Source organism: Sciurus vulgaris (assembly GCF_902686455.1).
Source record: "Sciurus vulgaris genome assembly, chromosome: 1".
NCBI classification, from domain to species: domain Eukaryota; kingdom Metazoa; phylum Chordata; class Mammalia; order Rodentia; family Sciuridae; genus Sciurus; species Sciurus vulgaris.
This window is the reverse complement of record NC_136461.1, coordinates 171,014,626-171,138,072: the sequence shown is the minus strand read 5'-3', so window position 1 is coordinate 171,138,072 and position 123,447 is coordinate 171,014,626. Positions and strand designations below refer to the sequence as shown.

At 40.4% G+C, this 123,447-nt stretch overlaps 1 protein-coding gene across 1 annotated transcript; it reads right to left on the bottom strand.

Annotated features, from left to right (window-relative positions):
- Positions 1-13,461: 13,461 nt before the first annotated feature.
- SDC2 (syndecan 2) lies at positions 13,462-117,540 on the bottom strand. Its single transcript, XM_079100661.1, has 5 exons — positions 116,955-117,540; positions 30,446-30,557; positions 21,989-22,122; positions 16,159-16,294; positions 13,462-14,721 (listed from the first exon to the last, which is right to left on the bottom strand). The coding sequence occupies exons 1-5, from the start codon at positions 117,012-117,014 to the stop codon at positions 14,558-14,560; spliced, it is 606 nt and encodes a 201-aa protein (XP_078956787.1). The 5' UTR covers positions 117,015-117,540; the 3' UTR covers positions 13,462-14,557.
- Between the last annotated feature and the right edge of the window lie 5,907 nt (positions 117,541-123,447).

Sequence of the window (123,447 nt, the reverse complement as noted above, 5' to 3'; positions counted from 1 at the left end):
AGGTTGAATTTCTAGCTTCCATTACCTCAGAATGTGACCGTATTTGGAGATAGTTGTCAAAAGAAGAAAGAAGTTAAATGAGGTGCATTGGGTTGGGCCCTAATCCATTAGGACTGGTGTCACTGGAAGAGGAGACTGGGACACAGACATATACAGAGGAAATATCTTGTGAAGACAAAGGGAAAAGATGGCAATCTATAAGCCAAGGAGAGAAGTCTCTGGAGAAACCAACCCTCCCAATACCTGGATCTCAGACTCCCAATCTCTAGAACTGTAGAAAATAAATATCTGTTTTTAAGCCACCCTATCTGTGGTGCTTTACTACATATCCAACAAACTAATACCATCTCCCACTAATTATTACAAACTGGTATCTTTCCTCACCAAATCCTTTGGGATAGAGCAATAGAAATCTTTCTCTGGCTTTCCCTTTCCATACAAAAATATTCCTCTCCCTACAAAAATATCCACAGGAAACAGATTCATGGTAATTGTGGAATTATCCCTGCACAGTTTTTCACTAAGCCAGTAACTAAGAAGTGAATCTGCTGTCTTAGTCGTTGGTGGAAATTGAAGCTAGTGGTAAAGTAGCAGTGTATTCTATTCCTTAAATGCCAGCCAGGAGCATTGGGACTTGTCTGCAATCCCAGTAGCTCGGAAGGCTGAGGCAAAAGGATTGCAAATTTGAGGTCAGTCTCAGCAACTTAGAGAGGCCCGCAGCAACTTAGTGAGACCTTGTCTTAAAATAAAAAGTAAAAAGGACTGGGATGTAGCTCAGGGGTAAAGCACCACTGGGGTCAATTCCTAGTATCAAAACCAAAACACAAAAATCTTCTTCCTCCTCTTCTTTCCCTTCCTCTTTTCTTCATGAACAAGTTGTGAGCTAAGCAAGCAATGTGTGTGTGTTTTGGGGTAGTGGTAGTGGTGATGGGAAACCGCAGTGACCTTGAGAAGTTTCTGACACTTAAATGAGACAAAGAGGGTGTCCACAACAGGCAGTGGCCTGGCATGAAGTGGCCTGACCCAAAAAAGATATGGAGGATGTTTATGTGTAAGGGTTGCTTCAAGTGTGGTTTTAAAGGCTGAATGGGGTCTGGTTTGTCTCCAGGTGAAAAAGTGACCCTATGTGGGGTGTCAAAGCCAGACCAGGGTGAGGAGGGTGTCCCTTCTCATAGATATGCAGCCCAGTGTGGGATGTTGATCCTTAGGAGACCAAGGAGGACATCCACATGGCAAGACAGTTCAGCATAGTGTCATAGGTCAAGAGGGGTGAGGAAGGTAAGTAGCTGGCATGGAATGTTGGAGCCTTGACGAGAAGTCCATGCAGACAGGGATGCTGGAGGGAGTAGGGTATCGACATGGTAGGTTGGCCCACTGTGGCGTACTGGAGCCCAAGTGATAGGAGGAGGGCAAGTGAGTGAGCGGTTAGATGCAGGAGGATTGATTAAATGAGTAAATATATTTAGTACAGGAAAATGAGGCATCTCATTTTGGGAGAGGGAGTTCCAAAAATGGAAAGGGGGGAAACCAGAATGAACCCTATGGTATTGTATTATACTTGGAGATAATGATGTAAACAAATAGTTTTCAAGATATAGGTGGATAATAGACAAATGATAGATAGATAGATAGATAGATGATAGATGAAAATAAATGTTAAAATACATGCACATACACATTCGCTAGCTCCATGCACTGAGAAGTTCTGGTAGCAGTGACACCTCAATAGCAAAGAGTAAGCTGAGTGACTGGATTGTGATTTTTAAACTCTGAACTCCATTCTCCACTAAATGTCACCAAGGATCCTCAGATAAATGACTGATACCAGAGCCAGGCTAGGGGAAGTACAAGATAAGTCACAAGTTTCTTTTTATAAAACATATGTAAGTGCTAAAAGAAAGAAAGTGCTAAAGAATTGAGAGAGATATTATGTCAAAAGGACCCAGAAGCCAGTTTGAAGGAACTCCAAGTAGCCAAATAGGGAACAATGGAAACATGAAAATAAATAACAATAATAACAGATTGTGAAGCCTTCGTTGAAATAAGAATTCATGACTTCAGACTGATATAAAGAGCAAATCGAAAGTATGATAAGAAACAGGTTATTGACACAGACTCAAAGTACCTAACCACAAGATACTTACTAAAGATAAAGGGCAGGATGCCTGGCAAATGTCACCTTAATCAAAGATCAATATCAACATCATCAGTGAAGAGACAAATCTAACTCCTGTGCCTCTTCATAGGATGCAATGACAATGTATTACAGCATCAGTTAATAATTCTGTTACAATGCATAACTCGAACACAGTAAAGAAGACATATCAGATGCATCTAAGTTGAGGGACATTCTATAAAATAACTGGTTTTTAATCTTCACAATCATCAAGTTCATGGAAGTCAAGAAAAGTTTGAAGAAGGTACCAAATTGAAGGATATTGAAGAGACATGACGAGAAAACTCAACACACTATTCCAGACTGGATCCCTGTCCTAAAGCACACACGCTATTGGAAAAATGGAGAAACTGAGGATTAGAGGGTATGTGTTCTCTGATGGAGCCAGGCTCACTTCCTGATTTAGTGCTTGTCTAGTGTTTAAGCAGGAAAATGTCCTTTTGTAGGAAATGCACTTAAATATCTAGGAATACTGTTATCTATGAATGAAATGATCTGTCATCACTTTAGCAACTTTCACTCACATGCTTCAGGGAGGAAAAAAAAAGCAATGATTTGTTCAACAACTTTTCTATATATTTGGGATCATTTCCAAATTAAAAAGAAAGTAAGTCAAGAATGCAAGACAACCGACTGAGACTCTTCAAAAAAATCTGTGTCATGAAAAAAAAGGATAGATTAAAAAAGCTTATGGGACATAAGTAGATGCAATCGTGGTCCTGGATAGGATTCAAGTTTGGATAAACCAGTGATAAAGCACAGTTTGGAGACAATTGGAAAATATATTTGTAGTCTATTATTAGATGAGATGAAATGTGTTCAAATGGAAAACTGGAGATCACTGACAAAAAAAGAAAAAAAAGTAAGTGACTGAACAGAAGTGTGCCTCATGCAATTTCATTTTGTAGGTGAAAAAAAGGAGAAAAACAATGTTCTAGAAGAATTATAGTCACCTTAGCACTGGTACTCACTGAGTAGTAGGAATATTTTTATATTCTGGTTCTTTTTGTTTCTATTTTCTAATAAATGCACATGTTCTGATTCTCTATTAGCAAAAGATCATTTTAAAAGTAAAGTTTAAATAACAATTTGAGAAAAGGGGTCAATAAGGTCAGCATTTGCTACCTTCACCAACTCATGTTTTTATCAACTGAGACATGTCAGTGTTACTGAAGACATCTGGGCAAAGTCTTTGAAGCATCTCCTTGCCTCAGTCCAGGGTTATGGACTCTGCTATGTGTGTCTGAGGGGTGCCTAAGGGGTGCCTACGGTTCAATTAATACATTTTAATACCATGTACAAAAGTCTCGGTTATCTCTTCTGTAAAATGGGGAATAATACTCAGCCTCAGAAAGCTATTGGGAGGATTAAATGAGTTAATATGTCTATAGAGTGCTAAATAAATGATGAATAGATAATGATAGCACATCTGTTATATGCATACAAGATTTATGATCACTGTTTTTTGTTTTATGAAGAGTATGAAGGAAAGGGATACAGGCTCCCAGTTATAGTCAGAACTTGGCATTTCTTTTAATTCATGAATTCTTATACCTTATTTCCTGAATGCCATGCACTGATCTAAGTACTTTAAAAACAATAAATTTTAATCATCATAACAATAATATGAGGAAGTTAATATTACAACTCTCCCCATTTTATAGATGTAGGAAGTAAATTACAAGGAAGCTAATTAGCTCACCTACAGTCACACAGCCAGTAAGAGCAGGGCCAGGATGGGACCCAGGCAGCCCACACTCAACATCAACCACGCTACTGCTCTTATTATCACACAGCCAAGCATAGACAGGATCCTATTTATGTACCAAGTGCTTCCCAAAGGACCCCCCCCCCCGCCTTTTTTTTCTTGGTTCTGGGGATTAAACCCAGGGTTGCTTAACCACCGAGCCTCATTCCCAGTCTTTTTTATATTTTATTGAGAGACAGGGTCTTGCTAAGTTGCTGAGGCTGGCTTTGAACTTGCTATCCTCCTGTCTCAGGGCCACTGGGATTACAGGTATGAGCCACTGTGCCCAGCTCCAAAGACCCTGCCCCCCCTTATAAGTTAACATTTCAAGTTCCAAGTGCATTTCTCCCCAAAACAGTATTGCAAATTAGGTTCAGTTCCTTAGGCTAACCTATTTGAACAGAACAAAACTGTTCAATTTATAGCATGGCTGATTCAGAAAAACTATGGCCTCAAGACCAATGTCCCTCTAGGCCAAGGTTAGTGAATAGGTTTCATCTTCCAACCCAATTCCAATCAATTACTTGTGGCTACATCAAACCCTGTCTGAAGAATTCTGAGGTTGACCTCAGCAGGAGCGCGCAGAAGAATCAATTAATGATGCCTGCACGAATGGAGAAGTGGAAAGAGATACCCCCAAATCATGTATCTGCCATTTCTGCTCTAGATTCTTTTTAAGGATCTAGAAATCAGGCTTGCAACCTTATCATGGTGTACTTCTCCATCCTGAGCCATGAGAAGCCCAAAGAGCAGACAGTGCGGGAATTCTGAGAGCACCGAAGGGAGGTGTCAGGGACAATGGTGGGAGGCCTAATGAAATTGAGGACTGGGACAACTCTGGAGGGGTGACAATATATTCAGAAATATAGATAACATAGAAGTTAATTATGCCTGTGTCAGCCATGCCTGCCATGCTCTTCCTCACCCAGCAAAAATATCACCACCATGATCTACTTACGAGCAAGGTCTTACTCCATTTTCTCTTGCTATAACTGAATTCCCCAGCCTGGGTAATTGGTGAAGAACAGTTCTGGAGACTGGGAAGTCCACAAAGCATGGCACCAGTATCTGCTGAGGCCCTTCTTGCTGCATCTTAATATGGCCGAGCAAGCACAGTCCAGCTCGGTTTCTCTTCCTCTTCTTAAAAATTCACCAATGCCCTCATGGGGGCCCCACTCTTACGACTTTATCTAATCCTAATTACCTCCCAAAGGTTCCACCTCCAACTAACATAAATGATATAGGGATTAAAGTTCTGATACATGAACTTTGGTGAACATATTCAAACTGTACCAGGCAGAGATAAGGGACGTAAAGTATCAACATCTTCGATTCCATTGGCATTTCAAGAAATTTTGGCTCAGAATGGTTAACTAACTCATTCCAGGTCACATGGTGAGGCCCAGCACATCAGTCATGAGTTATATATAAAAGTAATGTCAGAGCAGAATGAAAATGAGTGCCTGTATCCCAGCATGGCATTCCCACAAACCACCAGCAAACGGCTGGACTGCTGAAAACTAAGGTTTGGGATGGGTGGATCCTTGCTCATATTGCTGAGGTTTTCCAGAGAGGACATTAGGATGACAAATAGACTTTGCCTGTGGTTTGCTAACAGCTTGTTTCTTAACATAAGCTAGAAAAAAATTTTTGAAGCTCAAAGGGAGTCCCAAGGTGGGTCGCATTTGAGAGAACACTGCAGCCCAGCAGGCCCCTCAAGTGTCCCATCAGCTTTCGAAGGCATTCACAGTTGCTGCAAGAGCACCCCTGGAGTAAAGCCAAGAAGCTTTAGAAGAAGCCCAGTCCCTTAGACATAGAGGATACTGCCAAGAGCAAAATAAAAAAGGGCCATTGCCTAGCTTGGCATCTGGGTCCTACAGCTGCCAAATCATATCCACTAACCATGCCAAAGTAATCTGGGTAGAAATTCCCAATGAGAGGCCTAGCCGCTCAGCAAGCCAGAAAATGACTTGTAAGCCAGGCAAGAAGTAGGTTCTAGCTCACCAGTGTCTGCTAAGATCACCAGGCAACCTTAAGCAAGTCTTCAGAGAGATTTTAGTTTTGGTCTCTTATTCATAAAATAGGCACTGAGTGAGGCAGAGACAGAGACAGGGACAGACAGAAGCAGGGAGGGAGAGAGAAGAAACTGGGAGGGGCAAGGAGAAGAGGCCATCTGCTAATCCTAGAATCACTGAGACACAGGAATTGCAAGGAAGTTCTGCCTACCCTGCTAAGGAAAAAAAAAAAAAAAAAAAAGAAGAAGAAGAAGGAGGAGGAGGAGGAGGAGGAGGTAAAAAAACTCACAGAAGTGGGTCCAGTCAAGGAGGAGCTTCTCCCACCTGCACATCTGCCTTGGGCTTTTCTTCTCTTCAGATTGTTGGGAGAAAACAGATGGCTGCAGAAGCCTGAATTTTAAATTTATGAATGGAAATTTGAACAGATGTTAGCAATCAAGATGGCATATAAGAATTTTTTTCATACCACGTTTACAGCCCAGCCTCCTTCACATAAATGGGAAAGGGGGTCATAAAAAGGGTAGTTTTTGATCTCAGGGACAGCCTGGACCCAGCATGGTGATTATGCTGCACAACAGAAATATTGAAAGAACAAAGGAAGAAACACTAATCAGTTCCCTGTATAAATGCTAAATATTTATCTGCAAAATGCTCAAATGGATCTGCAAGGAAACCATCAACACATCAGAGGACTTTCTGTGTTTTAACTAGTTGAAATTGAAGCCCAAGTTTTTAACAAATATCCGTGGATACCTACTTGGTTGAATTTTGTTTAGATTGGATGTCATATAGATTGTTTGCTTTGTTTTGCTTGGCTGAAGGTTCCAGACATATGAGGATCTTCCAGATATTCAGAAGAATTGAATAAGAGGTTAATAACAGAGGTCTGTTGATGTGTACAATGCTAGGAACAGAGTTAGGTCCTGAGGGTGAATGTGGTGGTTGAGGGTAGGTGGCAACATGAATCCAAGCTGATCTGGGTCCTCAATGCAATAATCTCCCCCTTTTCCGGGAGGTGGGGGCAAGACTCCCAGTGAGGCCTGAAACTGTGGATCCTGAATAGGCTGTTTTTCTTTTTTCCTATATATACCTACTAAAGTTTAACTGATAAGTCAGGAACAGTAAGAGATGAACAGTAACTAATAATTAAATAGAGCAATGATAATAATATACTGTTAAAAAATTATTTAGAACTTGTGAATTATTAATTTTTGGAATTTTCCATTTAAGAGTTTCTGGTCACAGTTGGAGATAAGGCGGTTGTGGGGAGAGGCTACTGTGCATGTAGAACTGATGGCAAAAGTAAGGACTTAAATATCACAAGGCTGGAGCAAGGTATATGTTGAAGGTTACAGGGATGAAGAGAAAGGAGAGAGGTTAGGGGATTGGACCACAGTGATTCCTGAGGGGAAGATTCTAGAGCTTGTAGCCATCTGAAAAAAGAGTGTCACCAAGTAACTGAGAAAATCATGTTGGCTATACGTTCAAAAGGCCGGACAGTCTGAAAATATTGTAACGGACTGTCAACAAACACATTTCCTTGGGTCTCCAGACTTGGAGGCGACCATGGCTGTGCAGAATCTGACCACTTCTGTCCACCATGATTGTCTCTCTCCTTGGGGGCAACAGTAGCTTCACAGCTGCCCTGCTTTGTTTTTACCCACACCTACCACCCTCGATCAGCCTGTTCTCAACATTGTAATCAAAGCCAACCCTGTGAAGTAGTGGTTCTTAAAAGTTGGGTCTCCGGACCAGCAAGCAGCAGTTGTACCTGAGAAATTTGTTGAAAATGCAGGTTCCACCCACCTGCAGAATTAAAACCTCCAGGGGCGGGCCCCCAAATCTGTTTTAACTAGTCCTCCAGGTGATTTCATACCTGCTGCGGTTTGAAAACCCATTTTAAGGCTAAGTTGAATCACACCACTCCTTGCCTCAAAATCCTGCCATGGCTTTCAGAAGTCATTGCAATGGCTACAAGGCCATGGATACATAATTTGGCCTCTGGATACTTCACTGAATACCCACTACTCTACTCTCTGGTGCATTTGCCCCTCACCACACTCAAGGTTTTGACTTTCACTTCTCCTTCTGCCTGGAATGTTCCCCAGATCCCTAAATCCCCAAGCTCCCCACCCCCACCCACCATGGCACAATGCCTCGCCAGCTCGGACTCCATTCAAGTGTCCCGTTCTTGCTTGATTATGCTACATAATTGTTTTTTTGTCTGTCTGTCTCTTCCTGGGATCTAAAAGCAACTCTGGCAAATAATCAGTGCCCAGGAAGCATTTGCAGATGAATGAATACACCATCTTTTACTGAGGATCTACCAGATGCCAGATTCCATCACCCACCTTGCCTCATTGAATTCCCACAAACCAATATGGTACATATTTACTTTACACCCAAGAAATGAGCTAAGTGAAAAAGATGGGCAAATACTTGAAAAATAAAGGACTAAGATATGGAGTTACTGGGGGAAAAAAAAAAAAAAAAACTTTGCATGATCCTCAAGTTCTGGGTCTGATAGAACCAAATCATCTCTATTTTTTACCATCTTCACTGTTTTTCCCTACCATTGGTCTCACAGAGGAAACACAAGCTTATGCTAGTAATTACCTAAGCAAATTTAATTAAGGAGGCAGAGAAAAAAAAATTCTTACTTTCAGTGACCCCTGGACAAAGTTACAAGTAGAAGGAATTACTTGCTGCTTTGTTTGCTGATATGTTCCCACCGTAAACACAGAAAATAAAGACGTTTTCTGACTATAAACTCACTTCTCTGCCCAATTACTCTGTTCTATTTTAAAATCAGTTCTTATTTTGTTATTAATGACCAGAAGTGGCTACCCTTACTAATTTACTTACCCTTATTAATTTGCTCAAAAATGTGTTCTCTATTATGCATTACGAAGATTCCCCCCACCTCACCCTTTGAAATTAAAGATCGTGGTCTTTCCTAAGCATCTGTCAAAAATGGCAAATGACTGCTAAAAAGTGAGTCTGGAGATGGTTCTTCTAAAAAGATAGTCAGATGTTGCTAGAAGGCAGTCCCAAGGCCATCTTCCTCCTCCATCTTACCTCTTCAAATAATCTCATTTAGTCCCATGGCTTTTAATACCATCTACAGGTTGTTCACTCCTGTGATATCTGTTGGAGGTCCAGGAAGGAAAACAGAACTCATGCTGGGTAATGCAGTAGAGAATTTAGTACTGCAGTCGGTTTCAAAGATGTTGGAAAAGCTGTAAGGGCAAACTGGGGTAGGTGAGGATACCCCGAGAATAGCAGCATCAAGAAGCTGCTACCCTCCCGAGGGCTAGAGAGACAGTGGGAAAGTGGGGTTATGAGAGTTTAGGAGTATCGGGAACTGGAACCATGGAGGAAGGCCTGCCTCGTGGACATTCAAACCACAGAAAAAAGACGCATTCGTGCTAGAGATGCTACACACAACCCAGAGAAGTGAAATGTACTCTGGCTTTTCCCCGCTTCCTGGAAGTTTGATCTTCCATTAGCCAAACTTTCCCAGGGGCTCGATGGCAAGGAAGCTTGGAAAATATAGTTTTCTTGGGTCAGACTTGAACACTCTACTCACTTCCTCTGTCTCCTGCCCCATCCCCTCAATCCATACAGAGCAGCGCTGAAATAAGTGGAACAAATGATGGACAGTACCCCTTAATTTACATCTCCAACTCTGACCTCTTCTCTGAACTCAACCTTCCATTTTGTTTACCTTGCACCTCCACCCGAGTGTCTAATAGTCTTAACGTAGCCCAGAAAGAACTCTTGATCACCATCAGCCAGCTCTCCTTGGAGAATATGGATTCTCACTACTCAGCCACGAATATGGATATCATCTTTGATTCCTTTCTTTCCTTGCTCCCTACTCCCACCAACCTTTCAGCAAGAACTTTTGGTTCCACCTCTCCAAACAGGTCCTCTCCATCTCCATGTTGACCACCTTAGGCCAGGCCACCAACTTTCCTCCCTTAGGTGTCTATAATTACCTCCAAACTGGCCATGCCACTCCCCCTCACTGCATTCTCTTATAAAGCATTACAGGGAGCAGTTCCTGCAGCCCCTGAGGCAAGTGTGAGCAGCAGGAACTGTAAGTCACTGAAGGGAGTGACACAAACCAATTTAGATCTTAACGAGAATGTTCAACTTTCTGGTGGGGAATGAAATACAGGGTAACCAAAATGGAAGAAAAAAGGTCAATTAGGTGATTGTACTTCTCAGTCCACTTCTTCCACCTCTTCTGTCACTGTCCCCTCCCACCCAGCCATTGGTCTACTCCCTGTTCCTCTAACATGCCAAACTTGTTCCCTCCTTAGGGCTTTCCCATCTCCTGAAAGACTTGTCCTGATGTTAGCACAAATGGCCCCACAGCTCTCAAGTCTGAGACCATTCCAGACGAGGCCATAGTGGTCTTGATGGCTGTTCTCATCTCTCTCCTTATGGGCACAGAGCAGGATTGCACTGTTTTATGCCCTGGACCTTTGGTGGGGCCATATGACTTGCTTTGGCCAATGAAATTGAGGCAGAAGTGACAAATCACTACTGGAGAAAAGCTTTAAGATTTACTGTGTGTGTCCACTCTTCCTTTTGCCTCAGGAATTTGAAGTGTTTCAGATAAGGGCTACTCCAAAGGCCAAAGCCCTGGAGCGAGGATGATAATTACCCAGAATACACCTCTCCACCAGCCAATGGATGCATAGCTTGAACGAGAATAAAATCTTTGCTGTCTGAAGTTGCTATGACTGAGATTGTTATCACAGCATACCTCGCCCATCCAGACTGTCAGTCCTTCAGTCTCGTTCCTCAGCCTATATTATGTCCATTGTGGAAATTACCACCAACTGATAATGTCCACTTGTTAGTCTCATTTATTGATTTTATCTCCACTATATATCCTCCTCAGGAAAAGTCCAGGAAAGCTCCTTGTGAGCAGGGTCTGACTACATAGTTCATCACTATACCCTCAACTTCTTCAATGTGTCCTATATAGTCAGTAGGAAAATTTTGTTGGTTGGACTTATAGAAAGAAACATTTGTTACTTGAGCCCTATTTTTACAACAAAACTGGAACGAATGTACCTTGTGCTCAGCATATCTGAAGCACCAAAGTCTAAAGCTTCACTATTATTTGTGGGCTGGACTGGTGGCTAGGGTTACACCCTTCTAGCTAATTCATAGGAAACCAAGTGCTCCCAAGGCTGCCAGAGTTCCTTGGTCAGAAAGGGTTCTGCTAAAGACCATATATAGCAGATAAAAGGAATGGAACCTTATAATCCTGAGTAAAGTTACCCAGGGTTAGGAGACAGTGGGACAAAATTCATTTTCATACTGTTCTACAACTAAAAGGTACACAGATCTGTCCCTCTTACAGGTTTCTATGCTGGCTGAACCTAATACCCCAGAAATGGCCATGTATCACATTTCACTATTGGCATAAAATATTAGCGCTTTTGAAAAGAGCCTTAGTGATCACTCAGTGCAAACTCCATTTATTATCTGGCTTGATTCATTTAGATTGGGATCCTACTCCTGACTTAGGACTTAGAACCTCATGGTGGAGATGGTGTTGCTTAAAGTCATCGACTTTTTAAACCAAATGTTTTAAAATATACTTTTTCTACTACCCCATTATGTAACTGTAATAATTGTATATGGAAAACCTTATAAAATTAACCCTGCAATATTTTTAAATTTTATAATTTTGCTCCTCACTTAAAAATGTTCCTTGAAGTTTCAAAATGTCTAAGATTTTGAATAAGCTTCTAAAAACTATGGAATTATTGTTCTTGTTCTTAAAGCAATCAATACCCTTTGTAGAACATACTAGTTTCTTTAGGACCATCTGAGTGAGGTAATTACATTCTACTCATTTAGCTTTTAGACCATATATTAAATTAGACTGTTTCCCAACAAACAGACATTTCATCTAATCTGCAAAACGAATACATTACCATATTATCAATTAACTAAACATTCGATGTAAAACTATTGACTTTTAACATTAATAGATGGCAATTCCATAATCTTGTTCTACCTAAAGTCAATGATATTAATCAGATTTTAATCCTAAAGTTCATTTACTACACACATGAAGCTAAAATTCTGGTGTACTGTCTCTCCCTCACTCACCCACCTATCCCCTATGGGCTAAAAATGGACAGTTGAAATATAAGTCTCAAACACAAAGTCATATTCACACAAGGGAATAATTTGCATGTGGTTAAGGAAACAGGAACTTTTCACACTGGTTTTAATATTTATATTTTACCAAAATTTTCCTGAACTCAATGATTGCTAAATGCTTTTTATAGTATTATTTTCTGCATCCAAAAAATTAGAGAAAAAAAAAAAAAAACTAAGCAGAAAACAGTACAGTTGAAGAAAACTGGATGTCAGTCTATACGATTTACTTTCGCCATGACAGACTTTATTTTGGCACTTTAACAAATATTTTGCTTTACAGCAGTGACAAAATATTTGCCAGAAAATTTCTTTTCCTGGCACGGATATTCCAAGCAAGTTTTCTGTGAATAGAATTTCACTCTGTTTTGCACATTTAGAGGTATACCCACTACATCCTTAATCTCTGTGATTGAGGGACCCTGCGTGGCTTTAGAAGGGCCTATCATTTCCTTTTATTAACCATTCTAAGCAAAGTGAACTGAATCTGGAAGTGATGGGGCAGGAATTTGAGAATTAAGGCCATTAAGATTTAAGCAAACACTGTTCTAAGTGTTGCTTTAATTTTTTTTTTTAAAGTAGTTCTGTAGCAATTCCAGGGAATGTTCTTTAAATGAAGCATTCGGACTTTATTAAATTATATGTTGGAAAAAGATGACTGTTTTGGCTGTCTTCTTCCCACTTCCGCAGCTCACAGTTTAAAACAAAATGAATGATAAAATAGGAAAAGGAAATGTTCAATATGGTAAGTACCCAGTCAGAGCACCCTCAGACCTTCACATCCTCAGGGGTCACGCCATCAACTTCAATCCTGAGCAGCAGGGTCCTCACTGTAACGCACAAAGCCTCTCTGCCCTTCCCGCCTTCCACATTAAGTGACCTGTAGTGTTCCCATACTGGCTCTTCCATTAAGTTTCAGGAAAACAGTTTCAAAGGTAAGTCAATCTATAGGACTAAACCTGAGATACCTTCTTCCAGAAAGCCCCCTTTGGTTTTTTGGAATTTACTGTTTTAAAAGTTATCTTCAAAAGCAGGCATCTGTCTCAATACTGCCATCGGCTAGCCTCTAAAGATCACAAACTCCGAAATCGCTGGCAGCCTTCCAATATCAGTACCCAGAAACACACGGGAGGATACATTCAGATTTCCTCTGGCCAATTCAGAAGTAAATTTGGTAATAAATAGCTCATTGACAGGCTCTTTGGTCTTGATTTACAGATACTGTGGAAACACTTAGAAATCAAACCCACGTCATCCTTGAGAGCAGATAGTCGTTAGCAAAGGGGGGATGTACATTTGATCGAAAATGTACAAAATTTATAACAGTGACATTTTCAATATTAGGCCACATGATTTATTCAGTAGTTTTATGTTCCCAAATTACAATTTATGTCTATTCATAAGACTACAAAAGTTACCATTAGAATTGTCTGTGCTTATAAAATACCAACTTTTTTAAACTGTTATATATACTCATTAACACCAGTCTGCAACGAGTTACATAGAATCATAGGCACTTCAAAGGCTTAAAAAGATGTTTACAACTTAAATGCATTTTTAAGAACAAAAACTTTTTTTTTTCCTTTAAATCCCTCCTCGTACCTTCAAATTGCAAGAAATTAACAAATACAGTGGCCACAGGAATTTGCAGCAACTTTTCAAAATACTGTAAGCATCTTTGGATTTGCTGAGCTTGTCAGTAACTCACATCAAATCCTCCCAAAAGAAGATCTGATTAGACAGATAGGACTAAACAGTTTTGTAGTAATAATCCAATTTTACACATTAATTTGCTGTTGCAAATCTGCCTGAAGCTACAGGTAATGAAAAATAAAGCAAGTGTAAAATGGATAGTCTGACATTTAAAGATTTACACAAAGTGGAGGTTAAAGTTTACATTATTTTGAAAATCACATGTACACTAAATTACCATTATCTGAATCATTCGAAGACAAATTGCACCATGACAGCTACAAAAGGGTTAGGGTTTGGTTTGTAAGGGGACAAGAGGGGTGGGTAGAGAAGAGGGGACAACAGATAAATTAACAAAAGTAAGACCAACTTGGTAAGGTTCATCTGAGACATGCTGACACAAACGACACGGCTTTTATCTTTGAACCATAGGTTTAAAACAATCATTTCGCGTTTGCACATAAAAGTTTAAACCGATTCCGTGAACATCCAGGGTTTTCATCACATAATATTTTGCCACTGCTATTCACAGAACACTGCAGATGTTAAATTTTAATTTTATGTTGTTCTAAAGAAATACATGAAAAGTTTTAAATACAATGGGATTTTATCATTAAAGTGCCAGAATGGCTCTTCAATGAAAAAAACAAAAAACAAAGATCTTCATTATTCTATGCAAAAGCTTTATTTTGAAAAGTTCAGTGATCTCATAAATAGAGACACTAAGTGTGAGTTTTATGCGTAAAACTCCTTAGTAGGTGCCTTCTGATAAGCAGCACTGGATGGTTTGCGTTCCCCAAGGTCATAGCTCCCTTCGTCCTTCTTTCTCATGCGGTACACCAACAGCAGGATAAGGAAAATCGCAAAGAGAAAGCCAATAACTCCACCAGCGATGACAGCTGAAAGCCACCAAAAGGGAGATTATATTTAGATGAGATTCAAGGGTTGCAGAAATTAGCTTTGTCAAACCCAATCTATTTACATTTTTGTAAAAGGCTCAATTTGAAAACCCATTTAAAAAAAAAAAAAACTTGGATTCAATAAAAGTAATTATGCAAATCTACCATTCCTTAAGAAGGCACAATACTTTCTTTGATTAGTATTAATAACACCCAAAAATCTCAGTAAGAAAAATCTGGTTGTGAACTCAACTAATTCCATACTTTCAAATGCCTTTGTCTTTTCAATACTTACATTTTATATTCTAATCTTCTAATTGCTTTTTCAATGAAAACACAAAACATGACATAATTGACAACATTTTTTAAGAGTAAATATGAAGAAAAGCATGCCCATTTCTTTCTAGTCTTGAATGTAAGACTATTCTTTAAAGGATTAGCTATGCTTAAATCCTGCAAATCTTCATCTTTTAAAACAAATGTTAGCCGAGTGCTGTGGAGCACACCTGTAATCCCAGCTACTCAGGAGGCTGGGGCAGGAGGATCAGAAGTTCAAGACCAGTCTCAGTAATTTAGCAAAATAAAATATAAAGGGGGTGGGGGTTGAGGTTGTAGTTCAGTGGTGGAGTACCCCTGGATTCAATTGCCAGTAATGGAAAAAAAAAGAAAAAGAAAAAGAAAGAAAAGAAAAACAAGTGTTAGAACAGGTTGAGTCTCTTATTGGAAATTCTTGAGTCTGGAAGTGTTTTGGTGTACAAATTTTTTTTGGATTTTGCAATATTTGCATACATAGGAGATATCATGAGGATGGGATCCAAGTCTAAACATGGAATGCATTTGTTTCATTGATACCTTATATACATAGCTTAAAGGAAATTTTATATAATATTTTAAATAATTTTATGCATGGAACAAAGTTCACGCTGTGTGCCTAGGTTTTGACTGAAGCCCATCATATGAGGTCAGGTGGTATCACGTTGGCATTCAAAAGCTTTTGGATCTTGGAGCATCTCAGATTTCAGATTCCCAGATTAGGGATGTTCAAACTGTATTTCCATCAGGCAAATTATAATCAGAGAACATAATTAAATAATTTGTCAACCATCCTCTCTGCAAAGACCATTTCCTTCCCCTAAGTTTGTTTTGAAATCAGGGATGGTCTGGAGCAAGGCTGACTGGACTTCAAACCCTGACACCCCCAATTATAAACTGTTCTGGTTCTATTTAGACCTTTACTCTTCTAGGCTACTTCCCACCCTTGGATTCTACCCAATTACCAGTTGGGTTGAGGGAGCTGGCAGAAAACAAAGTGTGTGCCTAGCCTCTTGCTTCTCACTAGAATGCAGAGGAAGCAAGCTTTTCTACATCTCTGAATACTGCTTAGAAAAAAGAGCCCTATTCAAGCAACCTCCAGTCTGACCCACACCCGCCACTCACCTGCTAGGACTTCTGTCCGTTTAAACAGATTGTCTGAGTGCTTCTCAGTGTACACATTTGTATTCTCTTCAGCAGAGTTCATTTTCCTTTCTGAGTCAGAGCTACGATCTTCTTCCTTATCAATTTCTTCAGGTGACTGGTATGGGAAAAATTAAAACATTACTGTTAATAAACAAGTAAATATGTGTGCATACAAACACATGTGATATGTATATACATATGTCTGCACATATGTATATGCTTATTTATAAGTGAATATATATACTACATATAAATATATATAACATATAATGTGTAGTTTTTATATATATTATATATTTTCTTATTTATTTATTTTAGTGTTGGGGATTGAACCTTGACCCCTGGGGCTCTTAACTACTAAGCTACATTCCCAGTCCTCTTTTTAAATTTAAAAGTTTTGAGGTAGGGTCTTACTAAGTTGTTAAGGGCTCACTAAATTGCTAAGACTGGCCTTGACTGGCCTCTGTAGTTGCTGAGATGACAGGCATGCACTGCCATGCCTGGCACTGTCAATTTTTAAAAAAAAACAATGTGCCAGGAACCAGGGATGTAGCTCAGTGTACAGTGCTTACCTAGCACACACATGGCCCTAGGTTTAACCCCCAACACTGCAAAAAAAATTTTTTTTAAAGTGTTAAAAGTGCTGGAATGAAGGATTAATGGATGAGTATATTGCAATATTCCTTTTTTTCCCAATCAGTTTAGGAAATAATGGGAACTACCATTTTGTATGATGTTTGTTTCAATGGGTGAGGTCCATGGTGGACCCATGTAATTCATGGTTTTGCAGAGTTCATAATAATGCTGATACTATAGTACGCAGACATTTTGTAAGAGTTCTGCTTTTTCACCACTCTTTGACTTTAGGTCACCATCTTCCTTCCGCTGCCCTAATTCTACTTACTCCGCCACCTCTTTGCTATCCAGGACACAGTGATGGCAGCTCCCTTTCAGGCATTCCCTTGTGTCTGACTGTATTCTCTCTGCTCCATGTGGGGAGAAGCCTCTAGACTTACTCAGCAATGCTTCCCTCTACTTAGTCAAGTACTTCGCGAACCCCGGACTAGGACTTCAGAAGACCCAGGTTCTCCACGTAGTTCCTATGGGACTGACCAAGTCATGCCACTTTTCTCAGTTTCCCCATCTAATGAAGGACATTCCAAGGTCCCTAGATACTCCACAGTGCTAAAGAGTAAATCTATGGTAATTACCCTCACTACTTCATTTCCATTCAGTAATATTTCCGCCTTGCCAGATGCCTACAGGCCACTGACCCTGGGCTGTGACACCTTCAACCCTACTTGTCAAGTCTAGAAAGAAATGTACCACTGGACCAGATCAGCCCTCTTTTCCATTTCCATGAATGATAACATATTTGCGGGGGAGAGGACATACCATTTTAACACATTTCATATGGTGTCTTCCTATATCATGGTGCTGTCAATTTGCCTCTCACTAATCTCTCAAATTAAGTTTTTCCCTTGGATTCTCATTTCTGCAGTTTCATTCAGGTCTTCAACACCTCACACCCCAAGTTCCTACAACATCCTGAGAACTGTATGTGTTGGGTAGCTTCTAGTTTCCCCCCAGGCCTACCACTTACTACTCAGAAGAAAAATTCTGAAGGCCATTTCCACCACCTCTTATTTAGTCAAACTGATTCTTAACATCTGTGCTCTGGCTTATGCAATTCTCCTATTCTCAATCCAGATTTGTCCCCTCTTTTCTTCTGATCATTCACCTTTCTAAAACCAGAAAGCACTTTACATTCTACAGAATGTAGATACAGAAATTCTGTGCTGGTCTTCTAACACTGAGCACCATCACTGGCCACCTCAGGAGACTTCACACAAGGTTATACTGAAATAAGAAAATCTGAATTACTTGAAAATCATTAGAAATAAAAAGACCCTACAACTACATATTCTGCTTTAATTGATCTGGGATTAGGGAGGTGGCACTGATTATTATGGTTATTTATTTAAAGCTACCCAGATGATTCTATGGTTTGAGAGCCCCACAGTATGAGAAGGTCAGTTCAAATAAGTTATCTATTCTCTGTTGGGCTGAGTTCTCATTGGTCCACACTATTGTTGGTCCACACTATTGTCAGCTCTATTGGGCTATAAAGATAAGAAGTCTTTTTTTGCTCTTTAATTCTTCCTGAAAACTTCAACAATCTTCATTAGGACTCTATGGTCCAACATGCAAGAGACTGGTCAAACAATAAGTGCTTCTTCAAAGCTGGGGTTCATTCAAAATGGCAGCCTGCTGCTTAAGTCTAACAGGTTAAAAAAATGTAAGAAGAAATGATGTGACCTCCTTGGGTTGCTTTAAACCTTCATTTCTAGGAAGGACCACAAGTTAGACAGGTGAATCAACTGAACTCTAGGGTATGCAAGATGAGTGGATACTGGTCTCAGTCATCAGAACACACTAGGCTTCTGCTGAAGATGGTATGTAATGAAGTGTGATAGAGGGACTGTCTTTCCATTTCAAGCTACAAGAAATCCTGTACTGCCCAAACCTCAACCAGGCATGACTTACAAACTACAGAGGTTATATAGAATATATCATTTCACTGTTGTACGTGTACCCAAGATTTCATTGTTTTCTACGTTATTGTCACAGAAAATCTGAGACATTCACGACCATGGTAAAGCTGAAGAGAGCAGCTCATTGGCAGTATTTTCCCAGATTTTTTTCCATTTTCTTCTCATGGAAAGCCCATCACTAACTGGCTGCCTGACAGAAGGAGAGATAACTCAACAGAGAGAGAACAGATTATCTGAGTTCTAATCAAGGAAGCTTCTCACTGCCCATGAGCACGGCTTTGCTATTAGAGGTTAGGAAAGGGAAGAGAAAATGCAAGTGACAAGACACTTAGGTCCATTTCTTTGCCTACCAGAGTCTCTCCCTAGACAAAACCTAATAGCTACTGCAACATCAGACACCAAGTTTAACTTCTCCATATCATCTTTACCCTGTGATCATGCCAAAACACATGGCTTCACCTCAGGTTTCTTGAGTTCCTAAAGTAATATAAGAGTTGACTTGTCCGGTTCCCTTTGACTCAGCTTCTGCTTTGATAAGAGGCAAAACAAAAAACCAATCACACGAATCAAAAAAACATTCTAGGGATCTAAGGGTGTGGGGACAGAAGGGGTCCACAGAATTGGGAGTCACACCTACACTTACAGGAATCGTCCGTCAGTGCACAAGCCTAAAGGTATTTAGGAACATTTATTTTTAAATTGAAAAGTTCTATTGTATAGAAACTCAGGCTAAGAAGCCACCATTCTACAGTATTCAGCTACTCCAAAATACCTTAACTCTTGAATCTCTACGTGCAAAATGAAATTATGAAAATGTAGCATCAATGACTAAATTAAGTCAATTAAAGATCTGTCACATCCAAGTCTGACTGTTTGGATGTCATAGGAATGGCATGGAGTACAAGATTACAAGGGATGCTCAGCATAAACAAGTGACTGTTCTTTTCAATTTTTAGGCACATAAATTTACCACCAACTAGATAGAATATCTATAACAGTGACATTAATGCCACTGTGAGACCCATTCAAAAGCAAAATCCGCACTAATGGCATCCTAGAGGCAATGTTTAATTCAGCTGTACCATATACAGCTGTACCATATAACTACAAAATGGAAAATTAAATCATCATTATTATTGTTATTCTTGATCAATATTATCACTACCAGTACCTAAGCCATGTTTGATACATAATGAATAGATCTCCCATGAATGGAATTAATTTTTGTTACTACACTGAATGTGAATAATAGAAGGAATATAAAGATATTAAAATGTCCTCATATCTTTCATTTCTAAACTCATCTACCAAATGTCTATATTCTTTGTCTCAATGTGATACAATTACTTCCTTAAGACAATTTTCAGAAGCTTAAATCAATTTTCAACCCACTGCTGTCAAAAGGTCAGAAATCTATGTCGAATTTTGTTTTGCTTAGGTTAGAAGTCTTCTTCACGGAAGGCTAAAACTGACATGGGAGAGTTTCTTGCTTCAAGTAGTGAGTCTTCATGGTTGCTGACTTGAGAAGATTTAGCCTTGAGAAGAGGTCAAATAAAACTGTGGTAAAGGCCAGATGCAACTTTCCACAGCTGTCCCGGATACCTGTGCCACATACCATGAGATGCTCTGTCACCCCAGCCTCACTGCACCTGCTACTTTTCATTTCTCTCCCTTGCCCTGCTTCCATTTATTCAACTTAGACACCAACGGAGCAGCTTCCACACTCGAGTCAGAAACTAATAGGTATGTTTGCCTCAGTCCTTTTACTTACCTTCCCATAGCCTGGTTTGCAACGTCAGTCTTCTAGAAATAAGAACTGACCTTTCTAAGTCTACAGACTGTAGGCTCATCTGGAGAGGGCTGACCTCCTGACTATTCTACACCTGCCAAACCCACCCAGCTGTGCCATCCCTCATACTATGCATTAGGATGGTGGAGGAAGAGGAGGAAATACAAAGGTACTTTGGTAAGGGTAGGAAAAGTCCAGTGATGTTCCTACCTGCAGAGGGGTGCTTTCTACTCCACAGAAGGCATGTCACTACCTTCATGAACAGCCTTCCATATCTTGTCAGCTGTGAAGCTTGGTAGCATCAACAGATGGGTGAACTCCAAAGGAGGACACTCATGTTCCTAAGTTTTCACAAGTAGCATGCTACCCGACTAAAGTGCCTGCAGAGTCTACCACTGCAGTGCTCATTTGGTGGACTGGCTTGGTCTCTTCTGCTCCACCAAATTCAATTAATGTTTAGAGAAGTGCATGCTATGGGGACTCACATTTCATCTTCTTAATGATCCAAGAAATTTGACTGGATCCAGGATTTGAAACCTAGGCCTTCTCCAGACTTTAATAGGCATTTTTCAACTTAAATAGCTTTCCTATTAGTGGATGGTCAATTAATTGTGATATAAGGTTAAGAAGGCCCCAAATCATGAACTCAGTTTTCATTAGCTACTTTGCTCTTTCTAAGGTCAACAATCTCATTCTTAATAAGTCAGAGGTACCCACACTCATCATGATCACTGGAAGAGTCCCAAGTTTACATACCACCAATGGCGGGCCTGAGGAGACTTAAAAGTGACTCACTGAGACTTGTACCATTGTAAGACATGACCCAGAGTCTCATTTAATAACCTGCTTTAGCATATGTAAAGTTACTAATAAGTCTAGCTTAGAACATTCTCTGTGAAATTAAAAATTCTTGTCTTAAGTCAGATAAATAAGGTTTTGCTTCTTAACTGGACTTAAGATGTTCCTTAAGAAATAGAGCCATGTAAAAATAAATTTGTGCTAGATGTGGCAATAGATGCCTGTAATCCCAGAGACTCAGGAGGCTGAGATGGGAGGATCACAATTTGAGGCCAGTCCAGTCTCAGCAAATTAGAGATGCCCTCAGAAACTTAGACCCTGTCTCAAAATAAAAAGGACTAGGGATGTAGCTCAGTGGTAAGGTGCCACTGGGTTAAATCCCTCGTACCAAAATCAAAACCAAAACAAACAAAAAACCCTAAAAACCCAAAACAGATGAAACAAAACAAAAACATTTGTATGTAAGAGCGGCCTGGATGTTAAAAGTAACACGTGAATGGATGCCAAAATGATCCTGAAGCGTAAGAAAGAGCCACTTACAATAATAGAGTGAAAAGACTGTTTGTCCCTATCTAATTATAAGTGGGGCTCTTAAAAGGACTGTTTCGTACAATGAATCGAGAAGAGCATTTACAGTAACACGAATGTGATGCAAAGCTAAACACACCTTTGTCTGTGCAGGTATCTTTTTCTGTGTCTTCATTGTCGTGGTTTCCACTTTGGGAGCAGTGCTCGTGAAGGGCATCTTTGGAAGAGGTCGAGATGTCGTCAGCTCTGGACTCTCTACGTCCTCATCACCTCCTAGAAGATAAGCAAACATGAGCTGAGCACGTGTGATCGACGACAGAGATGAGTGCACTGTCAGGCACATCACCCAACATCGGCACTAGCAGAGGCGAGTTCTTTCAAAACACCAATCCTTAAGAATTTAGCACAAACCCTCCGGGTCTTGACTGTGGTGAAGAGATTTCAAAGGGGATCTATGGGTAGCCTGGAATTTTTTTTTTTTCTATATTATCATCCTGAAAACTCTTGAGTAGCCCTTTTTCCTGCTCTCCTGCTCAGTAAGGTTTCTTCCCCTCTTCTATGTGAAAACATGATCCTTTCCTCATATTTAAAAACATGCAAAATAGAAAAAGGAAGGAAGAAAGGAAGGGAGGAAAGAAAGGGAAGGGAAGGAAAAGGAAGAGGAAAAGGAAAAGGAAAAGGAAGAGGAAAGAAAAGAAAAAGAAAGCCAGTCAGTCTCCCACAGATACCGCCTCATCCCCTGGTGACCCCTGCTTGCTCCTTCTTCTTACAGCACTTTCTCAGTGGTGGTGTGGACACTCACCAGTCCATCCGCACCATCTCCTCCACTCTACTTGGCTCCTCCCAGTTGGATTTTCCCTATCATCACAATGTTTAGGCTTTTGGTTAAGGTCACTCGTGTCCTCTGTGTTGCCATATCCAATAGCATTTTTCCGAGTGGTCCTCATCAAATTTTGTTGTAATTATTTGGAAAAGTGTCTCCCAAAGGTCCATGTATTAAAGGCTTGGTTCCCAGCTCATGGTGCTATTGGGAACTAGTAGAAAATTGAAGAGGTGGGGCCAAATGGAAGTCCAGTGATTGGGGGAATGCCCTTGAAGGGGATATTGGGAACCCTAGACCCTTCATATCTCTTTTGCTTCTTAGCCACCACAAGGTGAGTAGCTTCCTCTGCCTTGTTCTCCCACCATGATATACTGGTTTACCACAGGCCCCAGAGCAATGAGGCAACCAAGACCTTCAAAACTATAAGCCAAAATAAACCTTTCCTCTTTAATTGATTACCTCAAGTATTTTGCTATAGCACCAGAAAGCTGACTAACATACACCTGGCACCACTGGACAATGTCAACTGCCATTTCCTTAACATACCCTGTTTCTTAGGGTGTCTATAACTTGCTGGCTTTCCCCTATTTCTCTATCCAAAGTTTCCTTTGCAGGCTTACTTCCTCTGCCAGAATACCAAATGTCAAGAGTTCCTTGAGGTTAAACAGTAGGCCTCTTCCTAGTCTTTACTTTCTCTCTCACCTATACCTATGGCTTTGATTCATCATCTAAATATGGATGATACTTAACTTTTATATCACTGGTTTTACCGCCCCTCTCAAACTCAGACACAAACATCCAATGGCCTGTTAGATCTTTTCATTTAAATGACTCAAAAGATACCACAAACTTCTAACATGTCCAGAACAGAGCTCACCATCTCTTCCGTTACCCTAAAGCCGAATCTTCTCCTCATGTTGCCCACAGTGACTAGGACCCCCATCTCTATATACCAGAACTGTGATGTCTTCTTTCTTACTTCCATATGGAATCTGTCACCTAGTCCTTTCCACTTTACCTTCTTAATGTCTCTCTACTCTAATACCTTTTCTCCAGTTCCAGGATACCACCCTAATCCAAGCCACTGTGAGCTTCTCAGGAACCCCTACATCTGCCTTTTGCAACAGGCTAGGCTGCCTATCAGTTGACTGAAGTCCACAGTTCACAAAATGGCTGTGACCTCCCTTACCCACTGCGCCTGAGGTAAAGGCCCTGATCCAGCCTACCCTCTCAGCCTCTCAAGCATCACTGTCCCTGTTGTCCCCTGTGTTCCATCCACAATGCCTCTCCTTACCCTTCTGCCAGAAGCTCTCACCTGGTTAACTCCTAATTCACCCCCAGACCCCAGAGAGGACATTCCTTCCATATGGGGTCAGTGTTCTTTGTTAAATCATGTCTAGCACTTTCTTTATTACCCTGGTTGTATTTCTAAAAATTTGCAATTATACGTTTATTTGTGTAACTATTGATTAAAGTCTCCCCCATCAGACTGGAAAGTTCATAAGGCCAAGGGGTTGCATCTGTTTTGCTCCCTGAGTGTCTAGTAGTGTTGGGGGTATTACAGACTCTGATCTGGTCACTACCATCCAAAGGAAACTTTGTTTTGCCTTCTTTGTTTTTTTTGCTTTTCACCCAGAACAGCAGTTTGAAAATTTCTGACCTTCAAATATAATACTGTTCTTAAGTTAATCATTTGTCAAATTTGTAACAACTCAAACTCTGTAACTTGCACTAACTAACCTGCTTCCTCAGATGAGAATGAATTATGAATACCTCTGAATTACTCAAACCAAAGAATATGAGTTACATATTCTCCACAGTCATGCCCATGTAAAAAGCAGCCCTGAAAGCAGGAGGTAACAGGCTGGCAATTGTGCAGAGGTTATCACTCTCAATGTCTCAATTACCTCCTTTACCAACAGAGCAGACACACTCATTATAGAGAAGAACTCACACGGTGTGTTGGAATAAATACATTAAAACAATGTATTAAAACAAACCAACCCACTACTGGTTCTAGAATTTTTTAGCTCTGTAATCTTGATCAAGTAATATTTGTGTCTTAATTTCTTTACCTATAAAATGGGGATAATAATAACTTACTTTCAGAGGTGCCTATACAATCATATGTCACTTAACAACAGGGTTCTGAGGAAACATTATTAAGTTATTTCATCCTAGTGCTAACATCATGGAGTATGCTTATGTAAACCTAGATGGTATCACCTACTATGCATCTGGGCTATATGGGGTGTGTGTGTGTGTGTGTGTGTGTGTGTGTGTGTGTGTGTGCATAACATACTTCATATATAGATAGATAGATAGATAGATAGATAGATAGATAGATAGATAAAATACATATCTGATATAACCTATTGTTCCTAGGGCTACAATCAACAAAACAACATAAAGTAAAATCAAAATCAACACAAGAGAAAATGATGGGATCAAGAGAGGCACTAAACAGAAGATGTAAGAGGCTGCCTTTGGCATAACAGTAGACTACCGTAAACATTTTTCTTTTATAAATAGAAGAAGCACCCTTTAAAATAATGATAAAGTGTAGAGTACAGTCAATACAGAAGCCAGTAACACAGCTGTTCATTATCCTTGTCGAGTACCACATACTGTAAACAATTATACATTCCATATTTTTACACAACTGCCAGCACAGTAGGTTTGTTTACGCCAGCATCACTACAGACATGTGAGTAGTGCATGGTGGCATCTACAATGCCACCAGGCAACAGGATTTTTTTAGCTCCTTCTAATTTTATGGGACCATCAGTGTATATATATATATGTATATATATATACATATATGCAGTCCATCACTGACCAAAATGTCATTCTTAGGTGCAAGAGTGTATATTAATCACAGATATGATACATATTGGGAAGCAGCCTGTACATACAAAGTGTTATTGAAAAATAAGTCATTAATAATGATAGTTCCAGAAATACACTGCACTTTTATATCAGCCTACCTGATTATTCATCAAAGTTTTACATCTAATACGCTGGATTTGCTACTGCAATGAATCATTTTCTTACAAAGAATAGAATTTGATGAGAAATGAAAAGTTTCAAATAAAGGGCTTTCAAGACCCCCGTGTTTCATAAGAGTTCCAAATATGAGTCCCCAAAAGTAGGATTGGGGAGAAGCTGTGTGAGAGAAGAGATCTGCAAAGCAGAGAATCCCCCCAAGCCCGCACTTCTGAAGTTAGAGACAGTGGAGGAACCTGCCTCAGCTATAGTATTTATTATCTTCAATGAAAAGACTAACTCTCTTGACCAAACAGAAACCAGGGAGCCCCTTTGATGACCTCCCTGATTTTTAGTTCTTGCTATTCTCTCAGTGTAGAATACCCCACCCCAGAGTCTTTTTCCACCTGACAAACTCCTGCATATATTACCTCACCCAGCAATGATATCAGCTCCTCCCTCAAGTTCTCTGTGACCTTTCCATTATGGAGTTCTATCAATATGTTCCCACTCTTCACTGTATCTCCTCCTCCTCTTTTTAAATATTTTTTTTCTACTATGATATGGTCTGAATGTTTATGCCCCCTCAAAATGCACATATTGAAACCTAATCTCCAAAATGCAATAGTATTAAGAGGCTGGGCCTTTAGGAGGTAATGAAGTCATGAGGTCTCTCTCTGCCCTCATGAATGGGATTAGCACCTTATTAAAGAAACCCAGGGAAGTTGGTTTTCCTCTCATACTATTTGAGATTGCAGTAAGAAGGCATCATCTATGAACGAAAGCAAGCCTTCACAAATTTCAAACTTGGTAGCGCTTGATCTTTACTTCCTGGCTTCCTTAACTGCAACCCCAAAATTTATGCTATTTATTAATTATTCCATCTAAAGTATTTTGTTATAGCTGTCTAAATGGACTAAGACAACTTATAAAAAAAATTTAAAAATAATGTATTTTTCACAGATGAACTACACACGGGAATAGAGAGAATTTATCCACCCAGCAGAGAAAGTTTTGTTAAATTTTACATTCTGGAGTGTTCCTAGAATGGCTCCTGTTCCCTCATGTTGTAGATGGTTAATAAATGCTCATTGGATGAATGAATGAATGAATAGCCTCTGTCTTCTTATCTTCTAATGAGTTTTCCCACTTGGACATGAGAGCTCCACTCACCAAGAACTCTAAGGTTTTCAGCATGTTCGTGTTTTATAGTGTCCTGTTCTTGCTTCACAGTTACAAGATCTTATCTCTTTGAAGTTAACAAGTATTTTTTTCTGTTAATTCTCTTTGTTCTGTTGTTTTCTTTCCTCTCCCAATTTGGGGTTTGGAAGAAATCTCCATCTTTCATGTTATAAGTTTTTCATAAATGCCTAGGGAGCTTTTCATATTTGCACTCAGAAAATCTGCCTGGAAGTTCTGATAATATAGGAGAGGTCTGTCAGTATGTCAGCAATACCAGTTAAGAGCTATATGTTTTGTTGGAGAGTTCCCAACAATGCCATCTTTGAGTTGTTTCTTTTGAGTTGGTTCAATTTCCTAAAAAGAACCTCCCAGTCCCCTATCTAAAAGGTAAAAGACAGATAGCCAGTGTTCTGGGAACTGATTGGGAGAAGACCACTGGGAATATCTCAGCATTAAACAACTCTTCATCAAAGAACTTATTACAAATTTAAATAACATCTGTCCAGTCCAAAGACCCTATGTTTTATTCCAAACAAGACACCTTCAGTTTTCCTCCAAGGTTAGGGATCATTTTTGCTGCATGGTAGAGGAAAGAAATCAAGGGAACTACTTGCTTCTTTAAGAGATCCTCAAAAGAATGCCCTAAATTTATTACCACTTTTACTTTCCATTTAGTGCCACTGATTCTGGACCCCCAGGGGATTCTGCTGCACTGACTGGGTTGCATCTTGGCTCTATCCACTGCTGACTAACTCAGCCTTCTCATGCCTTCCTAGACTGTTCGTATCAGTCCATCTGCTTCCCAGGTTTCAAAACCTTGTGGCTTTTGTCTCCTTTACTATCTTATTTGTCCTTTATGTCTAATTCCTTTATTATTAGTTTACTTGGGTCCTGGAAGGTATTTGTACTCAATCTGTTATCTTTAACCAAAAGTCTATTATTTAATTCTGAAATTTTTGTCAGATAACACTTTCCTACATTATGTCATCTATCACATGGTGTTACAAATATTTTTTTCTCATTCAACATTTCTCTCATTAGATTCTTGGTTGGTCTCTTGGGGATGTGAACCAAGTCTTTCCCATCTATGTTCCAAAAATACAGAACCATGTATGGTACACAGTAAATAACATTTGAAGGTGCTTGTGTTTGCTAATGCCTATCCTGAGTCTAGTACATAATGTGAACCCATCTCCTTGTCTGAGAAGTACCTTTTGGGCCATTAGACATTCTCTTCCAAGTCATTTGCTTTTCCACCAGATAGCCTGATAGGATTCAGCCAGATGGAACACTGGCCAAGAGCTGGGGTGATCCCAGTATTTCCAGCTGGGACTGGGCATCAGGAAGGCATCGCTTCTTAATTCTAGAATAGGATTTTACAACACAAGGAGGCAGTATGGCAAAGGACTGGAACAGAATAGTCTCTAGCCCCACTCCCCAGTCCTCGTCCCTCAGCTCCATTACTTTCTGACAGCATGACTTGAGGCAGGTTCCTTAATCTCTCTATACCTCCAGTTTTCTCATGTGAAAAATGGAAATGATAATAGACTCTATCTTTACAGGGATGTTATAAGGATTGAAGCAGTGCCTTACCCCACAGCAAATGCTTCACAAGGGTTAGTTATGACTAACAGTATCCACGGCACAGTCCAAGGTGGTTTCCAAGGTCAAGAATGGTGCTCTTTTCTCACAGCAACGATCTGCCTAAAGGTAGAACTGTAGCTGAGGCAACTTGGGCCACCTTCATCCATCTGATCTATCTTGATCTATCTGATTAGTGGGTTCAGGCTATCAAATGACCCACTCCAACTGCCTGTCACCTGGGTGAGGGTGGAGTGAAGATGAGCAGGGATGTGCACCTGTTTTCTCTAAACTTAAAGACAATCTTGGCAGAGTCAGCAAAATGACTCGGACAACCTCTACCCATCCCTAACAACTGTTGTATCCCAAGATCTGCGAAATGGGGGCAAAAGAGTGTCCATATTTATTATATCCTGAGACATTTTGAAAATGACAGTTATGGAACACTTTTGAGAGAGAGAGACACACACACATGCACAGAAAAAAGAGGTGCCATGAGTGAAAGATATTAATAGAGCTATGGACTATGGAGAACAACTCTTTTCACACTCATTCTGCCTGTGTGATCTATATCACTCTTCCAAGAATAACTGGGACTATTTTTGCATCTGGATTGCAAGGTAAGCGCACTGTTATTAGGTCAGCCACCACCTCTCTTGTCTTTCTCAGACTTGCTATTTTCCAACTTAAAACACTCTTATATGGACAGATCTTTACTAAAGACACAATCGATTTGAATTTGTTTGGGGTCATTCTGAAGCCTAGATCAATTTGATCATCTCACATCTATATTCAGCATAACTTTTAACATCTGTTGAATGGACAATAAACCCTAAGCAAGAAAGGTATGGCTAAGACTTTTCTTGCATATTGCTGACCACAAATTTCTAACTTGTCCACTAAATATAAGATCTTTCTTCTCCGTTTCCTGGGGGCCATTCCTGAACCATTTACCAGATAAGGTAGATTAGAAAAATGGTAGGTTCCTTTACTCCTCCTTGGAGCTATGTCCTCTACAATGTGACTGTAGCTCCTTCCATCAAGAGACAGAGTTGGGCTGGGAGTATAGCTTGGTGGTAAAGCATTTGCCCAGCATGCAAGAGGACCTAAGTTCAGTCCACAGTGCTGCCCCCACCCTCAAAAAAGTGGAGTCTGAGCTAGCCCTCTAACTTGCTTTGTCCAATAAAATGTGGTATAAAAAACACAGTGCCAAGTTCTAAGCGTAGCTTGCAAGGGGCTCTGTATATGTCTACATGCTGCCTTTGTTGGGACCTCCGCCTCCTCCCTGTGAACAAATGACTGAATTCCTGGAGGATGACAGACTGTGTGAATCAGAGCCAAGTCTGCTCAGCTGCCCCAGAGATATGACGGAGCCCAGTCCAGATCAGCCAAGCTGACCACTGACATGTGAGGGAACAACCCTAACTTGCCCACCTGCTGAGCAATAAGGTAAATGAATGCTACTTGCCCTCTGCCACTGAGTGTTGGGGTGGTTTGTCACACAGCATCATGGAGAAGATAGATAACTAATATACCAAGGAAGCTGAGGAGATCACCCTACCTTTGTTTTACTTGGCTGCTCGTTTTTCCTCCTACTTTTAAGCAATACACTAGGAAAAAAAAAAAAGATACAACTTCTTGGTCTCATCTATAATCTTTAACATGGGACAGGCAGTTTTATGAGACTTGGGCTTGAGGGATTTCTTTAAGGGTGGTTTCCATGACATCACCATGAAAAGTCTTAATAAATTTTAAACTTATGTGTCAACTCCTTTAATCCCCACAATAGCTCTATGTGGTAAAGATGATTATGACTTTCTATTTTATAGACGAGGAAACTGAGGCTCAGTATAGTTAAATAAATCCCCAAACTCTCACAGTGTTAAGTGGTGGAGAGCTGAAACTCACACACATACACTTTACGTGCAAAGACCATGCCCTGAACTGCCCTGCATGATGCCTGTCTAGCACAGTGAAATGTGTGTGTGCTCGTGCACAGAGAAAGGCCCCCAGCAGCAGCCTTACCCGAGCCGGATGCAGAAGCATAGTCGTCATCATCAATAGGATACACTCCTGAAGCTTCTTCAATGGAGCTGTTGTCAAGATACATGTCTTTATCAGATGTCAGCTCTGCTCTCTGAGAAAGGAAAGACAAGGGATTCAGGATGGGGAGAGATTTTAAAATGTGCTTATTTATCTTACTGTTTGGATTCACACAGTCATGACTAGTCCTCCCCCTCCTCTGTTCTTCTGAATCAACATGCCTAGCCATCTCTTTATTCAGAACACTCTGGCACTCTATTAAATCTAATATCCCCAAGGGAAGCCAGTGTAGCCTAACCAGGTAGAACGAAGACAGTGCAGAGACCCAAGCACCTACCATGGGCTCATTTTGTTCCATTCCATTAAACTTGTCTGAATTTTGGTCATCCCAATGCTAGTTATAAGCTGTCTCAAGCATTTCTTTTGGTCACAAATGGGCTGCCTTTACTGCAAAAACTACAAAAACACCAAAGTCACTTAAGTCTTTCTTGGGTTGTACTTAAAGGTATTACAGTGCTTAGGATAAATAATCACCTAGGGATTCACCAAGGCACACCAAATGCTTACAGGCCTGGCCATGCCCAGCTTTATCACTACAGATGAGAGCTCCCCAGCCACCCGGGCAATCCAGAGCTTTCTGCCGCAGTTCAGATCCATGATGATGCCAGGCAGGGCCCCATGTGAAGCAGGGGGCCTGTGAGGCTCATCTGCCAAGGGCAAGATCTCACCATGAGCCCACTTCTAGGGCTTACTGGCTTAGCAGAGCCTTAATGACAAACACAGATAAACCCACAAGAGCACTTTTTAAAATATATATTACTGGCACTTGGTAATAGCAAACTACAGGCTTAATACACAGAGGGATCAGTCACAAAGTATACCAGTTCTACAGCTTCTGAGCTCTTCAATAAGAGTTGAGTATTAAAATTCAACCTAATCCTGCCAAACGAGTCACTTGCATGAACTGGAGACACGTCAGAGGTAGAATATTTTTTTAAAAAAGCTTTTAGTAAATTGATATTTTACCACCAGTATCTTGGATTGGCAACTTCTAAGCAAAGTTTGTATTTGGAATAGGGAGCACTCATAATTATTCTATTTTTAAAGATGGAACTGAATGTTTGTTCCTAACAGGAATTATAAAAAAAAATGTTTCCTTTACGATGTTGACTTTCATTGAATTTCTCCTTAAAATAAAACATTTTTTAGCAGTCACTACAGACAGGACCTCCTTGGAGGGCAGAGAGGCCCAGTCTCTCTAACAGCACTGCTTTATTCTCTCAAGTTTCAGTGCTGGCTAGAGAGGCCTAAGTATTTTAAATCCGAGCTACATTCCCTGCAGGCCTGGGTGCCAACTGACAAAAAAGTGTGGCAATCATTTTGTTTGAGTATCACACTGGCAGATTGAGGGCTGAAACCTTAGGGATTGATGTTGCAGTGGCCTGGCATGCAGGCTTTGAAGTGACCACCCTGAGCCAAGAGTGTGCTGGAACTTTTCTGCCAAAGCGGTCAGAGCTTCACCCTGCAATCTGAGGCTGTCCTACACTACAAGGTTTCTAAGGCTATTACCCTTCCAGGCTGCAATTCCTAAAACTTGTGAACTGAACAGGGAGTCCTGCCTTCCACAGCTCTACACATAGCCATCGTGACCCCTAGTAGACACACAGCTCCCTTGAGGGAGTCAGCCCTCTGCATCTGTGGGTTCTGCATCCATGGATTCAAACAACTGTGGACTGAAAATATATTTTAAAACATGGTCTGTACTGAGCATGTACAAAAGTTTTTTTCTCTTGTCATTCCCTAAGCAATATGGCATAACAACTAATTACACAGCATTTTTACTGTATTAGGTATTAGAAGTAATCTGGAGATGATTTAAAGTATACAGGAAGGTGTGCATAGCTTACATGAAAATACTATGCTGTTTTACATAAGGAACTTGAGCATCTATGGATTTTGATGTCTTAGGCAGGTACCAGACCAGACCGTCTGTGGATTCTGAGTTCTGATGAACCTCATTTGTTTTTAACCTTCCGGCTCCCCATCAAATAAGAGAGCCTGGCATACAGCAGGTGCTCAGTAAACACTGCTTGACTTGAGCCAGTACTCCCACCTAAAAACCGCTCTCATTCTTGTCTGTATTAAACCTTATCCTTTTAACTTCATTTGGGGGACACTCTTATTCTGTCAAACCCTGTCTACTTTTTTTTTTTTTTTGGTGCTGGGGATTGAACCCAGGGCTTTGTGCTTGCAAGGCAGGCACTCTACCAACTGAGCTATATCCCCAGCCCCCCGTCTACTTTTCAAATCAGGTTCTGACTTCTCTAGTCCTTTGTTGTAGACATACATTCTCATATTATTTCTAATTACTGCATATGTATTTGTCTTGCCCCTTTGGAGAACAATTTGTTGATGCAGGCCTTGAATCCCCCGTGAGATTGTTCTCTGTCCCTCTTCAAGTGCATGGGTACTCAATAAATATTTGTCAACTGAGATTACTTAAACTAAATTGACTTAAGTAACCTTTGACTCAGGTTTCAGAGTTAACACATGTCCCAAGACTTCCAGAATTCCTACTGTTAAAATCTCTTGATCTTAAGGCTAAAAGATCATTTGCCCCCAACTTCCCATACTTTGCACTACCATCTACTTTTGTAACCCAGAGTCTTAAAAGTGAGAAAAAGATTCTCTTTACATTTTAGAAACTGGTTTCACATTCCTTAAAATTGAATGGCTCTCATGTTCTTCTTGGCTCTGTCGAAGAAATTTGATGTGGCAAAGCTTAACATTGAGATACTTAATCCCCATGTGTAAATTGAATTTCTATTCATTAGATGATCTAGTTGTTGGGACTAGCACATGTGTCACACTAATAGCCAGGTGGGCTGAAACCTTCTTCCAGAAAATTTGATCCACCTCACACTTCACTCACTGGGCAGCCTGACAGGCCAACTGGCTTCTTAAGACATAACCAAGAGGACTTAACTTAAGAGGACTGTATTACTGCAAGACTTGGGGTGGAGACCAGAACGAGTCTGGAGAAGCAAGTTGTCCTCAGCCACTTGGGGCTTGCAGGGCCCCAGGGTGGTCCCAGGGCTGATGGTTTGCTTACTATATTTGAAGGCAGCCAAAAGTATTCATTTCTCTGGTGTGAATAATTTTGACACCAAACTGCAAAATGTTCTCTCCCACTCTGATTTTAGGGACCTCAAGAACATAGGGAGAATTAGTAATATCCTTCTGTAGAGTCCAATTGAATTGTAAGCAGGGCTCTTTTCACTTTGTAGTACATGCTCCAGAAATTATCTCTATTCTCACCACCTCTCAAAAAAAAAAAAAAAAAAAGTTTTCCAAAAACAAGTCAAATTCCTTATGAAGACTCCACACTCTTGTGTTGGTAAGGATTTCACTGTTCCCTGCTTGGAAAGGGAAATAAATTATGCAGCAACATTCCTTTGAGACAGTAAGACGTGCATCTCTTGAAGGCTATAAAAAGAGAGACTTAAAAATATTGATTTTTACACCTGGTCAGTCTTGCTGCATGGAAAACCCCAGGATGGTATATATTCCACACATCCTCACTTGCATAATGGGACAGAGCAAGTAGATTGAAGCAACTGGAAAGAAATGCACAGAGGCACATAGCTGCAGCCTGACTATAGGATTCCGTGATGAGGTCATTTAATTTGGGACTGACCGTGGCCGTGAGGTGGTGCCAATAGTGTTGGCTAACAGTGTTCAGAGTACAGGCTGGAAGAAAAACAAAGCTGGTCCTTCAGACCTCTCCCCCTGGGCTGATGCAAATATGAATACAGGAGACCACGAGTTAGCCATGGATAGGATGGAGTACCACGAGGAGGAAAACCTGCTGCAGACAGAGAGAGAAATTTGCTTCATGCCATGTTCCCCCAGGAAAACCAAAGCACCACAATGCCTCCAGGAGACTGAACTTCTAGAGAAGAATACTTATCTGGTGCTGTTTTCGTAACCCACAATGACTAGAAAAAAGGCAAGATACAGATTTGTATCTTTTTTTTTTTAATATTTCTTAATCAGAGATGGTCTTTTATTAATTTATTTTTATGTGGTGCTGAGGATCGAACCCAGTGCCTCTCACGTTCTAGGCAAGTGCTCTACCACTGAGCTATAGCCCCAGCCCCTGGATTTGTCTCTTAACTCCATCCCTCCTCCTCTGGTCCCGTGATTTCAGCAACCTCATCGCATTGGGCCTGGATCATTCCTAAGGCACCTGAGTTGGCCACAGACCAAGTCTTTTTGTCTTTATAGCTATTCTTTGCAGAGGGACCATTCTTAAGCTCAAATGTAATCATACCACCTCCCCTGAGAAACACCCTGCCTTGGTTCCCTGTCACTAGGATGACATAAAACCTCCCTGGCCTGTAAGGAAGCTCTCTTGCCACATGGCCTCACCTGCATTTCAAGTGTCAGCTGCTCCTACTTCCTCTACCCAAACCCAGGGCTCCAAGACAAAAAGCTCCATGAAGCAGCCTGGTGACATCGATTTCTTTCATGTAAATCCCAAAGGAAAACTAAACTCCTTTACGGATGAAAAATTGGTGAAAGCCAACAGTGAGCTCTGTTTCCATACCTTATGATAAAAACGAGATTTGAACAAAATAATTGAGCTCAATATAGTGTCTGTGATAAAAATGAAAAGAGAAACTCTTGAGTCAATGCACACTTGGCATAACTGTGCACTTTCTCAGTAAAGACAATTTGTGGGATAGCAACTGAACAAATCTGTTAGATTTTTATCATGTACGTAAAGCCTACATTGAACAAAATACATGTTTTGAATCACCAGCGTGGAAATCTGTTATTTAGAAATTGGTGGCCTTCCCTGAAGGATACAGTGCTTTACCTACTGCTAAGTGTCCTTCAAGTGCTTTGAAACTAGGGCAACCCATACAGTGGAACAAAAAAATTAAAGCTCAAAGCAGTTTACTTTATCATTTAAACTGGGTTAACTACACATCAGAAGGTAGAACCAGTCCCTACCATCAGAAAATTAATCTTCCAACATAAAAATAAAATGTCCATATGGCTTAGTGATACATTTCTGTATCTCATTAGACAAAACAAACACCTAGATGATAACCCTTAATTTTATGATAAAGAAATGTCTAGTCCTGATTTAGGCTCAAATGTATATTAACTTTTATGGTGATTACAAGGTGCCAACAGGCTATAACTTCAGCTTATCTTACCATGGTTGACTTAGTAAACTGTTTTGTTCCTGGCTAACACACATTGTAAAGGGAATAATAATTAGCTAAACTTCTCTCTCTCAAACAAAGCCAATCAGAGATGACTTACTCGTCCTGAAGCTGAACTTGCCAATTTTGGTTTAGGTATAGCCCAAAGGAACACATACTTTTAGAGTTTGACTGGACTTACGGGCATCAAGATCCTTTAAAATTATTTTGAAACTGAATAAAGAGAACACCACGGTGACAAAGAAGCTCAAAATCACCTGATCCAGTTGGTGGTCAAAGTGGAGGCCAAAGCTCTTGACAACTAATTCTAGTTTTTTTCTGCTGTACCACAATATCCTACAACACGAATGACATCAGACCATTCGGCCTCAGATTCAAAAGGATTAGTTGCAGCTCACTGTTAAGTGTTTATTATGTGCTGGGCATTTGTGCTAAGTGTTTTATAAGCATTGGCTCACCTAATCCTCTCAACAACCTCCAATGCAGACCAAGGAGCTGAGCCTGCCTAAAGTCATGCAGCTCAGAGCACGGAGGTGACCTCAGAGTGTGTGTCACTGAGTGTTAACATGTTGTGTTTACCTCCTGCCTCCTTTTCTCATGATTCACACATAATCATAATAAAGGTCCTGAGAACAACTACAATAATGAGACATGCTGAACTCTGCTTAATGTGGCAGCATTTTCAAGTCTTGGCCGTAGAAATTCTCTGCACCAGAACATGTATTTAACATCTTTCAGAACTAGCATTCTTGGCATCACAGATGGGAAGAAAAAAAAAAAAATTTACATTAAGAGTCTAAAGTTCCAACTCAACAGCCTTTTCTCTCCCTAACATCCTGTAAATTCCCTACATAAAGGATGCCTGGAGCCATGGGCATGGACTGCAGTTAGTTAATTTTTAGTAACGTAACACCTTCATCTGTAACAAACAGGTGCCCCATCCAAGCTGCAAATGTAACACAAGGAAAGAACTCTATGCTTATTATTAGAAAAAGATAGCATTTTCCCTGAATATGTTAGATATGGCTGAAGTATAGGCACATAAGTGTTGTATTTACAAGCACTTTTTAAGGGTTTGTATATATTCAAATCATCCATGGGGTGATAGGTGGTAGGTGAGGTCCGATGTGAAATAAAATTCTTAAATCCCCATTAAAAAACTCTTAAGAACAGTCTTTAGTTCAGAACTGCTTCAAATATCTTTAGTAGTCCTTAGTTAATTACATAGAAAGCTAATAAAAAGTCTCTTTAAGAAACTCTTCAAAATACCTTGTACAAAGTGGGGAATGACTTTAAAATATTTATTCATGCACATTAGGAAAATAAACTCAATTCTGGAAAAGAAAAAAAAAGAGCAGGTTATATAAAGGTAGAATCCTGTTTGAGTGTGAAGTGAGAGGTTCAAAAGTGAACAAACTGGTCATAAAAATGTCACATTCTAGGCAATTCTGGAAAAAAAAAAAAATCCCCCTAGTTCTATGAAGGTTTTGAACAAACCAAAGCCTGGGAGATGACAGAATTTCTAACAGCATTTATTTATAGTCCTTTGAGTCTGAACTATTCATTTGGAACTTACCACTGACGCTGGATTTTCCTGTTGGAAGTCTCACACAGAGAGGGAAGTCTTATCTCACCGCTTAGAATGAGTACTCCTTAAAGAAGTCCAAGCAGCAGGGCCAGTTCTGATGTCCTCTCAGTCCCCTCTACTGCCTATCAACATACTCCAGGGACCAGCACGTGGAAAAGGATCAGCAGACAGCAGAGGTCAGATTTTTCTGAAGGGCTGATGTTGAATAGAACCACATTCCCTTACCTGATGTCTCTACCAAAGGGCCAGCTAGAATTCAGCCTTGCACTGTGAGACCCATGGCCAGGGAAGGTTAAGTGTGACCTTGGAAGAAATTCCAATACATTAAGAAGGCCTGCAACAAGCCTGGGTCTTGGGAGAACATGGAATCAGCTGAAAAGTGTTACAAAAAGTAACACTGAGTTAGTGTACGGTATTAACTGTGGATATTTTCCTCTGTCTAAAAAGAATTGTATTTGGTTCAAAGTTGTTAGACTTCCTAAACCAACAAAGTTCAAGTAATATCTTTCTTTAATAAGATGCTCATTGCAATAATCAGCATGTTAACCCCTCTCAATACCCCCCTTAAAAAATCTTGCTAGAGGATTATACGGCTCATCTAAAAATGATGTGAAATAATCGATATCATTTGCAGAAAAGGTGCCTCACTCTATGTATGCGGCTAAATCTGGTGCTACAGGCAAAACTATTTTTCTTTCTACAGTGTTTATTGATTCTACAGAACAGTACCTGGTTCAATAAATGAGTTGTTGATTGTATTTAAAATAGCATCTCAGATTTGGTGAGCCACAAAGACCCTGTATGCTTATTTAACTGATGAACCCTTCCCCTGGTCCCAAGTATTATGACGTAAACAGAATAGGATGCCTGTCCCCCACAGTCACTTCCTAATCCAGAATGTGGTAACTATGAACAGCCCTGATCACACACATTCTCTGAGAATATGCTCATCTGCCAACAGTCATATCAGTCTTCAAACCTTGTGATCCAAATCCCTCCGTTTTTACAAGTCACCATCTCATGATAAAGAGCCCTTAACTGAAGAAACCGAGCGGAAAGAATCGAAACTGTGCCCAAATTCTTGACATATCTCATACTTGGGAACCTAGAATAATTAAAGACAACCAATTAAAAGCAAAATATCCCAACTGGAGAGAATTTTCATTTGATGCCCCTTTGTAACTTCTAGATTGTGAAAACACTGCATTACAAAATTCAATTAATACTTTAAAAACAGAAAGCCTTCCTGAAATTAATTGGTTTATTGCTCCTATTAAACAAAAAAAGTCTTCCTTCTCAGCAACAAGCAAAAGAGGTGACCAGCGGGAAAAACAAAAACATAAGCAGAACGCACTGGCAATCCACACCTCTGCTTGTGGTAATGGGTTCAGATTCCTGATCCAGAGAGGGAAGGGAAGTAACTTTTGGGTTGCATTAAGTTTGCTGGCAACAAAAACAGGGATCTACCAGGCATGTATATTAGAACGACGCCTGAGACTTTGAGTGGGATTACGCTGAATATGCATGACACACAAAAGGAAAATGTTCATTACTTACAGATGTGCTCCACACGGTGCTTTCTTCCTTTTTTGGAATATCAAACAGGGGGAAGCAAGAATTTGCAGCTATGTTATTATAAGCATTGCTGCCTCTCCCCCTCCCAAGTTAGAAAATTCCTGTATTTATTTTGCTATCCATATGACCACAGTTTAGACTAGAGTAAAAATAGAAGCCGTGTGAGCCCAACCTGAAAAGTTCCAAGGGCTGGAGAGGGTCAGGATTAATAAATTCTAACTCAAGTAATGAGATGCTGTTTCCTGGTGGAGTTTGGCAGGAAAGGGGGGAAAAAGATATTTGGAATTTATTTCTTATTCAAAAGTGTTTTGTAAAAACTACCATCAGAGAACAGACTCCAAGTCAGGCACAGGAAGCCAACAGGCTCTGGTTTAGATTTAATAATTCACTCTAAGGGTTTTTCAACTGCTACAATTCTAGGCCCTACGTATATTCTTCACCCTACTAGAGGGTTGACAGAATGCCACAGAAAGCCTATGGGACAGGAAAATGGGAACGACCTTGATTCCTATGGGCAGACCACACCTTTCCAGACTACAACCAATGCTGGGGAAGGAGCAGGGTTCTGGGGCTTGCAGCGGTGATGGATGGATTGCCAACTAAGCTATTCCAGAGAGCTGAGCTAGAACTGAATCTGAATTCCAACAGGAATACGCAACACCCCACTGCTGGCCCATAGAAAGACGTCTGGACTATTTTTAAAAGATGCCAACTTACAGAAAGGGCACAGACCCTTTGGAAAGCACCTCAGCAATGTGTTTTAAGCAGCTATGAAAATGTTTATGCCATTGGAACAGATATTTCCTCTTTCAGGAATTACCCTGAGTAAATATTTTAAAAAGAAGAAAAGCTGGAGTGTTTACTACTATACTGCAGCAAAATCACTGAGATAACCCAAATACCAACTATGGGGGTGACACGTTAGTATGCATAACACATTAATTTCCTCAGCATAGCCATTCAAAATCATATACCATAGATAAGGAAAAATGTTTATGACCACATTATATTTTAAGAATCATGTGGTAAAATATTTTCTAATATCACAACTAAATTAAAATTTTACATACATCTGGCCAAACCCTGTAAGGGGAATGAAGAAAGAAAGGTAACTGGTTAGGGTGGGAGGGTTCATGGTGATTTCTCTAATTGGTATTACTGTTGTATCTTTGCTATAGATACATTTCAATCACACACACACACACACACACACACACACACACTCTGAAAGCACATGACAAAGGAGTCAGTCACAAATGACTACGGATCAGCTTCCAGATGTTGACAATACAAATGAACTTCTGAAAATGAATTTATTACTTATTTACCCGTTAATATGTTCAAGCATAGACGTGCATATACACACATAGATTTTATATATATATATATAGACATATATACATGTTGTATATTATGTTATATATATTAAAGATAGCATCATAGAAGTATATAAATATCTAGGTGGTAAATATTTACTAAAAAAAAAAAAAAAGCTTTGCACTTGAGAAGAGTGCCATAGAATCACAGAACAGTACTTGGATCTCTCTTGATCATTTCAAGAGGCTAAGGTTACAAAGCCAAAAGGCCTGATAAAATGGATATCTGATGACAAAATTCCAAGTTCTAAAGCTTCCTGGTCTAATTATCCATCTCACTGAGCCGCTCCTTGCTCCTAGGTTACTTGGAGCAGAGGACACCACTCTGTTGAAGTGAGCCTGCTCAGTTTCAGGAACAAGGTTCCTGCCAGCTTGGCCCCAGTGAGCAGAGGCCAGGGCCTGCCCCTGAGCACTGTACCCTGACACACACCTGCAGGGCTCATCTGCAGATGTTCTGCACTGCTTCTCGCTTTCAGCATCCCTTCTATTGCACAGACTCTATCTACTTGCAGTGGGAGCAGCTCCTGCTGATCCCAAGAAAGCCCTTAAATTGACTGTGACTACAGATCTAGGAGGACCATTTGCCTGAACCAGGAGGACATTTCAAATGAACAAGAAGACATTTACATCAGGTTTTGCATTACTAGAAGACTGAAAGTATGTTAACACTCCCCAAAAAAATTAAAAAAAAAACCTAAAATTAAAACCTAAAAAGCTACAAAGCAACAGAAGGGATAAATATACAGGTGATGAACTTTGATTTCAAAAAAGCTAGAGTTTAAAAAAAAAAAAATAGTTCTGAATGGTGGCAGTTAATACCTAGTGCCAAGTCACCGTGGCGGCTGCACTGTGTGCCCAAAGCATTATTCACATTCCTGACAATCTACTGGAAAAACATCCTGTTTTCTGCCCAAGATTCATGGCCCCAACCCCTATATTTCTTTTTGTTTATAAAGGAATTGTTCTTGACCAAACTTCTTAACCACGTAAAATAAACAAGGGTCCAGAAGCTTTTAAAGAAATGGTTTTCTTGATAGAGGAACCAGGAAGAGATTTAAAGCTATTAAGAGTCTATTATGAAATCCATCATAGACCTGCATGAAATTCCCCAGGAAATGGAGTCTCCCCAAGCTGTACCATGATGCCTCAGGCAGGCCTGAGCTCCCAGCCAGATGAACCCACTTCAAGTGGAGGATATCTATAGCAACATGGGCTGGGTCATCTCAAAGCAAACACATTTTGGAAAGTGGTCCTGTTGGTGTAATAAAGTGCTGTATGTGAGTACTTTATCTGAAGATAACATTTATGGTCTTGTCAAAGAGGAGGACAGGAAAACTGTGGACAGTAATATTTTTTTGAAACTGTGGCAGTAATTTTTTTATATAAACAATGAACGCTATCAGCTGTGCAAACTGATGTATGGAAAAGCCTTCAAAAATTCAAAATGTAACCTAATTCATTCCAGGGCCACCTTGCATCTTTCTTCACCATCAGAATCTGTGTATGAATCATAAGACTCTCATTCATAAGACATGAAGGTTGTAGACGATGAAGGGAAAAAGAATTGCAAAATGACATGCTCAATTTAAAAAAATATTTAAGAAGCACTTTTGAGAAAGTGTTAAAAGAAAAAGCACATTTCATTGTTTGCTCTCAAAGAAGGCTGACTTAACACTTAATTCACTAGTGATAATTGAAAGTCTCCACTGGAACACATATTCATAAGCACCATTTCATAACAGAGAAACATTTCATTTTCTAAAAACAATGGGGAAATTTTTTTAAAAGCAAATTGTTATGAATCAAAAAGCAGATCATCTCCAGAAATATTTTTTTCCCCAAATAAGGCTAGTCCAAAAGAAGTTTATGAGCTGATTCCACCAGTTTTGTAGTGAGCCACACCAAAGGTCTCTGCAGGTATTCAGTACTTGGTGCTGAATAAAACTGATGATGCACAACTCAACAACATTTTCTAAAAACTCCCATTTTCCAGGATTTTCAGCCTTCCCTAACAGACAACCTTTTCCACAAATGCCCTTGCATTTTGGAATGAAAGCCAAAATGGTCTACCTGTTACATCTTAATTTCCCAGAGAGCACAGAGAGTTACTGAGGATTAAACTCTCGGAGCCCAGTCCACATTACCAGTCTCTGTCACATGCCTTGTGAGGACTGGTCTAGTTTCTAAAAGATTTAACTGCTACAGGCACACTTGACTTCACGGTGTGTCGGCTCAGAGTGGAGTTTATTAATCGGTACAGATCAGCATGCAGCCTGGGACTAGGGAGGTTGGGGTGCTCATGTGTAAGATATCAAATGAAGACATGTCCACTCCCCTTTGGCCTCAGGGTAACAGCTGAGGACATGGAGGCTGGGAGCAATCTGTTACTATTATTATCCCTAACATGACTGCACTTACCTGGCTCTGGCCAGTGCTGGGGAACAAAGACATCTGTCTGACTGTTCCTTCCTGCAGCTTAACCTTGGGGTCCACATACAGAAAACTGACGTGCTTCTGGCCCCTCCTGCTTCGGAGGCTGAAGGTTGCAGCTGAATGTCTGCAGCTGCCAGGGCAACCTCTCTGGCATGCATGCCAGCAACTCCTCACCTAAGCGCCTCTCCCCTGCCTTGCTGCCCTGGCCCACTGGTGATGGCCGAAATCCTCTCCAGTGGTCACATTGCAGGGCAGCCCCCATGGAAACCCATTTGGAACTGCTCAAGCTCATACCAAAGAATGATGTTTTTAATACAGATTGTTCTTTTTAAATCCTTTACAAAAGCAGCTGTAATCAATCGTGCTGGGGGGCTCTGTAAAAAGCTGCCATTCGGAAAGCCCTAATATTGATTCTTTTTCCTTTCACAGCTTTTAAGAAAACAATCTCATGCTAAGAAACTGTAATCAATTTTCCTAGACTTTGCTAACATGAAACAGTATCTAAATTAAAATATGTTTTTTAGAATTACGTAAGAACCATAGCGGACATAAGACACCCATCTGTTATTCCGCTTTTCAAATCCAAGGGACAAAAATGCGTGTGTGTGTGTGTGTGTGTGTGTGTGTGTGTGTGTAGTCAGTTCAGCATATTCAATAATTATTAAATACTGATTAAACCTCAGCAACTCTTGTAAGAGTTGTTTAGCAGGTGACACTGGCTTAAAGAGTGACAGGAAATCTGTCTTCATTTGAGATCTAGCATTTCCAATTCTTAATTTGCAAGATAATATACTATTTTCTCTGGGCCTATTCTTAGAGAAAACTATCAATTCTAAGCCTGTGTTTATAGACATTTATGACTCCGAGTGGTCACATCCTGACTGAACTCCAAATACCAGAATATGCAAAGTCTTTTCACAGGAATTATAGTAGATATATTGTTCTGTCAGGTTCTCCTTTTCACACCAGGCCTCTTAGAAATGAAAGCATTTCAAAAGGCAAAAAGTCAATATTTAAAGCTACAACGTGCAGACAAAGCAATTTGGCATTTTCACTTAAAAATCATATTAAAAACCCTCAACAATGTCAACAGCCAATTTCCAGATTAGACACTACGGCAAAGCACAATTTAATGTAATGTTTGTTATCAGTATTTCTGTTTCGAAGGAAAAAAAATGGAAGATTTTATTAAAATGCCATACATAAAATGAACACAGAAATGAAATCAAAGTTAACTGACAGCCCATAATACTTTCTGTCAGCATGATATGTACCACGTGAACAAAATTAGATCTGACCAAATCCAAAGAGTTGGCAAGAGAAAAAAAAAAAAGAAAAGAAAGAAAACTGCTATTTGCTTTGCTCCCAAATAACAGTAATTTCAATTTCAAGGGAGTGAGCTACAATTTCTGTGGCAAATATCTGATATTCATTCAGGTTTCACATTCCTGGTATGCAACAAACACAGGAGTTTACTGACGGATGGGTGTACAATTTGCAAATTTTTTAGTTGGGAAGTTTAACTCTCTCTCCACACCTACCTCATCCCCCAAATTAGAAAAAGCCTTTGACTTTTTTTTTTTTTTTTTTTTTTAACCAAACCAAATTAGCAAGAGCTCAGAGTTCTGTAAAACTCTTTAACACTAGTGATCAAGGGCCTCAACTGTTGCCAAGCCATACCTCCTGGGGTAGTCACACAGGGGGAATTTCACAGCTTCACTGGCCCCTGGCAGCCTTTTTTATCCCCAGCAAGTCATTTTAAGCAACATTTTTTTTCCAGTAAACAAATCTCTGGGCTTCATCTCTTCTATTGTAAAATTGTGGTACAAAAGAGCTAAAGCATTAAAGAAAAACCAGAATCAGCCTGGTCAACTAATTTCAATCCCATCCCTCTACTGGAATGCTTTTATTTGAATCAGGGCTGTCCAGTGAAGGTCATGTTTCTACATCGGTGTTGTCCAAAATGGTAGTCCACAGATGACTAAGGAGCGGTTGAAATGTAGCTAGTACGACTGGAGGCACTAGATCTTTCATTTTGTTTACTTTTAATTGTTCAAATAGTCACGTGTGACTAGTGGCTACTGAACGATGCATTTCTAGAGAGATTTCTTAAACTGTAGTTCAAAGCCTGAACACATCAAAGCCATCTACTCCTGCTGGGCTAAGCGTCTCCTGGTTAAGATACTCTCTGCTTAAAAAACTGCACATTAGCAGAAGTCAGTGCCTAACAATCTATTTGCCTTCTCCATCACAACTTCCCCTTGGCACTACATTCCTGGAAGAAAAATTAAGGAGTCTATGGAACTTGGTCATTTAGTGGCTATTTATTCAACAATGGGTATATGCTGAAACGTTCTATTATTTGTTTAAAAATAAAAGTAAGTTTTGTGAATGGGTAGACAACAGTGTGGTACAGAGAATGGAATATTTTCAGTGACAAAAGGAAAGGAGTAGGAAGCCACCAAGAGACATGGAGAAAGAATGACTGCATCTTGCTAAGCCAAGGAAGCCAATCTGAACAGGTTACTCTATGATTCCTAGTTTAGGGCATTTTGAAAAAGGCGAACTCTTAGAGACACTGAAGAGATCAGTAATTGCCAGGGGTTTAAGAAAAAAGAGTGAGGATAAATAAGTGAAGCAAGGAGGATTCCAGAGCACTGAAACTTTTCTGTAGGATACTATCAAGGTGGACGCATGGCATTATGAATTTGTAAAACCCCATTGAACCCTACAACACAAAGTATGAACCTTAAATTACAGACTGTAGCCTAGAACATATTAATATTGGTTCATTAATTGCAACGAAGGTACCACCCTAATACAAGATAATTTGTATGCAGTGATACGGAAAAGGAGGGGTTCTATGGAACATTTTATACCACCTGCTCAATTATTTTGTCAATATAAAGCTGCACAAAATTGTCTATTAATTATCATGAACCCAAATCCCTAGAAAGCTCCTTAGGCCCACCCACATATTCTACCCTGAGAAATGGTCCCTTCTACCCTAACAATAGATTTTAGGCAAAGCAGCACAGAAGAGATGGTTCCTGGTTGCTAACAGAGTGTGTACCCCATTGCCTCACCTTGGTGGCACTATACACAATTAGCATCAGCAAATAAATGACACATGCCCAGACTTCCATTTACAGTTGTGATGGGTGAGATGCACGCACCGTCGTTCATTCATTCTTGCCTGTGCTGCTACATCACAAGGAAAAAGGCCACAGACAGCAAAGTGTAGACTGCTCTTGGAAAATGGCCCACTTGTCTATGTCTTAAATACCGGGCTGCACCACTGTCCCCTCCACTCAGCCATCACAATCGCTGGGATGTTCTCTCATGCATCACTAAACCACAGGGAATAAAAGCGCTATTAGATCCTGTTAAAAAAAAAAAAAAAAAAAAAAAAAACTAGAAAAAAATATTCTCTGGGGCAACTGGGAAATCTGAACATGGGCTGGATATGAGAAAATATTATGGAATTACTAACTTTATTAGGTGAGAATGTATTTGTCCTTAATTATAGGGAATGGATGCTCAAGTCTTCAGGGGTGAAATACCCTTATAACCACATTAACAACTTTTTTTTTTTTTGGACAGGGTCTTGCTCTGCTCCCCAAGATGACCTTGGGCTTGTGATCCTTCTACCTCAGTCTCCTCAGTAGCTTGGATTACAGGTGTACAATGTTGCACTCAGCTCAACATTAACTGCACAACCAACAAAAAACCATAAACTAAGAAAAATCAAGGAAACATGGAAAAATTCTACTGATGATTGCACTTAGGTGATGGACACAGTCCTATTTGAGAATTTTTCATTAAAAAGTGGGAAGTGGGGGAGAATTCTAATTTAAAAATAATTTCAGGTGACGACGAAGCTGATCATAAGGCAAACAGCTCAACGCTGATGGGACCAGAAAGCACTATTCCCATACCAGGCAGAAGAGTGAGCTGAACTTGCAAAATTGACACAAAAGAGCAAAAGCATTGAAGAGGAATCGGAAGAAGAGTAAGTGGAACATCACTCAAATCGATGCCAGCCGGTGTTTAATTAGGCTGAAACAAATGGGGCCCACGGAAGACTGCATGGCATGCGTGGGAGGCCATCAGATAATGGTCTAGAATGAAAGGTGGCTATGAACTTGACAAACTACAGCACTAAAGGGAAAGGGTTTCTCTGAAGACAGACAGGGAGACGCTATGGTTTGGATACATATTCATGGGTTACAGGGTTGGTCCCCAGTGTGGTGACGTGACACAAGAAGTGATGGAACCTTTAAGAAATGGGGCTTACTGGGAGATTCTTAGGTTACTGGGGGAGCTGCCCTCCAAAAGTTTTACAGTAGCTTTTGTGGAACCCCTGAGCTCCTGAGTAGAGCAAGGTCTTTATAAGAGCAAGCACAACCCCTGGATTGCTCTCCAGCTTTCTGTTTGGAGAAAGATCCCCCTACACTCCTTTCCCAGTCCAGAAACATTCCATCACCACCATGAGGTTCTCACCAGAGACAAACTGCTGCTGGCACTATGCTTTTGAACTGCCACAACTGTGAATTAAAGAAACTTTTTTATTTATAAAGTCAGCCTGCCTCAGGTATTTCACTATAGTAACAAAACAGACTAACACAGGGAAACACATGGTAACAAAATCATCTGCAAAAAGTGAGAAAATAAATCCAAATGAGGTAAGGTACCTCTTTATCAGAAATATATGTGGAACAAACACTCTGGGTCCCTTTCAATGAACAAATAAGAATCTGATGCACAGAACAGGAACAATTTGTCTGTGTGGTGTATACATGAAACTTGTACATATGTTCAAAGACTGAAGAAAGGAAATTGGAGGTAAAAATTACAGGCTGTGAGTGGTTTAGATATTAATACCAAGAAAAGAAATCTGTGCCTCCCTGAACAAGTAAGGAGAAGTTATTGAACACTTGTGTCAAAAGAACAGAATTCAAGAGCTGAGGGTATAGCTCAGTGCTCAGTGATTGAAGGTGTGCTTAGTGTGTTTAAGGCTCTGCTTCCGTTGCCAGTACAAGAAAAAAAAAAATTAAAAAACAAAAAAAGAAAAAGAAAGGAAAAGAAAGGGAATAGTGGAATAGCATAGTGGAATTCAGAATTTCACTCCTAACTCCACCCTCAACCATTCAATTTAATTCAGAAAGAAATTGATGATAGCATCAATATCTAAATTATTCAAGTATTAAATATTAACATATTAAAAGGACGATTTGAAAATTCAATCTGTACACTTAGGATTTATTTTTCTGCTGCTATACTTCAATAAAAAGTCAATTAAAACAAACAAACATAATGAGTAATGTCAATCTTAGAAAACAAAACCCTTTTCCCTGGTCCGAAAGCATTCTCTTTAACACAGGCGTGCAATGACATATATTTAGCACACATGGATCTGGTGGTGCCTTTTCAAACATTCCTGTATATTTAAGCAAAGAGACACCAATAGCCACTCAGGAAATATCTAGAAGGCTTTGCAAATCCCCAGAGTTTCCATAAAGGAGCAAGGCTTAGATTTCTAGTTGTTTAGAATGTGCAGGTAATGCAGTATAATTTCCATAGTTATTGGGTTTCCCAAGAAACACAGCACAAAATAAGAAGGGAGGTGTTAAATGTCTCTCTCACAGAACAGTGACACTGGACTGGAGCCTCAAAACCTTCAGTAGAAAGCTGTCAGATGACAGGTGAGATTCTGTCACAAGAGAATTAAGATCCTACAGACAGGACAGACAACAGACCTAGAGCCTGGGTACTTTTCAGCTTGGTGGATTTTGCACCTGGGAACCACAGATATCCTCTCTTATCTGGCTATTGCTTGGGGGAAAGGGCAGTTGCTTTTGCAGGACATCTTTAAGAGGCAATTTTGGTTTAAATTTGGAACAGTCAAATGTAGCTCTAGATAAAGTCCTGATGGGGACAGTTGCTGCTGCAAACACCTGAATTTGAAAAAAAACCACAGGTAGGCATTCTTGCTGCTGATAAAGCAGAGGGCTTTCTGTGATGGGCTCTCCTTTCTCAAGTCTCCTGGTGGCTCTCCTCTCAAGATCTAGGCTGTGTCCAATCTTGCCAACTCCCCCTGTTTTAGACAGCTTTTTCACTGCTGTGACTAAAGGACCCAACCAGAACAATGCAGAGGAGAAAAATTTAATTGGGGACAAGTTTCAAGGGTCTCAATCCATACATAGCAGGCACCATTCCTCGGGGCTCGAGGTGAGGCAGAACATCATGGCGGAAGAGTGTGGCAAGGGAAGCAGCTCACATGACAATCAGGAAGCAGCGAGAGAGTGACTCTGCTCTCAGATACAAAATATACACCCCATAGCCAACCCCAATTAACCACTTCCTCCAGCCACATCCCATCAATTAATCCCATCAGGGATTAATTAACTGATTATATTAAGGCTATGACCCAATCATTTCTCCTCTAAATCTTTCTTCATTGTCTTATACATGAGCTTTTGGGGGACACCTCATATCCAAACCATAACTCTAGGTAATCAGAGGCCAGAGACCAGAGACCTGCCAGGCTAAAGATGCTTTCCACTCAGTATTCACATCAGCCAAGAGTTAATTTGTTTATGCACTGAGCACCTACTATGTGCAGCTGGAAGAATGAGGATGTAGGACATGCCAGAAGGGGTAACTAAAGTAAGAATGGGAAAGGATACTTGGTGGACGATTGTTTCCTCCACTTGAAATGACTGGGATTCCTGTAGCCTTTTCAGTCACTTGCCCAAAGTTAGGGAACACGGCAGTTGAGAGGTGCAGAGAAAAAAAGAATCCAAGCTGAAGTCAATTCACCTGGACTCAAACTCTGACACTGAGTTTTTCTAAACGAGAAAATAATACCAATCCCCCAGATTTCATGTGAAGGTTGAAAGAGATGAAATGTGTGAAAGTTAATGTAAGCCGCAAAAGAAAAACAACACAATTATTTGTATTTGTGAGGATGCATTTGCTCTTAGGCAGGTAAGCCCTCTGTTAAGAAAGTGACTGTTCCTTGAATTCAAGCCACCTGAGGGGAGTCATCCAGACTTTTTAGTTTTTCATAAATAAGCAAAGTGGTCACCATGATGACCTGACATGAACAAAACAAAACTAACTAAAGAAGTTGATCAGGACTGAAAGTAAAGGAGAAAGGTTCTGGGGTCGAACTCAAACCCAACCCCACCTTCAGATAAACTGAATGAGGGAGGAGTTCCTTGAGGCTGGAAAATGTCCGATTAATGTTGTTAATGGCTTATGGGAGTTGACCGTTTGGCAATGAACACAGAAGACAAAGCAGCAATCCTGAAGAAATGGACCACGGTGTGTGCACAGGCGAGGAATCTTCCAGCAACTGTGACATGGTTTCTGGGTGCCAAGTTCTGGGTTGAGGCTCAGATATCAACAATTACATGACATGAGCAGAACAAATCTCTGCTGCTTTTAGCAAATGAGCACCTTGACTAAGAGGAAACATCTATTTGTCCCAGGGAAGCACAAAACACCCAATTGACTTGAAAACTCGAGGCAACTTGGGGGACCCCATCACCTCCCCCCTCCCAGCACCTGAGATGCCCGCAGAACCCTATGATGGGGGTTCCAATATGACACAGACACCTCCACAAAAGACACCAGGCAGGAAGCATTCTCGCTGGCTGGCCTCAGTGATCCCCACAGGGGGGCCAGAGCTGTTTCAAAACCCAGAAAATATTTTCATGAAATGAAAGATTTTAGGTATTAACCATCTTCCCCTTTATTACACACCACTATTTTCCACCAGGGGCTTTGGAGTCAAACACCATTAAGAAAAAGATTTGTTCGGCAGCACCTCCCATGGGGTCACCTTTCACTGTCCCAGGAAAAGCAGTAATAACATAAAACGAGGCCACCAAGGCGGACTTGGAAACTGAGTAGGGTGGCCTCCGCCACCAGGAGACTGCCTGAGCCAGCACGGATGCCCTTTAATAGAAGGATAAACAAACCCCAATTTACCTTCCTAACAACCCTCCCCTACTGTGAAAGCCAACCCTTCAATTTACTTGTCCTCAGCCAAGACCTTTCCAGAAGGAAAAGGCTACCTGTGCAATAATAATAACCGCCCCAGTGACTTAACAGAGCCGAGATCCAAAGGTGCTAATGATACTATTAACTCTCCCTCCGAGTTCCAAAAGCCACCAAAATGACAAAGATGGAGCTTTGTGACATTGGAAGTGTTTAAGGTACTGCTTTCAGGAGTTTTTATTACTTGTGACAGCTTTAGTTGGTGACAGCAAGGTTTTCTTCCATTCAACACCAATTTGTTGTCCAGTCCCAGGCTAGCCAAGCCAACAGGATGGGGTGCCCACCAACGAACAAATAATTAGAAAGCAATGAAGTGTGTTCTTCACTAGTAGACTAGGCACATTCCTGGGAAAACGGTCAACCAAGTTCCAAAACCACAAACACAGTAGGGGTGGAATCGTACGACATCGCCATTTTAAAAGTCAGAAATGTCAGCATTTGTGTTATGATTTAGTGTGTATGGAAATTTTCATTTGTATTGCTTTGTTTTCACTGCAAGCTTAATGCAGAGCACTAGTATAGAAACAGTTCACCACCGCCCTGCCCCTTCCATCCTTAACTTCATCCCAACTCCCCAATCACACAAACTTGATTCCATCCCAGGACTTTACCCCAGCTCTTCCCCTGGCTGAAACTCTCCCCTCAAGCCTCTTAAGTGGTCAGTGGCTTCTTAATGCATAGGACACAAATGTGACCCCCCTCAATGAGGCCTCTCCTGACCATCTTACCCATCACTCTATCTCAGGCGTAACTGAACAGAAACACAATTAGAGCCACATAGGTAATTTTTTAAAAAATCAGTATTAATTTTACAGACTATTGGGTTCATTGTGACGTACATGTACATGCATACGACATCATTAGAATAACCTCACTCCCCAGTACCACCCTGTCCCTGCCTCTTCCTCCTCTAAGCTCCACTTCCTCCATCCTACTGGTCTCCTTTCTATCTCTTTATTTCTCTTTTTCCTCTCTTGTTTCTACATATGAGAGAAAATTCTTGACTTACAGTCTGGTTTATTTTGCTTAAGTCTCTAGTTCCATCCATTTTCCTGCAAATGACGTAATTTCATTCTTCATTACGGTTCTATGAAACTCCATTGTGTGTATATACCACATTCTCTTTATCCATTCAGCAGCTGACAGACAACTAGGCTGCTTCCGTAACTTGGCTACTGTGAATTATGTCACAATAAACACGGGAATGCAGGGATCTCTGAAGTATGCTGACTTTATTTCTTTTGGATAAATACCAAGGAGTGGTGCAGTTAGAACATACGGTAACACCATTTTTAGTTTTTTAGGACCCTCCATATTGATTTCCACAACAGCTATACTAATTTATATTCCCATCAACAGTGTGTAAGAGTTCATTTTCACTTTGCATCCTTGCCTGCATTTATTATTTGTATTTTTGATGACTGCCACTCTGATCAGAGATAGACTCTCAGTGTAGTTTTGATGTGCAGTTCCCTGATGGGTTGAGATGCTGAACATTTTTTCACGTAACGGTTGGTGACTTGTATTTCTTTGGAGACGTGTCTATTTAATTCATTTGCCCAAAACAGCTTTTGTGTGTGTGTGTGTTTAGTTTCTTGTATTCTTTACTTTTTCTAGATATACTAAACCTGTTTCAGAAGAGTAGCCAGCAAGACTTTCTCTTGCTCTGTAAGTTTTCTCTTCATGTGTCAGTTGTTTGCTATGCAGAACCTATTTAATTTGATGCCATCTCATTTACTAATTCTTGGTATTTTTTCCTGAGCCTACTGAGGAGCCCTATTGAGGAAGTCACTGACTACACATATGTTGGATTATTAATCCTTGTTTTTTTCCTAACAGTTGCAAACTTTCTGGTCTTATTCCTAGGTCTTTGATCCATTTGGAGTTGACTTTTCTGCAGACTGAGAAAGGGGGATCTAGTTTCATTTTTCTACATAGGATATCCAATTTACCAGCACCACTTGTTAAAGAAGCTGTCTTTTCTCCCAGGTTAAGTTTTGGCACCTTTGTCCAGAATTAGATGAGTGTAGCTATGTGGGTTTGTGTCTGTCTTCCATTCTGTTCCATTGGTCTATATGTCTATTGTTTATGCCAGTATCAAGTTATTGTTGCTACTGCTCTGTGGTGTAGTTTGAAGTTGGGTATTGTGATGTCTCCCACTTTACTTTTTTTGCTTAGAACTGCTTTTTCAGTAATGGATCTTTGGTTCTTCCATATGAATTTCTGGATTGTTTTTTCTAATCCTGAGAATATCACTGGTATTTTGATGGGGTCTGCACTGAATCTGTAGATCACTTTTGGTAGTACAGCCATTTTAACAATATGAATTCTGACGATCCATGAACATGAGAGATCTTTCCATTTTCTGGGGTCTTCTTTGATTTCTTTTTTCAGCGTTCTATAATTTTCCTTGTGGTAAAATACAAATGGCAAAGTTCACCATTTTAATCAATTTTAAGTGCACAGTTCAGTGGCATTAAGGCCATTTACACCGCTGTGCAACCACTACCACTTTTTTTAATCTCTTAGACCGTTTTTGTCATCTTAAACTTAACTCTGACCCATTAAACAATCCATATTCCTTTTCCCCAGTCCCTGGCATCCACCATTCTACTTTCTGCCTCTTATGAATTTGACTATTCCAGTTACCTTACATAAATACAATGATACAATATCTCTTCTTTCCTTTTGTGTCTAATTTATTTCACTTAGCAGCCATTTTTAACACAGATTAAGTTTCTCTTATTCAAAATGCTGGGGTCAGAAGTGTTTAGAATTTTTTTTGGATTTTGGAATATCTGCATATACATAATAACACAGCTATCCTGGGATGGGACCCAAATCTAAAACAAAATTCATTTATGTCTTAAATGCATCTTAAATACATAGCCTGGAGGTCATTTTATACAATATTTTTAATAACTTTGGGCATGACACTAAGTTTCATGATATGGAATTTTCCACTTATGGTATCATAACCAGATTTTGGAGTATTTCAAATTTTTGGATTAGGAATGCACAATGTATAACTTATTCCATTTAATCCAATATATAAAATTTTACTTTAAATGTAACCACTGTAAAAAGTAATGAGTTATTTTATATTCTCTTTTCATACTAAGTCTTTGAATTGCAGTATGTATTTTATACTTATTGCATTCTGCAATGTGGCCTGGCCACATTTCAAGTGCTCAATGAACACATGTGGCCAGTGGGCTACCACAGTGGATGGCATAGGTCTGACATGGTACTGTTTTATTTCTTCCTTTTCCTTTCTCTACCTGAAATTGTTTTCTTCTTTACAAGTCTGCTTACTTTTCTATCTCAGCATAATATAAATTCTCAAGAGCAGGACCTGTCTCTGTTTTATTATTTATAATCATATAAATATTTCTAGCAAATATTTTAAAGCAAATACTTTGGGAAATGGAAAGATCTGTCTCCAAAATACCACAGTGATCCTGTACTATCTGGGAAGAAATATCACTGGCGACACTAGTAATCTTTCCCTTTGTATAGGAAGACCAAGTAGAAGTTAAAAGCTTGTATCAGAAATACTTTGCCACCTACTAGCTGTGGGATGTCTCTGAAGCTCAGGTTCCTCATCTATAGAATAGGAATGACAGTAATAGTGGCTACCTCATAGAGCTGCCAAAAATATCAATTAACATTCATAAAGCACTTTGAACAGTGCCTGGCACTTAGTAAGTTACTGGATTAATAGATCACACTATGTTCTCCTGTTGCCCTTTCTGGAGCAACTTTGTACAGTTCCAAGTGACTCTTCCCTTTGCATGGTCCATCTGTACAAGGGTGTTGAGATTCCAACTCCTGTGAGGGCACACTTGCTCACACACACACCCCTGCTCACAGAATTCACAGCTCCACTGCCTCCAGGAGCCATCTAAACTCCTCAGCAGGGTGAGCTCGAAGCAGAAGGCAAAGTGGGTGGCCTCTGAGAAGACACTCAGCTTCCCAAACAGTTCTTCATCCATAAAATGGGATAACAGTACAAACCACTGCCTGGGTTGCTGAAAAATTAAATGAGTTAATACATGTCAGGCTCGTTTTATGATACCCACCACATGGTAAGCACTCAATAAATATCATCTAGTGTTACTACAAGGCTCTCCTCAACTGGACTCCAACTTTTATAGCTTCATTTTAATTCATTAAGCAATTTTTTTAAGTGCCAACTGTGTACGAGGCACTGTGTCTGCATGGCTCTTGCTCTTTCAGGAGCTCACAGTCAGGTCAAGAGACAGAAGTCAGTTACAATCCAAGAGAAGATGCTCTGTAATACCCAAGAACCCCACAGCAAGGGACCCTGACTTAGTTTCAGGCATGGCTGGGGGTTGCGTTTAGGAAAAGCGTTTCATGGAGGAAAAGTGTATTTGAGCTGAGAGTGTACAAAGAAGGAAGGCCAAGTACCCTTCTTGTCCAAGCACCAACCACAGAACTTCTCACCCTTCCCCAACACCCAGTGACTTCTCATCACTTTTCATACCTCTGGCTTGCATTGGTCTGATTTACGTCTGCCTACCCCCAAATAGTTGGAGAGTTCCCCAATCACCCATTTCCCTACCACAAAGCAGGAAGGGGGAAAAAAGCTTTTAAATGAATTCACATTTCCCCTGATTTCTCTTAGTAGTAAAGATCCCCATTTTCAAAATGGTGGCTTAGACCTGGACATAATAACCAGCTCCTGCATGGCCTTCAGCAGACCCAAGCTCCTTTATAGTATCTTATTAGTTCACATTCCACAGACCTGCAGATACAGGAAAGGATGGCACTACTAATCCTGTCTCTGGTATTTATTTCTCCCTACCAACCAAGCACTCCAAGCAAAAGCTTCACCTCCAGATTTTCCCTTTAGCAGGTGACTGCCTCTCTGACCCATGTACATCACCCTCCCCACCAGCTACCCTGCCTATCTAGCTAACACAGACAGAACTTTGGGGCTCCAACACTAGGCTTCAATATGACTTTAGTGACTAGACAATCATTTAGCATCTCTGCATGGTTATATCTTAAAGGCCCATACTGAAGAACAATTTCATTCAAACAATTTCCCCCTTTTGCTCAAGCCAACTATTTGTGTTGGTCGACAATTTTATTCATTATAGTTCACATTTCACTTTCAACCCCTTTGAGATGAGTTTTTTCACCACCAGATGTGCCAAGGGTGATTAAGAACCTCTGAGGGACAGAGGAATAACTTGCAAGCTTTGCCGGAGACAGAGGGTTTACCTGGCTCATATAACTTTTTAACACAAAGCAACAAAAATCGAGACAATTCTTTAAGTTTATTGACATTAAAACATAAGAACAGGCTTTACTGCCATATACTTGGTATAGAGCCAGTAATTAAGTCTCTCTAAGTAAGTGTGAGAAAAAAACATGGACCATCTAGTGTATGGCAGACCTGGGTTCAAATAATAGCAAAGCCACGCTTGTGGCACACACCTGTAATCCCAGTGGCTTGGGAGGCTGAGACAGGAGGATTGCGAGTTCAAAGCCAGTCTTGGCAATGGCGAGGTGCTAAGCAACTCAGTGCAACCCTGTCTCTAAATAAAATACAAAATAGGGGCTGAGGATGTGGCTCAGTGGTTGAGCGCCCCGTGTTCAATTCCTGCTACCCACTCCCACCTCCGCAAAATATGATAGCAGCATTTCATACAAGCTCTCTCTTCTAAAAAGTGTGAATAATATCACTATCCTGTATAATGGTTATAAAGGCCACCTGTATCTAGGGTGGCTAACAGTGCCTAGCACCTAACAGTTACTCTATTGATGTCATTTCTACTCCACTTCTCCGGATATGGGTAATGAGGCTTTAATGGTACAAGTTCAAAAAAATTAATCTATGACAACTAAATTGTTCTTATGAATTTTTACTCAGATTAAAGGTGGCAGAACATGCCAATATTTAAAACTTTTATAATAAGATGTCACTTTCTCTTCAAATTGCAATTGTGAGTTCAGAATTCTTCCCTATCTTTTTGCTACTAGAATTCTTAAAGTTGGGTTTTGATTGCATTTGAATAGAAATGATCAGAAATCAAGTCGTGAAACCTTACTAATAAATTATCACACATGAACTTTAGAAAATAGAGATATACTTGAACACACATACCCACACACACAAATACACTCCTCCCTAAATATAAATGCTTAAAATGAGATTAAAAAAAATAAAAAGAGGACCCAGGCTTCTCAAATATCAGTCAGAATGATTAATAATAAAAAAACCCCACCAATCTCAGAAAACATATATTTAGGGTATATATACTTAATAGTTATATTTTACACAAAACTAGTAATTACAATACTTTGAACTTCTTTAGATATGTAAAATATGCCCCAGTAACATCTGTGATGGTTCACATTTCATTATTTTCCCCAACTTCGCCTGAGTACAATGTTTGAAAAGCCTCGCACAATATTACTTACCATTCTAATGAATCAGTTGCAGTGTGTGCTTCCAGAGCTATCATACCATTAATGGTTTTATAGCTCCATAGCATTAAGATGAATTAAACACTCATAAATAATCAAGAAATATTTAAAGGCTGTGAGAAGTTTAAGTATTTAAGTTCATAAATTTACCAAAGTCAACTTCAGGGTTCTTATATGAAATGCATTTTGAAGTTACAAATTTCCTATTTTTTTTTTTTTTTTTTAAGAGACACGTCTAAGAAGCCCTGAATAAAGTCAGCCAACAAGGATGCTCATGCAAAACCACTAAATAGTTCAGTGAGCCAGGCGATGCATACCAGGCAGGGGTCATCACCACCAAGTTTACAGGTGGGAAGAGGATTGCAAGTAGGTCCTGCCCACAATCACACAGCTGAGAGGAAGTGTGCGTGGCAGACGAGGAAGACTGGCGCCCACTCTTCTGGAAGCATGTGCTCACTGCATTTTTCAAGAACAGGATGAATCTCCTGTGGGGTACCAACATCAGCTGTCAAGTGATTGCAGAACTCCAGCTTCAAGACTTCCTGGTCACTGACCACTGCCTGTCCCTGGGTCCTTCATTTCCCACACCCAAGGGGAAACACCACTACATTGAAAGTGTATTCACAATGGAGTATTATTCAGCCATAAATAAGAATAATATTATGGCATTTGCAGATAAATGGATGGAATTGGAGAATATCATGCTAAGTGAGATAAGTCAATCCCAAAAAACCAAAGGCTGGATGTTTTCCCCGTTAAGTGGATGATGATATATAATAGGGGTGGGGGTGAGAGAAGAATGGAGGAACTTTAGATTATGTACAGGGAAATGAGAGGGAGGCGGGGTATGAAAAATGGGGGAGTGAGACAGACACCATTACCCTATGTACATGTATGATTACATGAATGGTATGAATCTACATGGTATACAATCATAGAAATGAAATCATGTACCCCATTTGTGTACAATGAAAAAAAAAAGAAAGTGTATTCAATCTGTTCACTGCAGTTAACTATGTAAGCTTTCTAATTAGACATTCGAGAGCTTCAGAGGGAAAGCAGTTCTTCTCAGCCTAAGTGTGAGGGACACAAAACTGGTGTTAGGGAACACCGAGACTTAGCTACAAAACAACAGGCTCAGCACAATAGTTACTGAAACAACTGCTGCTGGGTCCCAGATTTTCAATTCTCTGTCCTCTAACCTTGTCTCTGCCCTAATCCAAGACCATATATACATATAGTATTAGGATTTATGGATGTTAAATACTTCTTATCCAAAGCCCTATTAAGCTAAGGCTCAACCTGAATTCATTGCTACAGCACAGGGAAACAAAGAAGATTCTTTTCAGTATATGATCCTGTAAGACCGGTAGATACCTTCTAAATCAAAAATGAAGTCAGATTCAGGATGGTTTTAGGGACCACCTCTGATAAAACTTTCACCTCTAGAAAAAAAAATTCTGAGGCATTTGGCAAATATGGCCTGTCTTATTCAGACTAAACCCAGAGACATTCCCTTTCTAAAACAAGCCTCAGAAACAACAGCTTAGTGTATCCACTTATTTTCATTTGAAGATAATTAACTACTGTACTTGATATACTTCATGCCTTTAATTCACATACTGCAATTTTCCCCCAAAATTATTTTCCTTTCCTCAGTGTACGATTTTTTTTCAAGAAAAACACTCCTGGCAGAAAGGGATATCCCACTGCTGACTTATCAGTTTATGGAGCAGAGTGAAGAAGGTACAGAGACTGACCACACACAACAGTGGAATATTTAGTTTTCTGAATCAGCCCAAAGTCCAGCTCCCCACACAATGGGGCACGGAGCTTTGCTTTGGCACAGCCAGGGCAGACTCCATCACTTCCCTATGACAGGTAGTAAAACTTGGAGGGCAAACCACAGAAAAATATCTGGAATCTCAAGGCATTTCCTTGAAAAGTTTTATTTTAGGTCAGATACTGAAAGTCCAGGGCATATAAGGAAATCATCTTAGGTCCATTCACCAATCACAGAGCTCTCTTCACACTTTACTTCAGAAACCCTCACAAAAGAAGTTCCATTAAATTAGTGGTCCTTTACCTCTCTGTGTGAGGCTGCACCACATGCAACCAACACAGCGCTATGCTCAGGGGGCTGCAGTCTAGACAAGCAAAATGCTTGCAAAAAATCTTTTAGGTACTGATTACCTTCTAAAAAAAGTTCCAAATGCCCTAGTGAAATTGCAATCACCTTCAGACATCTCCTTGCAAAGTTAAATGGACTAAAATGCCTCTGATAGCTTCTTCCCAGGAGCAGAACCTCTGTGCCCACAGCCACAATACCTCCCTGACCCTCCCCCACCACTGAAGGTACAGGTGGTGCACACACCCATTTTGATTCAGACAAAGAAATGGCCTCTATCATTTAACAATAAAACTCAAATGTAACCTTCTCACCAATACAACTAGGGACATCTGTCTCTTTCCAAGGGTGTAATTACCAAGCGACCAAGATACAAGACTATGCCTGAGCCTGGGAACAGAAGGAATAACCAAGATGTGGGCACAGCCTGGCAAAAGTGCCTCCAGAATCTAGGCCTGTAGCTTGGTAATTGGCAGTTAACTGCCTGTAGGGCCTGTTGGTCTGTAATGACAGAGGGTAGCTATCAGAGGATCAGAGCTAAATATGGCAAATGCCCTCACCCAACATGTAGGGAGGACACAGAAGTATAACCCTCAATTCAACAGTGCCTTTATGGACAAAGGGCCTGTCTGCTGGCACAGAGCAGGAGTCAACATGTACTTAAGTTCACAACACAATTTTAGCACTGTTGTACACCAAATCTAATGCAAAGAGCTAAACAGCTGATGGCTTCCAAGTCAGCTTTCCATGACTGTAACAAACACCTCAGATAAATCAACTTAAAAAGAGGAGAGGATTATTTTGGCTCTCAATTTGGGAAGTTTCAGTCATGATCAGTTAACCCCATTATCTTTGGGCCTGTGGAGAGGCAGCATATTACAGGAGGGTACACATGATGGAGCAAGCCACTCACCTCAGGGTGTCCAGAAAGCAAAGAAAGCAGAAGAGGAAGATCCAGGGTTCCAATATCCCCTTCAAGGCCACGCTCCCGTGACCTAACTTGTTCCCACTAGGGCTCTCTTCCTAAAGTTCCATTATCTTCCATGAAGCCCAAGCTGGAGACCAAAATGTAACACTCGGACCTTTGGGAGACATTTCAGATCCACACTCTAGCAGTCTCCTTATGAATGAGATCTTTTAACCAAAATGTATTAAGTATGGTTTTTGTACCTCCACCCCAGCTTTGAGAGCTGTCTATAAGAGAGGTTCTCAAACGGGGTTCCTGGGCTAGCAGCATCAGCCTCAACTGGACACTTATTTAGGAATATAAATTCTTAGCTCCTATCTCAAACACACTGAATCAAAAACTAGGGATTGGGCCTGAGGCATCCTAAATTTAAAGGATCACTAGCTTAGAAGTCTGAGAAAAAAGACATAAAAGTGGAATAGTGCAATCTACCTAAAGAAAATAGGGGGACATGGAGAAGACTCAGCTTCAGCAGCAAAGGGCAGGAGGGGATATTTAAAAAATAAAGATGAGGTGGGGGAGCGAGGATCTCATGAAAATCAAAGGGAGATCAGTAGAGGAAAGGGCCAGAGGTTGGGAGGAGAGAGGGAGGGGAAGTGCTGGGTCATGATATGGGCCCAATGATATTATTACACTGTGTCGGTATACAACTATGAAACAACAAATCCCATCATTATGTGCAACTATAAGGTACTCAAAAAATGTGGAAAGAAAAAAAAAAAGAAGAAGAAGAAATAGAAATGGAAGGTGGACAGATGTCAGGAAATTCAAGGTAACTCAGGCCAGCCTAGAAGGTCCAGACTAGAAATTGGAAATTCTTAAAACGTTTTGGAGGAGATCCTTAGAAGAGTGTGTTAGAAGAGCTAGAGAAACTAGACAGAAAGCTCTCAGGAAAGTCGACCTAGAGCACACGGTGGAACACGGACAAGGGAGAGGGTTTTAAGGCTTTAGGACTGTGACCTGCGACACGTCTAGGCACCAGAGACACTGCCCTGATGTCGTTCACAGGGACATTCACAGAAAAGGCAAACTGACAGAGCTGCAGTCGGTGTCTGGATAACAACAGGTATCACGGGAAAATGTAGCTCAGGTGGTCGGGACAGTAACTGGAGAGAAAGGAGCACAGAGCCAAACAAACAAGCAAATTTAGGGTTACGCGTGTGTGAGAATGTGTTGGAAGCCACCGAAGAAGTGAGGTGATATTGCCACGGGGAAATACTGAGAAGAAAATAAAGAGAAGAGAGCGTCACTGTGAACATGTCACCTCTCGTAGTCACTCATGTCTCACAAAATGAAATGTAACCTCCACAGGAGGATCATCCAACCCTCCAAACTGGATATGGAATTTAGGTTTATCCTGTAGATACAGATGCGGAAATGTGATAACTTATGCACCAAAGCCTTGCTTCAGAACAAACGTACTTTTATTTTAGGTTTTTCTGGATGGATGAAAGGTAAAAATTACCAGTTGTAAATGTCTCATCAGAATTACTGATTCTAGCAGGTATGACATAGTTTTGATCTCTCTCATTGATTAGAAGGAATGTGTTAAGAATGAGGATTCTACAGAAGAGGAGAAAATGCAAAAGGACACAGGTATTCCAGCGGTGTGGAGCCTCTCCCTGTGCTGACACTCCTAGATTGACCATGACCCTTGGGGAGTGCCATCCATGCCAGCTCTCTGCTGTCCTCTCCCAAGCTGACCACAGCCTACAGAAATCCTGCCACAGGCAAATAGGGGAGACAGGCCTGAGAAAGATGCCACCTCTTTCCATTGTAAGTCATTAAAAGGTGTGCACAGAAATAGACCCACATATGTATAGTCAACTGATTTTGAAAAAGAGGCCAAGGCAATATGATAGAGAAAAAAGTCCTTTCAAGAAATGGTGCCGGGCTGGGGAGATAGCTCAGTTGGTAGAGTGCTTGCCTTGCACGCACAAGGCCCTGGGTTCAATCCCCAGCACCACAAAAAAAAAAAAAAAAAAAGAAAGAAAGAAATGGTGCCAAGTCACTGGACTTCTACATGCAAAAACATGAAACAGAAGCCTCTAAATGCAGGCCTTACATCCTTTATAAAAATTAACTCAAGATGGATGGATCATGGACTTGCATGCAAAAGGCAAAGCTATAAAACTTTTAGAAGATGAAAGTAAGAGAAAATCGAAATTTACAGCAATGACTTCCGATATATGACACCAAAAGTGTGATCCTGGAAATAATTGATAAGCTAGACTTCATTAAAATTAAAAACTACTTATAAAAGACAGTGTCAAGAAAATGAGGCGATATGACAGACTAAGGGAAAAAAGTTGCAAAAGTAAGAGCTCTTAAAGGACTGTAATCCAAAGGCTGTGTAGCAAGTGCCCTGTCCTGCTACCTGATGGGCTCACCCACCACTCTGGTGCTTACTGGTATTTATTGGCCTCCACCTCATCTGTTCTTCCTTTCCCAACCTCTGAGCTCTCTTCTCAGATGGATTCTTTCACTACTGGGACCCAAATATTTCTCACAATCATGCACCTGCAACTGAGGGAAGTAACTGGGGAATAGGTTTGGTAAGGAAGAAATTTGTTTTTTCAAAATGGTAAGGACATCTTCATTAAATTTATCAAGGGATATCACACTCTTGGGCCATCTAACAACCATGAAATAAACAACAGTGGTATCAAGTGGCCTGTGCGTAAGAGCTATCTGTAGGATGAGAGGTCTCCCCACACACCCTGTACAATAGGGCTGCAGTGAGTTCCCCCTCCCTCGGGCCCTTTGGGAATCCAATGCTTATTTATACAAAGGTTCCAAACTGCGCAGGCCCCAGGGATGTTGCTACAATAGGAAAGGCACTCTGGTTGCTTGTTTTTCCTCTCATCAGCTCTGTCTTTCAGGAGTACAGTCTTCATGTCTTCTCTGTGTAATTAGTCATACGTACAATTTTGTACCTAGACAAAAATCCCCCAAGCTAGAGCAAAACCATACTGGGCACACTTACATGAACAACAAAACATATTGCAAGCTGGAGGTAAGAAACGCTCCTCTGCTGACTGGCTGTGTTTTTCTGTCAATGTGTAGGACTGCTTTGGTTCAGCCTGAAAAGACAATTTCTCCTTCTTTAGACCAAGGGGCTCCTCTCCTAGCATGTAGAGATAGTTTTAAAGGATCCATGAACCCCACAATACATACACACACACACACACAATTACATACATGTGTGTGTGTATATATATACGTATGTATACATGTGTGTTTGTATATATATAATTTTATTTTTTTTAAATCCAGGGTATATACATAGCTTTCCTCATATTCCCAAAAGGGGTTTATGATCCAAAAGTCACATAAATATTTCTATACTAAGTTCTACTGGGAAATTCAGAAAAACTCTTCTCTTTCTCTTAAAAGTCAAGCCCTAAAATCACATTAATAGTAAAACCACGCAGCCTTAGAAACATAAAATCCATCCCTTCCTAACCAAACATTTATTATGCATTTTATTATGCTCCACCAACTATCGTAAAGGATTAATATGAGATGATTTAATAAAATAATTCAGTTACCCACCTCATATGGAACAATTAACTCAGAACTTAATGAAACACTTTCTTTTTAAAAAGCTGTGAAGTAGATATGATTATCCATGTTTTACAAAACAGACTTTACATAGTTAGAAGAATTTTTTTTTTCTCAAGGTCATAGTTCTACAAATCTGGTCTTCTGATGGGAAAACTCATAGCAACATTCTATAAAATACTAGTTTTTAAAGATGCCATTGGAAGATAGAGTCAGACATTAGATTATATGGGAAGAGGGGGCAGGTGGCAGGAGGTGGGGACGTGGGGGTGCTGTGGACACAGGTTTGTTAGGGAGGTTATGAGGAAGTTCTAAATTAGATTGTGATGATGATTGTACAATTCCAAATATACTGCAATCCACTGAATTATATACTTTAGATGGATGAATCTTATGTTGTATTAATTACATCTCCATAAAACTGTTAAAAAAAACAATTGAACATTGGGGGATAATGAACTTTTGTTATTTTGTTGAAAATACTGAAAGAATATATGAATATCAACTCAAAAACTAACTTTTAGTCTAGATGTTTTGTCTCTCCAAGTATTTATGGTATGTTTCACAATAGGATGGCCAGTGGTACCTGGAAGAGAAAAAGTCAGATTACTATTCCTGGATTGATTCTGACTTGGTTGGAATTCTGCTGAAGAACTCTTGGGCTTCATTTAGTTCCCTGTCTACAGAGTGGGAATTATAATACTTTCCTATATGTTACAACTCAAAGAGGTACAAAGAAAATCAAGATAAAAACTTAAAATTCAGGTTTAGTGAATAAAATCATTACTGGTCATTCCATTTAGTCCCAAAATGGAGGGAGGCAAACGTGACTGGAGGCCAAATCTGGACTGTGGCTACCTAAACAGCATGCTGTAGACTCCTCATGAGAAGTACTTGTGAACAAAGCAAATCAAACTTCTTTAAATCATGGTTTCATTCTTCTTCTTTCTTCAGAAATCTTTAATGGCTTCCTGTGACTTATTTTATTGAACCCCAATAACTCTGCCTGGCCCCACAATCCAACCTCATTCCCCACCTTTTACCAACTGATGCCCTCCATAAGGTGGGTCACTCCCTCACTGTCCCACACTCTGCTCCATCTCCAGCATGTGGAAATTCTCTGGCACTCCTTCCTTTCTCCCTCTGGCTAACTCTTCCAAGTTTCACCTCCAGTTTCCCTTCCTTTTTGGCCTTTCAGCCTTGACTTTCCTCTCTCATACCATCGTATCTGCCTAGTCCCTGTGGATCCTTGTGTCCAATATGGCAACCTCAGTTCCACCATGACTTCTTGTGGAGATTCTACCTGGGCAAGCCCCCAAACGAGAACTGATCCTAAGTGGATTAATTAGTCATTGAGTTACTGTGGAGAGATTTACTCTCTCATTCAAGTAAGTCAAGCAAAACAGTTAAAAAATGAGCTAGTTTCATCAGGTGTCATCTGTGAAATAATCTGAAAATTATATGTGACTTTTTTTTATCGTAAACAAATGGGATACATGTTGTTTCTCTGTACATGGCGTAAAGGCGTACCATTTGTGTAATCATAAATTTACATAGAGTAATGTTGTTTGATTCATTCTGTTATTTTTTCCCTTCCCCCCACTCCTCCCACCCCTCTTTTCCCTCTATATAGTCCTTCCTTCCTCCATTCTTGCCCCCCTCCCTAACCCTAACTCTAACCCTAACACTAACCCCTCCCACCCCCCATTATGTGTCATCATCCACTTACTAGCGATATCATTCGTCCTTTATATGTGACTTTTAAGATGATGTCTAACATAAGAGATGTTCACTGAAGAGCCTTACTAATCTAATCACTTAGTTCACTGTCACACAGTCACAGTGAAAAGAACTGGGCCTTCAACATTTTGATTCATTAAAATGTTTTCAAAGTGGATACTGATTTGGATGAACTTTTTAAAAATCACATTTATCCATTCAATAAAGTATTTCTTAGTACTTACTAGATTTCAGGAATTTAGTCACAAAACCCTAAGCCATGATCAGCAGGTGAGGCTCAGAAACTCTTCATTGTTATCTTAAACGTGCAAGGATTTCCTCCATACATGTCAAAGTGTAACTGAGGACAACCACCAACTCACCCGCCTACACAGGTAACATACTTGTCAATGAAGGCCTGTTGGCTGCTTACCATGAACCCACCACAGCCACTTCCTCTGCTTAAGCATCCATTCTCATTGCCCCCATCTCGAACAGAATCACAAATCCCTTTCTTCTTTTCCAAGAACCAAGGCAAATCCAATTCCTTTCTCCTCACCCCATCTCCACCCACCGGAAAAGCATGTCCGAACCCTAGCAAACTATCTTTAAATGACACAGAGCTCTGCCATACACTTGTAATCTTCTCAACTACCAAGAATAGAATGGCTTCTTCTCTCAAACAGGTTCATGCAATTAGAGCCACTCTAACTACTCATGTGGGCCAATTACAGGCTTTCTTCACAAAGTACACTGAATGGAGACATGGTTTTAGCACACCCTAACATCAGGCCTCAGGAGCAGCTCAGTGTTCTTGTGCTCTTCCTGTACTTATGTACTTTCTTCAAAAACACCCTCAGCTTGGCATTCGAGGCCCTTCCTGCTGTGCAACAGACTTATGATGTCTTGGGCCTAGGACAAGACATCGAAGAAAAAAAAATATTGCTCAGCAAGAAAGAGCACCATTCTTATATAAAGACATATGGCAAAATATTTAATCAGTAAAATTCTAAAATTGGGGCTGGGGATATAGCTAAGTTGGTAGAGTGCTTGCCTAGCATGCATAAAGCCCTGGGTTCGATCCTCAGCACCAACAAAAACAAAACAAAACAAAACAAAAATCCTGAAATTATATGGTGGGGTCAAAGAAGCAAAGAGATGGAATCATTTCCATGTTCGTTTTCTTTTTCTTAAACATAATAAAATATCTTATTAAAAGCTCAGATGTAGATAATGAAGGTTTGGAAATAGGCAATAACATTACAAAAAACAATCCAAACCATAAACATTCTAGTCAAGCCAGTCTCTTGAATAGATCAGTGAATCACATTTGAATACATGTATATGCATAGTATTCTGAGTATTTACTCCAAACAAACCATATTTTAATGTCAGGCTTAGAAGAAGTTGAGAGGTGTGGCTTTCAGTAAATTTAACAATTTATTAAAATTCAGGCTGGAAACAGACTCTGAGACTAAGAAAAAAATTTACATTATCTCAAATCTTCCCTGCAGCAGGCAAAGAAGTTTTTAAATATGTGGATTTGTACACGTGCTTCAACTTGCAGGGTCAATAAAAGGAGTCTGAAAGATGAACAAAAGGAAAGACACCAGAGTAGAAAATACTATATTTGAAATATAGGTTTTATCTGGAGTAATTGAGAAATGGCTCCATTTTCGAAAATCTTTCAAAATCATGATGTATCACACACTGAATGGAACAATTTTAAATCTAGCTCATCTTATTATTCCACCAATGACACATAGTTTGCGTTTAAATGCCTGTCTACTTCCCCTTGATGGGTAATTACTATCTATGCATTTCTACTGGGTAGCTTCCAGCAGCTACTGGAATCATTCTTGTTGCTCTGTAAACATGATCAAATGCTAAGAGAAATAAAGAAGACAACAGAGTTATAGCACTTCACACTCTGTCTCTCACTCAATAACTATTGGTTAATTGATTAGAGTAGGAACTAAACAAAACAAAGGATTCCTAATTTGCCCAAATCTAGCCAAGTGCCATACCAGCTAACTGAATGTCACAGGTTCCCATAATCCTAATAGTCCAAGAAAGGAGACAAAACAGTCTGCAGAGCTGATCAGCTTTGCATCATTCATTCAACTGTCCGTCCAAATATGTGGCTACCTCTCATGTGTCAGGTGAAAATACAATGAATGGAAAACTGAAGAAAGACCCTATTAAACCAGAGCTTGGTTTAATGAGACAATCAAGTGACACAAAAATAAACTGCAGGAAAAAAAAAAAAAAAGTGCATGCAAGAAGAGGGGAGTGGGATAGTGAGTCTAGGTAGGCAGGTAGGGTGGGTCAGAAAGACCATGACTTTGGCCGGAAGGATAATTTGGCCTTATCGGGAAGAAGGATGGGAAGGAAGAGGAGCAAGAGAAGGGAAGGGTTCTTCACAGATATAGTGTAGCTTATGCAAAGGTCCCTAGAGGGAGGAAGCTGGGCCCACAGGGAAGAGGTAAAGCATCCTGTGCCATGATGGCAGTGGGTCATGGGTAAGAGGACAGAGCAGGCAGTAGCCCTTCTGAGGGTTTGTCCTTATCTTAATCTTAAAAGGAAGAAAAACAAACAAACAAACAAAAAAAGGTTTCTCTGGCATAGAAGAAAATGGACTGGATCCCAGATCAGAAATCCTGAACCTGAGTCCCAAGTACCAGGCCAGCCCCGGGCAGTGGCATCCCTGGGCTGATCTCTGTCCCACTAGGGGAGCAGTACATGGTGACAGCACCTCTCTCAGACGTGGATGTGAGGAATGAACTTAATACAGGAGTGAAATTGTTTTGTGAAAATAAAGTGTTCAGCAAATAAACAGCATTGTAAGATTAGAGGTTTTTTTTTTTTTTAAACTAAAAGCTGAAACATAAACCATGACCTGCTTAAAACCTTTTTACCTTTTAAAAATCAAAGACAAATTAAGAAACATCCAAAAGATATAACAGTTTTAAAAGTATATCCTAATACTCTGGCTGTTGACAATCACTGAAGGAAATGACATTCACAAAACTCAGGACTTTATGAAGTTCTGTAGTTAACCTGTATTAGAACTTTACAGGAGCAGGAGGTAAAATTATTTATACATATATATGTATATTTCAATGCGCCAGAATCTTACATTTCAAGTAATATTTATGGAAACTTTCCTAAGGAAAAAAAATATCCCTGGCATAAATCCAAAGTTGCATGTTATTAATCAATTACCTTATTATAAAGAGATTTTAGAGCCAAACCAGACAGAGAAAGAATCTTTGAATAAAATTAAATATAAATAAGTTGAAGTACAAGTGGATTTCAGGGTCTGAGGCAGTATCCTGAAGTAATGTTACTAAAGCATAAAGAAAAGAGTAACACTTGTGGTTTTTAAAGATAGATTCATGGTTGTATGCGTAGAATACAACCTCATGGGTAGAATACATATTTATGAATCAGTTATCAAAAGTGAATAGCTATAATTAAAAATTCCTGAAATTAGTACCAACAGAAATACTGGTTTATTGGGGTTGAATCTATTTCAAAAGTTACACTTCACAGATTTCTCCTTCAATACTTATTAAATGAAACATTTTTTGCCTTCCAGTAATTTTTCCCTCAATGTAAAGGAACATTTTGTAAAATAAGGGTGTCAGATTTTTGCACCATTTTTAAAATTTGAAACTTGCGGTACATATAACCCCATGCCTGAGGGCTTTCTTTTCATGGGTCTGATTATAAAACAGCTATTCAAGAATTCCTGAAATACCTACAATTCTTCTTCATTCAATATCAGAAAATTCTTAGAAGCTTAATAAATTGGAAGAACACTGCTCTCTTAACAAGATGGTTCCAGACACCAGAAGAATTTCATCATTCAGAATGCACTAACTAGGGGTCCCCTCCATGTGAAAAGTTAACTAAGTACACCGAACAACTGCATGCCTCTAAAGAATAAGGCTACCAAGAAACTGAATCGAGCCTTCAAAATAGCATAAAACTATATTAATGATATGCTATAAATCTGTGACCGAGACTTACAAACTCCTTTGTCCCCTTTAGTCTTGAAGCAGAGAAGATAGCCTGAAGTGGAACTATTAAAATTTTTTGTTGAAGCAAAATTTAGGACTGTAGCACAATAATGAATCAGACTAAAAACTCTTAAATATGGGACACACCAAATGTATTGAACTGATCGATTTTTTTTTTAAAGGCAACGTGCAAACTCATTTTATGTGAAAACACTGCAGTGTGATATACTTCCTTTCCTTTATATGTTGGACAGAATTCAATCAAATGCATGGTAACAACATGGCACCATTTACTTCTCTCAATTTTGTGACCCACACTTGTCAAGATCAATAATCTGGCACAGAATTCAAGAAATTTAATATATCAAAATAAAGGAGAGAAAGAAATTTCTCAGGGCCTCTGGATGGAATATGGTCCCAAGACACAGCTCAGAGTAAAGACAAGTTATGCTTCTATAGTAGATGCTAGAATTCTTGTTTCATTCCTTATTTCACCTGGAGGCTGAGATGCTAACTTGAACATAATTTGGGTAAAGCAGGGATTCTGGCGAAGCCTAGGGAGAGAAGAGCAAGATTAAATCAGAGGCAACCAATACACATCAATGTGCCCCTGCTTCTGGTGCAGAACAACAGGATTTGTTATTTTGCCCAAGTCAAGCCAGTTACCAGAGAGGAGCTGGGACTAGCACCTCTCCCTGCTAATCAAGTCCCTGACTTCTGGGGACATATACCCTGCCCCCAAGAGAAAACAGGCTGATCTTGCTTAAGAAAAAGGAAGGAGGAAGAGAAAATTGGAAGATAGAGCTATCAGAAAACATATTCCAAGAAAACAGAAATGGACACAAGAGAACTTGGCAGCCCCGTTGAGAGGGATTGGAAGCAGGGGGAAGTGGAGAAGTTCCAGAATACCGAGACCTGCCCAGCACACCAAGCTAGTGAGATCTCCTTGGTGTATCTCCGGAATTCAGAAAATGACCTGCCTGCTCTCTCAGAAGATTAAACTCAATCACCTGAGAAGTCCACCAGAATTCAAATTAACTGCCTTGAAATTACCTTGTACCTGGTGATGAGTGGTTTAGAGTAAAGCCTTGCAGCTACATAGATAGGTGATTCCTGGTTCCTCCAGCTCTGCAACAAAGCAAGTTACTGCACTGCAGTGTGTCTGTGGTTTCCTTGCCCGTAAACTGCAGCTAATAACAGTGCACCTGCCTCGTGAGATCACCATGAGCATCTGAGGACTTGAGAGACACAGAATTCTAAGAGGTGCTTGGCACACAGTAGACATGCAATACAAAAGTTTAGTTACTGATCATTATTCCTGGAGGAAGGGGTCTGCTTTATGCTGTCCTATTGAGGAAGAGTTGGGCTTTGACCAGGGTAAATTACAACCATGGGCAGATTGTTTCTCAAGTCTATTTAGTAGTGAGAAGTGAACCAACTTCTTGAGGCTTGGAGGAGGAATGTGATGCAACTCACACCAAGTGTGTATGTCTGCACTTAAGCCATTTGCCTAGGTCAGGTGTGGGCCAGAGAAATTCTCCCCAAGGACATGGTGCTTGAGCCAGTCAGAGCTCCCCAGGGAGAGCCACCTACTATTCTGGCAGCCAGCTTCTCTGACTTGCATGAACATGCTAACCAATGGCTGAGCAGGAAGCAAGTTCCAATTCCTCCTCAAGTCTATGATGAGTTCTAGAAACCTGCAGACCCCACCAGAGCCAGAGAGACGATCACATAGTCTGTGAGAAGAAACCAGAGCCAATAATACTAACCCTAGAGGAAAGACCAGGGCACCCAGTAGTGGGAATCAATTTGGCTTTTGTCATCTCAAGAGTGGAATCTACACAGAAGGCCCCTGGGGGCTTCTGATACTGATAAAAAACAATCACAGAAGGGCATGAACTATCTATAAACTGTACCAGTTTTCTAAGACTCACTGAAGTAGCCTTCAAATAGAACACTTTCATTTTCTAATACAATGTGTGTAGAGAACAGAGGCTGGGTCTTGCTTTGGACTATCCTACCGAGTTACCTCTCCAGGGTTCTGAGGATTCGTGTGTTGGTGGGAACCAGCCCAATCAATGGACATGTGATACATACTGCTGGAGAGTATGGAAATTTCTGTTTCATGAGCACCTTTGACAAGTATAGCGTCAACAATGGTGGTAATACTGTCCACCATTAAGTTTCTCAATGGAATGGCTGCTTCTGGGAATGACTGAGCGTTCCCTGTCAAGTGCCTGGATTAGAAATACGTTCTCAAAAATCTTAGAGACTAAACAACCACCTGTTTTATTCTAACATTTTGATTTTTATGTTTGCGTTTTACATTACACGTACTTATAATTATGAGATCTTTGACAAACTTTATGAGTTTCTATTTGCAGATAAGCAGAGACATCCCCAGCCAGCCTGTGCCGTGTCTGTTTATCTAGAAGTATTACATACTACCACGGGACCCAAAAATGCCAAGTGGAAGATTTCACACCTAGGAGAGGAAGCAGTCCCAAAAGTAAGCTGAATTTCATGTTCAGCACTCAGAACTGAGGAATTTGAAAGGTCAGCTCACATGGGGTGCACCACAGTACGACCACTTCTAGGCCAACTGAAATAAGGAAATCATTTTTGTTTTAAGCATGATCAGAAGAGAAACAGATATGAAGACTTTTAAAACCACCATTTTCTTGATGGTAGGTACCATAACAACCCTCAAGAAAGAGAAATGAAGGGCCAATTAACAAACATCCCCCAAATTACTGGCTCCCATTAGCCTATTTCACTAAGGGCAATGGAGCAGTTCTACCCACCAGCTGTACTGCTTTCCCAAGTTGATTTTGCTAGGAATAAACTTTTCCCTGGCCCAGCAGCTCAGAGGCCACTTATTTCTGAAAAAGCTGTTCCACTGACAGTAGTCTCATCACAGTTCTCAAAGAAAAAGAAGTCAGGCCCATTTTCAGGGTTATCGGCATGAAAAGGCTCTTCACCCTTAACGTGTCCCATAGCTTGTAGGAAAGCTTAAAGCCACCAGGCTACTCAGGGGGGTTATCACTCAAGAGTAGGAAACAAAAGGGGGGAAATCTACTGTTTTTTCTAAGACCTGTGGCTAGGGGAAAATGTAAAGGAAGAAAAATAGGAGGAGACTTGAGAAAAACATACACATTTGTATTTTTAAATACACTTCCGTTTCCTTAAGAAACAAGGTATTTCAATTCAAGAGGATCCTGTTGACACACTCAGTTTTTAGATTCTCTACTCAGACTACTCAAGAAATGTTTCTGACAAATACAATTGCCACCAAGAGATAAAAGGTACATGGACACATCTGAGTTCAATTTGCTGCACACACTGGTAAGAGGGAATTTTACACAATACAATACTATGCCTCAAAAACCCATTGAATATGACATCTATTCCCCTTGTACACTGTTTGCTAGGATGCGCCAGGAAGTTCTTTTTCACACACAGAATTGGGGTCAAAGCGTTGTTTTATTGCCGTGATCCTACTTAGCATCAAAATTCACGTCAAGTCAGTGAAATGCACAACCCTCAGTTCTGCAAATTCCTTGTTTCATATGCATTGCAAAGCAGATTCTCAATATTAAAAATGAAAGCTTAAACAGTAGGCTCAGACCAGGAATTCACTGATCCATTTCCAGTCATAGCTATTTCCAGTACCTCCTGACCCTTCACCAAGATTCATGCCACTTCAACAAAGAGACACTACAGTGATGAGGTAAAATATAGGTTAAAAACAAGTTTAAAAAGTGGCACCTGCTCACTGCAGTCTAAAGATTGCCTGCAGATGAGAAGAACCCCTCTGTCAAGATAAATCATATGGCATGTCTACAGCTTAAATGCATCTGTGATGCTTAGAACTTTCTTTTTCCTAGACACTTTCTGTTTAGGGAGACACTTGACTAATAGAGGATATTTCAACTACCTTTACTATGTATTGTTGTTGGTATTATTGGAAGTCATAAACATCTACAAAAGCTGCTTCAAATAGTTAAAAAAAAAAAAATCCAACCAAGATCTGGTCATACCAAGTCAGCCCAGATATGAAGACAAGGATAGTACCCTTTAAACACAGCCCCACATTTCTGTGTAGGAGCCACCCAGATCTCCTATATCAACAGGCAAAACCACCTGCTACCCAGGCAGAATGGGACCTGGTTTATTACCATCTGGACCCCTTACGAAGAGTTCAGAGTAGCTTCAAGATTGAAGACTATAATGAGGCACATGAATACAGGCCCTGTTGGCCTGGCACATAAAGTCACCTAACAATTCCTGGTGGCTTCTTCCATAAATAACCTGGTGGAGAGCGTTGGTGGGGAGGTGGTCCCCAAGTTTATGGATGAGCCTGAGTCATAATTAGACCTTCTAGATAGATCCATACACACAGCCTGTGACTCACACTGTAAGCAGAGCTGCAGAAGTTTCTTATAGTGTAAGCTAATGAGCCCGGGCTTTACATGCATAACCAAGGCATGAGATGCAAGCAGACCTTTCAACAGGAGGCAAGCATCACCACAGAAATGTTGTCAACTTAAACCTTTAAGAACACAATCAATCATATATTGAAAATAGCCTACATCTTTCCCCCCAACTCAGATATGAGACCATTCAATGTGACACAAAAAGGTTTTGCAAATCAATAGGCCATTTAGAAATGGCCTGTTTTTCATTCTGGCACTGTGGCTTTTTAAAAATTGTCACACCCAATACAGCAGCCTACAGGCTGTGTGGAAAGTGCCAGTTCACAAACGCTGTGCTCATTGTGAAGGCTACCATCAGCAGAGGGAATTCACAGCACGGTGCTCTACCGGGTCCATTAATCAATATACGGAAATCCCAACAAAAGGCTTATTTAGCTCCTCTTCCTAAAAGCATTTTTAATTCCACAAAGGAATCAGAAGCCAGAGACGGTAGCATGGTTAGAGGGCTAACCATTCTGACGAATCTTTAATGAAACACTTGAGAAATCCATTCACACATGGCCCTGTTTCACACACGCCTTTTTTCCTCAGCTCCAAACTTGATAGTAATTCGCCTCCTTGCTGTTAAAATAGCCTTCTCTTTGAACTTAAGCAGAGATCATGAAATGGCTCCACGAGAAACAGAAAAATTCGCACATTCTACAGAAGGCTTTCCAGTCCCCCTTCCTCAGTTACTAAGGATGATGTGCCCACCCACACAGAAACAGGTGGAGGGTCTCAGGTATGAGAATCTGTGGTTCCTCCATGACTACCCCACCCCACCCCACTAACAGAAATTTGCTCTGGGTTTTTGAAAAGGAAGGAGGGAGAAAGTCAGTTATCACACACAAACTACATTATCTTACCCTAAAGCCGAATCTCAAGGAGTTGGTTCTCTGGTCTTCACATTCATTCAAGGGTTCACGGGTACCAGGTCAAATCCTTCAACTAGACCAATCTCTGATCTTAGGCAATTCTGGATATCTGAGGGACCATGGTCAGGCCCTTGGAGGAGTAAATTCAAAAGCTTATCTATCTTTCTAAAACTTTTCAAATGGAAATTTTCTCTGCAATTTCTTAGCCAGTTACACTCCCAGCTGTCCTTAAGTTTTTCTGAGGGAAAGATCACTTTTAGTTCCTGACTGCCACCCTTTACTGTGTGAATCACCTGTTAGAATTACTCAGCAGCCCCAGAACTGATCTCCCAGCTAGAGCTCTAGTCTTACCATTTTAAATCCAAAGATCTCATTCAAAACTATAAGGACTGTCAAAATGTAGGCCCTGAAAACTCATCAGCGTATCCTCACTGATTCCATAAAGCAATGGCTCCATCGCCCCAGGTTCAGCTGGAGGCCTATTAGAAATGCAGATGCCCAGACCACGTGGTAATACCATAGAATATTCCAACTGACAGAATTTCAGGGTAGGGTGAAACTCAGGAATCTGAATGATTGACAAGACCACTGGATAGCCCTAATACACTCAGTCTGAGGACACTGCTCTGACCAACCTTTCACTGAAACCTGGTTAGAATCCTATTGTCCACCCTTGCTCCTAATATGTTCCCCATGCTCCTTCTCACCTTGGACTTTGATTTCTCACCTCTACAACAAAACAGTCTTTCATGAGGAGACTGATGCATTTTGAAAAGTCTACATCAAAGTCCTTCATTTCCCAATACTGATCTATTCTGAAGTCTCTTATGGCTTATTTTTCTGACTCCTGACATCAGAATTACTTTACTGGAGGCGGCAAAGTGGACAGGTGATTAAAAATGCCAGTTCTGAAGACCAGCGCAAGATCTACAGAATTAGAAAGGGGAGGGAAATGTAAATATGGCAACATTTTAAAAACACAGTTTACATAGAACAGAATGCTCAAAAGCCACCAGTCTCATTTACTTTTTTATTTATTTTTATTTTTTTAATTATTTATTTTGATTGATTATACACAATGGGGTAAAACTTATTCTCTGGTTGTACATGAAGTAGAGTCACACCATTTGTGTAACCATACATGATGTTTGTCTCAATCTGTTATTTTTCCTTCCCCCAACCCCTCCCACCCCTCATTCCTCTATACAATCTATCCTTCCTCCATTCTTGCCTCCCTCCCACCCCCCATTATGTATCCTCATTCGCTTATCAGAGAGATCATTCATCCTTTGTTTTTGGGATTGGCTTATTTTATAATTTCGACTTTGCAAAAATCTTCTAAAATATTTCTAGAACCACATGCTAGGCAGAGAGGAGTCAAAATCTTAAAACCCCTTCTCTCAGCTAATGCTCTTCAAGAGCTACGGGAGCAAAGCGAGTCAGATGGAGACAACTGGTCCATCTTGGCCCAACAATATAGAGACAACACAAGGAGTCAGCTCACTGAGCTCTGGAAGGACCCTCGCCTCTGCGTCTCTTCACAGCAAGCAGACTTCCCACAGTGCCTATGCAACATGGTTCAGTGGTAGGCCCGTAAAAAGTAGGGCATCCTTTAAACAGTACATGATAACCTGTATAAAAAATATACAATTATGTTTCTTAATTATGCACAAACCAGGTGACAATTATACCAACGCAAGGTTCCCTGCAAAATCCACGTGCCTTTAAAATCTGCTGTGGCCTCATCTCTTATGAGCAGGTATAACCCTATCTAAACCCATTCATTGAACGAAAAGAGAAAAATCAAAGGGGTGGGAGAAGAACCACAAATTTCCCAGGGATGTGGCACCATGCTACGTGCTGCAGGCACCTCAGGATGAAAGAGAAACGGCCACTACTGCCCTTGACGAGCTGACCACAATGTTGTAGGGAGGAATATAATACAGACAAATAGCTACAGTGGAAGGCAGTGTGTGAAAAGGGCCGGAAGAGAAATTCGAGGTACTACTGAAATGTAGGAAGAGAAAGAGCAATTACTAGGATAAATAGAGACATCACTGAGGGGGCAGCACTACAGCTTGTTCTTGCGGGGTAAGCTTAAGCTTTTCAGTGGAGATTACAACAGAGAAGACAGCAAGAAGGATGGGTAAGAGCTAAGGAGCACAGACAGGAAATTGCCTTGCCTACAAATGTATGAGCTGGCAACTGAGGCAGAACTGACAAAAGGATGGGAGTCCTCAGCCTCTCTCAGGTATACCTGGAGGATGGTGATAATTCGGAATCAGTAAGTGCACCTGGCCAATCAGCCCAAAGGCACCTACCTAGGTTCTTCCTTTCCTAACAAGGAATAGTGTGCACAACCTCAAATTAAGCCCAGATAAAAAGGACCTTGGGGGGAAAAAAATTCTTTCTGAAATATGCTGGGAAAGAAGCAGCTTACAGAAGCAATCTCAGAGCTAGAACAATGGACAAAGTCCAAAGATCTGGGTTTGGGTCTCACTTTCTCCTGCCAGCTACCACACCTTCAGTACATTACTCACACTTCTGTTTCAACGTATGCAAGATACAAACAATAATTTTGCACCCTGTAAAACCATTAGTTGATCCAACAAGATGGACTGGATGGAAGGACACAGGCCCATGCTGGGACTGTTGGGTCACTAGGTGGATCAACCTTAAAAAGACCCAACATGTAGCCTCTCCATTTACTTACACTGACACACCTCCTTCACAGAAAAGCAACTCAAACTGGCTTAAACTGAAACTTAGAACATAAAAATTCCTAAATGATATCAGATTTTTAAAAAAAATATTTTTATTAGTTGTTGATGAACCTTTACTTATTTATTTGTATGCAGTGCTGAGAAACGGACCCAGTACACCTCACAAATGCCCAGCAAGTGCCCCACCAACAAGCCACAATCCCAGCCCGATATTAGATTTTAAAACACTTATCTTGTTCAGATTATATGATGTTCCCTTAACAAATATGAAAAAACTACTATGGTCCTTCCTAATGTTCTTCATTACCAACTTGGCTTTCCCTAATAGCTAAGTGTGATCAGTTGCATCCAGTTGCATACCTACTATATAATTATCTAGTTAAATACATACACATGTAAAGCAGAATTTGAACAGACCAAATTCATGTTCCTACAGAAAGAAATGCAAGATATATATATATATATATACCTGTACCTTCCCATGAACTCACACCATTTCCCATAAAAATGTTTGAAGCTCTAAGTAAACATATTAACCTGTTAACCTGAACTAAAAGATCCTATACTATGACTAATTAAAATAAGTCTTCCTTTGATCCCATGCAGCCCTCAAGTCTTCCAAACTGTTCACATATTAAACTAGTATACTTACCATTCAAAAAGTTAATTCATTTTTTCCATCCAACTATTGAGAATGTACGATTATGCAGCTATTTCTCAAATTCTTTACCTCTTGAATCTGGCAGTATTTTCTCCCCATGACCCCTTCCACTTCTCTCTAAATGTTCCCCCTATAATGAGGCAGCAATAAAACTTACCATTCAAGCTAGGGTACTTTTTTTTAGAGTGATGGAAGGAACTATTAATTAAGCCAGGAAAACATAGATGAAAAATTGGATGTATGGGCACCCTACTTACAACTATTATTTTAGACAGAAGGAAAAGTCACTGAGGAAGAGAAAGAAAAACTCACATTTAACACACCAGCCCTGAATTCCCACCCCGGAACCATGTCTAAGGAAGAGGAGACTCTTGTCTCCTCAATGGAAGCTGCCCCAACAGTTTCATGTCCCTGGTCAATATGTACTGGGACGATGCCCAACTGAGAATTCTTTAGGACCACTGGAGAGAGCTCAAGGGTTCATTCATTCTCTGCTGTAATCAGTAGACTATCCTTCACAGCTAAAGAGGCATTAATAACCTTCAATTAAATAGGCATTAGCCATGTCAGTTTCCAACCCCAGAGCCACACCCTCATCCAAAACATTCATTAAGTATGGTTTACTGTGCTGGCTGCTACAAAGGTCAAGGTGCACAGCCCACATCCTCTTTAAATTCACAGTCCAAGAAGGAAAATGACCTGGGTTATAAAATGAGAGCTATCTACACACCTCAAATAAAGGATTTAGAAGTGCTGGCCACAGAGGAAGAACAGAAATGGACCTGGGGAAAGGGTAAAAGGGAAACTGGTTAAAGGAGAAACTGGTTCAAATGATCCAAAGGCACTGGCTTTGGGATACAGCGATGAAGCAGCACTGCATATTGGGAGGGGAAGGAGGGAAGAAGTGAACATTAGAGAGAGAACCAACCACTTCTGGTCCTTTTTAACAGGTTCAAGTCCACCTGTACTGAGGACCAAAGTACTCTTAACCACGAACTGCCCTGGTGCCCCCCATTCCAGCAGTATCATGCTCTTACCCATCACCGACCTCCAAACCCTCTGAGGACCAGGGGCTCTGATGGCAATCACTAGAGTACAACTAGAACCAAAAAGGTGAAGTTCAATCAACACCTTATTTCTTTAATTGTGGTAAAATGCACACGACACTGAATGTATCATTTAATGATGTTAAAGTCTACAGTGCAGCAGCATTAAGTACTGTTTAACCACACTGTTGTGCAACCATCACCATGTCCATCTCCTGAGCCATTTTATCTTGTAACACAATCTCTGCACCCATGAAACACCACCTCCCCATGCCCCTTCCTCAGCCCTTGGAGGCCACCATTTTGCTTTCCCTGTCTCTCAAGTTGACTACTCTCAGTATCTCTTGTAGGTGGAAACATATCGTATTTGTCATTTGGGGTCTGGCTTCCTTTGCTTAGCATAACGTCCTCAAGGTTCACCTGTATTGTAGCATACATCAGGATCCCCCGAGCCCTGTCTTTTTAAGGCTGAAATATGTTCCACTCTACGTATATACCACATTATGTTTATCTATAATAAATACACCTTTTCAATCAATGAAGTAATTAAACTTCAGAGACTGGAATGCAGTCTCCTTCAATCTGAGAGAATTTCAAGTCTCTGTATTGAGCTTGAAAATTTGAAATTGCATAGAGATAAAACTGGGGGAAAAATCTGGTAAGAAAATGCTTCCACAGGCTCTCTTCTACTTCCTGCCACTCAAGGAAAAGGCATGACTCTACAGCCTACGTGGCCAGCTGAACCGAGACTCTTCTGGTAAACTGCCTTGCTTTTACCAGCTTATACTTCAATGCTTCTGTGTCCATGCTGAAGTAAAACCAAGAGAATTGCCTCTTCTTTTGGAAAGAGAAAGTCACTATGGAAATAAACACTGCTAAATCTTTTTAAGTCCTGACTTCCATAAGCCACAGAAGTTTGATAAAGAAGTGTGCATGGGGACAAAGGACATAGCCACTGTCTCACCAGAATGATGGTGAGTCCAATGCAGGATGACCCCAGCTAAAGTCACCATGGCCTCCTCATAGTTTTCAAGGTACTTGAAAATGGGGCCATTCTGATAGAGGAAATATGGGAACTTTTTTCCCTTTCTTCCCCCATCTTGGGATTCTGAACAGACCCCAGAAAGGCACAATCACAAAACGAGTTTCACAATGAACACTACCTTTTCTTCCTAGTCCTCGGAACTTCTTAGAGGGGTGATCTAATCATGTCAATAAGGTGAAATATAATGACTTGCTTTAAAAATATTTCTTCTATCAGAATGGCCCCGTTTTCCCACCCAAGCTAGTTGGGCAGACTGATTCTGTTTGTTTCTAGCATGTGGAGTCCTAAGGGGAGAATAGGGTTATATTATACCTTACTCCAGAAATAACACCTCAGAAAACTGGAAAGCCCAGGCCCAGCAATGCTCAAAGACTATAAACGCTGAAAATGTTATGCCACACAAGCAACCAATGAATGAAATAAACATGAGCAGAGAGCACTGTGGTGAACACCTAATTAAATTCAAGTCATATTGCTTTTAAACCACTAAGTGGTCAGGAAATCAGACCAGGCAATTTAAAGGAAATAGGGGTCATTTCTTACCTTTCCTTGACTCCCTGTGACATACTCCTAGGCAGGCATCTATTATACTTAATATATGTTGATTTATAAATTGATGTTTACTTGAGTATTCGCAGTAATGCAAGTTGTTGTTGCTCTTCTTTCCTTAATTTTTGAAAGCACAAATTTAACCAGATAATGACTCACTGTATCATGAATGCACACATACTTAATACTTTACTATGTGTGCAGCCCTATAGAGCACAAAATCAGTTGAGATCAGTAAGAAAAAATAAGTGCTCAAAAATGTTTGAAGAAAATACTTTTATATCATCTCATCCACACTTAGATGTGTTTCATCTTTGAAAACATGGGAGATAAAAGATCTTCCTTTAATGTCATTCCTACAGGAACTCCAGCATTTCATGTAGCATAGACCCATTAAATTATATGCTCAGAACTGGTTAATGCAAGACAATGCCAGGTCCTTCTTTGTCCTCTTAAATGTTAAAGAAAAATCAGAAAATGACTACAACATAAATGAGGTATTTTAGCCAAAGTTCATATTTTGCTTTCTTGAGACACACTAACAAATCATTTCCAAACATACATAAGTTAAAGGTATACATCCTAATGCTGTTCAGGCATCAGTTCAACCAAAGACGGCACCCTGTGACTGTCTCTTGTAAGATCTTCACATTGATGACAAAAACTGGATGGTGATCAGACTCACTGAGACCCATGTCCACAGGTAATGCTGCTCAGTGGGCTGGCAGGGCAGGCTATATGGGGACAGTATAGACCCAGGTAGTTGTTTGCTCTGTGCTTGGAGTAAATCAGTTTCTTTAAAAATTGCTCTTCACACTACAAAGATTTGACTGAATTCTTAACACTGCATACGCAGCTCAGCAGTTAAGATCTTTCTGAAATACAAGAGCATGGGTAGCTGAAGAAGTTGCCATAGAAACTACCCCTCCTTCAACTTTCAGCAATTAACAAACTACCATTTCATACACCATAGAATTTGAGGCAGGTAACCTTGTTTTTTTAAACACAATTTGAAGGTCCTTAAACAATGGGGGAAAAAATACCTTTATTTGCTTTAGGGAGATTTAACACTGGACTCTGAAAAGCTTCAGTCAATTCAGCCTAAGCAAAAAAAAAAAAAAAAAAAAAAAATTTCCCCCAAATGTAACATTTAGAATAAAACATGTTTTAACTTTAGGCTCTTTGATTTGAAATGTTTAATAAACAGTTTTTTAAAAGTATATTCATATGTTTAATACATTTTCAAATGCATTTTGTTACTGTGTTATAGAACAGATTTTCAGGAATAGAAGCCCAAAATGTAAAACTTTACATGTAACAGTCTACAGGAAATAAGAGTTTGTGTTATAGCCATGCCTCAAGACTAAACGTTCAGGAACCAATTAGGCCTGAAGTCAGGGGTCACTTGTAAATAAAAAGATTTTAAAGACAAAGCTGACAGATATTTTTATACTTTAGAGCTTAAGGAAGGGGAAAAAAATCTTTTTCATTTTATCCTTTATCCTTCTTTCCTTAAAAATCAATGGCACCTAAACAAAATGCAGGGTTCATTAAAATAGCATTTGAAAACAATACCCAAAATATCCCAAAGTAAAAATCTTTCAGAAGGAAAGTTATTAATTTATTTTAACATTTCTGTATATCTAAAGCTACTGATATCCATGGAGTCTTTTGGATATGCTGATAACATCTTGTTACTGCCTGATTAGCCATTTCCCCAGATGGAGGCCCGTGCTACCCCTAAAGAATACTGCATGCATTTGTTCCTTAAATATTGTTTCCAGAGTTTTCTGAGAACTCTGTGACAGCACTCAGATTCCTGGACTCTGAGATTCTCCAAACAGGCTGAGGATCCCAGAGCATCTCATGCAGCTCTTATGCAGTCAAGAGTTCAAATTCTACAGCTCAGGAGGCTGAGACAGGAGCGTCACAAGTTCAAAGATAGCCTCAGCAATTTAGAAAGGCCCTAAGCAACTTAGTGAGACCTTGTCTCAAGATAAAAAATAAAAAGGTCTGAGGATGTAGCTCAGTGGTTAAGCATCTTGGGTTCAATCCCTGGTTAAAAAAAAAAAAAAAAAAAAAAAAAAATTCAAGGGTTTTGAGAAACAGTGAGTTTTAAAAAAATTTTCTCCTTACCTTAAAAAAAAAAAAAAAAGAGAGAGAGAGCCGCGAAAAACCTTAGGCTTCTTTTCGTGTACCATTTACAAATTCTTCATTACAAATTCTGGAAAGCAGAAGACAATATTCTTATTGCAGTACCATCTTTTTTGCCCCCTAAAATGGATCAAAATGTTGTTAGAATTAGTAAGGTTCTACCACTCAGTATAGCCCTGCAAAGGTACTGACAATGCACCAAACTAAGGAGGTATTCTGTCTGGCATGAGATAGACTGTGCCTTCATTATTTTATAAAGACAAAGAAATAGATTGATGGCTGGTTGATTAGTTACTTTCCTCAATTTTGCCACTGTCAGTTTGGACTATCAACTGAAGATGCTGATATAAAATCTCCTCAGTGAGGGACCCCAGGTCTGAGAGCTTTCTAAACAACAATGCACAGATATCTGCCAGGTATCCAGTATTCTCACCAACATAAGACTATGGGAACGAGCCCGGATGATCAATCCTCAGTCAGCTCCTGCAGGCTGCAATTTCCTCCTACCCAGTCGATGATCTCTCCATTTCTCAACCCACGATGATAGAGTACTAGCTCCTCAGAGCCAGGACTGTGCCTATCTTGTTCAATGCCACATCCCTAGCACATCCAAGCCTCAAATATGATGACGACCACATCTAGTAGGTTCTGAAGAAATCTTCCCACACTACACCCATGCAACCTCGCCTTAGGAGGAGTCATGTCATTAACACAACCTTCACTTGATTATTCCCCTCCTTTGCTGCAGCTGACCCCTTCTGGGGCCGGGCAGCGGGGGTTAGAGAAGAAACAAAAGGAAGAAAAAAAAAGCTGAGATAAACTACTCTTTTCAAATTTCTCACCCATGAATTAAATTCCTTGAGGGGTAAGTCTGTGTCATCTGATTACTTCAGTATTCCCCATGGACATTTTAATAAATGTTAGTGGGTTGACAAACACAAATCACTTCTCTTTGGTTTCTCCCCCTTCCACATCATGCCTTTGAGCTGCATGAAAAAGCCATTTCTACGTTTCATAAAATTGCCTAATGTAAACCTTAACTGGTATGACCACCTTTTATATTGTCTCTCAAGTCTGGAGCCCAAAACTCATTCACAGCATCCTCCAAGGCAGACTCTCTGCTCTGTTCAGTCAAAGTCAGATTATTAGGGTTGTGAATTATGTAAGGAACACAAGACTTTTCCAGGTTTTGAACTGAGGTGGAATGGCATCTGAATACAAAACTTTCACCTACTTCCAGGCCCGACACTCAACCTAAAATTTACACCCTACATTTACCATGTGATTTTCCAAATCCAAGTTGACACATATCTCAAACCCTGAAATCACAGAAAACCCTCTTGGGTTGGCAGAATCTCCTATTAACCTTCAGGCTTTTTTTTTAAAGTCACTCAAAATAGGGCCTTAGTATAAACCTAGGAACTTCTCTTGTTCCTTTTGGCATTTGTAACACCAAACTATGCTGCTTTGGGGGTGAAAGTTTTCATACTGTAACTGGGACAGATATCTGTAGGATTGCTTTATAAAAATATAAGGTGCCCAGTTAAATTTGAATTTCAGATTCAGTATGTCCCAAATAGTGCATGAGGTGTACTTTAAAAATATTTATATTGATATCTCCTGTGCTCATCTACCATGGGCCACCATAGGATATTGCTTAAAATAAGTGATTTAGAAAAAAAAAAAATCACCTTAGGAAATATGAACTCAGAAAAGGGAGGACCCAAGCATGGCACATAGCCTGAGCTCTGGGCCCCTTGCTAGTCACACCACATCCCTGGTAGCTTACAGATCCTCTAGAAGATGGTACCAACCTAAGACTGTCAAAGAGAGGAAAGGCACAGCCCGACACACTCAACCAACAGTGTGCTCAGGAACCAGACCCAGGCTGTCTGAATTCACAGTTCCTGTCTCCTGCAGAAGTGGCAGAGGCTTGACTGGAAAAGTGTCATGCTGCTGCTGGGTACTCATGCATGCTGTCTTAGGGGAGACAAAAGTTAAGATCATCCTTCCTCCTTCCTGTTCCCCAACATTTCTGCAAAAGAATGACTGGAATTTAAAGTCAACTAAGAGAAAAAAATATTTTACTCATGTTCCAGGCAGGAGGTTTCTTTCTTTCTACTCAAAGAAAAAGTCCAACAAGAGACCCTCAAAAAGCTAAGACATGGGGGCATCTGGTAACAGTCACACTCCCTGGTGCCCCAAGAACTCAGTTAGATGATTATTGCTTTATAAAAAGTACAACTGGCAAAACAGGGTAAGTCCCAGCTATACCTGCTGGCCCCCTATTCAATGACAATCCATGGTGGCTCTTAATAATAATGGTGATGAGACTAGTTCACATTTATTTATTGATTGATTGTTCTTACTTCCATGTGCCAGATGTTATCCTTAAAACTGTGTATTTATTAATTTATTTAATCTGCACAACATTCCTAACAGATGGATACTATCATCCCTCACTTTCCAGACGAAAGGCAAGGAAAGATTAAGGAACTTCTCTAAGGGCACACAGCTACAAATGACAGGTAATGCTAGTCTAGACATACATCTGGAGGTAATGGTAAAAAAGTCAATCTAATGTCACAGCCCTAGCACACTAAATTGTCCTGAACTGTTAAACAGAGTTTAATAGTTCAGACAAGGAACTGAGATGAGACTCCATGTTCCTGTGCTGTGCATCTCAGTAGGCACACACATGAGCCTATATAAGGGTGAACCAAGCCATGATTATATAAGAATCAGTGAATCATTATGGGGTTGAAAGAGAGTTTAAAGGTTACCAGAACTAAATTATAAAACCATGCCAGCTAACCATGGCTTTGTAGTATTCTTAAAGGACTTAAATAGTTAATGGTTAATAAATCTAAGGGTGAGAGGAGTGTTGGTTCATCATGAGAGTTAAAACTTTAATCAACTTTTTCTCCTTTTCTTACTTTTTTATCTCTTGAGTTTAAAAGTGAGGCAACTGCCAGCATACAGGTTTTATACATTGTGTACATTCTTGGTTTATGTAAATAAAACATTTTAAAGAGATTTGATTGTTTTTACATACCTGGACTATCTGCAGTTTCATAACCTGAAATCGAACCTGATTTTTTTAAGACAACTGTTTAATCTTTGGGTTGTCCCTAAGAGAGATAATTTACTACATTTCTCCATAAAATATGGCAACAAGATGAATTTTGGGGGGAGATGTGCCCTATAAAAGGATTTTATGGTCCTTAATATCCTGGAAGAATGGCATAATGGGGGTATCTCATGTAAAAGAAAAGTAATATTAGACCAGTTTCTGAAGTGCTCAGATTATTTGCCATAACATCACTCACTCCCTATGAGACCTTGAACAAGCTGCTTTACCTCTCCAGGTCTCAATGTGCAAACGCCACTGTGCTTCATTAGTCAAATGGGAGATATGGAAAGGATCACAGATTTCCAACTGCAAGGCCCTAGCCCAGCTGTGCTACATTCTGAAACCTCTCAACCCTCAGGGCAGCTGGGCAGAGTCCACAACGGAGGCCCCAGATCCCTCACCTCCAGATGAAAGCAGTGCACTGTAAGACCCTTTCCAATGTGTGTCACGATTTCAAAATGGTAAGGAGGCATCAGAGTAGGTGACCTTTTAGCACTAACTTACTGTCACTCTATGATTGAGTCCTCCTGAGATAGTACCCACTGCCAACTACTACAAGGTTTTATCATCTGCAAAGGAGAACATGGTGCTTTATAAGCACTAAGCACTCAAAACTTTGTTCCAATAGCTCAAGTTGCAATGGCATCCTATAAGAAACCAACAATACTTTAACAGTTAAATTTTGTTTTTACTAATACTCTACCAACTGAAATTTTTAATTACATATTTTTATTATCTATGCTCAGAATTTCATGACAAGCTGTAAGATCCCAAAATGTTATGTAAATAAAAAAGTAAACTATATAGTATTTGAACAACAAAATATATTCTGATATTTATAAGTAATCACAACATGTTGACCTAGCTATGAATCATTCTAAAATTCTGTTGAAGTATAATTTCCTTTCACCTAATCCCCAGCTCTTCCATCACCACCATTTAGACAAAACACACTTCAGAGAATTAAAATGTTAACAGTCAATGAAATAAAACTTTTTTAGAAGTTAGAGAAATTAGGGTGTAAACATCTTTAATGTGTACAGCATTTATCTCAAAGCAAAGCAAAAACCCAACAAAGGGCAGAAAAAGAGTCCTTTTTTTTTTTTTAAATAAATCTGGTTTAAATGAATAGGTTAGAAAGTTCTGGGCATCTCCTTAACAGAAATATGTAAGTGAGTGGGAGGGATGGAATTAGAAGAGGAAAACTATATGATGAAGGAACTAGATAGGCTGGTGTATGAGGGACAAGTTAAAAACAGAACCTCCATCACTTAGCAAAGCAGGCACAAGGGATTTTAACTCTACACACACAGGGGACACAGGAAAGAAAAAAGAACAAAAAGAATTATTCAGCAAATCCAGGGGTCATAAGGAAGGGGAAAGAGAAGAAGACATTTAAGGGAGAAAAATGCGAAGAATACTTCTGAGACAAGCTACCCCACGGAAGAAGGGTTCTAAGTCACTGTACCCACAGGCCTTCTGCTCACAGGTTATTTCTCATACCCTGAATCAGCCCTAACAATGAGTGCTGAGCAAGGCACCTGGGGAAGGAAATGCCCAGGACACTTACATAATTAGAAATGGATTCACCTTTGGTGTTTTATGTTTGTTAGATTCTTAACCCTGACAGTCACCAGGGTCACTTGTTCTCATGGAATTTTGAAATGTCAGAATGGTTACAAGTGAGGGCTTATTTGTTTTTAATTATTCTTCCTTAGTTTATACTTAGCACATTAACAGGAAATTTTAAAGACACGGAATATTATAAATAAGAAAACAAAAATCACCTATAAGCCAAGAACCAGAGGTAATTACCGACAATATCTTGAGGTATTTTCTTCCATTTGTTTTTTTAACATGCTACTAATTATTGAGTGGGAAAGAAACATATCTGAAATGATATCCTTTCCCACTTAGTTTTTGCCTCTTGAATTTAAAACAACTTACTGCCTATGTGTTTTATGCATTGAGTGTGATCTGTGGCAGTATTTTCAAAGCCCATTGGGAGAAACAAATGGATGCTCTTGGCTGGAGGTGACTGGCCTGGGGCATCCACTGTGGGCACAGGCCCGTTCTTTGAGGGCTGAGGGGCATCAGAATATCCAGCACTTCCCAGCTGGGAAACTGGTATTCAGGCACCAATCAGTCGGGAGACTCTTGCAGTATCTGTTCTACAACAGCATTGATGAAAACCCTAGTGATGGAGAATAAAGAACAATAAAACAATCGTAGTGGTATTTATGATATGGCAGCATTGCCCCGATTGCTACAGAGGGTGCATTTAAACACTCCAGAGGCAGAAATAATGAAGCTCAGACCTGTCGCTGAGTATGGTCTTTCTCCCTGTTACCCATCAGCGTGGGACTCCTTGGCTCAATTCAGGACAGAAATCACAGAGGCAAGTACAGCTCGTTTTGATGTTGCCTGCTCATTTTGGTGTCACCAGCTCTCAGTGTTGCCACCTCATCTGAAGTTTCTTTTGCTCCCTTTGAGACAGAAATCACATAGAGGCCAGCAATACCATCCGAATGAGGCGTTATCGGCACTTGTGCTGAAGCACAAGAGGGGCAGCACAGAGGGTGGAGGGTTCCTGGACTGCTCACTAAGGATCCAAGAAGTAAAGCTTACATAGACACAAAAGGGTGGGCTAGCACAGGCCCACCATCAGCAGTTAAAATCTTGGGATTTCTTTACACATTTCACCAGTTCTTTGCTCTCAGCACCAGGGTTTGCACTTGACACTAGGATCTGCACATGCACACTGAGTCTGTATGTGCTAGGCTCCCAAAAGAGGAGAGAGGAGCTCATCACTGCGAACCCAGGAAGGTCATATACCAGTTAAGCTCAGGCCTATTGCTCATCTATGGGATACTGGAAAGCTTGGGGGAGGAGTCAGCAGTTCCTGAACCTGGTCATCAGTGGAATCAATTCTTCAAAAGCAGTTTGTTAGGCAGGAAACCTCGGTGGGGGAATCACCACCCTCCATATAAAAGGTAAACAGGGCCTCCCCTTTTCCCTTGTGGGAAAGTCCATACTAGTATTTATGGAGCACCTACCATGGTTCAGGCACCATGCTACCTGCTGAAATAAATCTTAGAGGAACTGATCAGCAACAAATTAGGAGAAGGAAGAACATCATTCTGACTTCCAAAAACAACCAAGTATTGGGAATGGGGATCACCCAGACATCAAGAAAAGATTACTGTGTGAAGTCACCTCCTCCCCAGGCAACACTTGCCAATTCTTTGAAGGCCAGTGGCCAGGCCCCCTGCTTCCCTCAGGATGGAGCTTCCCTTGCACCAGAAAGTGGATCACTGTCCTTGTTTCACAAATGGTTCATCAGACAGAGTGAAATCAGAGTCTGGCCACTGCTATATGGGTGGCCAATACAGAATCCAGTTTGTGATTCCCTGACTTGACCCTTCATGCCTGTTATCTATGAAGTATACCAAGGATTTATGAAGACCCTTAGAAGTTCTCAAAAAGGAAAGGGAAAGGCCTTCCCCTGCTTTTTGCTCACCATTTAATTCCTTCCCCCTTCAGGGGTGTCCAGAGCTCAATCAACATTGGCACTCTTGGAATCTAGAAATATCTAACTTTATTTTCCCTAACTGGTTTAAAACATACTAGAGACATCTGGTCTACCTTTAAAGGCATGAAGAGAAGAAATTTCTGTGACTACAACGTATGTGGTCATGCCTTTTACCTGTAATATGCTATAGGACAAGAAACAAACACTGTTATATAGGATTGAGTGATTTCATAACTGCTTGAAAGAAACCAGGTTTGTATAACAAGCAAGTAAGAACATATACATACAACATATAACACACACACACACACACACACACACACACACACACACACACATTTTTCCCCCCAGAAGGAAAAATCCTCAGAGTTGCGAATCAGTTTGCCAGTAAGGTCCAGTCTTAGACAAGTCCTCCAACACTTCCAAACACCCATTTTCTGGTTTATCAGAATTCCATTAACCTGCTTAGAAGGTGACCAGTTTGAAAGAAGTTTTTGTTGGAGAATTTTATAGCAGAAGACAAAGACTGGAGAAATTGAGCCTGATTTCTGGTCCCCATGGAAAGAACCTTCTCTCTGTCCCCTAAGCAGATCACAATCAATGGTAGTCGAAAAAAGGTAGTCAAAAAAGGACAGAAGGACAGGATGAGTATAGTACAGTACAGCCTCACTCCAATGAGAAAGGGACTCTGATCAGGAACTTGTCCACAGACCTAGGCATACCCCATTCCTGTGCTATAGAAAACAAGGTCCACAAGAGTGACTGAACACAGGAGGGAAGCTGGCTGTTACAGGAAGCATGGAAAGAAGCCCAGCAAACCTCAGGAGGGTGGTTTCAAAGGTGCAGATAGAAGCTTTTCTAGGATGACCAGGATCAAGCCATCTCCTGCCCAAAGTGATATCACACACTGGCCAGAAGCTCACCATTGCTTGCTTCTAAACCAGTCAAAGATAAAACAGAGAATATCATGCGGAGGGAGAATAGGCAGCTGTGAACATTACAGAACACTTGGACAGAGGCTGAAATCACAACTGGGATTTGCATAGAGGAGGGAGGGACAGCAGGAGTTCCCATCATCTCCCAGGACTGAGCCGAAATGCAGAATGCAATTTTATATTAATGTGACCCAATTCCTCCAATATCCTCAAAGCTCCTAGGGAAATCCAGGTTACTTGTTAAATAAGGGCCAACATCTCCACTCAGATTCTGGTTCTATAGAAGTCTGTAAATGATAAGTCCTCAAATCTCACATCTTTCCAGGATTGAGCAAGAAACCACAGAAAAACAAGAACTACCCACTGAAGTGCACAAATGACACTATGTTAGGTCCCATTAAACAGCCCAATGAAGCCTGCAGTATTTATTAGGTGTAACCACAGCCATGCCGACTCCTATTGGAAAAGGGAAAGAGGGAGGAGGAATGGTTTTTAAATATTACTTGAGTTTGTAGATAACAAGCTTTGCAGCTTTGGTTCATTATTCCCAGCCACCCTGCAATCATTAACCTCGGCCAGGAGCTGAGACAAAAGAAACTCAGTGCCCTGCCCAATGCTGCCTTCCAAAAATGGTCTTTCAGGAAGCCCTAATTTCTACCTCTAAACCACCCTAAAACTGGAATATCTAAAAAATTAGTTCTGATTGGTTTTCACTAAATCTTTTTAGCTAGTTGTCAGTGTACTTCAGAGGGGGGGATGGATATACATACACACACACACACACACACACACACACACTCACATATTTTCACATGCTTAACAGATGTGGGTGGGAATCAAAGTCGAGCTGAGCAGAGCTACGTAGCGTGCAGCAGTTTCCCCAAACAAAAGGTCAGCCGTTTATAATGACATCCCTAGAGTGATATATGTGCACATTAGAAAGTTAAATCTCATGAAAAGAATGTCCAATAAAGCCATCAATTTTATTTTGGGTTCATCTGGCTGCAATTTCTGCCTGCAGTCATTTCACTGCAGGAAAACTTAACACCAAGCAGGCACCTGGATTCACTTCTGGGTCTCTGGTCCATGAACTATGACATTCCACACATAGTTTCCCAATGCAAAGACTGAAATGCCTGCTCACTACTTCTTAGCTCACTGTCTGTAGAACATTCCCTGCCCTTTGATGTGAAAGAAAAATATTCTACTTTACAACATTACCGGGAACTGAGTTTTCTTTTTCTTTTTTTTGAAAGAAGCCAAAACACCACCATTGTGGCCACCCTGATTGTAGTGACAACTTTGGAAAAGACTATCTTCAAGTTCCAAATACTGAGTTTACTTCTTCCTAAAGCTGGCTCCCTGTCTGGTATTCTAAGAGAAAAGAAATCACTAGCAGAATTTCCTATTATTATCCTTAAAAGAAAGGTCACCTCTTTTTTCTTTTTTAGGGAGAGATCGATTATTATATCAAATAATTAAGAATGTCTCTGTCCTTAAAGTGCCAGTGTAATTTGTCATTAAATGCGTGTTTAAACCAACGTTTTATAATGTTGCTGCTGTTTTCAATGAGTCTCTCCTCCCCTTCCTACCAGGCATTTGGAGCTATAATAGCAATCCTAGTCACCTCCTACTGAATAATTATAACAGTTGGCCAATTAAACTAATCACCTTTCCACATATTTTTATCCGGCTTACAGACGTAAATCTCCCCCAGAATGCCGGGAATGAAAGGCTCCTCTCCGGTGGCACCTAGGACTCCCCTGGAAAAGTCCAGCCCATTATGGGCAAGTTCGACTCCCAGCCAAAATTCATATGTAAACACTTCCAAACATGTGATATTCATATACAGTCACCGTACATTCTCCTTCAAGGAAATCTAAGGGGTCCCCATTATTATTCCTGAACTATTTTCTTTTAATTCCAAAGTCTTACCTTCATATTTGGTTTAAACTAAACCATTAGTGTGGTTTAGCTCAAACAACACCAAATCCTCTAAAAAGAGATTCCAAGAATGATGCTGCTATAGAGCATGGGATTTTAGCTACTTGGCAATTCATCATATTCATTTTTGGGTGGGGGGAAAAAGATTTTTTTTTTTTTAAGGAGATTTCAGATTCAGAGGTTTATCACTGTAGTGTAAGGCATTTGCTATGGAGGAACTGAATTAATAACTCCTTGGAGAAACTGTACTTGATGATTCACACAGAATCTACTGGCTCTGAAAGAGAGGACACATTCCCAACCAAAGGCCAAATGACAAGCAGTGAAAAGGAAAAATTCCAACCCCAAGCAAAAACAGCAGGTGGGAAACACACTTCATCTGTGTAAAGCTAACCCAGACACAGACATATGCCCTCCCCAGATGAAACTGTCACCTGAGGAGCCCTGCTTCTGGCCCAGGTGAGCATTTGGAAGCAGTTCACAGAACTCAGCTGACACCTTCCATCCTGAGATGGCTCCTCTTGCTCGAAAAATCCAATTAGATGGCTTAGTACTATTTCAAATACAGATCACAGCTCCTTACACTACTTCGCTTACTTTACTAGTACAAACAAGGATTTTCCCCAAAGTGGTAGAGAGTGCATCGCAAAGTGGAATGACTGCCTACAGAAAAGATCACATCAGTTGCCACCTCATTAAGAGCATATCATTAAGAGCATATCATTAAGAGCATAATAAGGGCATTGAGAAAGAGCTTCTCAATGGGGTGAAGGGACACTGCTACCAATTAAGGAAACAAAGGAGGAAGGGATTAAGGACCTTTTGTTACTTTCTCTTTCCAAAGTACCCTAAACTATGTCTTTAGGGAAGAACAACAAAACCACACAAAGCTGCCCTAACTTTTCTTCAGCCAGAGAGGAGGAAAAAAATCAGGTAATCACTTGAAAAATTCACTTCGAGGCAACAGGTACTTCAAAAGTTCAATCAACAGACAATCAATGTTCTGATGTGGCTACTAAATAAAAACACTTCCCAAGTGGCAATTCTGGGAGAAGACTCTTTCTTCCTATTTGGGATGTCTTAGAAAAAGGACAAATACAAGAATAAATGCATCCTGATTTTTTTTCCCCCTCTTGCTTAGTCAAAACTCTTTCAGTCAACAATGTTCAATAAATTCCATTATATCAAACGAAACCCGCACTGGCTAAATCCTTTAAATGTGCAAAATGAGAAAGCACACATGTTTTAGTGAGATCCTTGGATTTAATGTGTTATTTCCTATGAGAAATTAACTCCCCAACTTTTAAAAGGAAGCAAGCTAGGGATCTTGTTACAACCACAGAGCAGGGAAAATTCTCAATACTCAACACAGATGTGAAATAAACAGCAACATACTACTCTCAAAGAACTGGAGATAGCCATCTTCTTTGAGAAGCCTTTTGTTACCTGGACAGCCTTAGGCTCAAAGACCCCACACATATTCAACAGCAAGGATCATGTGAGCCCACCTACCTCTCCAGACTGGAAGCCATAAATCCTGAGCTGCACCCTGCTGCTCACACCACAGGGGCTGAACACCACTAGTCCATTCTCTCACTTGTCCTGCCCAGCGCCCAGACCAGTGCTTCTACATTCAAGCTTTCCCTCCCACCACCGTCCCAGGATGCCCCCTCTGCCTTTCAGAACTTACCAGAATAATCCATTCACTGGTCGCTTGTTTCAATTTACACACATAACATGCTACCTGAAAGAAAACTCTAAATATTCCTGGACAATCTATAAAATGTGATTAACAGACAATCCACAGTCCTTTTCTTGGCTCAATTTTAAAAATACACAACATATTATTTACACTGATGTGGGAATCATATCTTTGTGGATATGGTCTTTCAGGTGGTGTCAGGAATATGGTACCTGAGCTCCAACCAAGAAATGAGGAGACCTGGGTTTCAGATGTGACTGCTTCTCTTTGTGTAAGTCATTGCACTTCTCTTGAGCCTCTGCTTTCTCATCTAGAAAATTCAAGGGTCTTAGAGGCACTTGCAATTCCAAAATGCTGCATCACCTTCCTTCTTAGATTGTTCTCTCAAATCCAGGCTCAGGAGGCTCCTCCTTCTTTTAACCTCCACATTGTTTTGGCTTTTGCCCTTGGGTGTCCCAGTGAAGAATCTTTTGTTTAAAAGACAGCACACTGAGGTTCCCCAGGGGCTGGAGGGTTAATGCAGGTCTCCCGGAGCAGGATGTGCATAATCAAACTCAGACAGCAGCTGCTGAGTTGGAGCTAATCCTTAGAGGACTGCTCAGCCCTCTTCTTTCTCTGGAAGTGAAATTGCCTGGCACCAGGCCTGTTCCGGCTGCTGGGACCTTATGTTTTCAGAACACTGCAAACAACATCTTCTGTAGATTCAACTCTCAAAATGCCAATGGATTTTTCTGTTTTGCTTTTTCAAGCTGGCTCTCCAGATGCAAGTACTTCAAACAGAAGCACACACAGTGTCCACACACCCAACACCATATACAAACCCTGTGGAACGGGAACAGGGGCTCTAAGGGACAGGGCTGTAAGACTCCCTATGAATGGAATTGTTACTGCTCCTGTGTTCGCTGTGACAGGCAATATTTCACGAAACAGCAGAAGTGAGTAAAAGAGCAAAGATGACCAACTGAGAAATGGCTAAATGTAGAGACCTCACACTAACTCCTAATTCTGATCTGGTGTGTCCCTATAGTCACAAGCTACTCTTACTTCAGTTCCAATGCCCTCCGAAGTGAAAACGATTATGCTGTTTTCTTGGAAATAAAATGCTTTCTGTTCAGAGATTCAAGAGAGTGTTTTATAAATGTGTACTTTTAAAAGTAAAAAAGGTTGCCACTGCAAAGTTTTCTTGGCTGGATTCTTCTGTCCACTATAGCTAGCAAAAGTGATCTAGCACTGAAATTCAAGTGAGAAAAGAGAAGATGTTCAGAGAATCACTTAGTTCTTTTTTTTTTTTTTTTTAATCACTTTGTTCTGGGTAACAACTATTTACTAAATTAAGTAAGTGGCCGGTATAAATTGTGAGAGGCCATCAACTTGTTCGTAAGACTCATTTTATATTACTATGTCTAAAAAATAATATAAAATCCACTGGGATTTTAAAATTTTTTTCTCTTCTTCCAAGGCCAGCCTGCTCTCCCTACAAGCTGGATACACACTTAGGGCACTGGTTGCTTCCTCCTGAGGGCTCTTGCAGGGAGGATGTTTGGATGAATTTTGTTCAGTATAGGTTGCTTTTGTGTTTTCGGGTGGAAACATTACAATCAAACCATCGAAATAATAATTGTTACAAATCGGCAGGACAAGACAGACTCAGATAACTTCCTGACACAGAACTAGGATGGGCCTCATCCAAATGGTTCCACTTGAAGACTCTGCCAGACTTCAGATCAAAAACATTTAGTGGATTAAAATTAACAGCTTAAGAGGTGAACCATATTCCTCCTAATTATTATTACCGCTCTGTTCATGCACCAGCTGTGAACAATTAAAAGCCTATGCTATATTTCAAAATTCCCACAGACCCAAAAATTAAATTAAGACATTTCTGTAAGAACTTTCATATTTGTCCATAGTTAAACTGCTCTCAGAGTAAGGCTGTCAGTCTTTCCAAATTCCACAAAGCAGAAGCATGCAGTCTCACTTTTGGGTTTTCTTGTTATTTTCCTCCTTTGTCAGGCATTTTCACAACTAGGGTTCTTTACACAATGAAACTAAATATTTAGGTGAATTGGCAACTAATGGGTGGTGGATACTCAGGACTCCAAGTCCTTACTGATAGGGCTAGGTAAAGGATCAGACAAATCTAAAAAACATGCTCTACTCCAGAAGATCCTGTAATGCCTTCCATGTCAAGGAGGAAGAGACAAAGAATAAAAACTAACAGTAAACCAACCACTCTGCTACTTTCTCTTCCTACCCCTAACAAGTAGACTCCACGGAAGCAGGAGAGACCTCATGGCCAAGTCTCCTAATGTAGTTAATGTCTGTCTTATATTCCTACCTTTTAAACTTGCCCCGTTTTCCCTAGTCACCAAAGTTAAGGTCAAAGGAAAAAAGGACATCGATCACAGTTGAATCTGTTTTTAGGATTCACATAAACACACAGGGAAATATGTACATATAGTACTGCATATAAATCATTCTGATAAATTGACTAAAACTGGGAAACCAGAAATAAACCCTTGCATTTATGGTCAACTGATTTTCAGCATGGATGCCAAAACAATTCAGTGAGGAAAGAACTGTCTTTTTAACCAAAGATACTCGGGCAACTGGATACCACATGTGGGAAAAAAAAAAAAAATGAAGCTGCATTCCTACCCCACAACATGTGCAAAAGTCAATTCAAAATGGATTATAGACCTAAATGTAAGATCTAAAACCATAAAACTCTTCAAACATAGAAATAGACCTTGCAACCCAAGCAACAAAGGAAGAGTCATAAACAGGACCTCATAAAAATTAAAAACTTTGGTACTTCAAAGGAGACTAACAGGAGACCTAAAAGAGGAGCCACAGAACCAGATAAAATATTTATAAGTTGTATATCTGATAAGGGACTTGGATTCAGAATATAAAAAAAAACTCTTAAAACTCAGAAATTTAAAAAAAGTCCAATTTTAAAATAGGCAAAGGATGTGAATAGACATTTCTTCAAAGAAAAAAATACAAATGGCTAATAGGAAAAAAGATACTTGCTCATCATTAGTCAGTAGGCAAATGAATATTATGATTAGAATGAGATCCCACTTTACACCCACTAGAAAGGCTATAATCAAAAGGACAGACGGTTACAAACCTGGACGAGGGTGTAGAGAAATCAGAACGCTTGTGCACTGCTGGCAGGCATGTAAAATGGTACAGCCACTTTGGAAAACAGCATGGTAATTCCCCAAAAAGTTAGAGTTACCATTTGACCTAGAAATTGCACTCCTGGGAATATACCCAGGAGAAATGAAAATGTGAACATATGTCCCCACAAAAACTTGTATGTGAATGCTTACAGAATATCATTAGCCAAAAAGTTTAAACAACCCAAATACTATTTGACAATAAAGAGAAATGAAGTCCTGACACATTCTACTACAAGAATAAACCTCAAAAACTTACTAAATGAAAGCAGTTAATCACAAAAGACTATATATGTACCGTATAACTCCACTTACATGAAATGTCCAGAATAGGAAAACCTACAGACATTAAAAAGCAGATTAGTGGTTGCCTAGGACTTGGTTGGGGATGGAAAGAGAACAATGGAGTACGGGGGCTTGGGGGGGGATGTTCTCACATTTTATTACAGTGACTATTGCACAACCCTGAATACACCAAAACCCACTGAACTTTACACTTTAAATAGGTGAATTTTTGTGTCAACAAAGATGTTAAATACTCTATATGTATATACACACACATATACATGAACCGTGAGTATAAAATATTATTTGGCAATAACACCCACTGCATTGCTAAACTATTTTTTAAAGGAATAAATAATTTCCAGATAAAGCTAGGTAAATTTTTTGTCGTGAGCTCATTGTTCAATTTTGCATTTTGTAGAAGACCTCAGACCTGGACTTTAAAACACCAAAAATGTTAGCACAGAGGTGGGTCTTCAGAAAGTCATTCCAAGCTTTTTAGTTTCTCATTCTAAAGCAGTGATTCTCCAACTTCAGTATGTTTGGACCACATTTAAATGTGGGGTCTAGGACAGGAACCAAGAATGTCCATTTTTAACAAATCATGCCCACCCTCGGGATGATTCTAATTCAGCAGTGTGAAGACAACATAGGGGGGCAAGGAGACCCACTCTTCCAGCACCACTCTGGGTTCTCCAGGCAGTCATGAGGCTAATGGGCCACAGGTTGGTGGGTGTGTCAAGATCAACCTGGAGTAGCATTTCCCACCTGTCTATGATAATTCTGCCAATTTCACAGACATTTTGGAGATTTTCAAATTTAAAGATTCTGATAAATACTGCTCCATGAAATGTTTGCCATTAAAAGAGGAGATTCATCAACTAGACAAAGCCAGAATGCAATACTCGCAGCCTCACAATCCTTTCTGGAGCACATTCACGTGCCCACTTTTAAGACAACTCTTAGATACCAGGACAAGACCATATCCAGTGGATAATACTCAGAGCCTAAAATGCAGGAAAAACTCAGCTGGGAATATTCATCTATGGAACACAGACAGCTGGCCTTCACACCCCAGTTGTTTCCTGTCTCTAACAGATGGACAGCATTTTTCCTTTCCAGTAAGAACTTTACCTCCTACTTCAACTTCTATTTCCCATATCATAAGCAACCTCTGTCCTATCTGGGAGGAAGAAATCTGAGCTGGGGCAGCTAGATGAAGTGGCATCTTCACTAGAGGAAATGGTTGGTCATTAAAGATCACTGCATTCTAAATGACAACTGTAACCAATTTACTTGGCTGGCAGAGAAGAGGGGAGAAGAGAATACGGTGTTAAACTCCAGGCTGGAATTTTAGAATATTTACTTCAAGACATAGGTAGAAAGAAGGGGGGATGACTTCTTAAGAAGAGGTGCTTCCATTACAGAACTATCAAATATTTGGCTGCAGAGATCAGCAGGTTTCACAAATAGGGAAATGGAGGTAAAAGAGGTTGAGTAATTAGGCCAGCAGTCACAGCTGATGACTGGCAGGGACAGGCCAGCCTCCATGCCTCTGAGCTAGATACCTGTACAGCATTCTCTTAATTCACCAAGAATAAGGAAGGAAACATGGAAGCCAATACTATCTGGGACAAAGAACAGAAGAGAGGCTTACAATCTAAGGTCCTTCTGGCCCTCACTTGTTTCTGTGGTGCTTGTCAACTGGTCGTATAAGGCACATAAGGAAAGCTTTGCATAAGACATGGATGTAGATGGCCCCATGTGAACACCCTCATCCAGTTTAAGAAGCACTACCTGCGACAGAGGGTGGAGGAATGAATGCTTGGGAAACAGTACCTCCAGAAGCCCTGACGGGCTGCACCGGGAACCTTCTCTCTGCATTTCTCACAGGAGCAGAGCTCTTGCTCCTGCCTCTCCCCTTTGAGGCTCTCTTCCCCCCCCAAGGCCACTCACTGTGTCTCAGAGACACACCTCTCTGGTTCCCACCAGAAGTCAAGTTGATTATTCTTCCTGAGTAAGTACCTGTGGGGGTCACGTGAAGGTTCCGGCTACACAGTCTCTAAATTCAGTAAATAAGAGCTTTTGCCATCAGTTTAACAGAAAGTCGGTCCTAAACTGCCCTCCTTCATCTGAGGACAATGAAAGATTTCTAGACCCCATCAGAACAAGTTATCAGGAAAGTAAATGCATTTTATGTTGCTCAGCAGGCAACTTCAAAATATTGCAAGAATCATAGAATCTTCTAAGATTTGAAGGAAGCTGGCCAGTTCGCCAAATCCCCCCAGTCAGAGGATGGTCCGAGTCTCCTCTAAAGAACCCAACTAAAGGGCTCTGTATGTGTTTGCTTACCTGCAGGCATGGGCCCTCACTGCTGCCCCAGTGGCCTGTCCCATCTCAGCCAGCCTTTCAGAGAGCTCTTCCCTTTCAGCCAATCAAAACCAATATCCTGGGCAGTCTCCACCCCTTTCAGTCCCGATAGTCCAAAAGAGAGATTCAAGACCAAGGGTAGATGCCAGTCACTTCATTATATCTCCCTAATTCTTGTTAGATGATGATACTTTCAGAACATGTTTTTATTACTGCTTTTAAAATGTCCAATAAAATAAAAACCAAACCCTTTGCACATATAGAGTGCTAAAAGAAAATACTTTTATATTCAATAAACTAAAAGGTTTTATTCAATGAATTCTGAACACATTTGCATAAATAGTTCATGGCATGGAGTTTGTTTGAATCCTCCGGGTTCTCCGTCTCTATTTATACCTCAAAGCACTGAACAACAAGAGCAGCCTGGTAAAGACTCACAAGAGTAGTTAATGCTCAGAGGAGAGAAACAGCAAACGCCAGGAGGCATATCACAAATGATCTTAATATTTATTAAGCCAACAATAGCGTTTGGGTAAATCTTATTAACAGAATACACAAAGTTCTGGCAAATGGAATTTTAGTTCATTTACATCAGCTGTGCCAACCATCCACTTTTTTTATTAAAAAGACAATAAGCATTCAGTTGCGAGGCGTGGAAATGGCATGCTATTTGAATATTATGTATTATTTTCCCATCATTATAAGACATCAAAACTTTTTTTTGAAAAGTATTACATACTATGCTCTTAAAATGTTTCAGTCGCCTATAACTGAACTATTTTCATCATGTCTTGTGGAAAAGGTCTTGGAAATCACTTCAAATCCTTTGTGGGATAAGTATAACAAAGCCCTGAGAAGGAGATGGTAAACACAAGTTCAAGTCATTTCTATACCACTCTTTCTTTGTTGGGCTATAGGCCTCTATTCACATGATCTTTAGCAATTAAATATTCAAATCATTTAAGTTATACCATTTTTAAAAAGCATTTGTCAAAGATGGACAAATTTATCTTTCCCTTTGTTCAAATTTACCAAACTTGAACCTTTAAAATAAGAGGACATTACTACAATCTATGTATATTAAACTTCACAAATAAATTTGTTCCTAAATGCCTTATCTAATGTGCTAATAATCTCCAAATATTCCAGAGTTGACACAGTAAATACCTACTCCTCCACTTTAAATCCCCCAAGTTCTCTACTTCCCTTTCTTGCCAGTTAACAAAAGAGTGAGGTCAAACTCTGTACTATACCTGCTATCTAATGGATGGCCTCAGAGATGTAGATGTAGACTAAGGGCCATGCCTAAATCCATATCAATGATCTCTCCTCAGGCAGGCCCTTAGTCTACACCTACCTTTCTGAGGCATCCCCAAGCAGATGGCTGTATGTGCCAAAATTATCTTAGAAAATCAGATAAGGTTAAGAACGGACTTGAAAGAAAACAAGAAATTACAATGGGGTAGCCAGAGCACAGTTGATGGAAGGAGGCCTAGGAGATGGTATCCCATCCCAGTCTCTCAGGTAACAAGTCCTTCCATTTCTCTTTGGGAACCATTTCTTTCCTGTCATGGCCCATGGGATTCAAGTGTCACTTGGTCCATGGGATTCAAGTGTCACTTGGTCCACATGTGGCTCCGGGGATGATGCATATGATCAGACCAGGCCAGACTGAAAATCAAGAGTCAATGTGAAGCTATTCCAGGATTCACACTGCAATGCCTGGAGAAGAACAGCTCTTGCTATTACAGCTGCCAAGAGGTCAGGCTGTTCACCTGGAGCTGCCAGGCTCCATCTTGCCACCACCCACCATCCATCTCTAATACCCTCCCTTCTTTAGTAACATCACCTCTCCAGGCTTTAGCTGGGCACAAGGCTGCCCATGTAGAGACTACATTTCCCAGCATACACTGCACCTGGTGTGGCCATGTGTCCACGTTCCAGCCAATGGGACATACGTGGAGTGATGTGTTGCACTTCTAAGCTGTATCCCTGAAGGGAATGGGTATGTCTACCCTTGACTCTTTGTCCTGACTGAGAGACAGGAAGGGTGGAACCTCCATCTTGGACTTACAGGTACAAGCTGTATGTGAGCATGGCAGAGCTATCCCACCAGCCTTGTCTGTGGACCATTAAATCAAAGAGAAATAAATCTACTTTAAGCCACTATGTTTGAGAATCTCTTCTTAGCAGCTCAGCTATTATGTTAATTCTGTAAGGCCAGAGAGTGACTAACACAGGGAAACTGAGAAGAGATAGAACCCGAGGTCTGATGAGCACATGTATGCCTCTTGATTCAGCCACACCTGATGACAGCACTTCTCCTGGACCTTTGCATTATCTGAGCCACAAAGTTCTGAGCCATCAATCACCTGATGATGGCTTATGGGCTGTTGCTACATCTAATGGTCCCTGGTTCTTCTAAGCAGCAACTACTGAAGTTGTCCCCCCAACCAAGTGGTTGCCTCAAAGTCACTGCCCAGCAGAACCAAAAGCAGACGTCCTATCTCCTCAAAAAAAACAAACAAACAAACAAAAAAAAACAAATTGTAAATTTGTAAGGGCATTCCAGGGACTAGCTCCTACAAAGGAAACTCACTATTTCCATAAAGCAGTGTTTCACAAACTCTGATGTGCTTATGAGTCACTAGGATCTTGTTAAAATGCAAACTATAATTCAGTAAATCTCAGTGGAATTCAAGATTCTGGACTTCTAATAAGCTCCCCTGGGTGATACCCTTGGTAGCTAGTCTAGGCCACCTTTTTGGATAGCAAGATCCAAAAGCAGTGGCAAGTCAAACTGCACAGTAGAATCATCAAGGCAGCTTCAAAAATAAATACCACTATCCAGGTTCCACAAACAGGAACTCTCATTTAATACTGCCCCTGCTGTCCGGGTGATAACCACTGCTCCCTCAGGATTTCTGACTCCACTGGTCAGACGTGAGGGCCACGACCTGCACTTTGCACAAGCTCCTAAGTGATGCAGATGCTGCTAACACTTCCACACTTTGAGAACCACTGGCCTAAAGCTAGGGCCACTCCTTGTCACTGACCTCAGTGTCCACTGCAGAAGCCACTTTTATCTACTAATTCTGTCAATGCTCCAGAACATTCATCAGAGATACACCCTTGCCTGAGAAAGAGGAGAATTCCCATTTCCATGCCTTTATTAATTTCTAAGATTAGTCTCTGTGTGCTTAATAAAAACTAATGTAAAGGCACATTTAACGCTACCATAGCCAAAATAATAAACAGTAATGTTGAATTTCATTCTAGATATTACAGACTTATTGGGTTTAAAAGCCTGTGAACCATAGTGAATGGCTCATCTTTATAGCTTTCTCAGAATAATTCCTATCCTAACTCCACTGTAGGACAGATACATGTTGAGTAGCAGTTTCTAAAGGGTCAGCATTTTAATGTTATCCTGCTGAGCAATTTTGAAAAGCTTTGAGAAATCCAGAATTCTTAAGCAAGATCTTTTTTTTTTTTTTTTTTTTTTTTCCTTTGGAGTCAATTAAAGATATCCCCTCTTTTATTCAACGGATGGAAAAATGTGTTTTTTAGAGTTGAGTGAGGGCAAACATGCTCCCAAATTAGATACGTGAACAAAGTAAACTATGAATAGATTAGATAATGGGCTGCTGCTTTTTTCTGAAGCAAGAACTAAAGACAACTCAGATGCCTTTTCCCAGGGCCGCCTGAAGCGTGCTCTCTTCCTACTTCAACCGGAAACAATCGAGCTGCACGGAATGAAAGCAACTTGAACTGGTTCCAAGGAGGGGAACTTAAGTGCAGTGACCACAGGAGGCCATCATTAAGACACATGTGTAGGCCTTACACATGGGCAGCAAATTCAGATGAGTCCTAGAATACATTTCCAATCAGTAAAACACAATTTCTCTGTTCGGAGCAGGAACTCAGGCAAATCTAATAAGCTGACCAAACACACTTTTCTACAACCAGACCCAGAGGACAAGTGTCCTTTGTTCTGCCCAGGAAAGCTCTCCTTCAGAAAGGGAAATGTTTACATTTTTTTAAGACATCCTCAGATAAATTTAATTTCTAGGTATATAATCTTTTGTCTGAAGAGCTCTTGAATGTATCACAACCCACCAAAATAATTATCAAAAAAGTACATGCCAGGAGATAAAGATGTTGACCCAGAACGGTAGGAAAGGAAGGAGGTGGAAGGGAGCAGGCACTTCCACAGAAGCCCTGCAAAGCCATCCCTGGCACCAAGGGTCTTGGTGGCAAGCAGCAGAGTACGAGCTTTAAGAATAGGGTTGTGCCTTCCAGACTGCCGGGTAAGCTGGACACCAAGAAGTCGCCCTGAGTGGAACCTTCTAGAAGTTAGACTCGCCTGAGCTTTTTAAAGCCACCCATCTAGATTCTGATTTTATTAGTGAAGGTGAACTTACTGTGTAGCAGGGCTGAGAACACCAATCTAGAAGATGCTCTTCACTAACCAGATGAAGAGGTTAGAGAGGCTGAAACCCTCCTCCTTCCACCAAAACCCAACAGCCACAAAGAGAGAAGAAAACACAGAGAAGAGGAGAAAATAATTCATCCTTTCCCTCTGACTTTCCCTCCTGGTCAGTGGTACCGTTCTCTCAGGTTGGAAATCTCATGTGGCAGTCACGTCTTTGATCAGCCCATCGAATGAGCTGTCTGTTTCCATCACCATCAGCACTGAGACACCACAGACTCCATGTTGCACACTCTGCTAAGCACAGGACAAGCTGATATTAACTCATTAACCCTAGCATCTCTGCAAGGTGGCTACTATGACCAATCTCCTTTTCATGGATTCAAACAAACATGGAGGCCTAGACAGATTATGTAACTTGCCCAAGTCACACTGCCAGGAACTGGCAGAGCTGAGATTTAAAAAGAGCTTCCCACTGGGGCTGGGGTGCAGCATGACAGTAGAGATGTTTGCCTCACACACAGAAGGCCCTGGATATGACCCTCTGCACTGCAAAAATAAATAAGAGATTCCCATTAACTTCACCCCTCAGGTTTCCCATTACCCAACTGAAGCTTGTAGACAGAAGCCATCGAAGAAAACTGTTGAATGTTTGTAAAGAAATCAGAATATCAGTGGCCTAGAGTGTTAGGCCGAACAACACAAATGAAGAGCCTGACACTTCATTATTCCAGGCTGAAGTCCTTAGACTACATTAAAAAAGTGTAAGACGTTTAAATATTTTCACTGCTCTCTCCAACGATTATGGTATCGTGCCAAGACTACCAAAAGCTAGAAAAACTGAACACCTAACTTCTGTTAAGCCACATAAAAACGCACTCTTGGCAGTTGTGAGACAATCACAGAAAATGAATGGAATTGCCTATCATAGTTCTAACTACAGAGCAGGAGATCAGAGCAGTAATTTTTCACATTATTGCCTTTCAATAATATCCTCTCCTCAAAAAAAAAAAAAAAAAAATCTTCCCACAGACTTATTTTCTGAAAAATGATTGGCGCAAATATATTTATGTTATATGAAGATTTATAAAAATAGTATTCAAGAAGAAACCATGGAAAGAAAGAATGGATCTACTCCCAAAATGGAACTGGGCACAAAGTGTTTCTACCTGGGCCATATGGGCCCCAGACTCTCCTCCTGGGCAACATGGACTTATTACTAGTATAAAAATCCAAGGAATGCTCTTTACCCCTCAACCTACACTAACAGTCTTGCCCCCACTCTCTGAAAAACACAGTATTAATTCATGAAGACTTTGCTTTGAGTCCTGATTCTTATCTCCGGGAAGCTTTTATTGCCTCTTCTGCTTACAAGTCTCCATAATCTTCCTAAGATTTACAAATCAATTTTATTTCAGTCTCTGGTCTCCCTGGGTCTTCCAAATTTTCAGGACTCTCAGGTTGCTCTCTCTCCCATAATTAACCAGAAGGCTCATGAACAAGTAAAGGAATTAGCTGGAGTACAGAAATTGAGAAATTAAACATCGCCTTAAATTATTCATTCTGCACAAAACACATTAACTACATTGATGTCGAGTGTGTTGCATATGATGCTGCTGCATTTGGTGCTTCATTTCTTCATCACACATGTGCCAGAAGCAAGTGTATTAGGTGCTCATCACTAACATGAGGGTAAGGGAGAAGAAGCCAGAAAAGGAAAGTTCTATGGTAATAAAAAATACTAATAAGTCAGCTAGCCTAGGCTCAACATAAAACTCTGGCATTAACTAGGTGTGTCATCTTGGACAAACTGCTTAACCTTTCTGGATGTTTTTCCTTTTTGAAAGTCAATTCCATCTCTAAGATCCATTGTTACAAAGATCAAAAAAGCAGAATCCAGAATACTACAATGAGAATTATCCCAACTCTGCCGAAAACATTTGATCGTAACTGAATACATAAAATATGACATATAGCTCTTACCTTCTGGATCCCAGAAATTAGAGCACAAAAATTAGAATGAATAAATTTGAGGTTTATTTCTCCCTAAAACAAACTTCAATAGACTGTTCGGGTTCTAAACAATTTCTTATTTTTTGTACCTTTCACACTTTTTACTATTTGGAAGTCTTTCCTTAGAAAACCAATGGGAAAAAAGAAAAATATGAAAATCAAGTGTACTGAGGTCAATAATAGAATTCTGATTTTTCTCTAACACACTGTGCCATTTCAGGGAAGTTTTACTTTGTTTTTTTGGAAAGCAGTGACTTTTCTTGGCTCTTCTTAGCCTTCTACATTGGAACTTTTGGGCAGTTTTAACTGCTAGTATGTCCACCTAGATTCAGCTAAAAATATAGAATATGAATATATTCTACAAACAATTCATATTATTGATGAGTCCTACTTATCTTTGATTACCCAAAATGATCAAAATGTAGATAATAGTCTGAAAATAAGCAAATAGCATAATTTCTTTTTAATTTTCAACACCAGTCACAAACTTGCACAGTACAGTATTACTAGAGTAATAGTTAACAATAACTGATCGACTTCCAAATAAATCATCAGTATAGTCACAAAATCTAATATAACCAAACCGAAGCCTCATGCTTATCTAAATACGTTCAGAAATGGGGCCTAAAGTTGATATTTTAAATTATTAGTAAACTTAATCAGTGTTAACCTTCTTTAAGTGCTTTACAATTATAACACCAAGGAAGACCCTAGATTTTTTAGGAAATTTCCAATTTGAATGGAAGTCTACTATGTGCCTCACCTAAATGTCATTCAGGAAACAAGAGGAATGGAGGAAGAAAAAATTTAATTCAGTATTGCACCCTGTCCATTAAAAAATAAAGTTGACCTAAATTTGTGAAACCATGTCTCTTCATGTTAGGGGTCAGAATGCAAGTGAGAAACAGAAAACATACACCTTCATATTCACACATATAACATATTCCCAGAATCACAATATGAAAAGCTAGGAGAGAAACAAACATATTTCAAACACCCATAGCACTAGGTCAGGTTTTCTGTTAGAAATTTTCAGTCATTACTGAGGTTGATTTTCAAAACAACCCAAAAGCAAAATATCATGAGCTCCAGGTTTACATTAAAGAAACAAACTCAGAAATAAGAAAATTCCCTGAGCCACATGGCTTTTAAGTGGTAATATCAGAAACTGAACCCTAATTTATCAAATTCCAAAGTCTTAAATATCATCTTTTGCTTAATCCGAATTCAGAAGAATTAACCCTGGCAATGCTATACATTTACTACAACTCCACATAAATTAAAATCTGCATGTGTTATGACCCATCCTTTGAAGGGCCATCACACACCTGTCACCCTTGCAACTACAGACTGTTGCCTAACAACTCGGTAAACAGTGGCCTTTTGGTTCCTAAACATGTCAAGTAAATTAAGCCATCAGCAAATGTACTAAACTAATATAGCAAACTTTCAGTTACTCAGAATGTAGGGGCCTTTATAGTAACATTTTAATGTATTACTATGAAGTGCTTTTTCTGCCTCCATTGAGATGATCACCTCAGTATGCCCATTAAATTGTTGTTGTTTTGTTTTGTTTTGATACTGGGAATTGAACCCAGGGACACTTAATCAATGAGCCACATCCCCAGCCCTTTTACATTTTATCTAGAGATAAGGTCTTGCTGAATTGCTTGGGGCCTTACTAAGTTGATGAGGCTGGCTTTGAACTTGTGATCCTCCTGCCTCAGCCTTTTCTGAGCCACTTACAGGATTACAGGCATGTACCATCATGATCCCCACCCCTTAAACTGTTAATGTAAATGCACTGTTTTTCTTATGTCAAAGCATTCATTGATAAATTCTATTCTGGCTCATCATTATTCTTTTAATAAGTGGCTGTATTCAATTTGATAATATCCTATACAAAATTCTGCCTTCTGTGATCAGTGAAATTGGTGTACAGATTTGTTTTTGTGTGTAAGAATTGTCTGGTTCTGACACAGATTAATGCTAATCTCTCAATGAAAAGGAATGACCTTCTATTGTTCTCTAAGCTCTGGAACAAGAAGTAATGTTCCTTAAAGGACTGACAGAACTTGCCAGTAAAACCATCTAGGTCTGGTGCCATTTTTTTATAATTGAATTTTATTTATTTATTTATTTATTTAGGTACAGGGAATTGAACCCCAGGGGCACTTAACTACTGAGCCACATCCTCAGACATCTGTTTTTTGCTTTTTTTTTTTTTAATTTTGAGACAGGGTCTTGCTAAGTTGCTTAGGGCCTTACTTAGTTGCTGAGGCTGGCCTTGAACTTGTGATCCTCTGCCTCAGCCTCCCCATTTACTGGGTATAACCAAAAATTTTTGTTATACCATTTAGCTAATGTTCCCCAATGGCAACACTTTCATAAAAACCATAGTAAGTATCAGAACAAGGATATTAACCTTAATGTAATCCATCAATCTTATTCCGATTTCCCCAGCTTTACTTGTGTTCACGTGTCTAGGTGTGTGTAGGTGCACATTTGTGTCATTTAGGTCTACACAACTCATCACTTTTGTATAGGTTTCTGTGTGTTTATATAAATATATGCATATGCATCTTCGTATATATAAACTGACTTAATATCACCAAGATCTTATAAAACAGTTTCATATCCTTTTTCTCTTATAAAGTCCCCAAGTTATACACATCCTTCAAACACACTTTTAATGGTATATGACACTGAGTGTAAATCAGAATCTTTTATTTAACCATTACTCTGTCACTGCACACTTAGGTTGTTTCCATCTTTCAGACTATGATAAGTAAGGCTTCAATAAACACATCTGTAAACACTGTTTGCCCAGCTATGATTATTTCCTTTGGACAGATTTGCAGAGGTAAAATTACTGTACAAGATGGGCTTTTCACATCTAACACTTATGGATTCATCCAGTCCCTGTAAGAAACCTTTCATCAGCCAGAAATAATAACTAGCATATTTTCTCACATCACCCACTTTTAGAGAAAAGCTGAGTATAAACACAGGCCCAATATCTCAACATAGAACTAGCCCACCCCAAGACAGGGAGAAGGTTCTAGCTATAAAAAAGAAAGTTCAATCAGGCACATCCTGAGCCACACTCTGGACTGGTACTTATCAGATGAGCCCATGTAGTATATAAGTAAGCCGAGCCTATATTCTCCAGGAAAGCAGAAAACCAGGAACTATAACCAGCATGTGGCATAGTACATGGATATGCCATTTGCTAAAAGCTCCTAAGAACATATTTTATGATATTCCATTTTACAGTTGAGAAAAATGAGCAAAGAGAAGTTAAAAAACTGGCCCAATATTACACAGCAAGTATATTCTAATCCAGGCCAATTCTGACTCCAAAGCTCAGGCTCTGAGTCACCCTACCTTGAGCATGCTCATTTAGATTCTTGCTTGTGCTCTCTATAGCATTCAGACCAGGCTCTGGTCTGAACTGGGAGCCACATGGAAGGCACCAGTTAAAGGACCCACTCTGGAAGTGGAGATCCAAGCCAGAAACCAAAAAGGAGCCTGAGACAGTTTATGGGACTTATGCCTTTAAAAGCCCCCCAAATAACATCAAGTCATGTTGTCTTAAATCCCACCACATCAACCAGTCTTGATGCTACACTGGTTTATATTATCAAGCATATGGGAAAACATGTGGACATTAGTCCATGAATATTCAGACCAATTAGAGAGTCCTAATACACAAATACTCAGTTCAAGCTAATGCACTACCATCAGCTATTAGATACAACTTACCTTTCTGTAATGTGACTGAATTCCTCACTTCAATAATATAATCTGAATTATTTCACTCTAAAACAATGTTACACATTATTATACAATCTTCATTTGTCAATTAAAAATAAATAAAAATAAACTTTAAAAAACGTATTGGGGAGGGCTTTAATAATTATTTATTTATTGATTAGGTTACTCTTAGCCTTTCCCCAATCACACCCTGAAGAACAGAAAAAAATAAATATTAAAGGCAAGAAAAGTTCCTCTAGTTCAACTCTGTCATTTTTATAGATGGTCCCACAGGGGATAAGAGTTAATTACATGTGTGCAAAGCCTCACTTTTTCCCTGCCTTAAAATACTACACCTTTACTTTACTTTTCTGATATTTAATAATAAACCATACAAAAACACGAGTTTAACTTTTCCCCTCTGTTGTAAGAGCTTGAAAAAAAAAAAAACATTTTCCTTTAATAATTACATATCTTGCTCCATGTGTCATGTTACCATGAGACTAAATTCTGTTAATAGCACATACTCTTTCTCTATCAGTATTATTTCTATTTATTGTACCTGTATAATCAAAAGAAAGAAAAATAAACATCATGATGCTTTGTCAAGGGTACATTTACTGCATCTTTATGACATTTTTCACAAAATAAATTCAACAGAAGAAAGAAATGTGGAAATGTGTCTTGTCTTCAATAACATCATCCTTCATTAGCAAGTCTATACCTCACCAACCGATAAGAAATTGAAATGGGAGATCTCCAACAATGACAAGGCTTTTCCGTCTCCCTATCCTACCGATTCTTCGATACCAGAGAAAGACAGATATTCACCATTCTGCTTCAGCAGTATCCTTTCCCATTCAAAAGCAGATGCCCCTCTAGTCTTGATGCTAAAGCTAATGCTGCCCTAGAAACAGACTTGTCAAAACGTGATCAAGATTTTTTAACACTAGAACCTGAAGCTTAAATAGCTAAAAGGAGACGTTCCATTTATGTTTACCCTGAAAAATAAAAATGTTCCCTTTCCCAGCTTCCAGGCCCCCCACATTCATTCACTATCTCCACCCCCTCATGCTCCATGCCCAGAGGAACAGTAGCATGTGAGACAGACCCAGCTCTCTCCCTCCAAGCTGCAGGAATCTCCACCCAGCCGAGGCAAGCCAGAGGAAGAATGAGTGCCCACTGCTGATATGCCAGGGCTTCTCATCAGTGTCTCCTCACACTTCACACCAGCCCTATCGTGTTAATGAGGCTGAGTTCAGGAGGAGTCCATAGGGGCTGGTGGGTTCAGCAGACCCCGTGGCTTGCTGCCTTTGATGGCCAGAGTGAAAATGCATTCAGGAGGAGTACCCCACTGCCAGGCCCTGGAGTACCTGCGCTGCAAGGCTCAGCAACAACAGGGATTCACCCAGCTCCTGATCTGAGCTCAGCACTTGAGCAGAGCAGAGAAGTGTGGAGACAAGGCCCCTCCCCTCAGATGGCACCAACCTCCTTGGAGAGATGTTAGCCGGGTCAGAGATCTTAAAGAGCATCTTCTATCACTCCCTTATTTCACAGCCAAGAAAGCAGGCCAGGAGAAGGAAGAAAGAAAATCACTCAGCACCTTCTGTGCCTCTAGCACCAGTCAGATGCTCCCTCCAACAGTTATAAAGGCATTTTTAGATCCAATTCTGTCTTTTTCAGTCTCTCTCTCTCTCTCTCTCTCTCTCTCTCTCTCTCTCACACACACACACACACACACACACACACACACACACACTTTTTTTAAGTGGCTCAAAGCTTTGGTATCTTGACTGAGTGCTGACATTGACATTGAATAAGTGGCTAAGTACCAGCACTACAACCTGAACTCATCCACCTCTAAGCCCAAGCCCTTGTGCTCTAACCCCAGCTGCTGCTGAGAGCCCCAGAAGTGACACAGAGCAGCACATAATTAAGGGGTGACCTGTGTGATCTAGACCAGTGATTCCCAAGTGTGGCTGATTCACTGGAATCATCTGAGATGCTTTATAAAAACACAGATTTTTCCATCCTCCACCCCCATTCAGGCTTCTGATGAAGTGGGTCTGAAATCTGTACTTCTACATCGTTCCAGTGATTTTGATCATCAGTCTGCCTTTCTATTTACAGAAGCATTAAAAAGAGGCATGGGGTGGATCAGTCATGAAAAGCTATTTGGAGCTTGGATCTAATCAACACAATTTCAAAGGAGAAATGCTGAAGAGGTGGCCACATCCAACGGTGTTCGTGACAGTGAAACCCGTGGGCCAGAGCCAGGAGACGTGATGGAGAGAGATCCAGGGGGTAACCAGGAAGGAGCCATATTACAGAGTGGCTCATAAAGCTGGCCAAGGCACACTGACTCCACACCACAATAACAAGGACAAATAGACGTTTCTGGACCACAGACAACGTGCTCAAAGTGATAGGGGACAAACTAAAGAGCAGGCAGGCATCTGGGTCAGGAGTGGCAACGATACAACTACTGACATAGATGTACCATCTGCCAAGTCTGAAAGAAGAAAAAGAAATAATTAAAAAAAAAAAAAAAAAAAAACTGAAAGAAAAGCCATCTTGCTCACTAGAATGGAAGCTCCAAGAAGATAGGGGGATTTGCCTGACTACTTTATTCCCTGGCAGGAACATTCACCTGTTTAATAAGCAAACAGATGCATTTAGAGGCACAGGGACATGGATGAATGAGTCAAGATTTCTTTAAGACTCAAATCCAAAAGACTAGAATTAAAATAACATGGTTGACTGAAAGGGTTAAATAGAAGGATCTTATCTTCAGCAAAGGCGCTTCTTCCTTACTTCTGGGTTTTCTCTAAGACTATTTTGGCTACTAGATCGTGAAAGAATTAGGTGAGTTTGAGATACTGGAATGTTCTGTTGACAGTGGCATGAATGGTAGATATTCTTTCTGTCTTGAGAAGAAAATGATGGGCGAGATCTAATTCAGTTTTTGGCAATGGAAGGACAAACTAGTGAGAATCTAAACTCAGAGGCATTCCTCCCAGGACTTACTGGGCCATGGCCAACAGACACGCCAAGAGCACAGTGGTTTGACTGGACTCCCTATAAACTTTAATGACAGAGCTGGTCAGGCTGCATGAGGCTGGGTCAGCCTTAGAGGCCTTACCAACTTAAGGAGACTCCAAGCTACCTCTGGATGGTCAGTCAGGTCTCTGGGGCATCTGGAGACTTAAAAACTAGTTCTTCTCTGGGAAAAACTAGCTGACCTTTTGAAATTCTTTTCCAAACTAATGATTCCCCAAGGTGCCTCTTTGAATGAGGCACACCATCAAAACTATATATACCATTCTGATTTGAATATTACACAATATATACACACATCAAAACATCATAGGATATAAGTACTATTACTATTTGTCAATTAATATTAAAACAACTATATATACCAGAAGCAAGAGTTGAAAGGCAGGCTCAAATTCCTTCTTGGATATCCACCCATCTTCTGCAAGCCTGATCTTATAAGAGATTTTCTTCTTAAGTGACATCTATTTACAGCTAATATCCAACTAAAACATAAAGAGCCTTATCAAACTCTCCAACAAAAATAATTTCTCATTGCTAGAACAGTCAACACATTTTAAAAGAACTGCAAAAGGTTATATGATTTCAATTTTACTTTCCCTTCTCTTACAAACTCCAGAGCCTGCCTTTCATAATGCTCCGGGAGGTAATATATGGCTCCAAATGACTTGACAGTTTCTTTTAATTTACAGACATCTAAGCATGTTTATAAAATTCCCCTAGTTCAAAACGCTTCCTTTTCTTAAACATATTTCCAGTTCAAATTATGTGTTTATAGCAGTCTGCAATATATTATTTCTAAAGATAAACAGTCATGTAAAAAATGGGCAGAAAAACAGCAGCATATCACTACTGCCACACTCAGTCTGTCTTTCCCTTCCCTGGTGTTCCTGCAGAGAAAGGCCAAACCTGCCAGGGGAGAGAAAGCATGAATGGATCACTAGTAACAGGCTTTCCAGCTATCTCAGCATCTGCAAGGGAAGGACCACCAATTCTTTTCCCCAGACAGCTTTGAGCCTCAGCCTGAGAACCTTTTCTCTCCCTGAGTGAAGAATAAAACTCAACAATTCACTAACTGCAGATGATTTTTCTTCCTTCCTTTTAAAGAGTCTTTAAGCTCAGAGGATCACTACTTTTAAATCCCAGGACACAGCTGTAGTTTTCAAATGAAAATGCAAAGTACTGGAAATAATGTTCGATAACAGTTAAACTTCTAAAAATTTAGTCTTTCAAGTCTGTGCCTATTTATGCTGTTATATGTGAAACAAATAGAGACCCAAAAGTAATTTAAATGGACAATTAGCTATTCCGGGCCTCAAAACAGCTTCTAGTGAGAAAGACTGACTCACTGCCTAACAAAGAGTCTATGCTAGAGTCTCCAAGTTGACATTTTAAAAATATCTGATCACCCTTTGGGAGGATATTCCAATGCCTGAAAACAGTGTCTATCACAATGAAACTGTTCACTCAGAAAACATCCAATTCTGGTTCACCTTGAGAAATATTACAACCCCAGAGATACTGATTTCAGGGGGAAGCAGTCCCTGAAGAGGACAGGTGTAGTTCATACAAAAAACTTTCTTAAGAACACTGTCAAAAGTATGCAAAAACCCCAGAAGGCTATTCTTTCTCCAGAATCCCCAAACAGTAACATTTCCTAGTAAATCCCTAAACAGGACTCAGCGGGGAGGGGAGGGGCGGTGTGGAGGAGTCCTCCTAACCCTGTACAGCTTTTTTAGGCAAGCCTCTCTTGAAAATCATTAGATGAAGTTGTCCCTTTGCCCCGTTTTGCAATCAAATGAGCAATAATGTTTTTCTGAAATAAACAGAGAATTGCTCCCTTTTTGTGTACAAGGAGCTAAAGTTCATAATTGACTGGGAGGTAACTAATTCTAAGGATTAAGCCATCATTTGTCAATGAGAAATATTGGTAAGGATAGGCATTTTTCACAACATGAGCACCCAAACAAATACTCATTTATTCTGTATAGTTTCCAGTTCTACATGTTCCAACCTCGAGAAAGGTATGGGGACCTGCTAGCACACATAAATGCACCCACGCTGATCACAAACACCAAGCCAAATAAGTTTCTCAATCTGAAACTGCCTCAACTCACAGAAAAAAAAAAAGGGGGTTCCTTATAAACAAAAGATTACATACAGTAATTTGTCTTGGAAGAGATAGTTCAATTAATTAGAAGTGGAAAAGTTATTAGGTGGCAAAAGGAAGGGACGTGGGAACTATAAGCGGCAGAAACTGCCACTGCCACATTCCATAAACCGCGTAGCTGCACTGGGGCTACAGGCGGAATCCTAGCTGCTTGTGCTTTCACCTGGCTGGACAGAGTCCTTGGCGCCCAGGTAGGGGCAGCCTTGGACACCGAGAGCCTCCGAAGGCAGTTCCCATTAGAGGGCGCTCACTGGGCAACATAGAGGAACGAGCTCCAGCCCCAGAAACGGGACCCAAAGGAGAAATCAAGTTTCCACTGCCAGGGCAGGGAAGAGATGCTGGGTGCCCGCAGCTGGCCCCACCCGGATAGGGATTCCTCCTGGCCCGGAAAGCCCCCGCCAGGACCCGAGAAGGCAAGTATGACAGGAGGGAAGCCTCTGCCCCCGAGGGGACGAGGTGAACTGAGGCCGAGCGCAGTGTCACACGCATCCCGCCTCCCTCAGCTTGCCCCACTCCAGTGCAACTCTGATTAAAATGTCGTCCTGCCCTTAAGGCCCGGGGCTGCCTTCCAACCCTCAACTAGGAGGAATCACCGAATACAGATTCCTGCAGCCCAGCGTCCCGGCATTTTCGAGCTGTTTCCACGTAACCCCGAGTCCCCTGTGGAACTGCCGACTGCTGTTACCACGTAGTATCTGTACCTCGCGCCAGCCACAGGGATCATCAAACAAAAGAACTTTTACAAACTTTCCTCTGCGGACACTCGGAGGTTTCTTAAACCTGGTCCCCATTTCCCCAGAACTTGCATTCAGTCGAGTTGGAAAGCTGGAATGCGAGGATGGTACGCGGAAAAGGGGACCCAGAAGTTTCCAGGTTAGCCCTTGAAGCTCTTGGACAGCACCCGATCCCTCGCGGGCCCTAGTTGGGCTCGCGTAGCAGGCCACCCTTTTTCCCTCCGCCCTTCCTGGACCATGCAACCAGATCCCCGGAGGGCGAAGAAGTTCGAAGTGACTTCAGGGGCCTCTGCGGCGAAACAAAACTGCATTTCTTATGTTCCCATCCCTGGGTACAACAGGGCAACTCCAGCGATTAGTGCTTTTCTTTGGGAAGGAAAGAGACGGGGGAGAAAGGGGTAGAAGAATGAACGAATCTGTCCCAGCAGGTCCCCAAGGGCCAAGCGCGACATCGAGGATGGGGGCTCCCCCAGGTGGCGCTCCCGGATTTCCCGAAGGCTCCTCTCATAGCCGGCTTCTCTCGTAGCCCCGGGCACCCTAAACAGCGCGCGCGTCCCCCGCCTGGCCCACTCACCGAGTCCGCAGACACGCAGGCCACCAAGCCTAAGGTGAGCAGGATCCACGCACGCTGCATATTCCCCTGGGACCGGCTGCTCCCAGCCGCAGCTTGCAACCAGGGCGAAACAAGCCTCCTGTCCAGCTCTAGGCGCAGCCCGCGCAGAGGCAGCCGAGCAGCCGCAGCGACCGCGGCTAGGGCTGGGGGGCTGAGGCTCGGGGCTCAGAGGCGCTCGCTCTCTCCTCCTGCGCCTGCTCCGGCCGCCCGCGCTGCGCCCCGGGAACGCGGCGCCTTCTCACTTGTTGGTTTCTGCACTCCCGACACGGAGTTGGTGCTCCGGGAAGGCGGCTCTCAGGAGCTCTTCTCGATCGGCTGTGGTTTTACTCCTCCGTGGACTCCTCCCGCGTCGTGGTTCAGTTTCTGATTTGAAGGAATAAATTCGATGGCTTGAAATAACGCTGCAGCCGAAGTTTGGGGGCAGAGCGGCGGAGGCGCGCTATCCGCGCGGCCGGAGCTCCGGGAGTATCTGGAGAGGAGCGCGTTGGAGCGGGGCTAGTGGCTCGCTGCTGCGCCCCTCCTCCTCCTCCCGCGCCGCCACCTCCTCCCGGGTCCTCCTCCTCCTCCTCCTCCTCTTTTGCTCCCGCTCCCTCCCTCCCTCCCTCCCTCCCGAGCCTGCCTCTCCGGGCTCCTCCGGGCGACTGGGGGAGAGGAGGCGGCAGTGTGGCTCCCAGATAAAGCCGGGAGAAATTCCTACAGGATTACACCCCGATTGGCAGCTCTGAGCACCAGTGGGCGCCGGCGGCTCCGCGCTGTGGCTGCTCTGGGAACGCTCGTCCACAAACCAGAGCTCCTTCATTTTCTCGCTCCCCTTTTCCCCTTTGCTGCCCCTTTTCCTTTCTCCTTTGCATTATTTTCTTCCCTATCCCCACCCCCGCCACACACACACACTGCCTTTCTCTTTTTCTTCACTTTCATAATTCTGAAGAAAGATCAGTGAAGAAACGACATATGTAGCTTTTGTGCTCATATTCGACCAGTAGAAAGAAACCGCTTTGAGACTTTGAAAAAAAGAAAGTTCATGCATATGTACCTTCAAGCAATGTGAAATGTTCATAAATTACTAGTTCACGAAAATTGCATCTTAGAAGACAATAAATGTAACAAATGTGCATGAAGATTGTTTCCCATCTTCCTGAACCCCCACACCTCCCCCAGAACAGGGGAAGTGGAGAAAGGATCCTATAAACCCAATATGCAACAGTTCCAAAGCTCATAATTTCATTAAGGGCTTAAATACAATTTCTGCCTCACACGCAGTTTATGCCCCTAAGGCATTTTATAGGCTCGGTTTCCGCATAGTGATGTTAGTGTTTGGAAGCTACAAATAGGGCAATTTGATGAGAAATTGGATAGAGACTCCGAATAATAACAGATTTATGAGAATTTCAAAGAGAGGACGGATAAAGTTATTTCTGGCTTGAAGAAAATGATGAACATGTATTTCCTGAGTGGAGGTAACAGATTCGAAATATTTTGCTTTGAATTTTTTTCCTTTAGATTCATTTTCTGTGGTATGCTATAGAACATGGCAAATGCTATTCCCTTCCAGTTTCAACCATCCTTTCTTTCTCTTCAAAATTATGGAGTAATGAATTATGAAACCATTCTGCTCCATAATACCCAAGAGGCCAGAGACCTTCTGTCTTTAACACCCCTGTATTCTCATTTTTGATACATTAAAAACACACTAAATATAGGTCGAATAATTTTGCTCTAAAGCTCAATCCATACAACACAAGAATTGGGAGATTTAAAGGTACTCAGATGTAGACATACAGATGTGAGGTCATGATAAATTTTAAACTGTATTAGAATAAAATAAAAGTATACTGTAAGTGAGAATTGCAATGTCTTGGTAACCTATCACTGTCACAAATCTCAAAGAAAGAAATTTAACTGGAAAGTTATTACTCAAAGCTGGAGACATTCAACTCTTTGGTTTAGTGTGCCAACTCCCAAACTGCAAATGCTCACGGGAAAATCTAAGGCATTGGCAACCAAAAAGGTAACACAAAGAAGCAGAGAAGTAGGCAAAGCAGAAAGAGCAGAAGAGAAAGAGCAGGTAGCTAGAAGTTGTAACATCAGTGTTTTCCATTCCACAGACACTGAGCTAGCATCTGGCCCAACATGGGGCCAGGTTGGTTTTTGAAAGATGGAAATATGGCCATATTTCCAAATGGACTTGTTATGGGTTGAAGAATCTCATGGAATGGGGAAACTGTTGAAAGAAGGTTCCAAAAGAAAATGAACAACGTGGAAGAAATGCATCAAACCCTAAATGACCACCTCTATCCCCAATAGCCAAGTACTCTCCAACCTTCAGACAAGGCCATATTTCCATTTTCCCCAATGGTTAAGAATCAAATAAATTAGAATTCCAATAAAACAGGATAATGCATTCGTTTGCTCCTTATCAGTTATTGCTGCTTGGGGGGGGCCATCCACCTTGCAAGAAGCATGGTGACTGATTCAACTCAGGCAGACACTGAAGGAATATCTGTCAGCTCTCCCAAAGACATCCTCCAACATTCTCAGCAACTTTTTCTTTAAAGATTATAATGCAACATTGAGACTATGTGTAATAAGGGAATTGGGACTTTTTTAATAGTATAAACTATTTTAGTGATTTACACTTTAAAATAAATGAAAACAATAGATTTCAAGGACTTGTGTTAAAATGATGAACAGGTATAGCAGGTGGGAATCATCTGACAGCATGAAAAGCACTTACCCAAGAGTTGGTACAAATAGGTCATCTATACTGAGGGAACAACTGATGTCCACTGGCATTAGTCAAGAATATGTCTAAATTCGGAAATAATGAAGGCATCTTTGTATGTTTTGCTAACTGGAATTTGTTTAAGAAAATTAATGGGGACTGAATTTTTGTCAAATTTTGCACAGTATACACTCAGTATAGCTTGTTATACACTATAGCTCAGTATACACTCAGTATAGCTTGTGATACACTCAGTAGAGCTTGTTATATATCCTAGGTCCTCCAGTTTAAGGACTGTACTCTAAAGAGCATGGCAGGTGAAATAGCTTAACCAAATTGCTTTCCAAATAGCTTTACTGACTGCCAAAAGAAAATTCACTTCAAAAATCTAAGAAGAAAAATATATAAAATGAACAGTATATAGCAATTAAGACACAGAAACACAAAAGGTAGGGATTAAAGAAAAATAAATGAAAAAACAGAAATGAAAGCAACTAAAGACACAGTTTGTAACCTAAGCTGACACCTTGGTATCATATTATAACCACGGATAAGCAGGTGCTTGGTCCCAGGGTAAGCTGTTAGAGTAGGGGAAGCTACAAAAAGAACAAGATGCCCCTCTGCTGTCTCAGTTGTTCTTCCCCTTGCCACTCTCTGGAACGTTCCCAGGCATGGAGGCTAGTAATCAGTTTGGTAGGATCAGCCCTGACAAAATTCACTTGAAAGATGATAAAACCTGAAAGTAAGAGGAAATACAGTCAGCCAACTATTAATTACCCATTGCTAATAATGGCAAGTGAGCTAAGGCCATGACAAAAACCTACAACAATGCCAAAAAGAATATTTTTAACCTCAAACTTTCCTCTGTTCTCTTCATTCACCTCCATCAACCCTTTGCCAGGGAAGTTGTCTGATATGAGTTTTATAAACTGATACAGTGCTAATGTTGAACAAAACTGTCACATTTTGGACAGCAGGACACAGATGGGAAAGTCAAAGAACTGTATAATACATAAATTATCCTCTGAATAAACAGGAAACAAAACAGTCATGTTGGTTTCTCTAACCCTGTGATACTGTTCCTAAAAGCCTGGCAAAACTTGACCTTCAGCCAACAAACATATGACTCCCTTGCCAGGTGCTCACTGGGTAGATAGGTGAACTTTCTCCATCTGTGTTAGAGTTAATTCATGTTTAAACTAAGAATTGTTCGTATATCATAATTCTGTGGTTAACATGAGAAATTTCATTCTAAAATCAATTGAAAGTAAAACATTATCCATCATTCTTAGGAAGAAGTTACTACAGTTATCTTTAAATTATTTGGGCTGCGTTTATACATATCCAGTTGGGTGGAGAAATCTCATCATTGAAGATTTTTATTTAAAATGATACTTTTTAAAAACAGGGAAAATGCATATATTTATGTTATACAGCATGTTGTTTTGAAATATGGATACATTATGGAATAGCTGAATCAGGCTAATCAGCATATGCATTACCTCACAAAGTCACTTTGTGTGTGTGTATGTGTGTGGTGAGAACACTTAAAATCTACTCTCTTGCAGTTTTCAAGGATCCAGATATGTTATTAGATATAGTAAACAGTATGTACAATAAACCTTCAAACTTACTTCTTTCCTTTACAAATCTTCCTTTGTAACTGGAATTTTGTATCATTTGACTGACATCTTAATTTCTCTTCCCACCCCAAGCCTCAGATAACCACTATTCCGCACTCTGCTTTTATGAGTTCAACATTTTTAGACTCCACATATAAGTGACATCAAGCTTATTTCCCTTAACAGAAGTTCCTCCAGATTCACACATATCAAAAATAACAGGATTTCCTTTTTTTTTTTTAAACAGGCAGTATTCCATTGTGTGTGTGTGAGTGTGTGTGTGTGTGTGTGTTTCTTTATTTACTCACCTATTGATGGACAGTACTAATTTTATAATTACTTCCAGTGAACTACTATTTTAATGGCAGCTAGCCTTAGCTTAGCCATTTGCTATTTTTAAAGATCCATCCTCTCTCTCAGACCCTGGAGGGAAGTCCTACATACTACATACTAAATAGTCCCAAACCTCCTTATTCACAGTTATGTAGACCTGTGCTGGAAGTAGGGGAAGGCAATGGATTAGTGGGCCAACAACCAATTGGATTCCTTCTTCAGATTATTTCATCGAAGGCGCTCAGGAGTTTAACTTGATCGTCCAGAGACCTGGGGAGTCATCCAAAACCCATCAGGGGTTCTGGTGCCCCGAAACAGAAAGGTTGATCTACAATGGAAAGAGAAAAGTAGGTAAAAGCAAAGAGAGGCAAGCATGGAGGTTGTGTGACTCCAGAAAAAGTTAGATTTCTGGTTTTTACTTTTCCCGTTCCTTTTCCAGACTCTTTTAAGATCTGGATCAATTTTCTGCTTTTAGGATCTGCACAATAGTCTGATAGCCTTAAGATGAGTCCCTCCTCTTTCTTTAGCTAGTTTAAGAGGAGTTCTGTTCCTGGTAAGCAAATAATCTCAGACAAAGACATCTATGAAAACCAGGCAGAGTTATGGCTACCTTATCTTCACTCCAAATAGAATGGAATTCTTGCCATGTCGTGCTTTATGAGGCATGTATAGGTAAAGAACAATCTTAATGAAGATGAAATACTATTAAATGATTTAGATTTTGGGGGAAAACACCAAACTTTTAAAGAAGAATATGCCTTATCAAATTATCCTCTTTTCCATGTAGCATTAGATATCTTTAAAACTGTAAAAGAAGAGGCTGGGGACATAGCTCAGTTGCTAAAGTGCTTGCCTCCCATGCACATAGGCCCTGGGTTCAAGTCCCAACACCACCAAAAAACAAAAAAAAAAAAAAACAAAAAAACTCTAAAAGAAGAATAGAAGAATAGATACTTCTATGAATGATATTGTGTTAATACTGGGATCACCCACTTGGAAATTGTTCACTGAACATTTTTCTAAAGACTTAGAAGGGAAGTACACAAATGTCCAGGTGTGAAAATGTCACTACCTCCCTTCAGCTAATGAAATGAGAAACAGGTAGGATGATTATGCCTGGGAGAGTTGTTAGGTAATGCAGTATGTTAAGGATACTGAATGCAGGCTCAGCCACCTGCTGTTAGGGCAGCTGGCAGGCTGTGCCCTACAGTGGTTAAAACCTCAGGCTTTAGCAACAGATAGGTGTGGGGTGGGAGGTTTGAATCCCACTTGTACCTTGTGCTGTGTCCTTAGGGGCCTTGACACCTGAAAATGTTGCTAAACCTCAGTTTCCTCATCTATAGATTAGATATATTAGGGTTAATGTGCGCTGGCAATGAGCTAATAACACAAACTATTTAGCAAGTTACTTTGTACGTGGTGAACTTTCCATAAATGCCAGTTGTTATAAATGCCAGTTGTGGTTATGAGTATTTCCTCTTAATAAATGCCAATTGTTGAAGGCAGTCTGGTTAGTGTTTTCTCTGCCTGGAATAACCCATCTCAACTTCTCTTTTCCTGCCTGATTCCTACTTGTTCCTGAGTGTCAGTTTGCCCATTAGCAAATGCCTGAGGGGCTAGTATGTGTCACACACCTCCAGGAAGCAGCCCGCCAGGATCCCCCTAGAATGGATAACAGACCTTTCAGATAATTAATTCTCCCCTATTAGAAATCCTGCTGATTTTCTAGAATAGAATAGAATAGAATATTTGAGTCATTGTAAAACTTGCTCTCAGA

Excerpts from the sequence above, each read along its gene's own strand:
- SDC2 (XM_079100661.1), bottom strand. The coding sequence starts at position 117,014 with ATGCAGCGTGCGTGGATCCTGCTCACCTTAGGCTTGGTGGCCTGCGTG. Across the intron at positions 22,123-30,445 it reads TGCTTCTGCATCCGGCTCGG|GAGGTGATGAGGACGTAGAG; the intron begins GTAAGGCTGCTG and ends CTTATCTTCTAG. Across the intron at positions 16,295-21,988 it reads AGATACCTGCACAGACAAAG|TCACCTGAAGAAATTGATAA; the intron begins GTGTGTTTAGCT and ends TTCCCATACCAG.